Source organism: Oncorhynchus clarkii, chromosome 3 (assembly GCF_045791955.1).
Source record: "Oncorhynchus clarkii lewisi isolate Uvic-CL-2024 chromosome 3, UVic_Ocla_1.0, whole genome shotgun sequence".
In the NCBI taxonomy this organism is placed as follows: Eukaryota; Metazoa; Chordata; class Actinopteri; order Salmoniformes; family Salmonidae; genus Oncorhynchus; species Oncorhynchus clarkii.
In genome coordinates, this window is record NC_092149.1 from 66,288,724 (window position 1) to 66,432,902 (window position 144,179).

At 42.9% G+C, this 144,179-nt stretch overlaps 1 protein-coding gene across 1 annotated transcript; it reads right to left on the reverse strand.

The window, feature by feature from the left end:
• Nucleotides 1-43,449: 43,449 nt before the first annotated feature.
• On the reverse strand, nt 43,450-101,231 carry LOC139401637 (pre-mRNA-splicing factor CWC22 homolog). Its single transcript, XM_071145730.1, has 21 exons — nt 101,164-101,231; nt 100,818-100,909; nt 99,366-99,456; nt 91,443-91,702; nt 90,428-90,483; nt 90,188-90,274; nt 89,675-89,917; nt 86,669-86,797; nt 86,326-86,494; nt 85,954-86,143; nt 85,460-85,666; nt 78,209-78,271; nt 77,785-77,892; nt 76,842-76,926; nt 70,434-70,494; nt 60,237-60,314; nt 57,999-58,151; nt 50,973-51,100; nt 50,681-50,782; nt 46,227-46,405; nt 43,450-44,688 (listed from the first exon to the last, which is right to left on the reverse strand). Exons 1-21 carry the CDS (start codon nt 101,189-101,191, stop codon nt 43,955-43,957), a joined length of 3,243 nt encoding a protein of 1,080 aa, XP_071001831.1. The 5' UTR covers nt 101,192-101,231; the 3' UTR covers nt 43,450-43,954.
• Nucleotides 101,232-144,179: the final 42,948 nt, after the last annotated feature.

Consider the following 144,179-nt stretch of genomic DNA (forward strand, 5'->3'; position numbering starts at 1 on the left):
GTGTTGCATTCCTTCCCCACTCTCCCCACACTCTTTTGTCCAGGTTGCATCTCTAGAGCTCCATGGCAGATAGAGTGCTCTGCTCTTACTCTTCCCTGCTCCCACTCTCCCCTGAAGCTCTGAAGGTACACAATACACAATACAGTGGGAAAGCCATCACTATGGCCTAAAGCACTGTAGGCCTAATGCACTGTGTAGGACTCTCAGCTATGTCCTACAGCACAGGGGAAACCCTTAGCTGTGTTGGCCTAATACTAATGGAAATGGAAACAGGCAAGTGAGTAATCCTGGACATTTCCAGGACCAGCCAGTGGTGGAGGTCCTGCCTCCACAGTGCACACACCAACAGCATAACACTATACTGATCTGGCCTCCACACTGCACACACCAACAACATAACACTATACTGATCTGGCCTCCACACACTATTTGACAGAATCTCTCTCTCTCTCTATCTCAATGCTTATCTGAGGGTGTGTGGCAGATGACACAGGATGTTTATGTGTTCTGAAAGATGCGGAGAAGAGAACTCAGAACACACACATTCGGGAAATTATCAATAGCTTAGATCAACTTCAATCCTGACTGTTTGTTTTCCTCTTCACCCCAGAGATCCCCCAGAAGCCCTCAGAGAGACTCTCTAGTGTCTGAGTCACAGCTGGTGTCAGATGTACTCTTCAATAAGAGAGCCGAGATGTGGACACATGGCAGGTTCTTAGAGGGCCACTACACACACACAAACACACACATAAACACACACAAAAACACACACAAACACAAACATTGCAGGTCTTACAGGGACATCCTGTCAGCTTAGAGAATAAAGCAGGTGCAAAGCCCCAAAACAAAACCCAGCACTACAGATAAAGAGAAGATTTCCAAGCAATCTATCTGTCATTCATTTGCCTTGGGGGCTGCTTTCCAATACAATCTAGAATGGTTCCTAAAGGGGGTTTCTAGAGAGGGGGTTTCCTATCCCATTGTAATGCCTAGTGGGGAGGTTTCCTATCCCATTTTAATGTCTAGCGAGGGGTTTTTCAATCGCATTATAATGTCTAGCGAGGGGGTTTCCTATCCAATTGTAATGCCTAGCGAGGGGGTTTCCTATCCCATTGAAATACCTAGCGAGAACGTTTCCTACCACATTGTAATGCCTAGCAAGTGGGTTTCCGATCCATTATAATGTCTAGCGGGTAGGTTTCCTATCCCATTGTAATTCCTAGTGAGGGGGTTCCTATCCTATTATCATGTCTAGCGATGGGGATTCATATCCCATTATAATGTCTAGTGAGGGGGTTTCTATCCCATTATCATCTCAAGCAAGGAGGTTTCCTCTCCCATTATAATGCCTAATTAGGGGGTTTCTATCCCATTATCATCTCAAGCAAGGGGGTTTCCTATCCCATTATTATGCCAAGTGAGAGGATTTCCTATCCCATTATAATGTCTAGCAAGGGGATTCCTATCCCATTATAATGCCAAACGAGGGGGTTTCCTATCCCATTACAATATCTAGCAAGGGGATTCCTATCCCATTATAATGCCAAACGAGGGGGTTTCCTATCCCACTATAATGCCTAGCAAGTGGATTTCCTATCCCATTATAATGCCTAGTGAGGGGTTTTCTTTACCATTATAATGCGTAGTGAGGGGGTTTCTATCCCATTATCATCTCAAGCAAGGGGGTTTCCTATCCCATTATTATGCCAAGTGAAGGGGTTTCCTATCCCATTATAATGTCTAGCGAGGGGGATTTCCTATCCCATTATAATGCCAAACGAGGGGATTTCCTATCCCATTATAATGCCAAACGAGGGGGTTTCCTATCCCACTATAATGCCTAGCAAGTGGGTTTTCTATCCCATTGTAATGCCTAGTGAGGGGTTTCCTATCCAATTATAATGCCAATGGAGGGGGTTTCCTATCCCATTGTAATGCCTAGCGAGTGTGTTTCCTATCCTTCCTATACCCTTCTAAAACTGACCATCCTACCAATCCTCGACTTCGGCGATGTCATTTACAAAATAGCCTCCAATACCCTACTCAACAAATTGGATGCAGTCTATCACACAGTGCCATCCGTTTTGTCACCAAAGCCCCATATACTACCCACCATTGTGACCTGTACGCTCTCGTTGGCTGGCCCTCGCTTCATACTCGTCGCCAAACCCATGTCATCTACAAGACCCTGCTAGGTAAAGTCCCCCCTTATCTCAGCTCGCTGGTCACCATAGCATCAACCACCTGTAGCATGCGCTCCAGCAGGTATATCTCTCTGGTCACCCCCAAAACCAATTCTTTCTTTGGCCGCCTCTCCTTCCAGTTCTCTGCTGCCAATGACTGGAACGAACTACAAAAATCTCTGAATCTGGAAACACTTATCTCCCTCACTAGCTTTAAGCACCAATTGTCAGAGCAGCTCACAGATTACTGCACCTGTACATAGCCCACCTATAATTTAGCCCAAACAATTTATTTTATTTATTTATTTTGCTCCTTTGTACCCCATTATTTTTATTTCTACATTGCACATTCTTCCACTGCAAATCTACCACTGCAGTGTTTTACTTGCTATATTGTATTTACTTTGCCACCATGGGCTTTTTTTTTTTACTTTACCTCCCTTATCTCATCTCATTTGTTCACATCGTATATAGACTTGTTTATACTGTATTATTGACTGTATGTTTGTTTTACTCCATGTGTAACTCTGTGTCTTGTATGTGTCGAACTGCTTTGCTTTATCTTGGCCAGGTCGCAATTGTAAATGAGAACTTGTTCTCAACTTGCCTACCTGGTTAAATAAAGGTGAAATAAATAACATAAAAAAATAAAAAATCCAATTGTAATTCCTGGTGAGGGTGTTCCTATTCCATTGTAATGTCTAGCGAGGGGGTTTTCTATCCCATTATAATGCCTAGCGGGGGGGTTTCCTATCCCATTGAAACGCCTAGCAAGTGGATTTCCGATCCCATTATAATGTTTAGCGAGTGTGTTTCCTATCTACTTCCGGCGCCGACAGAGATGGCCGCCTCGCTTCGCGTTCCTAGGAAACTATGCAGGTTTTTGTTTTTTTACGTGTTATTTCTTACATTGGTACCCCAGGTCATCTTAGGTTTCATTGCATACAGTCGAGAAGAACTACTGAACATAAGAGCAGCGTCAACTCACCATCAGTACGACCAAGAATATGACTTTCGCGAAGCGGATCCTGTGTTCTGCCTTTCACCCAGGACAACAGAATGGATCCCAGCCGGCGACACAAAAAAACGACTTCGTAAAAGGGGGAAACAGAGCGGTCTTCTGGTCAGACTCCGGAGACGGGCACATCATGCACCACTCCCTAGCATTCTTCTCGCCAATGTCCAGTCTCTTGACAACAAGGTTGATGAAATCCGAGCAAGGGTAGCATTCCAGAGGGACATCAGAGACTGTAACGTTCTTTGCTTCACGGAAACATGGCTCACTGGAGAGACGCTATCGGAGTCGGTGCAGCCAACTGGTTTCTCCACGCATTGCGCAGACAAAAACAAACATCTTTCTGGTAAGAAGAGGGGCGGGGGCGTATGCTTCATGGTTAACGTGACGTGGTGTGATCATAACAACATACAGGTACTCAAGCCCTTCTGTTCACCTGATTTAGAATTCCTCACAATCAAATGTCGACCGCATTATCTACCAAGGGAATTCTCTTCGATTATAATCACAGCCGTATATATTCCCCCCCAAGCAGACACATCGATGGCTCTGAACGAACTTTATTTGACTCTTTGCAAACTGGAATCCATTTATCCGGAGGCTGCATTCATTGTAGCTGGGGATTTTAACAAGGCTAATCTGAAAACAAGACTCCCTAAATTTTATCAGCATATCGATTGCGCAACCAGGGCTGGAAAAACCTTGGATCACTGCTATTCTAACTTCCGCGACGCATATAAGGCCCTGACATATTCAATCAATCCCTATCCCAGTCTGTTGTTCCCACATGCTTCAAGAGGGCCACCATTGTTCCTGTTCCCAAGAAAGCTAAGGTAACTGAGCTAAACGACTACCGCCCCGTAGCACTCACTTCCGTCATCATGAAGTGCTTTGAGAGACTAGTCAAGGACCATATCACCTCCACCCTACCTGACACCCTAGACCCACTCCAATTTGCTTACCGCCCAAATAGGTCCACAGACGATGCAATCTCAACCACACTGCACACTGCCCTAACCCATCTGGACAAGAGGAATACCTATGTGAGAATGCTGTTCATCGAATACAGCTCGGCATTTAACACCATAGTGCCCTCCAAGCTCGTCATCAAGCTCGAGACCCTGGGTCTCGACCCCGCCCTGTGCAACTGGGTACTGGACTTCCTGACGGGCCGCCCCCAGGTGGTGAGGGTAGGCAACAACATTTCCACCCCGCTGATCCTCAACACTGGGGCCCCTACAGGGAGGAGGTGAGGGCCCTCAGAGTGTGGTGTCAGGAAAATAACCTCACACTCAACGTCAACAAAACTAAGGAGATGATTGTGGACTTCAGGAAACAGCAGAGGGAACACCCCCCTATCCACATCAATGGAACAGTAGTTGAGAGGGTAGTAAGTTTTAAGTTCCTCGGCGTACACATCACAGACAAACTGAATTGGTCCACCCACACAGACAGCATCGTGAAGAAGGCGCAGCAGCGCCTCTTCAACCTCAGGAGGCTGAAGAAATTTGGCTTGTCACCAAAAGCACTCACAAACTTCTACAGATGCACAATCGAGAGCATCCTGTCGGGCTGTATCACCGCCTGGTACGGCAACTGCTCCGCCCACAACCGTAAGGCTCTCCAGAGGGTAGTGAGGTCTGCACAACGCATCACCGGGGGCAAACTACCTGCCCTCCAGGACACCTACACCACCCGATGTCACAGGAAGGCCATAAAGATCATCAAGGACAACAACCACTGCCTGTTCACCCCGCTATCATCCAGAAGGCCAGGTCAGTACAGGTGCATCAAAGCTGGGACCGAGAGACTGAAAAACAGCTTCTATCTCAAGGCCATCAGACTGTTAAACAGCCACCACTAACATTGAGTGGCTGCTGCCATCACACTGACTCAACTCCAGCCACTTTAATAATGGGAATTGATGGGAAATGATGTAAAATATATCACTAGCCATTTTAAACAATGCTACCTAATATAATGTTTACATACCCTACATTATTCATCTCATATGTATATGCATATACTGTACTCTATATCATCTACTGCATCTTTATGTAATACATGTACCACTAGCCACTTTAACTATGCCACTTTGTTCACCTACTCATCTCATATGTATATACTGCACTCAATACCATCTACTGTATCTTGCCTATGCCGCTCTGTACCATCACTCATTCATATATCTTTATGTACATATTCTTTATCCCCTTACACTTGTGTCTATAAGGTAGTAGTTTTGGAATTGTTAGCTAGATTACTTGTTGGTTATTACTGCATTGTCGGAATTAGAAGCACAAGCATTTTGCTACACTCGCATTAACATCTGCTAACCATGTGTATGTGACAAATAAAATTTGATTTGATTATAATGTCTAGCGAGTGGGTTACCTATCCCACTGTAATTCCTAGCGAGGGGTTTCCTATCCCATTATCATGTCTAGAGACAGGGTTTCATATCCCATTATAATGTCTAGTGAGGGGGTTTCTATCCCATAATCATGTCAAGCGAGGAGGTTTCCTCTCCCATTGTAATGCATAGTGAGAGGTTTTCCTATCCCATTATAATGCCTAGTGAGGGGGTTTCCTATCCCATTATAATGCCTAGTGAGAGGTTTTCCTATCCCATTATCATGTCTAGAGACGGGGTTTCCTATCCCATTATAATGTCTATGGAGTGAGTTTCCCATCCCATAATAAAGTCAAGCGAGGGGGTTTCCTATCCCACTGTAATGTCTAGCGAGGGGGTTTCCTATCCCATTATAATGTCTAGCGATGGGGTTTCCTATCCAATTATAAAGTCAAGCGACAGGGTTTCCTATCCCATTATCATGTCTAGCGAGGGGGTTTCCTATCCAATTGTAATGCCTAGCGAGTGTGTTTCCTATCCCATTGTAATTCCTAGCGAGAGGGTTCATATCCCATTGTAATGTCTAGAGCGGGGGTTTCCTATCCCATTATAATGTCTAGTGAGGGGGTTTCCTATCCCATTGGAATGTCTAGTGAGGGGATTTCCTATCCCATTGTAAAGCCTAGCGAGTGGGTTTCCTATCCCATTGTAATGCTAAGCGAATGTGTTTCACATCCCATTGTAATTCCTAGCGAGAGGGTTCATATCCCATAGTAATGTCTAGCGAGGGGGTTTCCTATCCCATTGTAATGTCTAACGAGGGGGTTTCCTATCCCATTGGAATGTCTAGTGAGGGGGTTTCCTATCCCATTATAATGTCTAGTGAGGGGGTTTCCTATCCCATTGGAATTTCTAGTGAGGGGGTTTCCTATCCCATTGGAATGTCTAGCGAGGGGGTTTCCTATCCCATTGTAATGTCTAGCGAGGGTGTTTCCTATCCCATTGTAATGTCTTTCGAGTGGGTTTCCTATCCCATTGGAATGTCTAGTGAGGGGGTTTCCTATCCCATTTTATGTCTAGTGAGGGGGTTTCCTATCCAATTATAATGTCTATGGAGTGAGTTTCCCATCCCATTATAAAGTCAAGCGAGGGGGTTTCCTATCCCGCTGTAATGTCTAGCGATGGGGTTTCCTATCCCATTATAAAGTCAAGCGAGGGGGTTTCCTATCCCATTATCATGTCTAGCGAGGGGGTTTCCTATACCATTTTAATGCCTAGCGAGTGTGTTTCCTATCCCATTGTAATTCCTAGCGAGAGGGTTCAGATCCCATTGTAATGTCTAGCGAGGGGGTTTCCTATCCCATTATAATGCCTAGCGAGGGGGTTTCCTATCCCATTGTAATTCCTAGCGAGGTGATTTCCTTTCCCATTATAATGTCTAGCGAGTGGGTATCCTGTCCCATTGTAATGCCAGCGAAAGGGTTACCTATCCCATTATAATGCCTAGCGAGGGGGTTTCCTATCCCATTGTAATGTCTAGCGAGTGGGTTTCCTATCCCATTGGAATGTCTAGTGAGGGGGTTTCCTATCCCATTGGAATGTCTAGTGAGGGGGTTTCCTATCCCATTGTAATGCCTAGCGAGGGGGTTAAACTTTTGATCTCACTGCTTGTTTTCGTCTAGTTGCTGATTCAAATCCAATCAAAATGTATTGGTAGTGTACACAGAGTTGCAGATGTTATTGCAGATGCAGAGAAATGCTTGTGATTCTAGCTCCAACAGCAACACAAAACAACACATGCATAATCCAAAAAGTAAAAAGAAAGAAATGACGAAATATCAGAATAAGCAATGTCAGAATATACACTGAGTATACAAAACAGTAAGACCTTTCCATAACATAGACAGACCAGGTGAAAGCTATGATCCCTTATTGATGTCACTTGTTAAATCCACTTCAATCAGCGTAGATGAAGGGGAGGAGACATGTCAAAGAAGCCTTGAGAGAATTGAGACATGGATTCTGTATGAGTGCCATTGAGAGCGTGAATGGGCAAGACAAAATATTTAAGTGCCTCTGAATGGGTAATGGCAGTAGGTGCCAGACGCACCAGTTTGTGTAAAGAACTGCGATGCCGCTGGGTTTTTCATGATCAACAGTTTCCCTTGTGTATCAAGAATGGTAGCATTGCCTTTAAATTGTTTAACTTGGGTCAAACGTTTCGGGTAGCCTTTCACAAGCTTCCCACAATAAGTTGGGTGAATTTTGGCCCATTCCTCCTGATGGAACTGGTGTAACTGAGTCAGGTTTGAAGGCCTCCTTCCTCGCACATGCTTTTTCAGTTCTGCCCACAAATTTTCTATAGGATTGAGGTCAGGGCTTTGTGATGGCCACTCCAATACCTTGACTTTGTTGTTCTTAAGCCATTTTGCCACAACTTAGGAAGTATGCTTGGGGTCATTGTCCATTTGGAAGACCGATTTGCAACCAAGCTTTAACTTCCTGATTGATGTCTTGAGATGTTCCTTCAATATATCCACATAATTTTCCTGCCTCTTGATGCCATCTATTTTGTGAAGTGCACCAGTCCCTCCTGCAGCAAAAGCACCCCAACAACATGATGCTGCCACCCCGTGCTTCACGGTTGGGATGGTATTCTTTGGCTTGCAAGCCTCCCCTTTTTTCCTCCAAACATTATGGTAGCCATAACGATGGTCATTATGGCCAAACAGTTCTATTTTTGTTTCATCAGACCAGAGGACATTTCTCCAAAAAATACGATATTTGTCCCTATGTGCAGTTGCAAACCGTAGTCTGCTTTTTTTGGCGGTTTTGGAGCAGTGGCTTATTCCTCGCTGAGCAGCCTTTCAGTTTATGTTGATATAGGACTCGATTTACTGTGGATATAGATACTTTTGTACCTGTTTCCTCCAGCATATTCACAAGGTCCTTTGCTGTTGTTCTGGGATTGATTTGCACTTTTCTCACCAAAGTGCGTTCATCTCTAGGAGACAGAACGCGCCTCCTTCCTGAGCGGTATGATGGCTGCGAAGTCCCATGGTGTTTATACTTGCATACAATTGTTTGTACAGATGAACATGGTACCTTCAGGCATTTGGAAATTAGTCCCAAGGATGAACCAGACTTGTGGAGGTCTCCAATTTATTTTCTTAGGTCTTTGCTGATTTCTTTTGATTTCTTTTTGATTTTATTTTATTTTTGTCAAGCAAAGAAGCACTGAGATTGAAGGTAGGCCTTTAAATACATCAACAGGTACACCTCCAATTGACTCAAATGATGTCAATTAGCCTATCAGAGGCTTCTAAAGCCATGACATAATTTTCTGGAATTTTCCAAACTGTTTAAAGGCACAGTCAATTTAGTGTTTGTAAACTTCTGACCCACTGGAATTGTGATATTTATAAGTGAAATAATCTGTCTGTAAACAATTATTGGAAAATTACTTTGTGTCATGCACAAAGTAGATGTCCTAACCGACTTGCCAAAACTATCGTTTGTTTTAACTAGAAATTTGTGGAGTGATTGAAAAACGAGTTTTAATGCTTCCAACCTAAGTGTATGTAAACTTCCGACTTCAACTGTATTAAGTGGGTAAAACAGTATGTAAACATTATTAAAGTGACCAGTGTTCAATGACTGTATGTACTGTATGTAGGGCAAAGCAGTTTCTAAGGTGCAGGGCAGGGTTCTAGGTGGAGGTCGGCTACTGATGACTGTTTAACAGACTGATGGCCTGGAGATAAACATCCCTCTCTTACATATCCCATGTAAGGCATGCCTCAAATCCAATTTGAGACTTCATTCCGGTGTTTGGTCTCAAAGATTCAGGCTTTCGTGTTTCCACCTATGAACATCGGACCAACATTTGTTTTAATATGGAATACATTAACTGTCTGAAAAGGTACATGACTTCCTAAACTACACAATTATGTCAGTTCCTCCCGAGCTTTACCTTGGTGTGTTTTATGAAAACAGCAGTACATGTATTTGAGTGATGATTTCAATGTGGGTAGCCTTAATGGAAAGCATGACCATTAGCCTCAGTGCACTTCAACAGGAGAGCAGACACCAACTCACTGATTCCCACCCTTTTCAGGTTTGCGTGGGCAAGGTCGTTGAGGATTCATGTAGGCCTAGATGGAAATAGTACAACTAAAACCGATGTTCTAAAAAGTGATGTTCAGGTTCTGTGGAAACATGAGGACATTTTCCCGGTAGACTTTGCCATGGATTGCATGGTATGTACTGTATGCTGCTGTAGAAGATAAATAGAACGGCCAAACTTTACCTTATTTGCCCTATTACTATAAGCTGAGCTGTTATAACACATTGCACCCTCCTTTACACATAGTCAAGGCCAACGCAGCTTACACAACTCACATCCTCATATACGTGCAAGAACAGAGAACTTGCACAATGCCACACACACAGACACTGGAACGGCAGGATAACAGTATCTCATGACAAACACCAGCTGCATGTACACTCCCAACATTGAGAAGCAGGAACAGACAAGCACACACACATAATCTCCTTCTTAGCTGAACATTGTGTGACAAAGAACGGGACTCAGAGGGATGGCGGACGGCCCAACAGGGCCAATCCAAGAAGACTACACCTCAGCCTGAACCAACCCGAAGACCCGATCTTCTAGAATCAACCTACTTTCTGTTCTGTATATGACACATGTGCAAACTGTTAGCGGGGCTGTTTTTCTGCTGGTTCCACATGAACTAACAGAAGGGCCCGTATACGCTGTACCAGATATCTTTACTCATAATTAAACTGTCACTTGTCATACAATTTACCACCTTGTCTGAATCGATCCTTGGCCGACTCATCCCTCTTCATGTCCCATTATCAACACTGCCAAGTGTCAAAAAGTAGGCTATAAAAATCACAGAAACTTCCCAGTGGCAAGTTGCATCACACTGACTGAAACTCCTCCCCTCCCTTCATTAAATTATTTGAAGAGAGGAAGTCCATCCACTGGCTAGGCTGGTACAGCCTGGATTGAGTCCACAGTTACATCACTGCTTATGACATAATGATTTACGCACTAAGCTTGTTTCTGCCTAATATAATCTTATATAATCAGCTAAATGCATGAGATCACTAGGCATTGAACATCAACCCGTGTTTGGTCGTACAGTGCATTGTTTCAGACAAAGTTATCCTCTCATCTATGCATGGCAGAGTCAGGCTTTCTAAACCCCTGTTCAGATTTCCATCAGGACTCAGGTTTAGTGTAGGAAGGCATTTGATCACAGGTTACAAGCTGTTAAAAGCTGTTTGGTCTAGAATCAGAGGTTAATACAATGTGAACAGAGCTCAATGACCTGTGGTGGATTTGTAGTCTGGTCTAGTCTGAGTTAGTCTGACATTAACACAATGGATACATATCCCACAGAGCCAGATTACATGTCAAAGGTTTCACACTAATGGAACAAATGTTTTATGTAACCACATTTGGAGCCATACGGGATGATTCCAATGTTTAAGCTAGAATATCAAACTCTCTGTCTCCCACAGTGTTTCCTTGCTTGATTTATAATGGCCCGCTGTGGGTTCCTCTATAGCACCCAGTAGCACTGGATTTGCCACCGCGTCTAATGACATATGTGTGCAATGAGTTCCATTTCATAGTCACACAGACATTCACCTTGAACAAAGTCATCCATCCTGTGAATAAGTATCAATATACAGTGCCTTGCGAAAGTATTCGGCCCCCTTGAACTTTGCGACCTTTTGCCACATTTCAGGCTTCAAACATAAAGATATAAAACTGTATTTTTTTGTGAAGAATCAACAACAAGTGGGACACAATCATGAAGTGGAACGACATTTATTGGATATTTCAAACTTTTTTAACAAATCAAAAACGGAAAAATTCGGCGTGCAAAATTATTCAGCCCCCTTAAGTTAATACTTTGTAGCGCCACCTTTTGCTGCGATTACAGCTGTAAGTCGCTTGGGGTATGTCTCTATCAGTTTTGCACATCGAGAGACTGACATTTTTTCCCATTCCTCCTTGCAAAACAGCTCGAGCTCAGTGAGGTTGGATGGAGAGCATTTGTGAACAGCAGTTTTCAGTTCTTTCCACAGATTCTCGATTGGATTCAGGTCTGGACTTTGACTTGGCCATTCTAACACCTGGATATGTTTATTTTTGAACCATTCCATTGTAGATTTTGCTTTATGTTTTGGATCATTGTCTTGTTGGAAGACAAATCTCCGTCCCAGTCTCAGGTCTTTTGCAGACTCCATCAGGTTTACTTCCAGAATGGTCCTGTATTTGGCTCCATCCATCTTCCCATCAATTTTAACCATCTTCCCTGTCCCTGCTGAAGAAAAGCAGGCCCAAACCATGATGCTGCCACCACCATGTTTGACAGTGGGGATGGTGTGTTCAGCTGTGTTGCTTTTACGCCAAACATTACGTTTTGCATTGTAGCCAAAAAGTTCAATTTTGGTTTCATCTGACCAGAGCACCTTCTTCCACATGTTTGGTGTGTCTCCCAGGTGGCTTGTGGCAAACTTTAAACAACACTTTTTATGGATATCTTTAAGAAATGGCTTTCTTCTTGCCACTCTTCCATAAAGGCCAGATTTGTGCAATATACGACTGATTGTTGTCCTATGGACAGAGTCTCCCACCTCAGCTGTAGATCTCTGCAGTTCATCCAGAGTGATCATGGGCCTCTTGGCTGCATCTCTGATCAGTCTTCTCCTTGTATGAGCTGAAAGTTTAGAGGGACGGCCAGGTCTTGGTAGATTTGCAGTGGTCTGATACTCCTTCCATTTCAATATTATCGCTTGCACAGTGCTCCTTGGGATGTTTAAAGCTTGGGAAATCTTTTTGTATCCAAATCCGGCTTTAAACTTCTTCACAACAGTATCTCGGACCTGCCTGGTGTGTTCCTTGTTCTTCATGATGCTCTCTGCGCTTTTAACGGACCTCTGAGACTATCACAGTGCAGGTGCATTTATACGGAGACTTGATTACACACAGGTGGATTGTATTTATCATCATTAGTCATTTAGGTCAACATTGGATCATTCAGAGATCCTCACTGAACTTCTGGAGAGAGTTTGCTGCACTGAAAGTAAAGGGGCTGAATAATTTTGCACGCCCAATTTTTCAGTTTTTGATTTGTTAAAAAGGTTTGAAATATCCAATAAATGTCGTTCCACTTCATGATTGTGTCCCACTTGTTGTTGATTCTTCACAAAAAAATACAGTTTTATATCTTTATGTTTGAAGCCTGAAATGTGGCAAAAGGTCGCAAAGTTCAAGGGGGCCGAATACTTTCGCAAGGCACTGTATAATGGTACTATGAGCTATTTACTGGTTGTCTAGAACGATGACGCCACACTTTGTTCCCAAGTTCTGTGTACTAGTCACAGTGACATAAAAGTTGAGAGTGAGTAAGAGAAAGAGAGAGAGAAACGGAGGGATAGAGAGAAAGTGAGAGGCCTGCCTGTAAGCTGTGAGGACCATATGGCTTGGTGCTAGGCAATAAAGCCACAGAGGTTAAGGGGCAGCTTATTAACATGAGAGGCACATAACCATAACCCACCACAGACAGGAGTGGAATGTGACACTATTACTAAGAACAGAAAGAGGAACAACATTAAGATAGGTTGTTTGGCCTAAGAAAGAGAAAGCACTCTCATTAAGAGTAGAGAAAGTGACTCTCCAGTCATGTTCAAACTTTTCTCTTCATTCCTGACAACTTCAGGCTGTTCGCCCAAGCAGCTGACTAACCTAACCAAGAGGGCAAAGCATTTCCATTTGCTTTCTGACAGGTTTGAAATCAGACTTGTTTCTCTGAATTATTTTCCTCCCCCTGAGAACACCTGAAAGTCATAGTGCCCAGTAGGCCCAGTAATTGCCTGGGCAGCCCTGCCTGCCTGTCTGTCAGAGTAGCATTCTAGAGAGACAAGTCTGTCAGAGTAGCATTCTAGAGGACGACAAGGACCAAGTCAGGCGATCCGAGTTAACATCATGGATGGCTGTGTCCCATAACATGCTCTGATCACACTGCATGTCTCAAATGGGACACATTCCTCCTGGTGGCAGGATGGTGGTGGTGGCAGGTTGGTGGTGGTGTTAGGGTGGGGGTGCCAAGGTTGTGGTGGTAGGGTAGTGGAGGTGGCAGGTTGGTAGTGGCAGTGTGGTGGCAATGTGGTGGGGTGGTGGTAACAGGGGTGGTGACGGCATGGTGGTGGTGGCAGGGTGGTGGAGGCAGGGTGCTGGTGGTGGTGAAAGGGTGGTGTTGGGAGGGATGGTGGGGGTGGGGGTGGTGGTGGCATGGTGGTGGTTGCAGGGTTGTGCTGGGGGTTGTGCTGGTGGTGGCAGGGTTGTGGTGGTGGTGGCAGGGTGGTGGTGCTGGTGGCAGGGTGGGGTTGGTGACAGGGTGGTGGTAGTGGTTGGGGTGGTGGTGGCTGGGTGGTGGTGAGGGTGGAGGTGGTGGTGGTCTCATAGTGGTGGGGGTGGTGGTGGTGTTGGAAGGGTGTTGGTGGTGGTGACAACTTGGGGGGGGGGGGGTGTCATGGTGGTGGTGGCAGCGTGGTGGTGGGGTTGATGGTGGTGGCAGGGTTGTGGTGGTAGTGGCAGGGTGGTGATGGTAGTGTGGGGGGTGGTGGTGGCATGGTGGTGGTGGTGGCAGGGTGGTGGTGGGGGTGGGGGTGGGGGTGGAAACCATATTTCTATGGAAAAAAATCGGTCAGTCAGTTGTGCTCCAAACACAAAGGCACATGGAACAAAAGAAGAGACCAGTGCACAGTATGCTGCAAACCAGTTACCCATCTAGGACAATACAGTGAATACAAATAATCCTACCACTACTAATATTACTGTAGATTAGAGAACAGACTACTGCTCAGGGAACAGAGCAGCTCTCAGATGGTAACAGACCAGCTCTCAGCAGGTGCCTGGAGAAGCATGCGTCAGAGCTACTGAATCAGGGACAGGCCAAGAACAAGCCACTAGGAGTGTATCATGTGCTGTGCATGTTTTGGCAAAACATTATAAGCTTGGGTTGACCTTTTATAATGAACTGGCTGGCTTCCACCAACGATGCAGGTGTAAGGAAGCCAATTTACTGAGAACTACAATGGCTTTAAAAAAAGATGACAACACAGTCAGGATAGCAGCAAAATAACAAAAGGTTAAGGACACTATTCAAGTGCTGCCTTGTCCTGAGTCCTGCCACAATTTATTTACAGAGATGAAGGAGCAGGACGAACACTGTGTGGAAAGTGAGAGTGAACTAACAGAGTTACAGGAGATTAAACAGACAGCAAACAACTGAATGTGTACACCACCACCAAATGCAAATACTAGAAAAAGCTACATTTCAAATACTGGGAGAAAATGTGGGAGAATACCAGGAATGTACATAATCAGTTATCACACATAAATATCAATGGTATGCTGTGTCAGAGAATTAAATAGAACAGTGTATTATCTATCTCTACGGTATGTGCTGTGTTTCCTCAGTGTCACAACAGTAGGGTCAGAAGTGGGGAAACCGATCACTCACAGTCTGTGACATAATGTAATACACTATGCTCATATTTTGTGTACTGAAGAGACCCACTGGATTAGAGATGATGAAAGGTCACAAGCGATTTACTATCACGGTAGCTAGCTACATCGTTACACCACGAAATGGAGGGAAAGGCAGAATGATGGGGGAGGAAATTATTTTCAATATCATAACCGTGCTTTAGAGATGTTGAGCCGGACAGCTGTTACACATTCAGGATTATGATTATTTAACCTCACAATTATCTCTGGGTTAGTAATCCTAATCTGGCCTGGACCAATCAACTCACAGCCTTTACCAAGCCTGGTTGTTAACCTACAAGCTGGGCCCTTTGTGCTAGAATTTAAACATCCCTGCAATCAGATTACGTCTAATATAACTGACTTGCATCCTCACTCACTGGATAGATTATCCCTAAGAACCAGACAGGTTACAAGTGTTGTTCAGTGAGATCTGTGTAGTATTGTATGGCAGAGCTGGTTGTGATGTAAGTGTGGGGTCAGTTGGGGGATGAGGTAGGTTTCGCCCTAGCACTACACAGCGGATTGAACTAATCAAAGCTTGATGATGACTTGGTAATTTGACGTGCGCCCAGGGGGTCCCCAGAAGTGAGTTTGGGAAACCCTGCCTTAGCTATAGACTTCTAGCCACTACATTTGTGACTGCCCTGCTGCCACACTTTGCACTGCACTTTGATTCAAAGTAGACAAATAGAATGAAAAAGGGAAAATAAAGCCTCATAAAATATTAAGCCACAACATTGAGAGTAAAAAAATGTAACAGAATATCCCAGGCTAGTCATATACAACAGAAATAAAGGCTATTCTGGCTGTAGTGATTTCAGACGTGATTTATGTGTGATTGTGTGATTTCTGTTAGGCCCAGAGAGGATAATGACAACATTTGCAAAGAGGAAGGAGGTGCAGTGCGCCATTCACCATTACTACAATTCCCATTTATATAGTGGAACCATAAAAATTCAACAGCAATGCACTTCGGGTAATGGACGTCTTCATGATCCCTGTAATATTACTCCCAGACAGAAACACCTACCTGAGGCTGAGGGTAGAGAAGGAGGGCAGGCTAGGGGAATTAGAATGATACCATTATGCTACCCTCTGTAGCCGACTAGCCATACGGGACAATCAATGCCTCCCAATTGCACCCTATTCCCTTTATAGAGCACTACTTTGACCAGGGCCCTCTGTACTATATAGGGAATAGGGTGTCATTTGAGACACAGCCTACAGTATGTTAAACTCTATTTAAAACCCTCTGTGGTACACTTGCCATAAGGGAGTATGTTTAATGTACAGAATTGAATGTTTCTATAAAAAGGCCTTTTCTATTGACCCAGTGCAGATGTTAGGGACTGTGGGACAGAAGCAGACCATGTGTGTATGTGTGTGTGTGGCCCACTGACTGCAGCTGACCCTCACTCAGTTTCTCGGCCCGTATAAGGACCTGGTTAATGTGGTGTGTTTCCTATAACCTCAATTGTGTGTGTGTCCTGCCCTGCATGGCTCTGTGGTGTCAGTGTTAAAAGGATTAGAGGTGCTGTAATGTTTCCCAGCTGTAACTGAGTCAACACCATCTCTTTCCCAAGTTTGATGAAGCTGTAAAATTATCACATTTAGATTCAATATTCAAATGAACCCTCAATTTGCTTCCCACATGCATTCCCATGTGGAATCTGTCTGGCACTCACACGTCTTTCTCTCTCTCTCTCTCTCTCTCTCTCTCTCTCTCTCTCTCTCTCTCTCTCTCTCTCTCTCTCTCTCTCTCTCTCTCTCTCTCTCTCTCTCTCTCTCTCTCTCTCTCTCTCTCTCTCTCTCTCTCTCTCTCTCTCCATACAAATTATTCTACATGTAACTTAATGCCTACTTTGGCAGAAACCCCCCTCTTTAATGCATTTTAACTTTGAACCTTGCTGATTTTCACTCCTTCTCTCTTGCACAGGTTTTACAGAGTGAATCCATTATATTTACATTTACATACTAGTCACTTAGCAGACGCTCTTATCCATAGCGACTTACAATTAGGGCATTCATCTTAAGATAGCTGGGTGAGAAAGCAACACATCACAATCGTATCAAGTAAAATTCCCCTCAACAAAGTATTTAACAGCAAAGTAATTTAAGCTACTCTTCAAAGAGGTAGGGTTTCAGACGTAGGGGTGGGAGGGACAAGAGACCAGAGGTGGCAGAATGGAATGCTCAGGTTCGGGTGTATGGTTTAAGCATAGCCTGAATGTAAGGAGGGGCATTTCCCCTTGTTCTCAAACTGGGGTACGCGCAATGCCTGTCGGGGGTATGCCAAATAAAAATGTGATCCACATTTAAACAGTATTTAAACAACATTTTCAAACAGTACATTCATATTTTCCAATGGGGCTATACATTTGGGTGAGGTTTTTTCTCGCCTGAGTAGCCTCGTTTCACAGCCAAAAATAAAACTAAACCATCTAGTTTTCAGTGAAATAACAACATAATGTCAAATACATATGGCTGGGACAGTGCTGGGGGAAAAGGCCAAAAAAACTATACAGACAATGCCTTCATCAAACGACACATCAGTGACATGGCAGGAGATGTTTCGAAACAATTACTGCTTCGCATACAAGCCAGTGAATTATATGATTTACAGCTGGATGAGTCAACAGATGTGGCGGACCTGGCACAGCTCCTGGTATATGTCCGTTATGTTTATGGGGGGTCAATTAAGGAAGACATCCTCTTCTGCAAACCACTGGAAACCAGGACAAGATGAGAGGATATGTTTAAAGTACTGGACAGCTTTGTGACATCAAATGGACTTTGGTGGTCAAGATGTGTTGTACTGATGCCGCAAAAGCCATGACAGGGTGTAACGGCCGTTGTTGGTGGAAGAAGGTGTGGACCAATGCGCAGCGTGGTAAGTGTCCATATTTTTTTTCAATAAATTGTACACTGAACAAAAACAACAAAGTGAACGAACGAAACCGAAACAATTCTGTCTGGTGCAGAATACAAACACTCAACAGAAAATAATCACCCACAACTCAAGGGTGAAAACAGGCTGCCTAAATATGGTTCTCAATCAGGGACAATGATTGACAGCTGCCTCTGATTGAGAACCATACCAGGCCAAACACAGAAATACCAAATCATAGAAAAACGTAGACAACCCACCCAATTCACGCCCTGACCATACTAAAACAAAGACATAACAAAAGAACTAAGGTCAGAACGTGACACAGGGAGACATAGTGGCGTGGTAACGCGTGTGCAAGCCGTTGCTCCCGACGTCACTTGGGTGCACTGTAGCATCCACAGAGAGGCTCTTGCTGTCAAGGGAATGCCTGACAGTTTGAAAAACATTTTGGACACTACAGTGAAAATGGTTAACTTTGTTAATGCAAGGCCCCTGAACTCTTGTGTATTTTTTGCATTATGCAATTATATGGGCAGCGACCATGTAACACTTTTACAACATACAGAAGTACGCTGGTTCACGAGGGGCAAAGTCTTGACACGTTTTTTTTTACTTGTCTGACCGCTTGCATGTTGACGAGTTTCTCACACAACTGGCCTATCTGGGTGATGTTTATTCTCACCTGAATGATCTGAATCTAGGATTACAGGGACTCTCCGCAACTATATTCAATGTGGGGGACAAAATTTAGGATATGATTAAGAAGTTAGAGCTCATCTCTGTCTGCATTAACAAGGACAACACAAAGGTCTTTCCATCAATGTCTGTTTTTGTGTGCAAATGAACTCAAGCTTACGTACAATGTCGAATGTGATATAGCGAAGCACCTGAGTGAGCTGGGTGTGCAATTACGTGGGTACTTTCCCAAAACAGATTACACAAACAACTGGATTCGTTATCCCTTTCATGACCTGCCTCCAGTCCACTTACCGATTTCTGAACAAGAGAGCCTCATCGAAATTGCAACAAGCGGTTCTGTGAAATTTAATTGAATCAGAAGCCACTGCCAGATTTCTGGATAGGGCTGCGCTTAGAGTTTCTTGCCTTGGCAAATCGCACTGTTTAGACACCGATGCGCATTGCAACCAGGTACCTACAGTGTATGTGAGAGTGGATTCCCTGCCCTTGCAGAGTTACAGTTGAAGTCAGAACTTTACACCAAATACATTTAAACTCAGTTTTCACAATTCCTGACATTTAATCCTAGTAGAAATTCTCCCGTCTTAGGTCAGTTACGATCACCACTTTATTTTAAGAATGTGAAATGTCAGAATAATAGTAGAGAGAATGATTTATTTAAGCTTTTATTTCTTTCATCACATTCCCAGTGGGTCAGAAGTTTACATACACTCAATTAGTATTTGGTAGCATTGCCTTTAAATTGTTAAACTTGGGTCATACGTTTCGGGTATCCTTCCACAAGCTTCCCACAATAAGTTGGGTGAATTTTGGCCCATTCCTTCTGACAGAACTGGTGTAACTGAGTCAGGTTTGTAGGCCTCCTTGCTTGCACACACTTTTTCAGTTCTGCCCACAAATTTTCTATACGATTGAGGTCAGGGCTTTGTGATGGCCACTCCAATACCTTGACTTTGATGTCCTTAAGCCATTTTTCCACAACTTAGGAAGTATGCTTGGGGACATTGTCCATTTGGAAGACCGATTTGTAACCAAGTTTTAACTTCCTGACTGATATCTTGAGATGTTGCTTCAATATATCCACATACTTTTCCTGCCTCATGATCCCATCTATTTTGTGAAGTGCACCTGTCCCTCCTGCAGGAAAGTACCCCCACAACATGATGCTGCCACCCCGTGCTTCACGGTTGGGATGGTGTTCTTCGGCTTGCAAGCCTCCCCCTTTTTTCTCCAAACATTATGGTGGCATAACGATGGTCATTATGGCCATCTTAGTTTCATCAGACCAGAGGACATTTCTCCAAAATGTACGATCTTTGTCCACATGTGCAGTTGCAAACCGTAGTCTGGCTTTTTATGGCGGTTTTGGAGCAGTGGCTTCTTCCTTGCTGAGCGGCCTTTCAGGTTATGTCGATATAGGACTCATTTTTCTGTGGATATAAATAATTTTATACCTGTTTCCTCCATAATCTTTACAAGGTCCTTTGCTGTTTTCTGGGACTTCAACTGTACGTGCATCCTTCCAAGCACACCCTTCTCATTAACCCGTGGTGAGTTATTCACAACTGTTGATTAACAAATAAGGTTATATATATAAGATATAAGGCTAAATAAAGAGCACAATTATTGATGATTATTATGTTATGATTTGTGCCCTGGTCCTAAGAGCTCTTTGTCACTTCCCATGAGCCGGATTGTGACAAATACTAATTCTTATGTTTAATAAATGGATTGTATAGTGTGTGTGTGTAGCAGGCTTACAAGGGTGGCAAAAAACAACATTTGAGAGTGCGCTGACCCTGGTGCTAGAGGGGGTATGAATTTTTGAAGGGGTACGGGACTATAAAAGTTTGGGAAGGATGAGAACAGAGGAGAGTCAGCTTTCACATAGCGGAGAGCCTCTGTAGGAGAGTGGTCTCAGTTGAGTGAGCCGCCTTGGTTAGGGTGTGGTGGAATTATTGTAATCAAAAGGAGATTTGTTCAAAACAATCTAACTTTATTATTTAATTACTGCAGTAATGGATCTGGTCGGTAATCACCCGTGGAGGTGATCACTGAGAACGCAAACGTGCTGGTTTGAGCCACAGCATTTTATATCAAAGTCCATCCTCCTTCAGTCTACATGACAAACAACAGATTTAAGGAATGGGTCACAAGGTTAAGATTAGTATGAAATATACTTATAATTCACTGCAGACAGTATGTCACTGTGCTGAGACCAGTGTCTGTCCCTGGAGTCATCTCTCCCTGGTACCTTATAGAACAGAAACATTAACTCATGCTCTGGAATGCGGTATCACCCTAAGACATCGGAAAATCCTCTAGAGGTCCATCCTCAGTAGAATACACACAGATGAGAGTTCTAACAACCCCTTATTCTGCTGCATAAAACAACCATTTGATGCAATAACAGCATTATAACATAATCATGTAATTTCCACCATAAGGGTAAAAAAGATTGTTCTGAAAGAGCTAATGTGAGTTTGTGAGAGAGAGCACGCTCAAGTGTTTTGGAAAGAAAAGAAAGAAGGGAAACCGGTCTGTAGTTTTTGACATCAGAGTGGCCGAGTGCTGGTTTCTTGAGGAGGGGAGTGACTCTGGTCATCTTGACGTCAGAAGGGATGCAGACATCGGTCAGGGATAAGTTGATGAGGGAAGTGAGTAATGGGAGGTAGTCTCCAGAGATGGTCTGGAGAAGGGAGGAGGGGAAGGGGTCAAGTGGGCAGGTTGTTGGGTGAACATCACTAGTCGTAGGATTTCATCTGGAGAGAGAGGGGAGAAAGAGGTCAAGGTGTAGGGTAGTTCTGTGAGGGTGGAATCAGTGGGCTCAGTAGGCTACAGGTGAATGAGGAGCGGATGTCGTCAACCTTTTTTCAAAGTGGTTGACAAAGTCATCCGCAGAGAGGGAGGAAGGAGCAGGTGGAAGATTAAGGAGGGAGGAGAACGCGGAGAAGAGTTTCCCAGGGTTGGAAACAGAAGCTTAACATTTGGAGTGATAGAAATTGACTTTAGCAGCAGATAGAGAGGAAGAGAAGGTTTCGAGGAGGGAGTGGAACGATTCATGAATTTTCTTCCATTTCTGCTCAGCTGCCTGCAGCCCTGTTCTGTTAGCATGCAGTGCATCCACAAGATTTCTGTGATTTTTGCAACGATTCGCACTTTTGTAACTGATATGATGACTCAATCACTCTTACTGAAATCCATACAAAAAGAAGTGGCTGCTGCTACAACTAGGGTAATCTTAATTGAGTGGAAAATGATTAAGGACTCACTGAAATTCTAAAATCAAATGTGAGAAAAAAAGACAACAGTCCACCATCTTACTGTATGTATGAGGCATTTTTTTACCCAGTCGCTGTCAGTCAGGAAGTCTGCTTTGAATCAGTGTGACAGTGCAGTTGTAGCCTTTGGCAATTTCAACTGAAGTGAAACATGATTAAGTACATTTTGAAATTCTAAAATCTAATGTGAAAAAAGACAACAGCTTCATTGTCAGTGGTAACTAACATTCAACCGATCATCTCACTGAAACTCTTACTTCTAGAAATCCCTAAATAATTTATCACATATATATTTAACCAGGGTCACCTCTGCATGAGTACGCTAAAACACTAAAGGTTTCACTCCGCTCTAACCCCACTAGAAGAGCTGTTTTTCCTTTTAAACAACAAGGTTTTGGGTGAGGAGTTAGGGTAAGGTTTATGGGTTTGGGGTTAAGGTTTGGGAAAAACTACATTTTTCTTAACCTGCGCACAAGAAAGCGAAGGTAACCTGCCTAAATTATTACTGCCCCGTAGCACTCACGTCGGTAGCCATGAAGTGCTTCGAAAGGCTGGTCATGACTCACATCAACACCATCATGCCAGAAACCCTAGACCCACTCCAATTTGCATACCGCCCCAACAGATCCATAAATGACACAATCTCAATCGCACTCACTGCACTTTCCCTCCCGGACAAAAGGAACACCAATGTGAAAATGCTGCTCATTGACAACAGCCCAGCGTTCAACACCATAATACCAACAATGCTCATCATTAAGCTAAGGACCCTAGGACTGAACACCTCACTCTGCAACTGGATCCTGGACTTCCTGACAGGCCGCCTCCAGGTGCTATGGGTAGGCAACAACACGCTGATCCTCAACACTGGGGTCCCTCAGGGTTGTGTGCTTAGTCCCCTCCTGTACTCCCTGTTCACCCATGACTGCATGGCCAAGCATGACTCCAACACCATCATTAAGTTTGCTGATGACACAACAGTGGCACCGACAACGATGAGACAGTCTATTGGGAGGAGTTCAGAGACCGGGCAGTGTGGTGCTGGGACAACAACCTCTCCCTCAATGTGAGCAAGACAACGGAGCTGATCGTGGACTATAGGAAAAGGAGGTCCGAACAGCCCCCCATTAACATCAACAGGGCTGAAGTGGAGAGGGTTGAGAGTTTCAAGTTCCTTGGTATCCACATCACCAATGAACTATCATGGTCCAAACACACCAAGTCAGTTGTGAAGAGGGCACAACCACACCTTTTCCCCCTCCGGAGACTGAAAAGATTTGGCATGGGTCCCCAGATCCTCATAAAGTTCTACAGCTGCACCATCGAGAGCATCTTGACTGGTTGCATCACCGACTGGTATGGCAACTGCTCGGCATATGATTGTAAAGCACAACAGAGGGTAGTGCGTACGGCCCAGTACCTCACTGGGGCCAAGCTTCCTGACATCCAGGACCTACAGTACCAGGCAAAAGTTTGGACACACCTACTCATTCAAGGGTTTTCTTTATTTCTACTATTTTAATAATAAGAATAATATAATATTATTATAATATTAATAGAATATTAGAATAATAGAGAAGACATCAAAACTCTGAAATAACACATATGGAATCATGTTGTAACCAAAAATAAGTGTTAAACAAAAATATATTCTTCAAAGTAGCCACGCTTTGCCTTGATGACAGCGCTGCACACGCTTGGCATTCTCTCAACCAACTTCATGAGGTACCTGGAAAGCACCTGGAAAGCATTTCAATTAACAAGTGTGCCTTGGGGCAGCAGGGTAGCCTAGTGGTTAGAGCGTTGGACTAGTAACCGGAAGGTTGCATGTTCAAACCCCCGAGCTGACAAGGTACAAATCTGTTGTTCTGCCCCTGAACAGGCAGTTAACCCACTAGGCCGTCATTGAAAATAAGAATTTGGCCTCCCGGGTAGCGCAGTGGTTAAAAGGCTAGTGGGTTAACTGTTATACTGGGTTCGCGCCCAGGCTCTGTCGTAACCGGCCGCGACCGGGAGGTCCGTGGGGCGACGCACAATTGGCCTAGCGTCATCCGGGTTAGGGAGGGCTTGGTCGGTAGGGATGTCCTTGTCTCATTGCGCACCAGCGACTCCTGTGGCGGGCCGGGCGCAGTGCGTGCCAGGTGCACGGTGGATGGCTTCCGGGTTGGATGCGCGCTGTGTTAAGAAGCAGTGCTGTGTTAGGTTGGGTTGTGTATCGGAGGACACATGACTTTCAACCTTCGTCTCTCCCGAGTCCGTACGGGAGTTGTAGCGATGAGACAAGATAGTAGCTACTACAACAATTGGATACCACGAAAAAGGGGTAAATATATATATATATATATATATATATATATATTTTTAAGAAAATAAGAATTTGTTCTTAACTGTTGCCTAGTTAAATAAAGGTAAAAAAAATAAAAAATTATTTGCAGAATTAAAGGACACCAATAAGAAGAAGAGACTTGATTGGGCCAAGAAACACAAGACCGGTGGAAATCTGGTCTGATGAGTCCAAATGTGAGATTTTTGATTCCAACCACTGTGTCTTTGTGAGACGCAGAGAAGGTGAACAGATGATCTCCACATGTTCCCACCATAAAGCATGGAGGAGGAGGTTTGATGGTGTGGGGGTGCTTTGCTGGTGACACTGTCAATGATTTATTCAAGGCAGACTTAACCAGCATGGCTGCCACAGCATTCTGCAGTGATACGCCATCCCATCTGGTTTGCATTTAGTGGGACTATCATTTGTTTTTCCAAAGGACAATGACCCAACCCATCTCCATGCTATGTAAGGGCGATTTGACCAAGAAGGAAAGTGATGGAGTGCTGCATCAGATGACCTGGCATCCCCAATCACCCACCCTCAACCAAATTGAGATGGTTTGGGATGAGTTGCAGAGTGAAGGACTGATGAGGACCACAGAGTGAAGGAAAAGCAGCCAACAAGTGCTCAGCATATGTGGGAACTGTTGGAAAAGCATTCCAGCTGAAGCTGGTTGAGAGAATGCCAAGAGTGTGCAAAGCTGTCATCAAGGCAAAGGGTGGCTATTTTGAGGAATCTAAAATCAAAAATATATTTTGATTTGTTAACACTTTTTTTGGTTACTACATGATTCCATATGTGTTATTTCATTGTTTTGATGTCTTCACTATTATTCTACAATGTAGAAAATAGTAAAAATAAAGAAAACCCTTGAATGAGTAGTTAACTAGGCAGTGTCAGAGGAAGGCCCAAAAAATGGTCAAAGACTCCAGTCACCCAAGTCATAGACTGTTCTCTATGCTACCGCACGGCAAGCGGTATTGGAGTGCCAAGTCTAGGACCAAAAACAGCTTCGACCCCCAAGCCATAAGACTGCTGAACAATTAATCAAATGGCCACCCAGACTATTTACATGGTAGTCAACTAAAGAGTCTAAGAGTATAGTGTGCTGATCTAGGATCAGTGTTGTCTCTTAAATCATAATGAATACGAGTGGGGACCTGATCCTAAATCAGCATTCCTACTCTGAGACGCTTTGTGAATACCGGCCCTGACCTGTGCCAATACCTGCTGTTCTGTTTTTACTGGTGGCATGTCCATGTTTGAGGTACTGCATATTATTCCATAATAGTGTTGAGTCACGATAAACTGATGATACACTATTTTATTACATAATACAAAGTACTGAAATGCAGTTCCATCCCGTGATCATCGGTATATTGCCTTTTCCAATGAGTGCATATCTTAATATTTTAGATTACAAACGTTGGAATATGACCTTTAGCTCCTGACAAGAAGAAAATGGCCAAATTAGCATTTTTCCTGGCAGCCCGTGGCAGTGTGCTAGCTGTGCCATGTGATTAGCATTTTGATTAAGAGACAAACAAACAGAGAAATAACACATGCATAAAGAGAGCTAAGTTAGAGGGTGTCATGCCAGTGAGCCACACAGCACAACTAGACAAACTGACAAGATCCAATGTAGAGGAGGAATTAAAAGTCCACTTGAAGGAAATAAATATTGGCTGCAATAAGCTGTTTTAATCAGAGGTGAAATGGAAGCTGCAGTGATGTGTCTCACTTGGTAGAGTATGGCACTCGCAACACCAGGGTTGTGGCTTCAATTCCCATGGGGGACAGGATGAAAATGTATGCACTTACTAATGTAAGTCACTCAGGATAAGTGTTTGGTAAATGGAAGGCAGGCAGACTCTACTTCTGCCAGCCTTCCATAGTAGTTAGCTACCGGTTCGTCTGGTTAAGGAACACAAGCTGCTTTACGAAGTTAAAAACAATAGTATTAAGTAAAACAATAGTCTCTAGCTTTAATTGTCTTTCTCCCCCTTGAGTATAGAAAAGTAGGCTGTCTTGCTCAACCCTCCCACTTTCCCAATGTCATTCCATAGTCAGGTTCTGACAAGCCTCTCTCTTTCTACAGAGAAAACCAATTTTTTCTAGCCCTAACTGTTCAAAAGCTATGACCCATATTACCGGCGCTAGGTATTTTTAAAATTATTATTATTTATTAATTTAAAAAATTGCCTTAGGGACTCGTCACTCGACTCGTGACTCGACCATTGGTGACACGGACTTGGACTCGAGCACTGGGCACTTGGGACTCAACTTGGACTAAAAGTTTAGTGACTAAAAGTTTAGCGACTCGTCTATATCACAGGGAAGAAGTACCTAAGACAAACACACAAGAAGGTGGCAGGTAGCCTAGTGGTTAGAGCATTGGACTAGTAATTGGAAGGTTGCAATATTGAATCCCCGAGCTGACAAGGTAAAAATCTGTCGTTCTGCCCCTGAACAAACCACTGTTCTCAGGCCAACATTGAAAATGAGAATTTGTTCTTAACTGACTTGCCTAGTTTAATAAAGGCAACAAAAAAAAAAGAAGAATAGTCAAGTGCGGTTTTGTGTGGTTCAGCTAATAATAGCTTAGTCCTAGCAACACCAGAGTTGTGGGTTCAATTCCAGCTTGTGTCACTTACAGTATATATAAAAATATATGCACTCACAGAACTGTAAGTTGCAAGTCAGCTAAATGGTATATAAAAGTTTGCAGCATGGATTTTGCACATAAAATCTCTATTGGTTGTTCTCTGACAGACTGTGTTCTCTCTCTTTCTTCTTCTCCTGATATATAACCTAACGTCCTAGTCCTGTCAGGAACAACACAATATGATTCATTACCCCTTTAGAAAGAAATCAGAGTCTTCCTCCCCTTCCTCTCCGCTACCTTCCATCCAGCTAATTACTAAAACTAGCTGACCTTCCCTCCATCTCTTCATCCCTCCACCATAGGCTGCATCCCAAATGGCACCATATTCATTATATAGGGATATATTAGGAAGGGAATAGGTGGCTATTTGGGACACAGACCCAGTCTCCTGGGCACGGTGCGGTCAGTTATCATTTGCACTGTAGAGATGTGGAGGCAATGTATTACTTTCTGCCCCATTCCTGCCCACTTTAGGAGAGGCAGCCCCTGGGCTCAGCTCCACCAAAAGAAGAAATAGGCCTACATGCGGAATGTGAATACAGTGCCTTGCGAAAGTATTCGGCCCCCTTGAACTTTGCAACATTTTGCCACATTTCAGGCTTCAAACATAAAGATATAAAACTGTATTTTTTTGTGAAGAATCAACAACAAGTGGGACACAATCATTAAGTGGAACGACATTTATTGGATATTTCAAACTTTTTTAACAAATCAAAAACTGAAAGACTGGGCGTGCAAAATTATTCAGCCCCTTTACTTTCAGTGCAGCAAACTCTCTCCAGAAGTTCAGTGAGGATCTCTGAATGATCCAATGTTGACCTAAATGACTAATGATGATAAATACAATCCACCTGTGTGTAATCAAGTCTCCGTATAAATGCACCTGCACTGTGATAGTCTCAGAGGTCCGTTAAAAGTGCAGAGAGCATCATGAAGAACAAGGAACACACCAGGCAGGTCCGAGATACTGTTGTGAAGAAGTTTAAAGCCGGATTTGGATACAAAAAGATTTCCCAAGCTTTAAACATCCCAAGGAGCACTGTACAAGCGATAATATTGAAATGGAAGGAGTATCAGACCACTGCAAATCTTCCAAGACCTGGCCATCCCTCTAAACTTTCAGCTCATACAAGGAGAAGACTGATCAGAGATGCAGCCAAGAGGCCCATGATCACTCTGGATGAACTGCAGAGATCTACAGCTGAGGTGGGAGACTCTGTCCATAGGACAACAATCAGTCGTATATTGCACAAATCTGGCCTTTATGGAAGAGTGGAAAGAAGAAAGCCATTTCTTAAAGATATCCATAAAAATTGTTGTTTAAAGTTTGCCACAAGCCACCTGGGAGACACACCAAACATGTGGAAGAAGGTGCTCTGGTCAGATGAAACCAAAATTGAACTTTTTGGCAACAATGCAAAACGTTATGTTTGGCGTAAAAGCAACACAGCTCATCACCCTGAACACACCATCCCCACTGTCAAACATGGTGGTGGCAGCATCATGGTTTGGGCCTGCTTTTCTTCAGCAGGGACAGGGAATATGGTTAAAATTGATGGGAAGATGGATGGAGCCAAATACAGGACCATTCTGGAAGAAAACCTGATGGAGTCTGCAAAAGACCTGAGACTGGGACGGAGATTTGTCTTCCAACAAGACAATGATCCAAAACATAAAGCAAAATCTACAATGGAATGGTTAAAAAATAAACATATCCAGGTGTTAGAATGGCCAAGTCAAAGTCCAGACCTGAATCCAATCGAGAATCTGTGGAAAGAACTGAAAACTGCTGTTCACAAATGCTCTCCATCCAACCTCACTGAGCTCGAGCTGTTTTACAAGGAGGAATGGGAAAAAAATTCATTCTCTCGATGTGCAAAACTGATAGAGACATACCCCAAGCGACTTACAGCTGTAATCGCAGCAAAAGGTGGCGCTACAAAGTATTAACTTAAGGTGGCTGAATAATTTTGCACGCCCAATTTTTCAGTTTTTGATTTGTTAAAAAAGTTTGAAATATCCAATAAATGTCGTTCCACTTCATGATTGTGTCCCACTTGTTGTTGATTCTTCACAAAAAAATACAGTTTTATATCTTTATGTTTGAAGCCTAAAATGTGGCAAAAGGTTGCAAAATTCAAGGGGGCCGAATACTTTCGCAAGGCACTGTATATTTGCTGCATTCACAGAAAGAAAGATAGAGAGATAGAGACATAGAGAGAATGAGAGAAAGAGAAAGAGAGAGAGGTGTGAATATGCATATTTCACATATATAACAATTAATTGATTTAGCTAATTCTACTTTGTAAACAGTTTATATAATTATGTAACCTTTGACCAGAAAACATATTGCAGTTAGTTAATGCAAGTAATGTACTGTTTATAATATGCCAAATGCATTGACTGATATACTCCATAAATGCCAAAGAAGTTGGTTACAGTCAGCATCACTTATTCATATCATAGTTAGATAGTGTCAGTGATATCAGGTTCTCCCTCTGGGTGTGAAACAGTAGTGTTGTGCTGCTAGACAAGGCTCATCATATCACTGTCAACAGTGTCAATGTCATTGTTTCCCCATCACATGGCAGACAATTATCTTCCAATAAACTGAGAATGATTAGAACCATAGCTACAGGACAGGACAGGTGGACGGCTGACGAGGAGATACAGTGTCTCTGTCCCAAATAGCACCCTACTCCATATAGTGCCCATAGGGCTCTGGTCAAAATGAGTGCACTATAATGGGTATAGGGTGATATTTGGGACACATCCAGTGCTTAAGCATCCCATAGATCACCTTCACACTGAGTTGGAGGCTCTATAAATCATACCAGACAGAATGGGACTAATTACAGGCTGCACCCCAAATGGCACCCTATTCCCTATATAATTCCCTTAAAGCAAATGCTAAAACGTATTTTAAATATTTCAAATATATTTTTAACCCAGGTCTGCCAGTCACCTAAAAAGCTATCTCATCTCACTACACAATAGCAGTCACAGGGACAGGGACCATATAGGCCTATCCTAAGTGTTTGCACAAGAGCGAAGTTTGCAGTGATAATAGCTTATTACTTTATAGTAGATGGCGATTAATCAACCCTGAGTTCATTTCAGCCTAACAACAACCCCGCACGACTTGATTTGGAATTGAGGAATGGGGCTGGGGATCATATTGGCATGATAATTTGTGAATGAATAAAGCAAGTCCATTTCTTCACAATCAAAATAGCTTATTATTAAATTAACTATACCCAGTGGGGAACCGTGAGGGCATCCTGCGCCTTCAGAGAGGCCCTAAGGATTTATAAAATAATTGTTGTAGTTTTAAAATATAAAATGTTGTTTTAATTTCTATTTAATCTTTTCAATAATTTTTCAATGGTATTGTAATTATGTGAATGTTTTCATTGATATTCTGATTTAATCTTGCGTTGGAAAGGAAAGGGTTAACGGGTGAAGAGAAAAAAATATCCAATCAGGATTTTTCTTTGGTAGTCTCTGGGTAGATAAACCTGGCTAGCTAAATCAGCCATTGGCTAAGCCCTCAGAAGCTAGATAGAAGGCAGCTGCAATTAAGGGAGTTCTATTAACCTGAAAAATGGTGCATCGGTCTATGGACCATGACGTTAACGGGAAAAAGAGGTAAGGGAGGGGCACCCTTCTCAAATCGAACCGTAATCTGCCCCACTCAGTCAAACTAGTTTTCCTTGGGAAGCAGATAAAGCATCTTTATCAAAAGCAATCACTTTTGCATGTGAAAACACAGATTCCTACTCATTACTTTACATGCTTAATGTTTTTGTTTTGAGCCGACTTAGCTGTGGACTTTGAACAGGGCACCTGGCTCACACCTAGAGACAGACCTGTTCTGAAACTAACTCCAAAACTAATTCCAATCACTTTTCACCCGGTGCAAGATAATCGAATCACCTCACTCAACTGTATTAGTGCAGAAGTTTGGAGCGACAGTTGTCTCAACCAATCACATTTTGACTTGTAAAAAAAAATAATGGAAAGGCAGACAGGTCACTGCAATTCTGAACAGTAGGTGTCCCAAGGTCTAGCTAGTAGCTAGCTAGCTTTAGTTGTAGGTTAGTTAGAAGTGTGTAGCGTCTGCAACAAGTGTTATCGAAGAGGATGTTGATGCTAATTTGTTGGCTTTGCCCTTTTCAAGATAAAATAACGTTGGATTAATTGGTGCCTCTAAGGCAATTTATGTGAATGTTGATGAGCATATTGATATGTATAGTGTACACTAAGTGTACAAAACATTAAGAATACCTGCTCTTTCCATGACAGACTGACCAGGGGAATCCAGGTGAAAACAACAGTATGATCCCTTATTGATGTCACTTGTTTTTCCCCTTCAATCAGTGTAGTTAATGGGGAGGAGACATGTTAAAGAAGGATTTGTAAGCCTTGAGACAGTTGAGACATGGATTGTGTATGTGTGCCATTCAGAGAGTGAATTGGCAAGACAAAAGATTTAAGTGCCTCTGAACGGGGTATGGTAGGTGCCAGGCACACTGGTTTGTGTCAAGGTTCTTAATGTTTTGCACACTCAGTGTATATTGATGTGTTAGATGTGTATTGATGTGTATACAGTGCTCATCTGTGAAAGAGACCTTGGTCTCAGCATGAGTCCCTGTACATTCCCTCATCTTTTCAGTTCGCTGCAGCTAGCGACTGGAACGAGCTGCAACAAACACTCAAACTGGACAGTTTTATCTCAATCTCAACCTCAAGGCAAAAGGCCTCCTGCGGGGACGGGGCTGGGATTCAAAATAATGCTTCATAAAACGTATGTCATTAAAGATAAGCATTCTGCTCTAAGAGCTGTATAGTCTACTAATAGCCAGAAACATGCGAAAAATTGTTGTCACTTAACTCTGCCCTGCAGTAAAATGTGTATAAAGAAGAATCTGTCAATGTCAGACAAGATCCAAAAAGTGGATACATACAGTCATTCGGGCGGCAGGTGGCATAGTGTTGGGCCAGTAACAAGGTAGCCTAGCGTCGGGCCAGTAACCGAAAAGTTGCTGGATCGAATCCCCGAGCTGACCGGGTAAAAATCTGTTGTTCTGCCCCTGAAAAAGGCACTTAACCCACTGTTCCCCAGTAGGCCGTCATTGTAAATAAGAATTTGTTCTTTAACTGACTTATCATCCACTTATTGTAAAATTATCAAGCAGCATTCTGGACACTGTTAGCAGATCAGCTCTTCATTTTAAACAAAACACATTTACCTAACAGACAACAAAAGACAAGACTTTACGTCGGAATAATGGATTTGTAAAGGATTATCTCATGACAACAAAGCTTGTAGCCCATTGTGAGCATTATCACTAGGCTGCACAAAGCGAAACCGTTAGCCCACTCTCAGTCTTCTCCCCTGGACTTATTTATTCATTTCTTCAATCGTACTCATTGCCTACAATCAAGGTGGACTGACCAGCCTGAAAACGATCACTGAATCGGACTCAGAAATCGAACTTAAAACCTAATAATTATATGGAGAGATGTCCTATTATTTAATTTATTTATTTTTTGGATTCAATGCATGCCATGTTTAGCCACCATGGAAATTATATGACATTACTTGACACGAAGCTATGGATTTATTTCCTAACAGGTGGCATGTGTGCAAGAGCCAAGACAAATTAATAACATGTGCATGGTCCGCAAAATAGGAGAACAAACTACGCTCGAAGATGCTCAGTTGACATAACATTCTCGCATCACAGCGCAGTCAAGCTCGCTTTCAAATTCTGAAGACACAGCATAACACTTTTATTGCAATTCAACTTTCAAATAACTTTCAACTAAGAAAATTGCTTCCAAAAACAGACTAGACTTCGCGTAAAATGAAAGAATAATGCCCCATGTCTATTATTTCAGTGAAAAAATGTAAGGAGTTCGTTAAAGTGGGAACGTCCAGTTGACTCCATCTATTTACCTTGCAAATGGTTCGGTGTGAAATGATGAGGAAATCCGCTCAAATCCATTTGATAATAACTCACGTCTTGCAGTGTATTGCATTACCTGTAGATACCCTTGGATGTCAGGAAAGTAAAACCGTCTCCGTTTTGTTCTTGCCGGTTGTTCCAAACGCCTTCTCCACTGACTCGCGCTCAGAATGTTTGACTGCGATGAGCTGAAAGCACTTGCTCTGCTTTGACCAAAAAACCTTCACGCATGCTCATCCCGGGGCGGAGGCAGCAATAGCAGACCTACCTGAGCCCGCGCAGTAGACTATGGTCTACATTAGGCTACCAGTACTCTGTCTTCCTGCTCTGAAAAAAAGTGTTTTATTTCTCTCAGCTTTATTTAAAACATTAAAATATTTTGACATTAATCGCTGGTGTTTACTATAATAAACATGCGTAAATGCGCACAGTTATAAACTATATTTAAGTATTCAAAATAATAAAATCAACATTAACAATCTATTGGGCGATGAGACTTAATTGTATGCTATAGTGTTGGTCATCCTGTAAACCTACTATTTTAGAAGTTAAATGCAGGGTTCAGAACACAACCCACACACTGAGGTCTTCCTCTCCTCTCATAAACTTCCTGTGGTCGAGTTAGTTAGGTGGTTCTACACCCTCTCCTTCTCTGGATTAAAATGTATTCATGAGTAAAGCCACTTGAAAATGCACACACTTAGTGTGTTCTAGTAAAATAGTTAGAATACTTACAGTACCAGTCAAAAGTTTGGATACACCTACTCATTCCAGGGTTGGTCTCTATTTATAAAATGTTCTACATAGTAGAATAATAGTTAAGACATCAAAACTATGAAATAACACATATGGAATCATGTAGTAACCAAGAAAGTGTTAAACAAATCTAAATATATTCTACATTTGAGATTCTTCAAGGTAGCCACCCTTGGCCTGGATGAAAGCTTTATACACTCTTGGCATTCTCTTAACCAGCTTCATGAGGAAGTCACCTGGAATGCATTCCAATTAACAGGTGTGCCTTGTTAAAAGTTTATTTATGGAATTTCTTTCCAAGTCCATATTAAGGCAAAAACAGCTTAAATAAGCAAAGAGAAACAACAGTCAATCAATACTTTAAGACATGAAGGTCAGTTAATGGGGAATATTTCAAGAACTTTGAAAGTTTCTTCAAGTGCAGTCGCAAAAACCGTCAAGTGATATGATAAACTGGCTCTCATGAGGACCGCCATAGGAAAGGAAGTCCCAGAGTTACCTCTGCTGCAGAGGATAAGCTCATTAGAGTTACCAGCCTCAGAAATTGCAGCCCAAATAAATGCTTCACAGAGTTCAAGTAACAGACACATTTCATTTCAACATCAACTGTTCAGAGGAGACTATGTGAAACAGCGTGAATCAGGCCTTCATGGTCAAATTGCTGCAAGGAAACCACTACTAAAGGACACCGATAAGAAGAAGAGACTTGCTTGGGCCAAGAACCATGAGCAATGGACATTAGACCGGTGGAAATCTGTCCTTTGGTCTGATGAGTCCAAATTGGAGATTTTTGGTTCCAACCGCCGTGTTTTTGTGAGACGCAGAGAAGGTGAACAGATGATGTGTGGTTCCCGCCGTGAAGCATGGAGGAGGAGGTACTTCTCAAACTAACTAGCATATGTTGTTGTTATAATGTTACGTATTCTGAAGGGTTAAATAGGATAAATGTTCATGTCCGTAAGGGGGAATATTTTCTTAGGCACACAGTACTGCTGTATAGAAAAAATACAGTGTACCACAGGATGCTGGTGGCAACTTAATTGGGGAGGATGGGCTCGTGGTAGGCTGCTGAGGGGAGAAGGCTCATAATAATGACTGGAGCGGAATTGGTGGTATGGTATCACATACATCAAACACGTGTTTCCATGGGTTTGATGCCATTCCATTTGCTCCGTTCCAGCCATTATTATGAGCCGTTCTCCCCTCAGCAGCCTTCACTGCAGTGTACATGGCACAATTAAACATCTACACAATGCATACATTGCACGTTACCCATGCCATATACAGTACATTGTACACATCTTGTGCCTAAAATATCAAACAGATACCTGATTGTTGCAAAGTTAGTCGATCTACAATCTTATCTCCAGCACATCCAAGAGACAAATGAGAAAAAGTGTGAAAATCTGTAGCCTGCATCTAAAACTCCTGCATCTAAAATTACCTCCATTCACAGAGGTGCTACATTCCTTTCAGATACTGGTGCCCCTTCACTTTACTTCCATTCACTTCTACAGACATAGGGCCCGACTCAGACTTAGGAAATGTACACATTTCCACTTGCTGGCCAACAGATACTTTCTTTGAGTGTTCATTCAATAGGGTTTTCAGCACATTATCTACAGCCATCCAGATAAATTTGGTGAACCTTTAATTGAGTTTTATCAACAGACTCACTATAAAATATGGAGAGAATGTTTCAGAATAATAGGGATCAATGAAATAAATCCATGAATAAATAAACTCAGCAAAAAAAAGAAACGCCCTCTCACTGTCAACTGTGTTAATTTTCAGCAAACTTAACATGTGTAAATATTTGTATGAACATAACAAGATTCAACAACTGAGACATAAACTGAACAAGTTCCACAGACATGACAAAAGGAATAATGTGTCCCTGAACAAAGGGGGGGGGGGCAAAATCAAAGGTAACAGTCAGTATCTGGTTTGGCCACCAGCTGCATTAAGTACCCCACTCTTCCACCAAGGCACCTGCAAGTTCCCAGACATTTCTTTGGGGAACGGACCTAGCCTTCACCCTCCGATCCAACAGGTCTCAGATGTGCTCAATGAGATTAAGATCCGGGCTCTTCGCTGGCCATGGCAGAACACTGACATTCCTGTCTTGCAGGAAATCACGCACAGAACGAGCAGTATGGCTCATGGTATTGTTATGCTTGACGGTCTTGTCAGGATGAGCCTGCAGGAAGGGTACCACATGAGGTAGGAGGATGTCTTCCCTGTAACGCACAGCGTTGAGATTGCCTAAAATGACAACAAACTTAGTCCGATGATGCTGTGACACACCGCTCCAGACTCTGACGGACCCTCCACCTCCAAATCGATCCCTCTCCAGAGTACAGGCCTCGGTGTAACGATCATTCCTTCAACGATAAACGCAAATCCGACCATCACCCCTGGTGAGACAAAACCGTGACTATTCAGTGAAGAGCACTTTTTGCCAGTCCTGTCTGTTCCAGCGACGGTGGGTTTGTGCCCATAGGCGACGTTGTTGCCGGTGATGTCTGGTGAGGGCCTGCCTTACAACAGGCCTACAAGCCCTCAGTCCAGCCTCCCTCAGCCTATTGCGGACAATCTGAGCACTGATGGAGGGTTTGTGCGTTCCTGGTGTAACTCAGGCAGTTGTTGTTGCCATCCTGTACCTGTTCTGCAGGTGTGATGTTCGTATGTACCGATCCTGTGCAGGTGTTGTTACAAGTGGTCTGCCACTGCAAGGATGATCAGCTGTCCGTCCTGTCTCCCTGTAGCGCGGTCTTAGGTGTCTCACAGTACAGACATTGCAATGTATTGCCCTGGCCACATCTGCAGTCCTCATGCCTCCTTGCAGCATGCCTAAGGCACGTTCACGCAGATGAGCAGAGAGCCTGGGCATCTTTCTTTTGGTGTTTTTCAGAGTCAGTAGAAATGCTTCCTTAGTGTCCTAAGTCTTCATAACTGTGACCTGTATTGCCTACCGTCTGTAAGCTGTTAGAGACTCATTTTCATCACCAATTGGTGGATTAAAAAATATTCTGATCTTGTATATTATTTAGGGTTAGGAAAGTATTTATGAATAATAAAAAGACAGGTTCGGATAGGCTTTACACCAAAAATATATCGGTGAATCAAAAATACAGTGGTTTGATTCATCCTGAAAGTTGCCATATTCAATTGCTCAATCCATTAAATATTGGAAGGTGAGAAAGTGTTCAATAGTGGTTAACAGTAGCCCTATAAATCTAACCTAATAAACCTCACTAATCACAGAACTGTGATGACAATGGTCCAGTCATAGATAACTGTGCGCCAGGCTCCAGATTTAATCTGCTACCTATGGTCTGCATTACACAATGATTCAAATTTAAGGAAACTAACACTAAATGACAGTTATAAATGTATGTGGGTATAATTAATGGTGGCTACCGATAGTACTAATATTTAACACAATACAAATTGTAAAGAACACAAAGAGAAGTCCAGGCATATTATTAAAAATCCGACCATCACCCCTGTCCATTTTGATGAAATGTATCACTAGCCACTTTAAACAATGCCGCTTTATATGTTTACATACCCTACATTACTCATCTCATATGTGTATACTGTACTCTATACCATCTACTGCATCTTGCCTATGGTGTTTGGCCATCACTCATTTATATAATTTTATGTACATATTCATACTCAGTCCTTTACACTTGTGTATAAGGTAGTTGTGAAATTGTTACGTTATGTTACTTGTTAGATATACTGCATGGTCGGAACTAGAAGCACAAGCATTTCGCTACATTTGCATTAACATCTGCTAACTATGTGTATGTGACAAATACATTTGATTTGATTTGATAAAACATTGTAGAAATCATAAATCAACTCGGTAGGTTTGGCACTGAACTGTTATTTGCACATGGCTACAGAAGCCTATAGCTTGGGTCTCCAAATTTCCTCCCTGCAGGTTATAAGGCCAGCATTTCATAAACTTGGTTGATATGCTTTAGTTTTCTGCCATATTACTGGTTTCACATTTGTCACGAGCGATCATAAGGTAAAATAGATCTTAAACAATTGTAATTTATATTTACAATCCCTTATTAATAGTTCAGCCTCTTTAGTCAATTAGTAAAGGAGAGTGCATGGAGAATAGTGATATTTCCAACAAGGGATGGAACCGTTTCAGGGAACAGAACAGAAAACCAGAAAATAACTAAATTATTTGAGGAAAAGAATACGAACCAGAAATGAAAGTGATCTATACTGTTCTGGAACATTCCAAGCATTTTATTTCCAGTCCCACAAAAATTGCCTATGCAAAGCCCTCACTCTGTCACTCAGAAACTTATTGCAGAGTCTGCCTGCCAGCTGGAAATCTTTTCCAGTGGGTGTGGGTGTGTGTAGTAGGGTTGAATGGCAGGAACCCGGTTACCGAGATTTACAGAGATTTACCAACCAAAACCACTCCCTTTTCCCAGGATAAACAACTGTGAGAAACTGGTAAATTATAACAAATGCTTTATATCAAATCAAATTGTATGGGCCTTCCTCTGACACCGCCGAGTATATAGGTCCTGGATGTCAGGAAGTTTTGCCCCAGTGATGTACTGGGCAGAACGCACTACCCTCTGTTGCGCCTTAGATGCCGAGCAGTTGCCATACCAGGCGGTGACGCAACTGGTCAGGATGCTCTCGATGGTGCAGCTGTAGAACTTTTAGAGGATCTGGGGACAAATCTTTTCAGTCTCCTAAGGTGGAAAAGGTGTTGTCGTGCCCTCTTCACAACTGTCTTGGTGTGTTTGGACCATGATAGTTGGTTGATGATGTGGACACCAAGGAACTTGAAACTCTCGACCAGCTCAACTTCAGTCCCATCGATGTTAATGGGGGCCTGTTCGGCCCTCCTTTTCCTGTAGTCCACGATCAGCTACTGTTGTTTTGAATTTTGCGCCCTGCACTTTCACTGGCTGTTGTCATATCAATCCCGTTAACGGGATTGCAGCCCTAAGTTAATGACTCCAACCTAAGTGTACAGTGGGACAAAAAAGTGTTTAGTCAGACACCAATTGTGCAAGTTCTCCCACTTAAAAAGATGAGAGAGGCCTGTAATTTTCATCATAGGTATACTTCAACTATGACAGACAAAATGAGAAAAAAAATCCAGAAAATTCCATTGTAGGATTTTTTATGAATTTATTTGCAAATTATGGTGGAAAATAAGTATTTGGTCAATAACAAAAGTTTATCTCAATACTTTGTTATATACAAATCAAATTTATTTATATAGCCCTTCGTACATCAGCTGACATCTCAAAGTGCTGTACAGAAACCCAGCCTAAAACCCCAAACAGCAAGCAATGCAGGTGTAGAAGCACGGTGGCTAGGAAAAACTCCCTAGAAAGGCCAAAACCTAGGAAGGAACCTAGAGAGGAACTAGGCTATGTGGGGTGGCCAGTCCTCTTCTGGCTGTGCCGGGTGGAGATTATAACAGAACATGGCCAAGATGTTCAAATGTTCAGAAATGACCAGCATGGTCCAATAATAATAAGGCAGAACAGTTGAAGCTGGAGCAGCAGCACGGCCAGGTGGACTGGGGACAGCAAGGAGTCATCATGTCAGGTCGTCCTGAGGCATGGTCCTAGGGCTCAGGTCCTCCGAGAGAGAGAAAGAGAGAAAGAGAGAATTAGAGAGAGCACACTTAAATTCACACAGGACACCGAATAGGACAGGAGAAGTACTCCAGATATAACAAACTGACCCTAGCCCCCTGACACATAAACTACTGCAGCATAAATACTGGAGGCTGAGACATATACTCTTTGTTGGAAATGACAGAGGTCAAACGTTTTCTGTAAGTCTTCACAAGGTTTTCACACACTGTTGCTGGTATTTTGGCCCATTCCTCCATGCAGATCTCCTCTAGAGCAGTGATGTTTTGGGGCTGTTGCTGGGCAACACGGACTTTCAACTCCCTCCAAATATTTTCTATGGGGTTGAGATCTGGAGACTGGCTAGGCCACTCCAGGACCTTGAAATGCTTCTTACGAAGCCACTCCTTCGTTGCCCGGGCGGTGTGTTTGGGATCATTGTCATGCTGAAAGACCCAGCCACGTTTCATCTTCAATGTCCTTGCTGATGGAAGGAGGTTTTCACTCAAAATCTCACAATACATGGCCCCATTCATTCTTTCCTTTACACGGATCAGTCGTCCTGGTCCCTTTGCAGAAAAACAGCTCCAAAGCATGATGTTTCCACCCCCATGCTTCACAGTAGGTATGGTGTTCTTTGGATGCAACTCAGCATTCTTTGTCCTCCAAACACGACGAGTTGAGTTTTTACCAAAAAGTTATATTTTGGTTTCATCTGACCATATGACATTCTCCCAATCTTCTTCTGGATCATCCAAATGCTCTCTAGCAAACTTCAGACGGGCCTGGACATGTACTGGCTTAAGCAGGGGGACATGTCTGGCACTGCAGGATTTGAGTCCCTGGCGGCGTAGTGTGTTACTGATGGTAGGCTTTGTTACTTTGGTCCCAGCTCTCTGCAGGTCATTCACTAGGTCCCCCCGTATGGCTCTGGGATTTTTGCTCACCGTTCTTGTGATAATTTTGACCCCACGGGGTGAGATATTGCGTGGAGCCCCAGATCGAGGGAGATTATCAGTGGTCTTGTATGTCTTCCATTTCCTAATAATTGCTCCCACAGTTGATTTTTTCAAACCAAGCTGCTTACCTATTGCAGATTCAGTCTTCCCAGCCTGGTGCAGGTCTACAATTTTGTTTCTGGTGTCCTTTGACAGCTCTTTGGTCTTGGCCATAGTGGAGTTTGGAGTGTGACTGTTTGAGGTTGTGGACAGATGTCTTTTATACTGATAACAAGTTCAACAGGTGCCATTAGTACAGGTGACGAGTGGAGGACAGAGGAGCCTCTTAAAGAAGAAGTTACAGGTCTGTAAAAGCCAGAAATCTTGCTTGTTTGTAGGTGACCAAATACTTATTTTCCACCATAATTTGCAAATAAATAAATTAAAAATCCTACAATGTGATTTTCTGGATTTTATTTCTAATTTTGTCTGTCATAGTTGAAGTGTACCTATGATGAAAATTACAGGCCTCTCTCATCTTTTTAAGTGGGAGAACTTGCACAATTGGTGGCTGACTAAATACTTTTTTGCCCCACTGTGTGTAACTTCTGACTTCAACTGTATGTAAATGTGATGCTTTAGATTTTAAATACATTTGCAAAAATTTCTTAAACTTTTTTTTGCTTTGTTATTATGGGCTATTGTGTGTAAATTGATGAGGGATTACATTTTTTTTTTTTTTTTAGAATAAGGCTGTAACATAACAAAGTTCTGGATAGAATCAAGGGGTCTGAATACTTATCAAATGCACAAATGTATTGGATAACAGCACACTCATTTTGGCTTTTTTGGGCTTGTGTTGATAAAATGTATTTAATGGAGGGCTTATAAAATGTATTTAATGTATAGCTAGCTCATCAGGCTCCGTTAGCATCAGGCTTGATTTTTTATCAAATTTCCAATCAAATTCAGACATAGGCCTATTTATGTGCTTATTAATATGCTTTTGAATTACACTTCTGGTTTTGTCGGGAAATAGCTAAAAAGTTATTTATTTTTGGGATGGAACATTTAGTAAAATACCAGGAAAATATTCAACCATAGTGTGTAGGCTTATCTACCCCTCCCCTTTGAAGCATAGGTTACCATAGCCCGCCTTACAAGCGTGATTGGCTTACCCAGTGATTTTACCCATGTACCTCTACTGGCAGCACAGTGTGTGAGATAGTCTTTCATTATGATTAAACCATGCTGTTAATGCAATATACAATTTGCTCTTAAAGACTTTCCTCTACAGATTAAATAGTTGACCCTCTCCATAGCACGCTGCTCTATCCGCACTGATTGGTGAAGTAATTTAATGTTGAGCTAAATGTAAAAACAATTTCGATTTCAGAGGTTTAAAAAGGAACAAAAAAAAACAATATTAACCAATACTTTTTGGATGTTTGAACCCGTTCAGAATTTTTATTTTGCTGGTCAGAACAATGGAACGGAACAAAAAATAATGGTTCAGTTCAGAACAAAATTGGAAAATCCAAAACGATTTCTAATAAAAAATAAATTAAGTAAATGTTGTTCCACTTGGAACCGATGTTGCTCGACCTTATTCGTTTCATCAAGCGTAAAGGTGGTGGAATTATGACGAAATGAAGTCAAAACCAGAATACAGTGTATCTGTAGACACACCATCCCAAACGGGAATTACGTTCCATTTACTGGCACTTAACTCGGGTCGGAATTCCCCCCAAAGAGACTGTTCTGTGTCTCGGGAGTTGAGCAGTCTTAACCCAGTGCAACTGATAACGGAAAAGCATGGTTCTATCTCAATTAGTTTTCTATCATTCCTCGCATCTTATCTCCTTGCTTCTTTTTCAACCTTACTGGAGTTCTAAGGTCCCTCCTATCAGACCTTCTTATGCAATGCATTCTGAGGAGGATGGTCGATGCAAGGATTCAAGGAAAGATTAAATGAGAAAGAGTCACAGATTCCTTCAAGACAACCCACTGAGACTCAACCAGGCACTATAATCTGCAGTATGGGAAACTTGTCTATTGTTCTCCATGAATTCTTAACCGTTTGTATTAATCGTAAAACAGTTGAAATGAACCCTATTCTTCGCTTGGAATCTAATATTTGAAAAGGAATACATTGCGCAGGAAAACATTTGAGGAACACTGGTAGTTAAAGAATTTAACAGCATAACAAAACGAAAACACTGGCATCATGGTCTTCCTTCCTAGCACAGAACCAACCAAATGAATTAAAATATTAACAGTGCTAGTCCTTTTTAACAGAATATGTAGTCTATGCTGATTTTATCATTTCTATTGTGCGTCTACTCTTCAGTTACATCTTAAAGCAAAGCTTGAATCTGCCTCCTATCCACTTCTCCTCCACTAGGCAGGATTCTACTGACAGACATCAGTTCATTCCAGTGATTTCCCAGAGTTCCGTATTCTATCCCAACGGAAGAAATCTTCCATTCTACTAGCCAAATCACAAATGAAAGATGACCCAGTTTTTGTGGTACCCTGTGGTATTTTGATACATACAGTACACCCTTAGGGAGAATGCTGAAGGTCAAATAAGGTAGGCTCTATCTGGAGATCAGTGTGAAGACGTATGTAAATTATGTAAGAGGCATGTATTCATGCATATTGTATACTGTGGGTGATAATGACAGGGTCTTGAATTCATTCTTGCAAGTATGTTCAAAATGAATAATGTCAGATTTGACAAGATCGGATCCTTGAATTGATCTGTGTTAACGATCACCTGCTTGGTGTCGAAAAATGGCAGCGATTCAAACATTTTATGAACTGGCTGATGTTCTTTAATCACAGGTGTTCAGGTTAGACGGCACCCGATGTTTTTAAGTGGACAATGTGTGGCTCAGTCGGTAGAGCATGGAGCTTGAAACACCAAGGGTCATGGATTGGATTCCAGCTGGGGCCAGTCATACGTAAAACGTATGCACGCATGACTAAGTTGCTTTGGATCAAAGCATATGCTAAATTATAAGGACACTGCCATGCATTGTTCTGGTGTATTTCCCCTCTAACCTGTTTCAATATAGTGCAAACAAGTTCAGTATACTGTATAATATTTAGTAATAAATCAAGTACAATTGAACTGTTGAAAGGTTTTTAATATGTTGTCTCATTCTTTTTACCCCCCCCCCTCCCCCAAAATAGGTTGCACTAATACAAAATAGGTTGCATCAAATGCAAATTTCACACATTTTCTTGACATTACCAGTCTTACATTGATAGAACCCACAGAAAGAAACCTTCATATATACACTACTTCTGCAAGCAGAGCTTTGTACTGTTATTGTTCCAATACAACCGCTGAACCATTTCTAAGAAAGACATTTCATTGGGCGATATAAAACATACATTTTATGCATAAACTGTATACATTGAGAGGCACAGAACTATGGCAGAGGATGAGATGGATGAGTCCAATTTACAACTGGCTTATGAACAGCATGACTACAGCGTAGGCTCTGTTTCAACATTCACACTATCACACTACTTAGAATGAAGTTCTGGACATGTACTTGTAGTATGCTAGTATGGACATTGGAATGTAAGCCTACTACATTTCCTTTTTGAGTAACGTCCGTCCGGCTATCTCCGTCTACGTGGGGAGCTATCCCTGCTCCGTTCCTCGTTTCTCCTGGGTTCTCTGTATCTGTCAGAGTGATGGCGGTTCTCCTTGTCCGCCCGCTCTGCTTGCTGCTCCACCCCGTTCCTGTACGAGTTCCTGGAAGAATCTGTGTCTTTCTCCTTGCGGCTGCTCTTCTCCCGTGACTTTGACCTCTCTCTGTTTCTGTACCTGGCTGGTTCCTTCTCTTTCTCAGGGCTGCGGTGTCTGACTCTGTCATGGTCAGCCTGGTCAACCTGGGGGGCTTGGTGTTTCCCATCATATTTCCCCCCATCGTCCCTGTTGTGCCTGCGGGACTCTGGATGTCTGTCACTGTCCTCGTAGTCTCTGCCTCTGTCAGGCCTGCCACGAGGCTGCTCCTCATCTTGGTGCCCCCCACGGTCGCGGTGGGGTCTCTCATACATGGGTTGTGGCGCGTCTTCTTCTCGACCCCGGTGGCGAGAGAATTTGTGGTGGTCCTCAGGCTCTGGTCTACTCCCACCGCGCTTCGCCGCCTCCTCATCGCTACTGCTGTCATTGCGGCGACGGTTGTCGTTTCTCGGGCTCTTATTGGGCCGTTGCTCCAGTGGTGACTTCTGATTTGAGGAGGTATTTTTGGAAGAAGCCTTGGACTTGGTCATCTTGTCTTTCTTCTTGTCTTTGTCACTCTTCTTATTTTTTCTCTGGCCCTTGCTCTTCTTACGCCTCGAGTCAGAATCTGTAAAACAGTAAGTACGTCTTAGAAGCACGAGATAATTCCAGATTTTGAACCAAAATCTGTTAAACATAAGCAAATAACCTAAAATCCAGAAGCATGCAAACAGCACACCACATTGCAATCCATTAGAGTGAGACATTATATATGCTGTAAAATAAAATGACAAGAAAAATCACCCAATGACAGTCTGTCATCGCCCAACATCTGCACACACAGGTTGTCCCCCAAATGGCACCATATTCCATATATAGTGCACTTCTAGGCCCTGTTCAAAAACAGTGCACTAAATAGGAAATAGGGTGCGATTTCGGACACAACCTGTGTGTGCAGATAATGTGTGGCGATGACAGACTGCTTTTAGCAGGTGCCTGGAGTGCCCTACTCTGCCATGTTAACATATCACTCTACCCTACAGAGAGCAGGCCAGGGACACCCAACACCACACCAGTCAAACAGTCACCAGACTGCCAGAGCACTGACTGCAGGGAGGGTGTATTTGTGTGTGTGTGTGGCCATTGCAGGGACTGACTGACTGTCTTTACATGCATGTATTTCATAGATATTTGCATACAAACACACAGGATGAATGGTAAATAGCCACATCAACATCACAGCAGGAAACACCTCTATCTCAAACAGGCTTGATATCATGTTCAGGACAATTGAGAACCAACAGAAGCTCAGAGGACATTTCAGTGCCATTGGGCATTTCAGTGCAAGGGCATTTCAGAACTATTGATTTGATGTGAAAGCAGTGATTGTGTAGAGAACATCTTTCTCCAGGACAATTGCTGCTCTCTTCTCAAATAGGACATTTCAAGTTCTGCTCTGACAGACATTTTTCTTTAATTGAATAAGTGAATACAGACAGGTCCTCGGTTGGCTGTGGTTGCATGTCATCAGCAAGGGACTCACACGAAAAGCCATCTTAATGTCCCACAATCAAACAAGACGTTGCCTAAACAGGTCTTTGGATTAAAACCTTTGCAAAATGGAATTTGGGGAGAAGCATTTTCCAGGGAAACAGTGAAGTCCTTCAAACATCCAAGTTTAATTTCAATAGAGCTGGTCAATTAAAATAATTAGCATGCCGAGTGAGAGGGACTGAGTACAACACAATGACATTCTTCAAGGTGAGGCAAGCGATGACCCATAACCCAGGCGAGCGCACACGCACACAAGCAACAGGCTGTGCCACCCTCACATCAGGGACAGGACCTCCCCGACACAACACAGGCATTATAATTAGGTAGAGGTGAATGTGGAGGGCAGACAGTTAATAAATACTAAACTATCGAAGGATGAATTAAAGGACAAGCACTTTGAATTCCTCAGAAATAATTCAGATATTGCTGTTAGAAGAGGGCTGGTTGTAAATTGATTGCAACTACCTAAGTGTTTCAATAAAAAGCCTAGTTAGGGTAGCCTGGTCCCAGATCTGTTTAAATGGCTGTTTGTGCTGACAATGACCAAAGTCAATACAGTTTAAGAAACAGCTCTGGGACCAGGCAACTGTAAGGGTGGTAAAATGACTGTACCTGAGCTGCTGCTGGATGAGGAGGAGGAGTCACTGGAAGAGTCAGAGCTGTCACTGTCGCTGCTGTCACTGTCTGAGGAGGACGAGTCAGAGGACGAGTCGGTGTCAGACGACTCCACTTCCTGGTTCTGGGTCATGATAATCTTGGGGGCGTTCTTTAGATGCTCACGGAGCTCATCCCTGTGGTAATGAAGAGGAGAGATAGAGCAGGAGAGAGAGCGAATGAAAGAGGAGAGAGAGGAAATTATGACACTGGCAAAGGATCACAGGAGGCTGGTTACGCAATACGCCTGTTATAGATGCCAAGGTTGTGAGTTCAAATCACACAGGGATCACAACACAGAAGGTTGGTGGCACCTTAATTGGGGAGGACTGCCCTATAAAAATCAGTTTTATTTTTAAATACATTTAGTTGATGACCTATAAGTTCAATACATTTTGGGATATTGTTGAATTCCGTTTTTGTTGTGTGGATTAAGTGATTCAGTCTGCGTTCTCCGTATCAGATTTTATAGTGCCCTAGTAATGGCCGGAGCGGAATGAGTCGAATGGTATCAAATACATCTAACACATGGTTTCCATTAGTTTGATGCGATTCTATTCACTCCGTTCCGGCCATTATTACGAGCCTTCCTCCCCTCAGCATCCTCCTGTAGATCACGTAGAGCATGCCTCTCCTTCATGTCAATATGCCTTGTCCATTGCTGTTCTGGTTAGTGTTTATTGGCTTATTTCACTGTAGAGCCTCTAGTCCTGCTCATTATACCTTATCCAACCTATTAGTTCCACCACCCACACATGCAATGACATCTCCTGGTTTCAATGATGTTTCTAGAGACAATATCTCTCTCTTCATCACTCAATACCTAGGTTTACCTCCACTGTATTCACATCCTACCATACCTTTGTCTGTACATTATACCTTGATGCTATTTTATCGCCCCCAGAAACCTCCTTTTACTCTCTGTTCCAGACGTTCTAAACGACCAATTCTTATTGCTTTTAGCCGCACCCTTATTCTACTCCTACTCTGTTCATCTGGCGATGTAGAGGTGAATCCAGGCCCTGCAGTGCCTAGCTCCACTCCTATTCCCCAGGCGCTCTCTTTTGACGACTTCTGTAACCGTAATAGCCTTGGTTTCATGCATGTTAACATTAGAAGCCTCCTCCCTAAGTTTGTTCTATTCACTGCTTTAGCACACTCTGCCAACCCGGATGTTCTAGCTGTGTCTGAATCCTGGCTTAGGAAGACCACCAAAAATTCAGACATTTTAATTCCAAACTACAACATTTTCAGACAAGATAGAACTGCCAAAGGGGGCGGTGTTGCAATCTACTGCAAAGATAGCCTGCAGAGTTCTGTCCTACTATCCAGGTCTGTACCCAAACAATTTGAACTTCTACTTTTAAAAATCCACCTCTCTAAAAACAAGTCTCTCACTGTTGCCGCCTGCTATAGACCACCCTCTGCCCCCAGCTGTGCTCTGGACACCATATGTGAACTGATTGCCCCCCATCTATCTTCAGAGCTTGTGCTGCTAGGCGACCTAAATTGGAACATGCTTAACACCCCAGCCATCCTAAAATCTAAACTTGATGCCCTCAACCTCACACAAATTATCAATGAACCTACCAGGTACCTCCCCAAAGCCTTAAACACGGGCACCCTCATAGATATCATCCTAACCAACTTGCCCTCTAAATACACCTCTGCTGTTTTCAACCAAGATCTCAGCGATCACTGCCTCATTGCCTGCATCCGTAATGGGTCAGCGGTCAAACGACCTCCACTCATCACTGTAAAACGCTCCCTGAAACACCTCAGCGCGCAGGCCTTTCTAATCGACCTGGCCGGGGTATCCTGGAAGGATATTGACCTCATCCCGTCAGTAGAGGATGCCTGGATATTTTAAAAAAATGCCTTCCTAACCATCTTAAATAAACATGCCCCATTCAAGAAATTTAGAACTCATGAATAGATATAGCCCTTGGTTCTCCCCAGACCTGACTGCCCTTAACCAACAAAAAAACATCCTATGGCGTTCTGCATTAGCATCGAACAGCCCCCGTGATATGCAGCTGTTCAGGGAAGCTAGAAACCATTATACACAGGCAGTTAGAAAAGCCAAGGCTAGCTTCTTCAAGCAGAAATTTGCTTCCTGCAACACTAACTCAAAAAAGTTCTGGGACACTGTAAAGTCCATGGAGAATAAGAACCCCTCCTCCCAGCTGCCCACTGCACTGAAGATAGGAAACACTGTCACCACTGATAAATCCACCATAATTGAGAATTTCAATAAGCATTTTTCTACGGCTGGCCATGCTTTCCACCTGGCTACTCCTACCCCGGTCAACAGCACTGCACCCCCCACAACAACTCGCCCAAGCCTTCCCCATTTCTCCTTCTCCCAAATCTGCTCAGCTGATGTTCTGAATGAGCTGCAAAATCTGGACCCCTACAAATCAGCCGGGCTAGACAATCTGGACCCTTTCTTTCTAAAATTATCTGCCAAAATGGTTGCCACCCCTATTACTAGCCTGTTCAACCTCTCTTTCGTGAGATTCCCAAAGATTGGAAAGCAGCTGCGGTCATCCCCCTCTTCAAAGGGGGTGACACTCTTGACCCAAACTGCTACAGACCTATATCTATCCTACCATGCCTTTCTAAGGTCTTCGAAAGCCAAGTCAACAAACAGATTACCGACCATTTAGAATCTCACCATACCTTCTCTGCTATGCAATCTGGTTTCAGAGCTGGTCATGGGTGCACCTCAGCCACGCTCAAGGTCCTAAATGATATCTTAACCGCCATCGATAAGAAACATTACTGTGCAGCCGTATTCATTGATCTGGCCAAGGCTTTCGACTCTGTCAATCACCACATCCTCATCGGCAGACTCGACTGCCTTGGTTTCTCAAATGATTGCCTCGCCTGGTTCACCAACTACTTCTCTGATAGAGTTCAGTGTGTCAAATCGGAGGGTCTGCTGTCCGGACCTCTGGCAGTCTATGGGGGTGCCACAGGGTTCAATTCTTGGACCGACTCTCTTCTCTGTATACATCAATGAGGTCGCTCTTGCTGCTGGTGAGTCTCTGATCCACCTCTACGCAGACGACACCATTCTGTATACTTCTGGCCCTTCTTTGGACACTGTGTTAACAACCCTCCAGGCAAGCTTCAATGCCATACAACTCTCCTTCCGTGGCCTCCAATTGCTCTTAAATACAAGTAAAACTAAATGCATGCTCTTCAACCGATCGCTACCTGTACCTACCCGCCTGTCCAACATTACTACTCTGGACGGCTCTGACTTAGAATACGTGGACAACTACAAATACTTAGGTGTCTGGTTAGACTGTAAACTCTCCTTCCAGACCCATATCAAACATCTCCAATCCAAAGTTAAATCTAGAATTGGCTTCCTATTTCGCAACAAAGCATCCTTCACTCATGCTGCCAAACATACCCTTGTAAAACTGACCATCCTACCAATCCTCGACTTTGGCGATGTCATTTACAAAATAGCCTCCAATACCCTACTCAACAAATTGGATGCAGTCTATCACAGTGCAATCCGTTTTGTCACCAAAGCCCCATATACTACCCAACATTGCGACCTGTACGCTCTCGTTGGCTGGCCCTCGCTTCATACTCGTCGCCAAACCCACTGGCTCCATGTCATCTACAAGACCCTGCTAGGTAAAGTCCCCCCTTATCTCAGCTCGCTGGTCACCATAGCATCTCCCACCTGTAGCACACGCTCCAGCAGGTATATCTCTCTAGTCACCCCCAAAACCAATTCTTTCTTTGGCCGCCTCTCCTTCCAGTTCTCTGCTGCCAATGACTGGAACGAACTACAAAAATCTCTGAAACTGGAAACACTTATCTCCCTCACTAGCTTTAAGCACCAACTGTCAGAGCAGCTCACAGATTACTGCACCTGTACATAGCCCACCTATAATTTAGCCCAAACAACTACCTCTTTCCCTACTGTATTTAATTTATTTATTTTGCTCCTTTGCACCCCCATTATTTTATTTCTACTTTGCACATTCTCCCATTGCAAATCTACCATTCCAGTGTTTTACTTGCTATATTGTATCTACTTTGCCACCATGGCCTTTTTGCCTTTACCTCCCTTATCTCACCTCATTTGCTCACATCGTATATAGACTTGTTTATACTGTATTATTGACTGTATGTTTGTTTTACTCCATGTGTAACTCTGTGTCGTTGTATGTGTCAAACTGCTTTGCTTCATCTTGGCCAGGTCGCAATTGTAAATGAGAACTTGTTCTCAACTAGCCTACCTGGTTAAATAAAGGTGAAATAAAATTAAAATAAAAAAAATCACAAACATACATCAAATCTATGCACACATTGAGCTGTCGCTTTGGGTGAAAGCATCTGCTAGGTGGCACGTACTATCATATTATTAGGATGGAGGCACTTACGTAAGTCCACCCAGGCCGATGGAGGTGAAGAAATTAATGGCGAATCTGGTGTTCCTGGGGTTGTCACGAGGAAAAAGACCCTCAAAGAAGGGCTGCAGCGTCCTGGAAGATACAGAAAAGACCAGAAGCAGAAAAAAGGGAAAAAAAAGTAATTTTCCATTCAGTTAAATTAATTCAACTTTATTTTTCCTTTCAGGGGCAATAAAGAAAAACAGAGCCAGACTACAAATATCAACATCCTGAGGTAATATATTAGTTTACAGTGAATGAGGAAAAGACTAGATTGACTAACATATCCTTGAGTCGTTCATTGAGCTTGGGAAGTCCCATATAGGCACAGAGCTCCTGAAACAAGATCTTGACGAAGATACGACTGGATGAGGTGGTGGTGTCCTCACTGACTTTAATACATTCCAGCACCTGAGAGAGAAAAACCCAGACGGTGTAACTAGATTAGTAGCTGTTTAAAGGAAATCAAAATCACCAACCCCATAGACACACCCTATGTATTTTAATAAAATCAACTTGTCTGATTCTGTTTGATGAAATAAGACAGAAATTACTCAAGAGGGAGTCAGAGATCAAGATAACCCTAAACCCTTAACCCTGCAACCTTTGTCATGTGGCATGCCAATTTATCTGAACATTTCTACCAATCAACGTGCCAGTTATGGTTTTCATATGCACATTTTCTTCGAACAATTAAATGTATAATAACATCTTCGTATCTCAAAATCATTGTCATGTGGTTAATTAAAATGTATTCAAATCTGAATGAAAACGATAAACCTAAAATGTTGCATCCATTGCAAACTATGTAAAAAATATCCTACATAAAACCCCCCCAGCAAATATTGCACCCTGCAGGTAGAACAAAAATATTCTGATAAAAAACATCATAAATCACACTGGCTACACATGGCCTGTCTGCAACGAACTTGAAACATTGTATAAACGATCAACTTTGGTCCAGCCGTGCCAGTGAGCTCGGGACAGACACCGCTTTAGGCTATTTTCCATAAGGGATAAGAGGTCATCAGGTAGACCTATTTTTTTTTTTAAAAGAACAAAAAAAGAAAAGTTTCCACTGGATCAGAGCATGACATTTTCCCCTTTCACGCTGAGTGATTATCGAAAGGCAGAGCTGGAAAGACCTTCCAAATACATTGAGTGTCATTCTCAATGGATGTTTAAAAAACAGACTCCACAGTTCATTAGTGGTAGTGCATTAAGACAATTAGAAATACTATCAGATCCCCAAATGAGCACATTTATATGCCTACATTTACATGCAGGCCAGGTAGCCAACTTCTATGCGTAATCAGGTGCCTGTCCTTACTCATCATTGACAGTAGCGCTTTCTCATAAGTGTAGCATAGGTTGTGCGCTCTGCAAGCAACGTGTCTACTGGCCATGAGAACGGTAAAAGACAAATAATATACTGAATGCATTAACTGAAATTACCATAACCAAACAAACATTGTAGATGAGAAATTACAGGAATTAACAGTAAATGTAGGCTACTAGTGGTGATATATATAGTGGAGAATAGACACTAAATCAAGGAAAACAATTCACACAATTAAATTACGAAACAATGAATGTGCACAAATTGGCGGGAGAGCGCATTGGATAGAGACTTGCATTGTGCGGTGTCTTGTGTGCCATAAAAATAAAAAAATATATATATATAGAGCACCAGTCAAAAGTTTGGCCACCTACCCATTCAAGGGTTCTTCTTTATTTTGACTATTTTCTACAATGGAGAATAATAGTGAAGACATCAAAATTAGGAAATAAAACATAATGGAATCATGTTGTAACAAAAAAAAAGTGTTAAACAAATCCAAATATATTTTAAAATTAGTAGCCACCCTTTGCCTTGACAGCTTTGCACACTGTTGGCATTCTCTCAACCAGCTTCACGAGGAATGCTTTTCTAACAGTCTTGGTGTTCCCACATTTGCTGCTTTCCCTTCACTCTGCGGTCCAACGCACCCCAAACCATCTCAATTGGGTTGAGGTCAGGTGATTGTGGAGGCCATCTGAAGCAGCACTCAATCAACCTAAGCTAGATGCCCTCAATCTCACTCAAATCATCAAGGAACCCACCAGGTACAACCCTAACTCTGTAAACAAGGGCACCCTCATTGACGTCATCCTGACCAACTGGCCCTCCAAATACACCTCCGCTGTCTTCAACCAGGATCTCAGCGATCACTGCCTCATTGCCTGTATCCGCTACGGAGCCGCAGTCAAACGACCACCCCTCATCACTGTCAAACGCTCCCTAAAACACTTCTGTGAGCAGGCCTTTCTAATCGACCTGGCCCGGGTATCCTGGAAGGACATTGACCTCATCCCGTCAGTTGAGGATGCCTGGTCTTTCTTTAAAAGTAACTTCCTCACCATTTTAGATAAGCATGCTCCGTTCAAAAAATGCAGAACTAAGAACAGATATAGCCCCTGGTTCACTCCAGACCTGACTGCCCTCGACCAGCACAAAAACATCCTATGGCGGACTGCACTAACATCGAACAGTCCCCGCGATATGCAACTGTTCAGGGAAGTCAGGAACCAATACACACAGTCAGTCAGGAAAGCTAAAGCCAACTTCTTCAGGCAGAAGTTTGCATCCTGTAGCTCCAACTCCAAAAAGTTCTGGGACACTGTGAAGTCCATGGAGAACAAGAGCACCTCCTCCCAGCTGCCCACTGCACTGAGGCTAGGTAACACGGTCACCACCGATAAATCCATGATTATCGAAAACTTCAACAAGCATTTCTCAACGGCTGGCCATGCCTTCCGCCTGGCTACTCCAACCTCGTCCAACAGCTCCCCCCCCCCCGCAGCTACTCGCCCAAGCCTCTCCAGGTTCTCCTTTACCCAAATCCAGATAGCAGATGTTCTGAAAGAGCTGCAAAACCTGGACCCGTACAAATCAGCTGGGCTTGACAATCTGGACCCTCTATTCCTGAAACTATCCGCCGCCATTGTCGCAACCCCTATTACCAGCCTGTTCAACCTCTCTTTCATATCGTCTGAGATCCCCAAGGATTGGAAAGCTGCCGCAGTCATCCCCCTCTTCAAAGGGGGCGACACCCTGGACCCAAACTGTTACAGACCAATATCCATCCTGCCCTGCCTATCTAAGGTCTTCGAAAGCCAAGTCAACAAACAGATCACTGACCATCTTGAATCCCACCGTACCTTCTCCGCTGTGCAATCTGGTTTCCGAGCTGGTCACGGGTGTACCTCAGCCACGCTCAAGGTGCTAAACGATATCATAACCGCCATCGATAAAAGACAGTACTGTGCAGCCGTCTTCATAGACCTTGCCAAGGCTTTCGACTCTGTCAATCACCGTATTCTTATTGGCAGACTCAGTAGCCTCGGTTTTTCGGATGACTGCCTTGCCTGGTTCACCAATTACTTTGCAGACAGAGTTCAGTGTGTCAAATCGGAGGGCATGCTGTCCGGTCCTCTGGCAGTCTCTGTGGGGGTGCCACAGGGTTCAATTCTCGGGCCGACTCTTTTCTCTGTATATATCAATGATGTTTCTCATGCTGCGGGCGATTCCCTGATCCACCTCTACGCAGACGACACCATTCTATATACTTCCGGCCCGTCCTTGGACACTGTGCTATCTAACCTCCAAACGAGCTTCAATGCCATACAGCACTCCTTCCGTGGCCTCCAACTGCTCTTAAACGCTAGTAAAACCAAATGCATGCTTTTCAACCGTTCGCTGCCTGCACCCGCACGCCTGACCAGCATCACCACCCTGGATGGTTCCGACCTTGAATATGTGGACATCTATAAGTACCTAGGTGTCTGGCTAGACTCTAAACTCTCCTTCCAGACCCATATCAAACATCTCCAATCGAAAATCAAATCAAGAGTCGGCTTTCTATTCCGCAACAAAGCCTCCTTCACTCACGCCGCCAAACTTACCCTAGTAAAACTGACTATCCTACCGATCCTCGACTTCGGCGATGTCATCTACAAAATTGCTTCCAACACTCTACTCAGCAAACTGGATGCAGTTTATCACAGTGCCATCCGTTTTGTCACTAAAGCACCTTATACCACCCACCACTGCGACTTGTATGCTCTAATCGGCTGGCCCTCGCTACATATTCGTCGCCAGACCCACTGGCTCCAGCTCATCTACAAGTCCATGCTAGGTAAAGCTCCGCCTTATCTCAGTTCACTGGTTATGATGGCAACACCCATCCGTAGCACGCGCTCCAGCAGGTGTATCTCACTGATCATCCCTAAAGCCAACACCTCATTTGGCCGCCTTTCGTTCCAGTTCTCTGCTGCCTGTGATTGGAACGAATTGCAAAAATCACTGAAGTTGGAGACTTTTATCTCCCTCACCAACTTCAAACATCTGCTATCTGAGCAGCTAACCGATCGCTGCAGCTGTACATAGTCTATTGGTAAATAGCCCACCCATTTTCACCTACCTCATCCCCATACTGTTTTTATTTATTTATTTTTCTGCTCTTTTGCACACCAATATCTCTACCTTTACATAACCATCTGATCATTTATCACTCCAGTGTTAATCTGCATAATTGTAATTATTTGCCTACCTTCTCATGCCTTCTGCACACAATGTATATATAGACTCCCCTTTTTTCTACTGTGTTATTGACTTGTTAATTGTTTACTCCATGTGTAACTCTGTGTTGTCTGTTCACACTGCTATGCCTTATCTTGGCCAGGTCGCAGTTGCAAATGAGAACTTGTTCTCAACTAGCCTACCTGGTTAAATAAAGGTGAAAAAAAAAAAAAAAAAAAAAAAAAAAAAAAAAACTCTTTCTTAGTCAAATAGCCCTTACACAGCCTGGAGGTGTGCTTTGGGTCATTGTCCTGTTGAAAAACAATTGATAGTCCCACTAAGCTCAAACCAGAAGGGATGGCGTATCACTGCAGAAGGCTGTAGTATCCATGCTGGTTCAGTGTGCCTTGAATAAATCACTGACAGTGTCACCAGCAAAGTACCCTCACACCATCACACCTCCAGGCTTTACGGTGGGAACCACACATGCAGAGATCATCTGTTCACTTACTCTGCGTCTCAAAGACAAAGCGGCTGGAACCAAAAATATCAAATTTGTCTCCCATTCTCATTGGTGTCCTTTAGTAATAGTTTCTTTGCAGCAATTCGACCATGAAGGCCTGATACACGCAGTCTCATCTGAACAGTTGATGTTGAGATGTGTCTGTTAAGTGAACTCGGAAGCATTTATTTGGGCAGCAATTTCTGAGGCTGGAAACTAACGAACTTATCCTCTGCAGCAGAGTTAACTCTGGGTCTTCCTTTCCTGTGGTGGTCCACATGAGAGACAGTTTCATCATAGCACTTGATGTTTTTTGCGACTGACCTTCATGTCTTAATGGACTGTCGTTTCCCTTTGCTTATTTGAGCTGTTCTTGCTATAAAATGGACTTGGTCTTTTACCAAATAGGGATATCTTCTGAAGAACACCCACACCTTGCTACAACACAACTGATTGCCTCAAACACATTAAGAGATGGTTTGGGATGAGTTGGACCGCAGCTGTACATTTCAATGAAACATGAAGCCCCAAAATTGCCCTCGCTAGAAGCCTGTTTCAGACATAAGGAAGTGGAAGGCTGCAAACTTTCCACTTTTAAACTCGGACAAAACAGAGATGCTTGTTCTAGGGCCCAAGAAACAAAGAGATCTTCTGTTGAATCTGACAATTAATCTTGATGGTTGTACAGTCGTCTCAAATAAAACTATGAAGGACCTCGGCGTTACTCTGGACCCTGATCTCTCTTTTGACGAACATATCAAGACTGTTTCAAGGACAGCTTTTTTCCATCTACGTAACATTGCAAAAATCAGAAACTTTGTCCAAAAATGATGCAGAAAAATTAATCCATGCTTTGTTACTTCTAGGTTAGACTACTGCAATGCTCTACTTTCCGGCAACCCGGATAAATCACTAACACTTCAGTGCTAACTACGGCTGCTAGAATCCTGACTAGAACCAAAAAATGTGATCCTTTATTCCAGTGCTAGCCTCCCTTCACTGGCTTCCTGTTAAGGCAAGGGCTGATTGATTTCAAGGTTATACTGCTAACCTACAAAGCATTACATGGGCTTGCTCCTACCCATCTTTCCGATATTGTGCTGCCAAACATACCTAGAAGTATGCTACGGTCACAAGACACGGTTCTCCTAATTGTCCCTAGAATTTTTAAGCAAACAGCTGGAGGCAGGGCTTTCTCCTATAGAGCTACATTTTTATGGAATGGTCTGCCTACCCATGTGAGAGATTCAGACTCGGTCTCAACCTTTAAGTCTTTACTGAAGACTCATCTCATCAGTAGATCATATGATTGAGTGTAGTCTGGCCCAGGAGTGTGAAGGTGAACGGAAAGGCTCTGGAGCAACGAACAGCCCTTGCTGTCTCTCCACTGGGATTCTCTGCCTCTAACCCTATTACAGGGGCTGAGTCACTCACTGGCTTACTGGTGCTCTTCCATGCCGTCCCTAGGAGGGGTGCGTTACTTAAGTGGGTTGAGTCACCGACGTGATCTTCCTGTCTGGGTTGGCGCCCCCCCTTGGGTTGTGCCGTGGCGGAGATCTTTGTGGGCTATACTCAGCCTTGTCTCAGGATGGTAAGTTGGTGGTTGAAGATATCCCTCTAGTGGTGTGGGCGCTGTGCTTTGGCAAAGTGGGTGGGGTTATATCCTGCCTGTTTAGCCCTGTCCGGGGGTATCATCGTATGGGGCCACAGTGTCTCCTGACACCTGTCTCAGCCTCCAGTATTTATGCTGCAGTAGTTTTTGTCGGGGGGCTCGGGTCAGTCGGTTATATCTGGAGTACATCTCCAGTCTTATCCGGTGTCCTGTATGAATTTAAGTATGCTCTCTCTAATTCTGATTTGAAGAAGCACATAAAAGTTCATGTGGAATTTAACAATCACACCTAATTAATTGTTAATTGTAATGCAGTCCAGGTGACTACCTCATGAAGCTAGTTGAGAAAATGCCAAGAGTGTGCAAAGCTGTCAAGGCAAAGGGTGGTTACTTTGAAGAATCAAAAAAATATTTTGGTTTGTTTAACACTTTTTTGGTTACTACATGATTCCATAAGTGTCATTTCATAGTCTTGACATCGTCAGTTTGATTCTACAATGTAGAAAATAGTCAAAATAAAGAAAACCCCTGTAATGAGTAGGTGTCCAAACGTGTGACTGTTACTGTATATTTTCTACTTGTTATAAGTATACCATATAGGGAATAGGGCGCCGTAGAGAGCAACAATACGTACACTCCACGGGACTGAGTCTGTGTACAAGAGATGGGCGAACATTCTAGCAACGTTCCTCAGTTTATTGGTCTCTAGGCGATGGATGGTTTCATACTGCTCCATGAAGATGGCCTCAAAACTCTCCATGTAGTCCTTCTTCAGCAGACAAAACCTCTGACAAAATAACAGTCACAGTTAAAAATGTTAGTTGATCATAGAATAAAGTTGTTTTTAAACTTAGTGCTCTTGAAGGAGATTGTTAAAGGCCACATTAGTGAACTGTACTACTGTACCCTAAAGCTTACCAACAAATGTAATTTCAAGGGTGATGAAATTCCCATTTTCCCCATGCAACATAAACAGATTTCAACTAAATAAAAGAATGTCTCAGGCATAAAAAAAGTATTACATTTTAGTAATTTAGCAGACGCTCTTATTCAGAGTGACTTACACGAGCAATTAGGGTTAAATGCCTTGACAGATGTTTAATTCAGTCGGCTCGGGGATTCGAACCAGTGACCTTTCGGTTACTGGCCCAACACTCTTAACCGCTAGGCTACCTGCCGCTACTATGAAATATACACTGCTCAAAAAAAATAAAGGAAACACTTAAACAACACAATGTAACTCCAAGTCAATTACACTTCTGTGAAATCAAACTGTCCACTTAGGATGCAACACTGATTGACAATAAATTTCACATGCTGTTGTGCAAATGGAATAGACAACAGGTGGAAATTATAGGTAATTAGCAATACACCCCCAAAAAAGGAGTGGTTCTGCAGGTGATAACCACAGACCACTTCTCAGTTCCTATGCTTCCTGGCTGATGTTTTGGTCACTTTTGAATGCCGGCGGTGCTTTCACTCTAGTGGTAGCATGAGACGGAGTCTACAACCCACACAAGTGGCTCAGGTAGTGCAGCTCATCCAGGATGGAACATCAATGCGAGCTGTGGCAAGAAGGTTTGCTGTGTCTGTCAGCGTAGTGTCCAGAGCATGGAGGCACTACCAGGAGACAGGCCAGTACATCAGGAGACGTGGAGGAGGCCGTAGGGGGGCAACAACCCAGCAGCAGGACCACTACCTCCGCCTTTGTGCAAGGAGGAGCACCGCCTGAGCCCTACAAAATGACCTCCAGCAGGCCACAAATGTGCATGTGTCTGCTCAAACGGTCAGAAACAGACTCCATGAGGGTGGTATGAGGGCCCGACGTCCACAGTTGGGGGGTTGTGCTTAAAGCCCAACACTGTGCAGGACGTTTGGCATTTGCAAGAGAACACCAAGTTTGGCAAATTCGCCACTGGCGCCCTGTGCTCTTCACAGATTAAATCAGGTTCACACTGAGCATGTGCCAGATGTGACAGAGTCTGGAGACGGCGTGGAGAACGTTCTGCTGCCTGCAACATCCTCCAGCATGACCGGTTTGGCGGTGGGTCAGTCATGGTGTGGGGTGGCATTTCATTGGGGGGGCCGCACAGCCCTCCATGTGCTCGCCAGAGGTAGCCTGACTGCCATTAGGTACCGAGATGAGATCCTCAGACCACTTGTGAGACCATATGCTGGTGCGGTTGGCCCTGGGTTCCTCCTAATGCAAGACAATGCTAGACCTCATGTGGCTGGAATGCGTTAGCAGTTCCTGCAAGAGGAAGGCATTGATGCTATGGACTGGCTCGCCCGTTCCCCAGACCTGAATCCAATTGAGCACATCTGGGACATCATGTCTCGCTCCATCCACCAACAACACGTTGCACCACAGACTGTCCAGGAGTTGGCGGATGCTTTAGTCCAGGTCTGGGAGGAGATCCCTCAGGAGACCATCCCCCACCTCATCAGGAGCATGCCCAGGCGTTGTAGGGAGGTCATACAGGCACGTGGAGGCCACACACACTACTGAGCCTCATTTTGACTTGTTTTAAGGACATTACATCAAAGTTGGGTCAGCCTGTAGTGTGGTTTTCCACTTTAATTTTGAGTGTGACTCCAAATCCAGACCTCCATGGGTTGATAAATTTGATTTCCATGGATCATTTTTGTGTGATTTTGTTGTCAGCACATTCAACTATGTAAAGAAAAAAGTATTTAATAAGAATATTTCATTCATTCAGATCTAGGATGTGTTATTTTTGTGTTCCCTTAAATTTTTTGAGAAGTATATATTGTGGTTATATTTTGTTATATTTCATATAATAAAACATGTAAAAAATATATTACATATAATAAAAAAACATGTAAAAATATATTAATTTGGTCTACTTACCCCTGCTAGAAGACCAAAGAACTTCTCGTATGTCCTCTGTTGGGCACAGCAGTCCAGAATCATGTTGCACAGCTCTTTCTGTTGAGAGAAGACACACAAAAATAGCTTTAATCTCTGGCACATGGACATAGAGAGGGGATGCTGGCCAAGCCAGGCAGGGCTGCACCTACGGGGGATAGAAAATACCTTGTACTGGCCTGGAGTGGAGACCCATCTGTTACAACCTCCTGCAGCCAGCCAGAGGCTGCTTCTGAAATAGGACCCTATTCTCTACATAATGCCATTTGGGCCTGGTCAAATGTAGTGCGCTGTAGGAATAGGTTGCAATTTTGGACAGAGCCATTGTCTTTCCTCTCTCATTCTCCAACAATTATCCCAGCCAAGCAGGTTATTGATTTCATAAGATTATATTTTCGATGAGGAAGCCAGCCTTGGGCGACCATGGGCTGCGGTATGATCAATCTTCACACTAATGTCCTGGACAGGCCATGACAAAATTACACTGGTAGTGAGGAGAGATAGGAGAAAGTAAATATCTCGGGCTAATAATAGGAGAACTATGATATGGAGATTCTTCTATTTGTTTGACTAAAATATGAACACATTCAGATAACACAACACCCCAATCTCTCTCTCAGCACAGTTATTATAATAATGATGGGTATGAGGCTAGGCGCTGTATGTATAGTTTGTTACTGAGAAGCCATTCTGTCTGGCGACGGTCTCTCTCTCTCTCTGCCACAGAGGAAGCCCTGGCAGCAGCATCAGGAGACTTATGTTGTTGTGTGATACAGAGATTGAAAGTGTGATGTTCACACAGTGTGCCTGATTCACACTCCGTCCATGCCTGGCAACATGATGGGAATGCAATGAGACTGCTGTCTGTCCCCTATCTCATCTCAGCTGCTTTCCACCCGGAGGTCATTGAGGGTACCTCCCAAATGGCACCCTATTCCCTTGTTTAGGGCTGGGCAACTTTGATGGGGTGAGGGCCACATTAAATCGTAACGCATCATGAGGGGATGCAGTGGTTTGTGGGTCTGCATACCCACATCCATACCCAGGTCCAACCTTTTGGGGTTCCTAAGAAAACTTTTGTTGCAGGATATTAGTTATTTTCCTACAATTCTACACATTTTTCCATAGGGTGGAGAGAAATGTTTGCAGTTTTAATATGATACACTACATGATGAAAAGTATGTGGACACCTGTTCGTTGAACATTTAATTCCAAAATCATGGGCATTAAAATATGGAGTTTGACACCCCCCCCCCTCCCCCCGCTACTTCTCATAGGTCCTCTTTTGGGCACAGCAGCCCAGAATCATGTTGGGGAAAAAAAATGGCTTTAATATTGGGCACATGGACACAGAGGTGATTCTAGAGATTGCTGTCCTGCTAAAGGTGCCCTGGTCAACTGTAAGCACTGTTATTGTGAAGTGGAAGGAGCAACAACAGTTGCGGTAGGGTAGTGGTAGGCCACACAAGCACACAGAACGGGACGGCCGAGTGCTGAAATGGGTAGCACGCAAAAATGGTCTGTCCTCGGTTGGAACACTCACTACATAGTTCCAAACTGCCTCTTGAAGCAACGTCAGCACAATAACTGTTAGGCGGGGGGGCTTCGGGGAATGGGTTTCCATGGCTGAGCAGCTGTACACAAGCCTAAAATCACCACGCACAATCGCAAATGTTGGCTGGAGTGGTGTAAAGCTCACCGCCAGTGGAAACGCGTTCTCTGGAGTGACAAATCCCGCTTCACCATCTGGCAGTCCGATGGACTAATATGGGTTTGGCGGATGCCAGGAGAACGCTACCTGCCCGAATGAATAGTGCCAACTGTAAAATTTGGTGTAGGTGGAAAAATGGTCTGGGGCTGTTTTTCATGGTTCGGGCTAGGCCCCTTAGTTCCAATGAAGGGAAACCTTAACGCTACAGCATACAATGACATTCTAGATGACTGTGCTTCCAACTTTGTGGAAACAAATTTGTGTAAGGCCCATGCAAACTGCTGAGGGCCCAAAAAGGCGACTTTTTTTTTGTTGCAAAAAAATCCCTGATAGGGGGAAATGCAGGTTAACTAATTACTAATCTGTCGTCTCAGATTTTGAAATTATGCTTTACAGCAAAAGCAATTCAAGCGTTTGTGTAAGTTTATCGATTGCATGACAAAACATTAAGTACACCTAGCATCAGGTAGCTTGGTCACGAAAATCAGAAAAGCAATCAAATTAACTGTTTACCTTTGATGATCTTTGGATGTTTTCACTCACGAGACTCCCAGTTACACAACAAATGTTCCTTTTGTCCCATAAAGATTATTTTTATATTATCAAAATACCTCCGTTTGTTTGCCGCGTTATGTTCAAGAATCCACAGGAAAGAGCGGTCACGACAACACAGACAAATTCCAAAATATCCGTAATGTCCAGAAACATGTCAATTTTTCGATAATATATAACCGCAAATGTATTTATCAGTAGGAGAGGGAAAAACAATAGCTGTCCAAATTCTGTTAAGCGAGCAAAACTCATGTGACCACCTGAAGCAATGTTATCTTTCTGGCTCATTTTTCAAAATAAAAAGCCTGAAACTATGTCTGAAGACTGTTGACACCTTGAGGAAGCGATAGGAAAAGGAATCTGGTCGATATCCCTTTAAATGGCGCAATGGGAGGCTATGGAACATGGAGTTTTCAAAATAGAAGCCACTTCCTGGGTTTGATTTTTCTCAGGGTTTCACCTGCAATATCAGTGCTGTTATACTCAGACAATATTTTGACAGTTTTGGAAACTTTAGTGTTTTCTATCCTAATCTGTCAATTATATGCATATTCTAGCATCCGGTCCTGAGAAATAGGCTGTTTACTTTGGGAACGTTATTTTTCCAAACATAAAAATAGTGCCCCCTAGCTTCAAGAGGTTAACGAGTCCGACGAGTATATAGTGCTTTCCCGGGAACAGGCCCAAAATGCCCGTCATTTGCGTGAAGAAAAGAGAGGGGAAAGAGGACGCAGATTGGGCTATACAGCTCAGCGTTAGTGTTACTTTTTGCTTTAGTTCATTTGGTAAATATTTTATTAAAACTCTTCTTCAACTGCACTGTTGGTAAAGGGCTTGTAAGTAAGCATTTCACGGTAAGGTCTACACTTGTATTCGGCGCATGTGACAAATAAAGTTTGATTTGATGTCCCCACAACATGAGCAGCATCATACCCCCACAACATGATGCTGCGACCCCCGTGCTTCACAGTTGGGATGGTATTCTTCGGCTTGCAAACATCCCCTTTCTCCTCCAAACATAACGATGGTCATTATGGCCAAACAGTTCTATTTTTGTTTCATCAGACCAGAAGACATTTCCCCAAAAAGTACAATCTTTGTCCCAATGTGCAGTTGCAAACCGTAGTCTCGCTTTTTATGGCGGTTTTGGAGCAGTGGCTTTATCCTTGTTGAACGGCCTTTCAGATTATGTAAATATAGGACTCGTCTAACTGTGTATATAGATACTTTTGTACCTGTTTCTTCCAGCATCTTCACAAGGTCCTTTGCTGTTGTTCTGGGATTGATTTGCACTTTTCGCACCAAAGTACGTTCATCTCTAGGAGACAGAACATGTCTCCGTCCTGAGCAGTATGACGGCTGTGTGGTCCCATGGTATTTATGCTTAAGTACTATTGCTTGTACAGATGAACGTGGTACCTTCAGGCGTTTGGAAATTGCTCCCAAGGATGAACTAGAATTGTGGCGGTCTACAATGTTTTTTTCTGAGGTCTTGGCTGATTTCTTTTGATTTTCCCATGATGTCAAGCAAAGAGGCACTGAGATTGAAGGTATGCCTTGAAATACATTCACAGGTACACCTCCAATTGACTCAAATGATGTCAATTAGTCTATCAGAAGCTTCTAAAGCCATGACATAATTTTCTGGAATTTTCCAAGCTGTTTAAAAGGCACAGTCAACTTAGTGTATGTAAACTTCTGACCCCCTGGAATTGTGATACACTGAATTATAAGTTGGAAAAATTACTTGTGTATTGCACAAAGTAGATGTCCTAACCAACTTGCCAAAACTATAGTTTATTGACAAGAAATTTGTGGAGTGGTTGAAAAATGTTTTAATGACTCCAAACTAAGTGTAAGTAAACTTCCGACTTCAAACTGTATCTGTTCTCCTTTAAAAACAGAGGCAGACAGGCAGCGTTTCTGTGTGTCCACAGTCCAGTGAGCCGTGAGAAGAGAAACGGGCTATACTCTGCTGTGGCTGTGAATTGGTTGACAATCACTGCTTCGGTCATTAGCTTTTCTAATGGGTCTATACAATCACAGCTAAGATAGAGCAGTCCATAAGCTCAAGGTCTCCGTTATTATCCTATCCACTTGGCTGTCGGTCCAAGGAATTCTCTAAATGAATGTGTACCCATAGCCTAGAATATGTGAATTATAGAATGTGTGTGTGTCCTTGTCCACCTGGTTGTGAGGGCAGAAACTTCCATCACTGACACTCCGAGTCCTTGTAGCTGGGTGGGTATTACTTACTAAGGTCGGCTCTATAGAAAGTGTGAGGATTATATATGCAGACATAGATAACTATTTCTATATGGTTCTGTGTGTGCATGCTTCCCAGCAGCATTAAAGAGTTCACTTTAAATAACATTTGGTTCATTACCATGAAAGCAGTTTGTGGACATGGAAAGACAGCAGTCATGCTTTGGGTTCATTTACTGAGCAATTTCTTACCAAAAACCAATGCAGCTCTGACCATCCCTGCAGCTTACTATGGTATTTCTCTGGGCTGCAAAGAAAGTATTCAGCCTCTTTGCTATGAGAGACGAAATTGAGCTCAGGTGCATCCTGTGTCCATTGATCATCCTTCAGATGTTTCTACAACTTTATTAGAGTCCACCTGTGGTAAAGGTCCCACAGTTGATAGTGCATGTCCGACAAAAAAACAAGCCATGAGGTCGAAGGAATTATCCGTAAAGCTCAGAGACAGGCTTGTGTCAAGGAACAGATCTGGGTAAGGGTACCAACAAATTTTTGCAGCACTCAAGGTCCCCAAGAAAAACAGCGGCCTCCGTTATTCTAAAATGGAGGCAGTTTGGAAGCACTAAAACTCTTCCTAGAGCTGGCTGCCCTGCCAAACTGAGCAATTGGGAGAGAAGGGCCTTGGTCAGGGAGGTGACCAAGAACCCGATGGTCAATCTGAATGAGCTCCTCTGTGGAGATTGGAGAACCTTCCAGAAAAACAAACATCTGTGCAGCACTCCACCACTCAGGCCTTTACAGTACAGTGGACAGACGGAAGCCGCTCCTCAGTGAAATGCACATGACAGTTGGCTTGGAGTTTGCCAAATGGCACCTAAAGACTCTCAGAACATGAGAAACAAGATTCTCTGGTCTGATGAAACCAAGATTGAACTCTTTGGCCTGAATGCCAAGCGTCACGTCTGGAGGAAACCTGGCACCATCCCTACGGTGAAGCATGGTGTTGATAGCGTCACACTGTGGGGATGTTTTTCAGCGGCAGGGGGACTGGGAGACTAGTCAGTAACGAGGGAAAGATGAGATGGAGCGAAGTACAGAGAGATCCTTGATGAAAACCGGACTGGGGTCAAGGTTCACCTTCCAACATGTCAATTACCCTAACCACACAGCCAAGACAACGCAGGAGTGGCTTTGGGACAAGTCTCAATATCCTCGAGTGGCCAGAGCCCAGACTTGAACCTGATCAAACATCTCTGGGGAGACCATAAAATAGCTGTGCAGCGACGCTCCCCATCCAACCTGACAGAGCTTGAGAGGATCTGCAGAGAAGAATGGGAGAAACTCCCAAAATACAGGTGTGCCAAGCTTGTAGCGTCATACCTAAGAGCCTGTAGTCTCTGCCAAAGGAGCTTCAAAGTACTGAGTAAAGGGTCTGAATACTTATGTAAAATGTCATATTTTCAATGTTTTTATTGTAATAAATTAGCAAAATAAGCAAATATATTTTTTTCCTTTGTCATTATGGGGTATTGTGTGTAGATTGATGAGGAAAAAATACAATTGAATATATTTTAGAATAAGGCTGTGACCTAAAAATGTGGGAAAGGTCAAGGGGGCTGGAATACTTTCCGAAGGCACTGTAGATAAAGGCCAAAAGGGTCTCACTCCATGCTGCAGCATCATAGGAGGCTGAAGATTAAACAAATCCTACAAACTCTTAAATACAACAGCATAAAATTTCTAAACCAACCCTAGACAATCGGAGACTCATCAGCCGAAAGACTAAACTGATAACATTGGTGTGCTTTCTTTTTTGTGTTCACAAGGTGAAAAAAAAAATCCTAGCCAAAATGTACATCTTTGCTATATATTTCACAGCAAGCGTACTTTTATGGAAGCATGTCATTCCAGTATGAGCAAGCAAAATGCATGTAAAATGTGTAAATCTCCATATAAACATTTCAAATATTTAAGAGCACAGATTCTGATTGTCAGCCCCGCTTTAACAATCTCAATCTTTGTTTTTTTCTAGCAGAACAAACCTTCACGGTGAAGCATGGAGAGGCAGGCAGGGGTGCTGTGAACAACGAGAGACCTAGCTGTAGAAACGACTGACACTGATTAATTAATTAATTATTCATTCACTCCCCTTAAAAAAATGACATGTTCGCTCTCTCACTGCTGATAATAATAAAGGGCAATAATTAGGCCTGCTGTCAAGTCAGCTACATGGTGCCAGACTAGTAGACAGAAAGAGGTGATCGAACTGATAATCATCCACACACAGCTCATCACCTTTATTAAGTTTGCGTCACAGTTCACACCACATAGAAATGAATGACTAATAGGCCTATATGACAGTCGCACAGCTTATCTAGCAATATTGGCCTGGTGATGGTACGATGCTTAAAGGCTCATCCCAGGTATGACATTATACTATACATTGACACAGAGGACTGAAAGTCATTGAGGGTCAGTTTATCTGATCCAGATTAGCCTAAACCTAGTCCTGGACTAAACAGCATGGTCAGTGGAAAAATCACCATTTCAAGTTCTTTCTAAGGAGCCCTGGAGTAGGCTTAATCGGAATCCAGGAAACTGGCCTTCAACGTGGGTGGCAGGTAGACTAGCGGTTAAGAGCGTGTGGCCAGTAACCAAAAAGACGCTGGTTAGAATCCCCAAGCAGACTAGGTAACAAAAAAAATCTGCCTATGTGCCCTTGGTCCTGCAAGTCGCTCTGCATAAAATGTTGGGCTGTCCAACTCAAATAAATAATCATCTTGGTCGACCGAGAGTCCTCCTGTTTTTTTAACCTTATTTTTCCATATATTGGACACACACCCTATGTGTTTGAATATAATCATGTTTATTGGTTGTTCAGGAGGGAAAGGGGAAGTTCTGACGAAAAAAATATATAAAGCCTTTATTGCAGCAGAAAAGAAACAGTTGCTCGCATTTGTGAATTGCATGAATGTCTCGTATTGCTGTGATGGCATAAACAAATTAATGATTGATACAGTAGTTTATATATTGAAATAAAGGCCTAAGTAAGTTACAGTATTTAGACTAAACAGGCCTACAGCTAGGAGGTGGCTATACAAATATACTATACAAAGCCTACTCATAACGACATTACTTATTATTATAATGATTATCATAATAACAATAAGGAAATCAAGAAAGGGGAGGATATAGGAGCAGGAGCTGCATGCATATTATGTGTGACAAACAGGTGCTGTTAGATTATTATATTATTCTGCCTGTTTGGAACAGTGTAAGCACTAAATAAATTAAAAGTAATACCAGTCTGTTCTAACGAAAACAATTGTAAAGCCTTTATTATAGCATAGCAAAGATAAAAAAAACAGACGAATCTGTGAAATTGCTTTATCCAACATTTTGCCGTTGCATGAGGCTTGGTGATCATGGAATCAGTAAGCTATTAAAACACACACACTCAAAAAGGGAACAAAGCAATATGTCTTATTTTTGTAGATATATATATATATATATAATTTATAAAGCCAGGCACATTTAACAGTTACGCTATTAATTATAGACCTAATTAAGTTGGGGTTTCCTCTCTCCTCAACTTTCTTAGACAATTAGGCTAAGGCAAGGGCTGTTTCCTCATCTCTGCTGCCTCTGCCACATTGATCTCAATCCCAATATGATGGTTAACTTTGCTATTATGCACATATCAACATAGGGAAAGTTGCCGCGGTTCTGAAACAGTATCCAACGCAGGACCGTATCCAACGCAGGAACGCAGACCGTATCCAACGCAGGAGAAAGCATGTGTTATAAAATAGTATTAGATTTATTAGTGTTGCTTTATTATTTTTTACATAATATAACGATATACAATTTCAGTATCACATGTCTTAGGGTAGGGCTCTCCAACTCGGTTCTTAGAGAGCTACTCTCATGTAGATTCACTCCAACCCCAGTTGTAACTAACATGATTCATTTTATCAACCAGCTAATTAGAATCAGGTGTGCCAGATTGGGGTTGGAGCAAAAACCTACAGGACAGTAGCTCTCCATGAACAAGGTTATAGAGCCCTGTCTTAGGGTGATGGAAAGTGCCATACACAATGTATTAGTCCACTGAGACAGGTGTCTTGTGCACCATGACAAAATAAATATTGGGTGACCAACAGCCTATCGCCGAAATGGGGTCAGCCCTACTAAAATGTAAATGTAATTAAATCATGAAGAGAGGATATAGAGCAATCACAATTCTTGTGTTCCCCTCCAGTCTAATGACCTTGCATTTCAGCCAGACAGGATCTGCCGAATATGTAGGTCAACCTGTTTAAAATCGGGTTTAAGTGTCTTGTCCCTAAATGACAGCACCGTGTGAACAGCCCATCAGCACTCAGTCACTAGAGTCACACCTCACGTAAAGACCTTCGTCTACGCATTTAATACAAAGACCTTTCTCCATCTTCTTCCATCTCTAATTATCTGTGACTGCTATGGTAACAAAGATAGGGGAAAGGATAGTAGGCAAGAGTGAAAGAGAGAAGGGGAGAAAGAGACACCTAAAAAGACTGAGCAAGAAAAATGTAAACTCAGCAAAAAAAGAAACGTCCCTTTTTCAGAACCCTGGCTTTCAAAGATAATGTTGATATAGAATCGGTGATCAAAACACAGCCATAGGTTCAGAGAACATGCTCATTAAAATACCACGTTACAAATACATGAACCAAGTAGTTTAGTATTTCATTTATTCACGAGCCAAAAAAATAACAGTATAGCTATAGTACTATTTGAATACAGCTGTAAACTTCATCATGCACAACTCTATTCCTACACTAAATACCTAGATGGGCACAAACTGAGGAATTATTTGGATGTTAAAAGTGACCTAGTAGTAAGTTCACAAAAGCAGCCATTTGATATGTTATACAACTGCTGGCCCTGTGGCTATACAGCACAGTGTACCCATGATATACACCTCAGTGATTCCTTTATAAAGCAGGGAAAAGACAGATGTATCAAAGACGCCTGGGTATATTTTCTTTCACTATTTACTTACACATCATAGCTTTATTTTCAACACTTATTTCTTATGGAAGTAGCCAACTTACAATTGCATAAGAGACTAAACATATTGCAGAGTACAGGTACATGAGAGCGAACACATAATATTATTATTTCCACCCACAAACATGTGTACTGTAGGCTGGCCACGAGAAAACATGACCTATCGCAAAGCTATTTTAAGGTAACATAAATCACAGGCAGTAAATCACAGCGTTGCATTACATAAAACGTGTAGGTGCATTAACAGTGTGTAGGATGTCTCTAAACCTCTCTGCTCTACTGGGGTTCTACTGTAAAGACTACAAGATATTGAAGCTTGTTATTACAATGTCCACAACTGGCACAGTTAAAAATGGGACACTTCGGGGGAAAAAACTACTTGATCGGCTAAATCATAGTGGGGAACACCCAGTTCCTAAACGAGGGCTTTCTTTGGCCTGGCGAAGACGCAAAACAAGAAAATTAAGATGACAAATGCTTCCCGGGTGACTGAAGAATCCAACAACCCAGCAGACCAGAAACTATTTAGACGAAGCTAAAAGTTTTGATAAACAGCTCTGGAAGCTCTTTAGATTAGATGGCCATGATATGTCAGTCTGGCAGCTAGGGGGAAAGTATACTGGTGGAAGGGTATTGGGAGGAGAAGTATTGTAACCTACCGTTTGGCTGTCAGGAAAGTCCATCTTGATCAATTTGTGGGCACACTCCTCAAAATCCAAACTGTTGAAAGAAGAGAAACATGTATTCACTATTCATCATGACTTAATAAGACAATAATAATTAGCCAATAAGTGCATAAGTTTGCATTATCATATTCCAAACAGCTTTATCATGCCATATGGACTAGGACAGAGTGTCCAGGCACTAGGCAGGGTTATGTCTTTGCTTGGATGGAATTTTGAAAACTTATCACACAGAAAAGATAAACTTTATCTGCCCTCATGTTTATTTTAGAAGTACATTCAGTACGCATTTAGACTTTATATATCCATAAACAAACATGGGGAAGATGTCTTATTTTGTTGTTTGATCACTTTGGAAAATTCCATCCAACCCAACTGCATTTAGGAAGCAGGCAAGACTGCATTCTGCAGACATGGTGTAAAACTGTGGTAAACACCACGGACCTCTCATTTCATTCATACATTTCCACCAGCATTCTGCATCTCTTCTCTAACCACTGACAAACCCAGACAGACACACTGCTGAGCCAACGTGTCGATCCACGTGTTCCAAAACCACACAACACTCTAGAAAGCTGTCCTGACCATTTCATTTACCACGACTAGACAGGAGAATTCTGATGGGACGGTGTTAAAACACAGAGGTTGGATAATCCCAGTGACGGTTACAGAGCCTTCTTCAATACATGTGACATGTCATACATGTTATTATATCACATTCATAAAGGACAATTTGTATAATCTCATTTTGAAAGAGACACTGATCTGCGTGGAACTCCACAGGTTATGCATCAAACCGGCTATATTCATGCATCCGTAGAGGTAAACAGTAGAGAGCAAGGCCTCATCGAATTTCCTATGTAATCACATATCAGGGTTCCTAAAGTTCAGTCCTGTCTCCGTGTTGATGCTACTGCCTTTCTACCAGCTAGAACAGAAACCCTTCTCACACTACAGAGCCAAACCCAGATAGGCCAAGTGGAGTTGAACTGGGCCAATGTGAGCCAAAAATAGCTACACCAGCCCAGTTCGATTCAGGTCGGCACAATGTGAAAAGGCTAAGAGAGAACAAGGACCACAGCACTACCTCTTTCAGATTGAGTACAGTGTGGCTATTTATCACACGGAGACAGACAAGCCGGCCGGTCAACGGAAACTGATTTGAGTATATCACAGAAATTATGGAAGAATTATTGAAAATGTGACAAACTAGGCTATGACAAACTACTTACCTTTACTGGAAGGCCACAAATATGCCAAACGTCTATGTCCCCATGCTTATACAAAGGTGCATTGCAGTATGCAAACACATGTAATACAAATATGTGGGAGGCCTACACTGCACATACAAATACTCAGCCTGTCTATTAGTGGCCTGAAGACGTTTAATTCAGAAACAAGGTAAAATAGACTGCAAACACGTATAACCTCTTATCTGAAAGGGCTTAAGAGAAGAGGAGCTTTCAGCATCATCAACATATCACTGACTGGCCCTGAGTTAGTATGTCTGAGACATTTGATGGCTATGCACTCTGCTCTTCCAAACATTGCGGTGTGTCTGATAGTAAGTGGATTGCTCTGCAGTGTGTCATCCTTCCACCTGCAACATCTTGAGAGCAAGTCTGCTCGGTTCTCTCCTTCCTACACCCTACATCAGCTGGAAAAAGACCAGCTCAGATTTAGAGAAGCAGAAACTAAGAAAAATAACCAACAATGGTTGCCATTCTCTTGGACCTCTATGGCCAGGTTTTACTCATTAGGCAGAAAATGGAAGAAACTGTGATTGGACTACCTGGACAAATGTATTGTTATAGTGTGCTTTAAGAGAGAAAACTTCCCAAAAAGATGAAACTAGAGCATGGTGCGTTCTGATCTTAGACTTCAGCACGGCTGCTGCGTATGAATGAATAGCCTACTTCATCACTTGCTGCAGCAGTCTCCCTAACAGCAATGTTTTAGCTGGTCACTAAAACATGGTTTAAAACACCCCCGTCTCTCTGGACAATGACAAGTCTGTTCCTCTTCAAATCTACCCCAACATCCCTTAACACAATGCTATTAAATTCTGCTCTGCAGAAGTCTGTGCCATTGAGAACTTAACCCTATAAAACGTTTTATGCCAATTAATTATGAATGCGTGCAAAACAAAACATTTTCTTTCAATTAAGAGAAAAACATTCAGCAAATACAGCTTTAAATACACTGCATTCGAGACTTGTCTATCTGCCGTGGACATGCAGTGATTTTCAGCCATCTAGGTTTGTCCCAGAGGAAAAGTCTACTGCCCCATTTCTCCTGAAAACATCCCTGGATCTGGACCCTTTCCCATTCTGTTCTGTGGTTTGGCAGATCTAGTTTACTTTTCTTAACAGAAAAACCACATTCAGGCAGCACGGACACACAAAAAATAAGATGGATTTCAATAAGGGTGATTGAGTTATATCAGTGAATCATGGCAAAAATTATAGCTAACTAGCAGATGCACTCTGCATTCACCCTATAAAACCTGTGAAAGAGTGAAAATCTGCATTTATCAAAATTAAAATGCACCAAAACGTTTTTTTTTTGGGCCAAAGCAGGCAGTAAGTTATGTGCAGAATCATTTGTATGGGGTATGCAATGTAAGTAGTGTAAAAACGGCAAGTCAGCCAAGCTAGCAGAATGATGCTGAAATTTGGAGCGAGAGGCAAATTGAGGGTTCATTTGAATTTCAAAATGTGATCATTTCACCACTTCACCTGACTTGGGAGGGCTCAGTGACCACTGGCAAACATTACAGCACGTCTAATCCTTTTAACACACACACACACACACACACACACACACGAGACTGAGGTTATAGGAAACACACCATGCTAACCAGATCCTGATAACGGATAAGAAACAGAGGATGGGCTGCAGTAAGCGGGCTGCACAATTCATTTAATTTTATTAGAAATTGCAACTTTGACATGTGCAATATGCAAATCGCAATGTCTTTGACGTCTCTATCCAGTCACCCTCGCTTTCATGCAGCTGCTTGCTTCCGACACAAACCAAGTCCCGCCCCTTGTCACTCAAGCAGGCACAGCTGGCTGTTAGATTCGCTCACTCAGCTTGAGTCGGCATGCTTGTTTGCTTCTTCGTGTCAATCCGCATGTTTCCTGTATTAGACTATTTGTTTTTGTATCTTTATCTCTGCAAACAGCTAGTTGGTTAAAGCTCCACACCACGTGAATCCCCAAAAACGTGTTAGTTTATGTTAATTTCTCTAATACAGGCTGCTGCCAGTGACTGAGGCCGCATGTTGTTTGTGCAACGACATGTTCTGAGTCAGAGAAGAACATGTGAAGCGTATTTTAAAATCTTGTCTGAATATAACATCTCTATTCAAAATGCATTTCGGGTCTCCTGGGAAACACTGATCAACACTGGATTCTACCCTGTCACAACTCCTTCTATAAGGTATTTTTATTCGTTGTCATGCCAAACACCAGCCATATACATTTGAATAGCCTACTCATTCTATTTCTATGATTCCAATGATTCAAATCACACACACACAAACTGCCTTCAATAAGTATTCAAACTCCTCAGTTTATTCCACATTTTGTGTTACAGCCTGAATTCAATCTTTTTTTTTCTCTCATCCATCTACACACAATACCCCATAATGACAAATTAAAAATATGTTTTTAGAAATACCAAATATATTGAAAATGAAATACAGAAATCTAATTCACAAGTATTCACACCCGAGTCAATACTATGTAGAAGCACCATTGGCGACGACTACAGCTTTGGTTTCCACCCTGTGACAATTTCTACTATTTGGTATTTTTTTATTCGTTGTCATGCCAAACACCAGCCATAACTTCTTTGAGTCGTCTTGGGTAAGTCTGCATCAGCTTTGCACATCTGGATTTGGGGATTATCTCCCATTCTTGCAGATTTTCTCAAGCTCTGTTAAGTAAAATGGGGAGCTGCAGTGATCAGCAATCTTCAAGTCATTCCACAGATTTTCAATGGGATTCAAGTCTGGGCTTTAGCTGGGCCACTCAAGTACTTTCACATTCTTGTTCTGAAGCCATTACAGCTTTGCTTTGGCTGTATGCATTGTCCTGTTGGAACGTAAACCTTCGCCCCAGTCTAAGGTTGTTTGCTGACACCACCATGAAGCTGACACCACCATGCTTCATGGTAGGGATGGTGTTAGACGGGTGATGAGCTGTGCCTGGTTTTCTCCAGACATAATGCTTAGCATTCAGGCCAGAGTTAAATTTTTGTCTCATTAGACCACAGAATATTTTGTCTTACACTCTGACTCTATCACGTGTCTTTTTGCAAACTCCAGGCGTGCTGTCATGTGCCTTTTCTCAGGAGTGATTGGTCACCTCCCTGCCCGATTCCCCAGTTTGTTAGATCTAGGCTGGGAAAATCAATACATCTTCTATTTCCCAACTTTTAACACTCAAGAATGTTGTATACCCTTTCCCCGATATTTAGTACCAGTCAAAAGTTTGGACACCTACTCATTCAAGAGTTTCTTTATTTGTTACTATTTTCTACATTGTAGAATAATGAAGACATCAAAACTATGAAAAAAACATATGGAATCATGTAGTAACCAAAAAAAGTGTTAAACAAATCAAAATATATTTTACATTTGAGATTCTTCAATGTAGCCACCCTTTGCCTTGATGACAGCTTTGCACACTCCTTGGTCAAATAGCCCTTACACAGCCTGGAGATGTGTTGGGTCATTGTCCTGCTGAAAAACAAATGATAGTGGGACTAAGCCAGGTGGGATGGCGTGTCGCTACAGAACGCTGTGGTAGCCATGCTGGTTCAGTGTGCCTTAAATTCTAAAATAAATCACTGACAGTGTCACCAGAAAACTACCCCCCACACCTCCTCTATGCATCACTGTAGGAATCACACATGCAGAGATCATTCTTTCACCTACTCAGCGTCTCACGAAGACATGGCGGTTGGAACCAAAAATCACAAATTTGGATCATACCAGTTTAATGTCCATTGCTCGTGTTTCTTGGCCCAAGCAAGTCTTCTTATTGATGTCCTTTAGTAGTGGTTTCTTTGCAGCAATTTGACCATAAAGGCCTGATTCACGCAGTCTCCTCTGAACAGTTGATGTTAAGATGTGTCTGTTACTTGAAACTGAAGCATTTATTTGGGCTGCAATTTCTGAGGCTGGTAACTAATGAACTTATCCTCTGCAGCAGAGAACTCTGGGTCTTCCGTTCCTGTGGCGGTCCTCACGAGAGCCTGTTTCATCATAGCGCTTGATGTTTTTGCGACTGCACTTGAAGAAAATTTCAAAGTTCTTGAAATGTTCCAGATTGACTGACCTTCATGTCTTAAAGTAATGATGGACTGTCCTTTCTCTTTGCTTATTTGAGCGGTTCTTGCCATAATATGGATTTGGTCTTTGACCAAATAGGGCTATCTTCTGTATACCACCCCCTACCTTGTCACAACACAAGTGATTGCCTCAAACACATTAAATAAATTAATTCCACAAATGAACTTTTAACAAGGCATACCTGTTAATTGAAATGCATTCCAGGGGACTACCTCATGATGCTGGTTGAGAGAGTGCAAAGCTGTCGTCAAGGCAAAGGGTGGCTACTTTGAAGAATCTAAAATGTATTTTCATTTGTTTAACACTTTTTTGGTTACTACATGATTCCCTGTGTTATTTCATAGTTTTGATGTCTTCACTATTATTCTACAACTTAGAAAACAGTCAAAATAAAGAAAAACCATGGAATGAGTAGGTGTCCAAACTTTTGACTGGTACTGTATGCCTCATCACAATTTTATCTCGGAGATCTACGGACAGTTCCTTGGACTTCATGGTATAGTTTCTGCAATGACATGCACCGTCAGCTGCCGGACCTTATATGGACAGGTGTGTTGAATTGGCCACTGGTGGACTCCAAGTTCTAGTGACATCAAGGATGATCAAAACAAATTGGATGCACCTGTGCTCAACTTGGAGTGTCATAGCAAAGGGGTGTGAATACTTAAGTAAATTAGATATTTATATTTTCAGTAAATGTGCTAACATTTCTAACACTATGTGTTTTCAATTTGTAGAAAGGTGAGTCCATTTTTTACTTAATCCATTTTGAATTCAGGCTGAAACAACAAAATGTGGAATAAGTCAAGGGGTATGAATACTTTAAGGCATATATGCCATTTAGCAGACGCTTTTATTCAAAGTGACTTACAGTCATGCGTTCATACATATTTTCTGTATGGGCTGTCCCGGGGATCAAAGTGTTTTGATCTAAATTGTAATAAAAATGTATAAATCGCGGTAAACAAATAGATTTTTGGCACATATCGTGCAGCCCTAACACACACACCCCAACTACCCACCTTGACTGGATGGCGAGATAGATGGTACGGCGAAATGCGACTAGGTTGACTTCCGTCTGGTCAAAGATGGTGACTTTCTCTGCTTCTATAAAAGTAAAACAGTACATAGTTATAAGGATGAAGGAGGGTTGTATTAATTGTTACTCTGTCAGGTGTTGTCATGCTATCGGTCTCCACACAGAAGTCAATCTGTTTGTCTCACTCATTCTTTTGGGAGTTATTTCCATTTCCCAAGCATGGCGTTGCCAATGCCAAAGTCGTGTGTTTGATTCCCGCAAGATACTAAAAATGAATGCACTTACTGAAGTCGCTGTGGATAAAAGTGGCCAAGTGGCATGTATTATAATAATAAAACTGGGGTCATTCAAGTTCATACACAGTTTAATGAATAGAGTGCCGAAGTGTTCTGACAGACCATCTAGGAGAGAGAGAGCAGTCAATGAAACGTAAAAGCAGTGACCGATCTCTTGCTTGCCATGGGATAGTATGGAGACACTTAGAAATGACCGTGTGCATCCCTAAATGGCCCAATTCCCTATATAAGGGACTACTTTTGACCAAAACCCATTATAGTGCATTATATAGGGAATAGGGTGCCATTTGGGATGCACACAGAAAATCAGAGGTCTCCTTCCTACCTAATGGTCTTGGTATGCAGTGCATTTCCTTTGCAGTACTGAGCCACTGGGGATGATGAGATTTCTGGGGCAGATTACCTCTGGGACCATCAAGGACAGCCAAGGCCACCACTATAACCACCACTGTCCCCAAGTTACCGCAGTACAGAACGCGTCACTGAACTGAGCACTGTTAACATAACAGTATCCTTCCTCTTGTCACATGTTTAGAGTTTTGAACCATACTCTTTGTAATTGTTGAATGTCAGTGTCCTTCTGTGTTAATCTTTGTGATTTTTCAAATCAATAAGATGTTGTATGCATACCATCTCCACCCTCTTCCCCCTCCTTTTCTCCATCATTATCATCATCTTCATCATCATCACTTCCATTGGCATCCTCTCCAGAGTCGCTGCTGCCCTCATCCAGGATCTCTGTGGAGAAAAGAGATTGTCATATGACATATTCTACACTAAAACACATTACTTTCTCCAACATTTGTATTTATTTAACTAGGTATGTCATGGAGGACACCATCTTTTACAATAACTATCTGAAATTATGGCACAGTATGGCGGAATTCAGTTGATCATACAGACTTTATACACTGTAGTAGCTGCAACATTAGCTAGGTAGCTGCCAGACAACAATAACCTATTACACATTAAACCATATTCAGTTCAAAGTCAAATGTTTTGCTTTGTCTTAAGGCAATAATTGGCATTGTGATCCATCCATCTAGCAACTCACCCTTTTTAATTGCTTTGTACTTCTCCTCGTTCTCCAAGAAGTCTGTATCCATCTTAAAGACATCTGCAAGATACAGAACATTATTGTTTTTAATAGCAACCATTCGTTTGCAATTACTACATTCCAGAGCAATTAAAATCACTGCAAATGAGCCACAATCAGAAGTAATTACCCATAAAACACACTCATTGTGTATTAGGATGCATTTCATATCAGGGCTTAAAGTGATAATGGCTTTCTTCCCTTCTCTTGCACCCTGAAGGAACGCTTGTATAGATTTTCCAATTAGGACAAGTGTGTATATGCTGAAGCTACAGAAAATATGTTCATCATCTGTTGAATTGAACAAACATAAATAAATAGAAGCGGAATCTTAATGTCAGTCTGAAAATATAACCCTCTTTTACGAGAGAGCGAGGGAGTGAGATAGAGGGCAGAGGCGAACGCTGTGATTTCTCTCCTCTCAGAGAACATCATTCCACACTGGGACATCTAGAGAGAGACTGATAGAGGAAACCCCCAGCTATACCAGTATAATTAGCTCAGAATCCTTAGGGGCCTAAAGGACAGCAGGTGAATTGAGTGAATAATGGGACGGGGTATTCTCTCCCCTGGCAATGAACATGCTGAAAACTAAGCCATCACAGATATGGCTCAATCGTATTTTCTTAAAAACATGTTCTCACCTTGTCTCCTCCCCTTCATTTACACAGATTCAAATAGTCTTGATTGTTGAAAACCACATGGTGGAAGCTAACCATTGGCTGGCTTTCACATTGTCAGTTATTTCAGAACAGCGCAATTAAGTAGGGTGAGGATAGGACTGTTGTGGTGACCATATTAGTGCCACACCGGCAGTCACGAGTCAGTCAAATTCCACATCAAATTTTATTGGTCACATACACATGGTTAGCAGATGTTAATGCGAGTGTAGCGAAATGCTTGTGCTTCTAGTTCTGACCGTGCAGGAATATCTAACAAGTAATCTCACAATTTCACAACAACTACCTTATACAAGTGTAAAGGAATGAATAAGAATATGTACATATAAATATATGGATGAGCGATGGCCGAACGGCATAGGCAATATGCAGTAGAGGGTATAGAGTACAGTATATACATATGAGATGAGTAATGTAGGGTATGTAAACATTATATAAAGTGGCATTGTTTAAAGTGACATTTATTACATCCAATTTGCCAACATACTGATTTGAGTCAGTGTTGGCATCAGCCACTCAATGTTAGTGATGGCTGTAGTAATGCTGTTTAACAGTCCGATGGCCTTGAGATAGAAGCTGTTTTTCAGTCTCTCGGTCCCAGATTTGATGCACCTGTACTGACCTCGCCTTCTGGGTGATAGCGGGGCGAACAGGCAGTGGCTCGGATGGTTGTTGTCCTTGATGATCTTTTTGGCCTTACTGTGATATCGGGTGATGTAAGTGTCCTGGAGAGCAGGTAGTTTGCACGCGGTGATGCGTTGTGGAGACCTCACTACCCTCTGGAGAGCCTTACGGTTGTGGCCGGAGCAGCTGCCATACCAGGCGGTGATACAGCCCGACAGGATACTCTCGATTGTGCATCTGTAAAAGTTAGTGAGTGTTTTTGGTGACAAGCCAAATTTCTTCAGCCTCCTGAGGTTGAAGAGGCGCTGTTGCGCCTTCACCACGCTGTCTGTGTGGGTGGACCATTTCAGTTTGTCCGTGATGTGTACGCCGAGGAACTTAAAAAATGTCCACCTTCTCGTTGATGTGGATAGGGGGGTGCTCCCTCTGCTGTTTCCTGAAGTCCACGATCATCTCCTTTGTTTTGTTGACATTGAGTGTGAGGTTATTTTCCTGACAACACACTCCGAGGGCCCTCACCTCCTCGTCGTTGTTGGTAATCAAGCCTACCACTGTAGTGTCATCTGAAAACTTGATGATTGAGTTGGCCACACATGGGTGAACAGGGAGTACAGGAGAGGGCTGAGAACGCACCCTTGTGGGGCTCCAGTGTTGAGGATCAGCGAGGTGGAGATGTTGTTTCCTACCCTCATCACCTGGGGGTGGCCTGTCAGAAAGTCCAGAACCCAGTTGCACAGGGCGGGGTCGAGTTTGGAGGGTACTATGATGTTAAATGCTGAGCTGTAATCGATGAACAACATTCTTACATAGGTATTCCTCTTGTCCAGATGGGTTAGGGCAGTGTGAGTGCATCGTCTGTGGACCAATTGGGGCGGTAAGTGGGTCTAGGGTGTCAGGTAATGTATATGTGATATGATCCTTGACTAGTCTCTCAAAGCACTTCATGATGACGGAAGTGAGTGCTACAGGGCGGTAGTCGTTTAGCTCAGTTACCTTAGCTTTCTTAGGAACAGGAACAATGGTGGCCCTCTTGAAGCATGTGGGAACAGCAGACTGGGATAGGGATTATGTCCATAAACACACCAGCCAGCTGGTCGGCGCATGCTCTGAGTACACGGCTAGGGAGCCTTGCGAGGGTTAACACTTTTAAAATGTTTTACTCACGTTGGCTGGGGTGAAGGAGAGCCCACAGGTTTTGATAGCGGGCCGCGAGCAAAGTTGTTTAGTTTGTCTGGGAGCAAGACGCCCGTGTCCACGACGGGGCTGGTTTTCTTTTTGTAGTCCGTGATTGACAGTAAACCCTGCCACATGCGTCTCGTGTCTGAGCCATTGAATTGTGACTCTACTTTGTCTCTATACTGACGCTTAGCTTGTTTGATTGCCTTGCGGAGGGAATAGCGACACGGTTTGTATTTGGTCATGTTTCCGGTCGCCTTGCCATGATTAAAAGCATTGGTTTGCGCTTTAAGTTTTGCGAGAATGCTGCCATCAATCCACGGTTTCTGGTTGGGGAAGATTTTAATAGTTACCGTGGGTACAACATCGATGCACTTGCTAATAAACTTGCTCACCGAATCAGCGTATACATCAATGTTGTTGTCTGAGACTATCCAGAACATATCCCAGTCCACGTGATTGAAGCAATCTTGAAGCGTGGAATCAGATTCGTCGGACCAGCGTTGAACAGACCTGAGCACGGGCGTTTCCCGTTTTAGTTTCTGTCTATAGGCTGGGAGCAACAAAATGGAGTCGTGGTCAGATTTGCTGAAAGGGCGAGGGAAGGCTTTGTATGCGTCGCGGAAGTTAGTAGCAGCAATGATCCAGAGTTTTGCCAGCCCGGGTCATGCATTCGATATGCTGATAAAATTTAGGGAGCCTTGTTAAAAATCCCCAGCTACAATAAATACAGCCTCAGGATATGTGGTTTCCAGTTTACATAGAGTCCAATGAAGTTCTTTCAGGGCCGTCAAGGTGTCTGCTTGGGGGGGGGGGGGGGGGGGGGTATACACGGCTGTGATTATAATAATCGAAGATAATTCTCTTGGTAGATAATGCGGTCTGCATTTGATTGTAAGAAATTCTAGGTCAGGTGAACTTGAGTTCTTGTATGTTGTTATGATCACACCACAACTCGTTAATCATACGGCATACACCCCCACCCTTCTTACCAGAGAGATGTTTGTTTCTGTCGGTCCCGATGCGTGAAGAAACCGGGTGGCTGTACCGACTCTGATAACGCATCCCGAGTGAGCCATGTTTCCGTGAAACAGAGAATGTTACAATCTCTGATGTCTCTCTGGAAGGCAATCCTTGCTCGAATTTAGTCTATCTTGTTGTCAAGAGACTGGACATTGGCGAGTAGTATACTCGGGAGCGGTGAGCCTGTCTACGGAGCCTGACCAGAAGACCGCTCCGTCTGCCCCTTCTGTGGCGCTGTTGTTTTGGGTCGCGTACTGGGATCCGATCCATTGTCCTAGGTGGTGGTCCAAACAGAGGATCCGCTTTGGGGAAGTCGTATTCCTGGTCGTAATGTTGGTAAGTTGATGTTGCTCTTATATCCAATAGTTCTTTCCGGCTATATGTCATAAGACTTAAGATTTCCTGTGGTAACAGTGTATGAAATAATAGCCCAAAAAACAAAATACTGCATAGTTTCCTAAGAAAGCAAAGCGAACATCTCTGGCGGAACCATATCACACACGTTTAGTCACAATAATTTGGATTCTCCAAGCTCTGATGCTGCTGCTGGTCATTAGTAGCCTTCCAAACTTGCTAACTGCCTGGTACTCAGCACTCTATTGTTCCTTTAATCACTATGACATAAATGCAAATGTATTAGAAAATCTAATCAAACACTTCATGAGAGCCCATGAGCTCATGTTGCACAACATTTCTATAGGCTATGCAACTGCGGGAGAAAACAGAGTGATGGCCGCTAATAAAAAGAGGATTCCATCAGCTTTCTATAGGCTAGGCCTACTATATTTATTTCTCAACTTTCCTAATATTAAGTACATTGCTTATATTTCCAACAGGAGTAAAGCCTACGTGAAAATAAACCATGGGGAAAAGTGTCCTCCATTCGGTATTTAAGTGCATAGATGACATGTATTTTTTCCCGTTGCCCCTGTTTCGAGACAGGTGTATGATAATGGTCCATTCTAAATTAAATGTCAGACATATGATTTGCTATATATAAAGACAAGATTAAATCAAGAACAGTCTGATGGGTGACAATATTAGCCTATCACTTGTGAATGATATATTATCACTTGTGAATGATGCCCAGCATCAAGGTCAGAAACGATGCCTTTTTTGGGCAACTTTTTTGAATAGCCTAGCCCATAGGCCTATATGTTTTAATAAGGTTTGTATCACAACTAAAATAGCCAAATAACTTCTTAAAATGAAGCACATTAATCCGTTTTACAAGAGGTGTAGAGCCTAACTGGCATACACAAGCAGCGCGTGAGTTTCAAGTTTGGGGAAGAGCTGACCAAACATTTGAAGATAAATATTCTGATCTGTTGAGCCAGCCTCATTGCTTTAAAAAAAATGTTTTGATGCTAATGGATGTATTAATTTGGTATCTATCGCATCCCACAACTATGTTTGATATGTGTTCCTCGCACAGAATAGGTAGACTTTCGTACTACGGGGAAGCAGACTGACATAGGATAGTCCTTTTGCTGTTCGTACGCCTACTCATCTTGTCGGCTGACGAAATGTAAATGTGGACAATTCTTCCAATATCTTCAATTTGCACCTCGGAATTGGAGGACGTGCGCAGTTGCATCCCAACGTGTATGTCTTCACTTGTAGCCTGTGAGAAAGACCAGATCACGTGATGGCGAGCAATGTAAGTGAGAGACGCTTCGGATTGCACAGCACACTCAGGGAGAAGGGCACAATGCAGCACTCTGGGCCACAAAAGACATGGATTTTTTGGGGGTGAATTACAGCCACAAAAGGGATGCCACTGTGAAATTCAAGACATTATCAAGTGCTTGTCAAATTGTGAATGAGAGACTACTGGAGTGTGCACAGCCTGCCCAAAAAAACAAAGCAGAGCTCATGACTTTCAAGCAATGTTTTTCAAATCATCATTAGTCTCATCATGCAGCCTTGCAACGTATTAAACATCTAAACATATAACATTGGTAGTAGAACTAAAGGTACATTAATAACTCTAAATGAAGCATATAGGAGTACCTATTTCTTTGTTAACCACTCAACACAGAATAGCCACGTGTGCGCACTCCTTCAAATCATTGAGAAAATATTTATATTTTATTCAGCATGGTTCAATTGTATTCTTCAGACTATAAAATAATGCCACGGAATTCTAAGCAAATCTTGTCTGCTAAATGAACTAGTGTAGCCCACAGCCATTTGGCATAGCCACATCAGGACAACTCATAGTATGCTATTCTGTTCTTCTGAAATAGCCTACACATTTTCCTCATATCATGCTTCTTTAGACCTGTCTAAAAAAATAATGGATTCATTGTGAAGGTGACTTTTTGTCTTGTAGGCTGTGTGTGGAAGCCAGCAGATGCTAAATGTGTTTATGTAAATTAACTGTCAATTACCGTGAGGACAACAGTTATTTCCTTGACAATCGCCGGCAGACGAAATTGTGACCACCACAGCCCTAGGTGAGGACACTGTTTTTTTTTTATAAAGTCTTGGCCGGTTAGGCCTACAGTATTTGAAAGCCTGGGCCTACCTTACTCAGGATATCTTCTTGGTTGTAGTGATCCTCTAGGGGCAGCATGGGTGTGAACTGACCCTACTAGGGAGTCCCTACTAGAGGCTCCAGAGTGGCGCAGCGGCCTAAGACAATGCATCTTGGTGCTAGAGGTGTCAGTACAGACACCCTGGTTCGAATCCAGGGTCTATCACAACCGGCCGTGATTGCGAGTCCCATATGGCACCCCACAATTGGCCCAGTGTTGACCGGGTTTGGCCTGTATAGGCCGTCATTCTTAACTGACTTGCCTAGTTAAATGAAAGTTAAATAAATATTCTATACACAGGGCCACTCAGTGACCAGTTTATTTGGTACACCACCCCCGTTCACAAAAATGGTTCTCTCCTACCGACAGTAAGTCACGTGGCCTGCTATATAAAGCAAGGCAGACAGACAAAGGCATTCAGTTACTGCTCGATTAAAAACAAGTGACCTAAGCGACATGGTATGATCGTCGGTGCCAGGCACACCGGTTCTAGTATCTCAGAAACATTCAGCCTCCTAGGCTTTTCACGCACGACAGTGTCTAGGGTTTACCGAGAATTGAGAGACAAACAAAAAAACATCCAGTCAGTGGCAGTGCTGTGGCCAAAAACAGCTTGCTGATGAGAGGTCGAAGGCGAATAGCAAGAATAATGCAAGGTGGCGGGCCACAAACAGGCAAATGGCGCAGTACAACAATGTGTGCAGAATGGCATCTTGGAACACACAACTCCTCGGTCCTTGTCACAGATAGGCTATTGTATCAGACGACCACACCGGGTTCCAATCCTATCGGCTAAAAACAAGAAGAGGCTCCAGTGGGCACGCGATCACCAACACTGGATAATTGAGAAGTGGATAAACATTACCTAGTCAGACAAATCCCGGTTCCTGTTGCGTCATGCTGATGGCAGAGTAAGGATTTGGAGTAAGCAGCACGAGTCCATGGCCCCATCATGCCTGGTGTCAACGGTATAGGCTGGTGGTGATGGTGTGGGGAAGGTTTTACTGGCACACGATAGGTCCCTTGATAACAATTGAGCAACGTTTGAACGCCACACCTTGTAGAATCTATGCCCTGAAGAATTCAGGCTGTTCTGGTGGCAAAGGGGGTCCAACCCGTTACTAGATGGGTGTACCTAATAAACATCATAATCTGTAGCATCTTACTGAGTATATCTTCTTGGTTGTAGTCGTCCTCTAGGGGCAGCATGTGTGTGAACTGATCTTCTTCCTCCACCAGGTCCAGCCCCTCTGGGACGATAGGGTGGTCCTTAAACCCATCCTTCCTGATGGCAAACATCACTTCGATCATGTACTGCACCCGCTTGTCAATCTCTGACTCGTGAAGGATGTTGCGCAGCCGCTCGAAAATGGCTAAAAACAGAAGAGACAGTGTTTAAATTAGATAACAAGCGAAACGGGATGTAAGAACACCAGAGAAATAAAGAAATCCCTTGATTTCTCTGAATGAGCTGTGATGGAGTGCTAAAAGGATTCTGTAGCTTTGATGGAACTAATGCTTCCTTCTCTCAAGCCTGTTCAAACAGTAAGAGCGGACATGTTCTGTATAGCCATGGACCATTAATGCCCCTAGGAGACCTCAGTGTATAGCCATGGAACATTAATGCCCCTAGGGGAGACCTCAGTGTATAGCTATGTACCATTGATGCCCCTAGGGGAAACCTCCGTGAGTTTGAGGCCACACTCCTTGAGGAAGCTGATGGACACCTCCACGCTGTCGTCAGTAGGTCTCTCCAGGAGCAGAGTCAACATCTCCAGACACAAGACCTCATGGGCCACATTCTGATTGACGAGATGAGCAACAAACTTTGATGCCGTGAGACATTGTGCCTGAAAAACAAGAATACAAAATGTATTAGAAAGAGTTAACCAGTTGAGCTCTGAACTTCTCCATAATATGCATCAACGTTATATGTATAAATGAGGCAGGAGTGACTGAAGTAGCTGAAGCAGTCACCGTGTCTTCCCATCACATCGTTATGTCAAAACTAAACGAGGCGGCAGCTAGTCACCTTGTCGTTCCTCCGGTAGCCCTTGCGGAAGTTAAGGATGAGTCTCTTGAGGATGAGCTCTCCTATCTGAGGGAACTTGGAGTTGATGATGGCTACCACAGCAGCATAGACGTGGGTGAAGGTGGCCGAAGCACTCTGGGCCTGCAGGGTGGACCTGGCCAGGAGACCTCTGGAGAATGGACACGGACACACACAGGCGGCACAGACAGAGACAAGGACAGACAAACGGATGGACAGACAAACACACAGTGAGCTGCACTTAAAATTGACTTTACCCAAATAATCCTTGTCTCAAAGCTAAAGAGTAATACATTTGATTGATAAATCAAGCTGGAGCCATTACCTGCCCCTAACAATGTTCTCCTGCAGCAGCTCCTGAATGATCATGGCGATGTTGGACACATTCACCTTGTTGATCAGACCGTTGATGGACTTCTTCAGAGCCTCCCAGCTCATACGCTGGTACGCCAGACTGGAAACAGGAGAAAAATCATCCTTATCAATCAAATGTATTCATGAAGCCATTTATACATCAGCAGTCAAAAAGTGGTTATACAGTAACGCAGCCTCACAGCCGCATGCTGAGTCGACTCAGCTCATTTCAGAATGGTGATTGCAGCAGGGATGTGTGCAACCAAGTAATAACAATACATGTTAACAGCGCATTTCTACAACACACTTTCCATGAAGCAGAACATATTTCAAATTCTTTTGCAAAACAATACATCCTAAAATGTCAGTACCTACACCAGACTACCGCATCTAATTTTTAACAATTTCAGCCTGGTTAATAGACATATCTGCTTTTCCCACGATAAATAAATAAATAAATACAATTGAGGTAGGAAGATTAAATACACCTTATCCAAACACATTTAAACAGGTTTCACAATTACTGACATTTAATCGTTTAAAAATTCCCCATCTTTAGGTCAATTAGGATCACCACTTTATTTTAAGAATGTGAAATGTCAGAATAATATTAGAGAATGATTTATTTCAGCTTTAATTTCTTTCATCACATTGCCAGTGGATCAGAAGTTTACATACACTCAATTAGTATTTGGTAGCATTGCATATAAATTGGTTAACTTGGGTCAAATATTTCAGGTATCCTTCCACAAGCTTCCAACAATAAGTTGGGTGAATTTTGGCCCATTCCTCCTGACAGAGCTGCTGTAACTGAGTCAAGTTTGTAGGCCTCCTTGCTCGGACACACATTTTTAGTTCTGCCCACACATTTTCTATGGGATTGAGGTCAAGGCTTTGTGATGGCCACTCCAATACCTTGACTTTGTAATCCTGAAGCCATTTTGCCACAACTTTGGAAGTATGCTTGGGGTCATTGTCCATTTGGAAGACCAAGCTGCCAAGCTTTAAATTCCTGACTGATGTCTTGAGATGTTCCTTCAATATATCCACATAATTTTCTTCCCCATGATGCCATCTATTTTGTGACGTGCACAAGTCCCTCCTGCAGCAAAGCACCCCCACAACATGATGCTGCCACCTCCATGCTTCACGTTTGGGATGGTGTTCTTCAGGCTAGCGAGCCTCCCCCTTTTACCTCCAAAAATAACAGTGGTCATTATGGTCAAACAGTTCTATTTTTGTTTCATCAGACCAGAGGACATTTCTCCAGAAAGTACAATCTTTGTCCCCATGTGCAGTTGTAAACCGTAGTCTGGCTTTTTATGGCAGTTTTATAGCGGTGGCTTCTTCCTTGCTGAGCGGCCTTTCAGGTTATGTCGATATAAAACTTGTTTTACTGTGGATATAGATAATTTTGTATCCGTTTCCTCCAGCATCTTCACAAAGTCCTTTGCTGATGTTCTGGGATTGATTTTCACTTTTCGCACCAAAGTACGCTCATCTCTAGGAGACAGAACGCGTCACCTTCCTGAGTGGTATGACGGCTGCGTGGTCCCATGGTGTTTATACTTGCGTACTATTGTTTGTACAGATGAACGTGGTACCTTCATGCGTTTGGAAATTGCTCCCAGGATGAACCAGACTTGTGGTCTACAATTTGTTTTCTGAGATCTTGGCTGATTTCTTTTGAATTTTCCCATGATGTCAAGCAAAGAGGCACTGAGTTTGAAGGTAGGCCCTGAAATACATCCACAGGTACACCTCCAATTGACTCAAATGATGTCAATTAGTCTATCAGAAGCTTCTAAAGCCATGACATAATTTTCTGAAATTTTTCAAGCCGTTTAAAAGGCACAGTCAACTTAGTGTATGTAAACTTCTGACCCACTGGAATTGTGATACAGTGAAGTAAGTGAAATAAACTGTAAACAATTGTTGGAAAAATTACTTGTGTCATGCACAAAGTAGATATCCTAAAAGACTTGCCAAAACCATAGTTTGTGGAGTGGTTGAAAAACGAGTTTTAATGACTCCAACCTAAGTGTATGTAAACTTCTGACTTCAACTGTACGTGATGTATATATATTGATGGTGATGCTTTATTCAGGGACCCTAGAGTAGGCTCATAGTGTACCTGTGTGTATGTATGTGCATCTGTGGACGTGCTGTGTGTGTGTGTGTGTGTGTGTGTGTGTGTGTGCTTGAAGGCTCTGTGAGGAAAGAAGGATAGCAAGCCAGGCTAACTCCTTCATTGCCCTGTTCTGCTCCAGAAGATCTCATTGAACCAATCACTACTTTATTATCTTCGCCACCTTCTCTGCGTCCCAAATAGCACCCTATTCCCAATATTGTGCACTACTCCTGACCAGGGCCCAAGGCACTCTGATGAAAAGTAGTGCACTACATAGGGAGTTGGGTGCTATTTGGGACGCAGATCTCGTCTCAGGGTACTCGGACTTAAGGCGCCAAAATGTTATTCCAAGAAATGACAGGAAGGTGACTGAAAACACCTTGAGCTACAGATAGTCTATGTCTGAAATAGCATCCAGGTCCATATATAGCACAATGCAGGGATTCCCTATATAGTACTACGTAGGGATTAGGGTGCCATTTCGGACACAAACATAGATATTCACGCCGCTCTCAAGAGAGTCAGCGGTTCATTTTAGCCTCTTGCTTCAACACCTTGCTCCCGCCAGACCAAAAATGATTATCTATTGTGTTGCCATCAACTTACTAGACAGTATCTTAGAAGAACTTCATTTAAAGCATTCTTTTATATTAGAAATATGATAATGTTTCATTCTTTGATTGTAGTCTTGAGTTTGACTTCACCATCCATGAGTATTTGTTCTGTGATGACAGGCAGATATAGAATCCATAGAATGGACAAAGCCCCTCAGACCACAGCAATCTAAATGGGAATGTCCATTCTAATAATTATATTTCTAAGTTTTCAGACAACAGCTTAACTCACCTGCTCTTGTCAGTGATCTGGGCCTGCATCATGCGCAGTTTGGCCGGGGGGATGTAAGCTCCACCAGTCCTGGTCAGGATAGGGTCCAGTTCCTCCTTCTTTTTCTTCACTGGTGGTTCCTCTGTAGCTGGGTCTTTCTTGGCTGGGGAGGGCGACCGGCCTCTCCTCCTGAACTCAGCCTCTCTGTCACGACTTGACTGGCGCTCGTAGTATCGGTCCCTGTTACGATCATCCTCCCTTGACCTGTGGTTGAGGCAAGGGCAGGTCAATATATCAATACTGTAGTGATCTTTTTAAGAATGGGGCTAGGGCTAGTCTAAATGTGGTCTACCTTAAATTAGATGTAAACATGATACAGATCAATCATATTTAGAAAGCCCTTTTCACATTCATCACAAATTACTTTACAGTAACTTAGGCCCCAAAGAACAAGCAGAAGTGGCAAGGAAATACCTCCACAGAAGGAAACCTCAAGTGGAAGAGGGCAGACTGTGCCGTGTTCCGTTTTCGTACCTGCCATAACCTCCTCCACCGTAGCGCCGGCCCCTCTCCTGACTTCTGGAACGGGACCTAGAGCAGGAACTGCGGCGATCACCATCCCTGGAACAATGAGAAACAGCTGTAGGGTTGCAAAATTAAAGACTTTCCCAACGTTCCCAGGTTCATAAATACCAGTTGAAGGATTCCCGGAATCAGGAGAGTAAGGGATGACCTATAGCTCTTATCTGCAGGTTAACAGAGATAGTCACTCACCTGTCATCTGGGGTGGGGCTCCTGCCTCTGTTCGCACTCTGGTCATCTGGACCACGCTGGAACACAAAACGTCAAAATCCCCCATCCGGTCAGTGTTGACCAACATTACCACAGCGCAAACTTTTGTAACAGCATGTACGAATATTAGTTTGGAGCGTTTGTTTCCCGGACAGTCGGACACAGATGAAACATAGTCCTCAACTAAAAAGCATGGTCAATAAAGAATCTCCACTGGGCAGTATACTATATTTCACGATACACCGGTAGTGACGCAAGGACCGGTTTGGGTTTTTACTTAACCTTCTATAATGGTATTTGAATGTACTTGAATGTCTGGTTTGTTAAACGTGGTATGCCGACCCCATGTGTAACATCCATTTATAGTTTACTTTGCTACTTCAGTCATCTCTCTCGCTTTCAACACAGACCTAGAACCCGCCACGTCATTCAAGGAGCATATTTTAAACAGATTATACGGTCCCCTAGGACACACAACGCTTTGATTCCTACCCTGTCACAATAACTCCTGCCTGGCATTTTCATGTCAAACACTGTATTCAAATTATAGAATTAGATTCATCATTATATTGCCATGATTCCAAAAGTTAACTTTAAGTGGTTGGTTCTAAATCGCAAGTCAAATCACAATTGCAACATTTGGCAAAAAATAAGGCATAGATTGGGCTGTACGATATGGGTAAACAAAGTGGCAGTGTGGAAATGATCTCAAATGAGCACAGGAAATGCAGAAATGTATTAAAATAATTTGGGGTTGAAAGCATAACACAATCAGAATAGAGAAAGAAACCACTTAGTGTTGCCACACCAGGGTAAGACACTACTCATAAAGCACATTTAGAACTTCTATTTTTCAAAAACGTCCGTTTTTTTTATACAGCGATACAATATATTGGCCATAACGCCCAGCCCTAGCTGAAAGTATTTTTGGGGTGCAGGATTACTTTCCAAACTGTCTGGCAAACGGGCCACGAATGTGGCTGAGTCAGTCACTCACCATGATCTGTGCCACGCTGCTCTTCATCCTGCAGCCTACTGCCTCATCACTGCTCCCATCAGAGCCGCTGGACTCATCTTCCTCCTGGCTGACACTGGCACTGGATGGGGCCCTACTACCCCTGGTGGCTCTGGAGCTGGCTACTCCTGGACTGGCCACTCCAGGACTGCCTAGAACTATGGGGGCCTCTGAGCTGGCCACTCTGGGACCTTTGGGTCCAGGACTGGCTGCAGGGCTATCTGCCCCCTCTGTAGCTTCCACTGCAGAAAAAACAAAGTTCGGTTAATAAGTATCTTTTACTACGCAGTTCTACGTGATATTGTAGGACAGGGTGGAATGTTGTCCAAAATGACCGTTTTTTCTTGGAGACAAAGTCATACAGTGCATTCAGAAAGTACTCAGACACTTGAATTTTAACACATTTTTTTTTTTTAACCTTTATTTAACTAGGCAAGTCAGTTAAGAACAAATTCTCATTTTCAATGACGGCCTAGGAACAGTGGGTTAACTGCCTGTTCAGGGGCAGAACGACAGACTTGCCAGCTCGGGAGTTTTGAACCACTCTAACCACTAGGCTACCCTGCCGCCCCAAAGGGACATGTTACAGCCTTATTCTAAAATTTATTAAATAGTTTTTTTCCCCTTCAATCTACACACAATTCACCCCTAATGACAAAGCAAAACCGGTTTAGAAATTGTGCAAATTACAAATAAAAACCTGGAGTATTCAGGTATTCAGACCCTTTACTCAGTGCTTTGTTGAACCAACTTTGGCAGCGATAACAGGCTTGAGTCTTCTCGGGAATGACGCTACAAGCTTGGCACACCTGTATTTGGGGAGTTTCTCCCAATCTTCTCTGCAGAACCTCTCAAGCTCTGTCAGGTTGGATGGGGAGCGTTGCTGCACAGCTATTTTCAGGTCTCTCCAGAGATGTTCGATCCGGCCTCTGGCTGGGCCACTCAAGGACATTCAGAGGCTTGTCTTGAAGCCACTGCTGTGTTGTTTAGGATCATTGTCCTGTTGGAAGGTGAACTTTCACCCCAGCCTGGAGCAGGTTTTTAAATCAAGGATCTCTCTGTACTTTGCTCCGTTCATATTTCCCTCAATCCTGACTAGTCTCCCAGTCCCTGCCGCTGAAAAACATCCCGACAGCATAATGCTGCCACCACCATGCTTCACTGTAGGGATGGTGCCAGGTTTCCTCCAGAAGTGACGGTTGGTGTTCAGGCCAGAGTGTTAAATCTTGGTTTCATCAGCCCAGAGAATCTTGTTTATAAATGTTCTGAGTCCTTTAGGTGCCTTTTGGTAAAGTCCAAGTGGGCTGTCATGTCCCTTTTACTGAGGAGTGGCTTCTGTCTGGCCACTCTACCATAAAGGTCTGATTGGTGGAGTGATCCAGAGATGGTTGTCCTTCTGGAAGGTTCCCCCATCTCCACAGAGGAACTCCAGAGCCCTGTCAGAGTGACCATCGGATTCTTGGTCACCTCACTGGGCCCTTCTCTCCTGATTGCTCAGTTTGGCCGGATGGCCAGCTCATGGCTGGAGTTTTTCTCTGACATACAAGGTCAACTATGGAACCTTATATAGACAGGTGTGTGCCTTTCCAAATCATGTCCATTCAATTGAATTTACCATAGCTGGACTCCTATCAAGTTGTAGAAACATCTCAAGTATGATCAATGGAAACAGGATGCACCAGAGATACATTTTGAGTCTCATAGCAAAGGGTCTGAATACTTCTGTAAATAAGGCATCTGTTTTTATTTTGTATACATTTGTAAACATTTCTGAAAAATTATTTTCACTTTGTCATTATGCGGTAGTGTGTAGATTGTTGAGGATTTTAAAATATTTTGGTAATTCATTTAAGAATAACTTACAAAATGTGAACAAAAAGAGAAGGGGTCTGAATGCTTTCCGAATGCACTGTATGTCTTAGATTCATTGCGCGTGCTTATTTCTTTTATTTAACGGGGTGGATCAGCTTTAACATTGCAAATACATTGTGGCTTCCCTCAATGTAATTGCCTGCATCATTTCCAATCCCCCATATATATTTTCTTTATAAATATATTACTTTAAACATATTTTAAATATATTTTCCACCCTCCCCTAATGGACAACGACACTTAGACTTCTACTCACAGCTTATACATTTCATGGACACATATATTGGTTATCTATTGTTTGTTTTTAATCCCATCCTTCAGCTCCCCTCAACCCCTCCCATCCATCTCTGAACACCATCCAGTTTTGATTTGACATTTTCAGGTGTGCCGCTTAAAAAAAATCGAAACCTACATTTTACAGACACAGTATATTTTAACATCAGTGAGCTTGTTTTTTGTTATTTTTAGTCCCACCCTTCAGCTCCCCTCAACCCTTCCCATCTATCTCTGATCTCTCTGTTTTGATTTAGATTTGACATATATTTCTTTCAACGGTGCTGTTTCACCAAAGTTCTGAACCTTTCTATTCTCATAGTTTCTACAGATTGTAAAACATTTTTTTTTTTGCTAAGAGTATTATTATATTATGCTTGTCTATTGTTGAACACGTTGAATGTGTTGTTAATGAAAGTGGGATATGGAAATGTGTCGAGAGTCTTTTACAATATGTAGACAATCTACATTCAGACCACAAGCAATCGACAAGCAAACAAGAATGAAAAGGAGCGAGAGTGAACTTCAACTGACATTCAGTTAATGCTCTATTTGAGAGAACTGACTGTGCTGAAGGCTTAAGAACAGGAAGGCTGTATTAAATAATTGATGAAGTGCACTGTAGTGGCCTGCTGAGATAGATCCCTAGTTGGACCAGTGACTCATCTCCTGCCCAGTCCCCAGCTCATTCCTTCAAGCCTGTTGGCTGATGTCTAAGTAGACTGACATGGTAACTTAGCACATCATGCAGTTATTACAGCAAACGTTTTCAAGAAACAATGAAACATGAAAGTTAAATATTGTGAGAATTACTTCAAGCTCTGTCTATGCATACAGCGAGACAACTACAAAATCACATGAGAATAAGAGTGGTCTACTAATTTCATAGCTGGAATCCCAAAGCAGTGCGGAGTGTCTTGCAGGCAACTGCCATCAGAGTTAAAAGGTGTGCCAAAAGGTCTCCGACAGCAATATCAATTTCTAGATGCTACCACAGCACTCGGCTCTGTTACACACACACACACACACACACACACACACACACACACACACAGAGAGAAGACTCTGCAATGCATTGTTGAGAATTGGCACTGTGTGATTTGCATAATACCAATTTTAATATTTCAATGTTGACAGTGAGGAATAAAATGTTATTTGTCACATGCGCCAAATACAACAGGTGTAGTAGACCTTAGTGAAATGCTTACTTACAAGCCCTTAAGAAAAAAAGTGTTAACTGCATTGTTGGTTAAGAAAGTATTTACTTAAATAAACTGAAGTAAAAAAATAAAAAATAAAGAGCAACAATAAAATAACAGTAGCGAGGCTATATACATGGGGTACCGGTCCAGATTCAATGTGAGGGGCACCGGTTAGTCGAGGTAATTGAGGTAATATGTACATGTAGGTAGAGTTAAAATGACTATTCACGGATAATAAACAGAGTGGCAGCAGCGTAAAAATGGGGGAGTGGGGTGGGGACTAGAGGTCGACCGATTATGATTTGTCAACGCCGATCCCGATTATTGGAGGACCCAAAAAGGCCGATAAGGATTTTATTTATATACACACACATACACATGACAATTACAACAATACTGAATGAACACTTATTTTGACTTAATATAATATATAAATAATAATAAATAATATTCCCAGTTAAGAATTTTAGGTTGTAGTTATTATAGGAATTATGACGCGTCGACTATTTCTCTCTATACCATTTGTATTTCATATAACTTTGACTACTGGATGTTCTTATTGGCACATTAGTATTGTCGGCATAATCTTGCGAGCTGATAGGCTTGATATCATAAACAGCGCTGAGCATTCAAGCATTGCTAAGAGCTACTGGCAAAACGCAGTAAGTGTTGTTTAAATGAATGCTTATGAGCCTGCTGCTACCTACCACCGCTCAGTCAGACTGCTCTATCAAATCATAGACTTAATTATAACATAATAAACACAGAAATACGAGCTTTTGGTCATTAATATGGTAAAATCCGGAGACTATCATTTCGAAAACAAAACGTTTATTCTTTCAGTGAAATACAGAACCGTTCTGCATTTTATCGAACAGGTGGCAACCTAAGTCTAAATATTGCTGTTACATTGCACAACCTTCAATGTGATGTCAGAATTATGAAGAATTCAGGCAAATCAATTGCGTTCTTCACACAGTTCGCAACAAGCCAGGCGGCCCAAACTGGTGCATATACCTTGACGCTGCTTGTACTGAACACAAGAGAATTAACACAATTTATCTAGTTAACTTCTCTAGGGTAGAGGGGCAGCATTTGGAATTTTGGATGAAAAGCGTGCCCAAATTAAAACTGCCTTCTACTCAGGCCCAGAAGATAGGACATGCATATAATTGGTAGATTTGGATAGAAAACTCTAAAGTTACCAAAACGGATAAAATAGTGTCTGTGAGTATAACAAAACTTATTTAGCAGGCGGAAACCTGAGAAAAATCCATTCATGAATTAGGATTTTTTTGTTGTTGCAGTTTTCTATTCAATGCCATTACAGTATCCATTGACTTATGACTCAAATTGCAGTTCCTATGCCTTCCACCAGATGTCAACAATCTTTGGAAATTGTTTCAGGCTTGTATTCTTAAAAATTAGGGAGTAAGAGCAGTCTGAATGAGTGGACCCTGCCATGTCACAGAGCTTTTTCATGCGCGTGACCGAGAGTGCCTTTCTTGTTTACCTTTTATATTGACAACTTTATTGTCCGGTTTAAATATTATCGATTATTTAAGCTAAAAACAACCTGAGGATTGATTATGAACATCGTTTGAAATGTTTCTACGAACTTTACGGATACAATTTAGATTTTGTCTGCCTGTTGTGACTGCGTTTGAGCCTGTGGATTACTGAACAAAACGTGAACAAAACAGAGGTTTTTGGATATAAAGAGACTTTATCAAACAAAAGGAACATTCATTGAATAAATTAATGTATTCTGAGTGCAACCATATGAAGATCATCAAAGGTAAGTGATTAATTCTCTCTATTTCTGACTTGTGTAACTTTTCTACTTGGCTGGTAACTGTTTGTAATGATTTGTCTGCTGAGCTATGTCCTCAAATAATCATAAGGTATGCTTTTGCCGTAAAGCATTTTAAAAAATCTGACAGCGTTGGTTGGATTCACAAGAAGTTCATATTTAAACATATGTAAAATCTTTGTATCTTTTCTGAATTTTTCAAATGAGTATTTCTGTATTTCAATTTGGCGCTCTGCAATCTCACTGGATGTTGGCATACCCTAGAGAGGTTAAAATAAATTAATGTTAGCAGGCAATATTAACTAAATATGTAGGTTTAAAAACATATACTTCTGTGAATAATTGATTTTAAGAAAGGCATTGATGTTTATGGTTAGTTACATTTGTGAAACGATTGGGCTTTTTTCGCCAGCACTGCATTGATTATATGCAACGTAGGACAAGCTAGTTCGAGTAATATATCAACCATGTGTAGTTAACAAGTGATTATGTGAAGATTGATTGCTTTTTATAAGATAAATTTAACGCTAGCTAGCAACTTACCTTGGTTCCTTGCAGCCACAAAGTCCTTTTGACACTGCACTCGCGTAACAGGTGGTCAAGCATGCCACGCAGTTTCCTCGTAGCGCCAATGGCCATAATCGGCATCCAAAAAGGCTGATTACCGATTGTTATGAACACTTGAAATTGGCCAATTAAAATTGCTCGACCTCTAGTTGGGACAATGCAAATAGTCCAGGTAGCCATTTGATTAGCTATTTATGAGTCTTATGAACAGTCAATGACTAGAGAGGCTGGAATCCTTGGCAATTTTTTGGGCCTTCCTGACACCGCCTGATAGAGGTCCTGGATGGCAGGAAGCTTGGCCCCAGTGATATATTGGGCCGTACACACTACCCTCTGTAGTGCCTTGCGGTCGGAGGCCGAGCAGTTGACAATTTTAAGTATCTGAGGACCCATGTCAAATCTTTTGTCTCCTGAGGGGGAATAGGCATTGTCGTGCCCTCTTCACGACAGTCTTAATGTGTTTGGACCATTATAGTTTCATTGTTGTCGGTGATCAGGCCTACCACTGCTGAGTTGTCGGCAAAAAATGAGTTGTGCTTGGCCATGCAATCATGGGTGACCAGGGAGTACAGGAGGTGACTGAGCATGCACCAGGGGCCCCTGTGTTGAGGATCAGCGTTGCATATGTGTTGTTACCTACCCTTACCACTTGGGGGTGGCCCGTCAGGAAGTCCAGGATCCAGTTGCAGAGGGAGGTGTTTAGTCCCAGAGTTCTTAGCTTCGTGATGAGCTTTGAGGGCACTATGGTGCTGAACGCTGAGCTGTAGTCAATGAATAGCATTCTTACGTAGGTGTTCCTTTTGTCCAGGTGGGAAAGGGCAGTGTGGAGTGCAACAGAGATTGCATCACCTGTGGATGTGTTGGAGCGGTATGCAAATTGGAGTGGTCTAGGTTTTCTGGGATAATGGTGTTGATGTAAGTTTTGACCAGCTTTTCAAAGCATTTCACGCCTACAGACGTGAGTGCTTCGGTCAGTAGTCATTTAGGCAGGTTCCTTGGCGTTCTTGGGCACAGGGACTATGGTGGTCTGCTTGAAACATGTTGATATTACAGACTCGGTCAGGGACAAGTTGAAAATGTCAGTGAAGACACTTGCCAGTTGGTCAGCGCATGGTCAGAGTACATGTCCTGGTAATCCGTCTGGCCCTGCGGCCTTGTGAATGTTGACCTGTTCAAAGGTCTTACTCATCAGCTCGTCCTGTAATGATGCTTTGCCTGTGTGATGGTTCGTCGGAGGGCATAGCAGGATTTAGCAGGAAGCGTCCGGGTTAGTCCCGCTCCTTGAAAGCGGCAGCTCTACCCTTTAGCTCAGTGCGGATGTTGCCTGTAATCCATCGTTTCTGGTTGGGGTACGTATGTATGGTCACTGTGGGGACGACGTCATCGATTAACTTATTGATGAAGCCATTTGCAACCAAAAGATGGAAAGAGGAACATTCTTACTCTTTGTGCAAGAACACAAACAGCACAAGTCCCTACTGGACTGCTGTGGGGGGAAATACAACAGCTCTAACCCTATTCTCTAACCCTACTTTTGCCCAGAGCCCCATGAGCCCTGGTCATAATTAGTGCACTGAATAGTGAATAGGGTGGCATTTGGAATACAAACCCCTGGGTGTTACAGAGGAACTAGTTTTAAGGGACTATCAGCAGCAGACAGCACATTCTGTGCTCTGACAATTTTCAAATGCCCTTGGGTTGAGGGCAGCTTGTGCTGCTCTGCCCTCTCTATCATCCCTCACTCTCCTCTAACTCAGAGCAGAGGAAGGATTTGCAACAGCTTAACAGAAGGGATGATTGAAAGCATTATCTGGACAATAAGAGAGGCTAAAACTAGGCTATAACTGTCTGTCAGTGATGAGGTTGAGAAACCATGGAGACCTGGAGTGTTTCATCAGATAAACAGATGGGAGATAGCAGGATCCAAGGTTCAACAAGACCAGTGCAAAACAAATATATGGGTTCTTCTCAACAGAAACTGATCGTTGATAGCCTAGTTGTTCACTTTTTCCACCAGTCAAGGGTTTATTTTGTAAGTGATAAGATTTCATCACACATTTTAAAACAAAAGGAAGCTTTTTAGATGTTTATCTTGGCCTATTACATAGATTACAATTACAATGTATCTTCAGGTGACACAACCTTTGTTTATCTGAGGAAAAAGTCATTTCCACTCACTGCTGCTCCTCTGCTGTGCCACATCGTTTTCCCCCTCTCCTTCCTCTGACGGGCTCCTGCGGGGCTGACCCATGCCACTAGACCTGGAATGCTGGAGGACATACAGAGGACACAGCTGGTTTAGACTACATGGATATCTGAACTGAAGTTTGATGTTATGTGTTATGAAAGCAAAGGGCCTGGAAACAAATGGTAATGCAAGCTGCTCACAGAACAAACCCCTCCTTGAGCAGAGACATTAAAATGCATAACAGCAGGCAAATTAATATCAGTACTGAGATCATGTTGTAGGCCACTGGGCCAATGTGCTCTGGCTGCCACTGCTGGAAGGAAACTGAAATCAGAGGCTGTAGTGTAGAGGTTATATAAACACAGGTTATAATAAACCTGAAGGAAGCTAAATTAAGCCTGCAGCTGTTAGATATGAGGTCATAGGTGTTTGTTGATTAGATGGAGGCACATAAACAACAAGTAGCCTATATGCACCAGCAACACCTGTGTCTGCAACCACAACAGTACAAGACATCTCAAAGGAAGTGGTCATTTTTCCCTTCAAACATTACATAAAGGTTGCCACTTTCCAACCATGCTGCCTCTAGCTCAACCAAATGCAATGTGCTCTATCAGCAGGACTGGCAGGCCTACGCCTGTCTAAGCTCATCCCTCGTGTGTTGCCGAGGCGGGTGTCACTGGGCTGAACCAGTCCCCGATGGAGATGGATAGGGAGCTGGGTAGGAAAGAAAAAGGCAACTAATAGCAACAACCCACGGCTACGCTTTGCTGCTAGATGCTTTCCACTGCATACATGAAATGCGTTATGAAATTAGACTTTGTCTCTAACATTCAATGACAAACTGCCATGCTGATGGGAATCTAACAATGGACATTTGTACATAGGTGAGACACCCGTCTGCAGATAGCTAACGTGAGACACTGCCATGTTCTGTTGATCAATGTGTACACAAACATAGCTAGCTAACAAAACCCTAGTAGCTGGCGACACACTGACAATCAACACTGACCACGTTGAACAAGAGGTTTGGACTGAAATGCACACCGTTGTTCCATGTTTCTGTTATCATGTTTTTGTTTTATGTGGCGTAGCTAGCTAGCTAACATCGATATGAAACTAGTTAGCTGCTGCTAGCGATTTTATTTTTACCCAACAATAAAACATTAACATTTTACTGACCAACGGACTATCTAGCAATCTAACTAACTACCCAGTAACTAACTAGTTACGTCGAGGCGAAACAGCAACTAACCCCTTGCTACATGGCTAGTGTTTAACTACAAATGCGCTCTCCTCCATGTGTGCCACTTCTTGCATTTGAGAAGCGCGATAGATAACTTTGCTAGCCTGGCTAAAACACAACTTGGAATAACTAATACTTCCGTATTCATGTATGGACTTTTATCTTTCGTGTATTTATATGAGTGTAAACTTCTTACCTCTTCTTTAGAAGTAGAGCTCAACTCCACTGCTAAATCGTTGTCGTTCGTCTTCGTAGCCATTTCCCCCCTGTCTTTTTCCACAAGTTTTGCTACGGATAGCAGTAAGGGCCAAAAAGAACGCACGTAAATGCGAAATCAATGAGGCCTACTGTTCTAATGTAATTTGCAAGCGAACAAATCAAACAGAAAAGTAAATGAACTATGTTTCTGTACATCTCATATTACGATGTAACAAGTGCCCTGTATAATGATCTCAGATATGAGGATTAGTGATGCGCTGATTTACTCAACCCTGTGGGGTGGTTTAGGGTCGGTCATCAAAGGGATACTTTAGCTACTTTACCTGATTCAGATGAACTCGTGGATATCATCTGTTTGTCTCCATGTCCAGCACAAAGGAAGGTAACTTTGCGAGCTGATAGAGTACCACAGTATGAGTCATAATACCCATAAAACCTAGCAGTCAAACATGGAAATGGTTCCAATCGTTTTTCCACCATACATTTTTCCCATAGGGGATTTTAGAAACACTTAAGATAAGGGCCGTGTTTCATGTAGGCATACCCTGGTATGTCGTTATGATAACCGTGTAAATCTCTCTAGGAGAACGTGATTTTTATCAATATATTCATCAGTATTATACCCAAAAATTAAATGCTAATTAGCTGCTAATGTGGCTATCATAAAGAACTACAAATGCCATGATGCTCTGGGCGAGACTGACGAATCGAGGCAAAGGTAAGAATCTCTGGATTAGCTCTACTTTTAGCTAAATGTAACAATAAATTGGCAACATTTCTTGCAATTGACAATTCTGAAAACTGTCTTATGCAAGTTTCAAATTGTCACAATAACTTTTAACAAGTGTCAACTTGAGATCACGGCAGTAGCTTGCAGGGATTTCTAGTTTTGCACAATGTCTCCTTTGATGCTAATTATTGTTTTTGAATCAGAGAGTAAATAGAGCCAAATATATTAATAAAAGTCACCTTGTCTGAGAGAGATTTACATGGTTCTAAAAACGTCACACCATGGTAAGCCTAAACGAAACACATCCCTTATTTTAGGTGTTTATAAAATCCTGTATGGAAAAAAAATGTATGATGGGAACCATTTCCCTGTTTAACAGCTAGAGTTTAATTCAATGAGAGAAAAGCTGGGTGAGAAAGGAGTTGAATCAGTGAAGGTAACCTGTAGTGGACTTGTGATATTTGTTTGTGTCTCTTCTGATCAGAGGGAGGGGGTGCTCCTTCTCATGCAACTTGGGTCAAGATTTGTTTCTTACTTTGCTCTTAGGATCAGGGCACCATTGAAAGGAATGATTTCTGGGGTAGCATTAAGTGTGGCGATGGAGCAATTGAAGTTGAAGATTCCTGGTGTTTGTAACGCCCATCGCTTGGTGCGTCGCAGACCCGGTGGAGAGCGTGGTAAAACAGAGGATTCACTGCCAGTCCTTTTTTAATTTTGAGTCCGTCTTTACCTGACAAAGTTTGTGCCGAATCCACTGCGTTGTTTCAGGTGTAATGTTTATGGCCATGTCGCAGCAGTGTGTAGGAAGGAGATTCCAAGATGTGGGAAGTGTGCAGAAGGGCATGGGACAGAGGACTGTGTAGTTTTGGTGGATCAAGTTGTGTGCATTAACAGTAGGGGTGCCCATGTTACTGATGATCAGAAGTGTCCAGTGCGAGAGGCAGGCTGAAGTGGCTAGAGTCAGAGTAGTGCAGAAGGTGTCATATGCTGAGGCAGTGAAGAAAGTAGAGAGGGATGGGGAACCTGACAGGATTCCAGTGAGTCATATTTGTGCCATGACAGAGGGACAGGAAAACAAGTGTTTATGATTCAGTAAGGTTGGCTTCTTAATGTCCTTACTGTAGCAATGGTCACGGAAAATATATGTTGTGTTTACAGCTGCAGAGATGTATTTTGGGTATACGAGATTTGACTTCAGAAAAGTTACAGGGTGTGTTGAGGGGTGGTGTCCCATCCTCCCAGGCCATTGGCATGGTCCATATGGTCAAAGTAGTAGAATGGGGTAGTGGGTTTTTAATGAGTGTAGGTGGTGGTGTCTAGGGCTATATTCATTTTCTTAGAGGAACGGGACTAATGAAGAGAATTGAATGTATGTAGGCCATGACTGGCCTCACACTTCAGTACAGTAGGTGGCGGTGTGCACACCAAAAAGTTGGATGCGATCCTCCAACCAAATCCCGAAGAAGAAGGGAACTGCCTACTGTTCAGATGGTTTAAATGGAAACTGAAATCTGACTGTAGCACAGGAGGTTGGTGGCACCTTAATTGGGGAGGACGGGCTCTTGGTAACAGCTGGAGCAGAACATATTTAGTCAGGAACAGAAGTGGAGAAATATTATTTTTCTTTTAGCATCTTGAAAAAATTTGAACCTGTAGAGGGGCTATCTTTATCAGCATCATAAAAGCTGTTAGTTAGTATTTCAACCCCATAAAATATGCATCCAAGCCGAACTGAAATCTTATCTGAAACATATATGGGAAAAAACGTGTTCACAGTTTTCTATTTCCTGACAACCCTCAAACTGATGTATTCCCCTTTTTCTTTTAGTTAATGCATTTTCCTTCCAGACTCTAAACGTCTTTGCTCTGTGAAAGAAGCAGACAACTTGACCTTTGCCAACTAGATTGAAGCGTTCATTCTATCGATTTATGACATTCTAGTGATCAAGGGTTTATTTAGTCTTCTAGGGCAACATATAATGACAGAAGAGAAGCTGCATATATCTAATTACAGACAAGTTAACTAACAAATAGCCTACCAAAAGGTCAGAAATTATAGTCAGAAACATCTAAATTAGGCAAAAAAAATATTACACCCCTGTTAAAAAATGGTTCTGCCTACTCTGACTGTAGCCTACAGCACATTTTCTAAATTGGCGGGTTGGGTCCGATGCGGGCCTCCAGATTTTCACTTCATCACATATAGTTGGGCGGTTGAGGATGGGTTGTTAGCAATTGCAGGCAGGTACGGGTGAACAAACAGCTAACACAAGCACCACTAATGAGGATGCCTGAGGATACTAGCTAGATATTAACTTAGAAAGAAAGGACGCTAGATTGTATATTACTGGATCTTAGTTGGAGTCATTATGATTGTGAGGGTAGGAACTAGTGATGGGAATGTCAGGTGTTCTGAAGCATTCACCAAATTGTGTTGAAAAATGATTTATTACTCAGAGCTTTTAACACAATGCACATTAGTGACATCTGCTGGTCAGCAATAAATAGCAGCTTCTGGTGTTCACTCGTATAAAAGTTTATTCCACATTGTTTATTAAAACTCTGTGGCACAGTGGTTAGTCGAAGGCTTTGAAACCCAATAGTCACATCCCTTTTTTGCCTTCAACTCAGCTAGCACAGTGGATCTGGGCCGATCCCGGCTGAGAGTCGAGGCACTCCGCTGAGAGTCAGATTCGGCTGACGTCATGTGGCCTGAGTTTGGGCCGCCTTTGCCATTATTACTTATGGCTAGGATGTGGGGATTGAGCTCGGGCTGATTCCGGTGTGAGTTATCTGTCCCAAATTTATTTCTTGAGGCTCGGGCAGATTCCGGGTATAGTTATCTGACCCAAATGTATTACTTGGGGCTCAGGCAGATTGGGGCTACTCTCTGGCAGATTACATGAGCTGCTTTATTTAAGTAATATTTCATTCTTTATTTTTCAATATTTTCTCATTGTTTCTGTAATCAAAAAATACAATTAACATTTAAATGAAATTTTTAAGAGTCCTGTGTAGTATTTTAGCATTTTAATACTTTGCGAAAGGCAATTGATAAGCATAAAAAAAAATGTCAGATGGAGACTCCCAAGTAGCTCAGCAGTCTAAGACACTGCATCGCAGTGCAAACTGTGTTGCTACAGATGCTGGTTCAAGACCTGTGCTGGCTGCGCCCGGGATGTCCTTGTCCCATCGCGCTGTAGGGACTCCTGTGGCTGGCCAGGCGCATGCACGCTGACAGGTGTATGGTGTTTCCACCAACACAAAATATTTTTTGTGGATGGGTAAAATTTGTATGTATAAAATGTATAATAGTAATGTTTAAAATGACTAAATCGGGTAATTTTGTATACATGTATTTAAATTTGCATCAGCCCGCTTCTGGAGGGATTCTGGTAAGATGCCAGAAGAGTCAGCTGAATTCCGGTAGGCGGAAACGGCCGGATGTTCTTGGGCCTATTCTGGGATGTCATTCATTTTGATTCCGGGCCGAGTCCGACACCCGATTCCGGGCTGATTCAATCAGTTCTGACCCCCCGGAAGAGGGCCGTTTCTGGGCCGATTCCTCAATGCTAGCTGGGAAGTAAAATAATTTGATCCAAAAATATGAATTCATGGAATTAGCCTACTTATGCATAGGACAAAAGCTTTATTATTATACAATAGATAAGGTAATTAACTGCGGTCCTTCCACGGAGTGCTGATATTCATACTTTTGAGAAAAATGATTCACTGTATCACAATTCCAGTGGGTCAGAAGATTACATACACTAAGTTGACTGTGCCTTTATTCAGCTTAGAAAATTCTAGAAAATGATGTCATGGTTTTAGAAGCTTCTGATAGGCTAATTGACATCATTTGAGTCAATTGGAGGTGTACCTGTGGATGTATTTCAAGGCCTACCTTCAAACTCAATGCCTCTTTGCTTGACATCATGGGAAAATCAAAAGAAATCTGCCAAGACCTCAGAAAACAAATTGGAGACCTCCACAAGTCTGGTTCACCCAATTTCCAGATTCCTGAAGGTACCACGTTCATCTGTACAAGCAATAGTACTTAAGTATAAACACCATGGGACCACGCAGCCATCATACCGCTCAGGAAGGAGATGCATTCTGTCTCCTAGAGATGAACGTACTTTGGTGCGAAAAGTGCAAATCAATCCCAGGACAACAGCAAAGGACCTTGTGAAGATGCTGGAGGAAACAGGTACAAAAGTATCTATATCCACAGTAAAACGAGTCCTATATCGACATAACCTGAAAGGCCGCTCAGCAAGGAAGAAGCCAATGCTCCAAACCCACCATAAAAAAGCCAGACTACGGTATGCAACTGCACATGGGGACAAAGATCATACTTTTTGGAGAAATGTCCTCTGGTCTGGTGAAACAAAATATAACTTTTTGGCCATAATGATCATCGTTATGTTTGGAGGAAAAAGTATGAGGCTTGCAAGCCGAAGAACTCCATCCCAACTGTGAAGCACGGGGTGGCAGCATCATGTTGTGGGGGTGCTTTGCTGCAGGAGGGACTGGTGCATTTCACAAAATAGAGGGCATCATGAGGGAGGAAATTATGTGTATATATTGAAGCAATATCTCAAAATATCAGTCAGAAAGTTAAAGCTTGGTCGCAAATGGGTCTTCCAAATGGACAATGACCCCAAGCATACTTCCAAAATTGTGGCAAAATGGCTTAAGGACAACAAAGTCAAAGTATTGGAGTGGCCATCACAAAGCCCTGACCTCAATCCTATAGAACATTAATGGGCAGAACTGAAAAAGCGTGTGTGAGAAAGGAGGCCTACAAACCAGATCTGTCAGGAGGAATGGGCCAACATTCACCCAACTTATTGTGGGAAGCTTGTGGAAGGCTACCCAAAACGTTTGACCCAAGTTAAACAATTTTAAAGGCAATGCTACCAAATACTAATTATTCTTTCTACTATTATTCTGACATTTCACATTCTTAAAATAAAGTGGTGATCCTAACTGACCTAAGACGGGGAATTTTTACTATGATTAAATGTCAGGAATTGTGAAAAACCGAGTTTAAATGTATTTTGCTAAGGTGTATGTAAACTTCTGACTTCAACCGGTGGTTGTATTCAATAAAAGTTTTTATTAAAAGTGTAAATAGGGCAGGTGTAAACCACAAAACTTTTAACATCACTTTGTTGCTGCAGTCTGGGCGTTGATGTAGAAGAGGCTCTAGACAGGTGCTCTCCTTTTGGGGTGTTGTTGCAGACTCTCATTTGCTCTCTCGTTCACATCATGAAGGACTGTGAGGTGCTTTCTGTTGTAGACCTTGCATGATACTACACTTGGCTGACTGATGGCCTCGGCCCCAACAGAAGCATATGTGGTTGCTCTTTATCCAGCTGATTGTCTGTTCTTTTGTGAGCTGCTTGAAGTTAGCACAATCATTAAGAAAATGCTTGGTGTTTTCACAGTAGGGACAGACTTTTCCTGTGTCTTGGCGGCGGCAGGATCGGGGGTTGTTTCTGGAGCAGGAGAGGCAGAGTCTGGCGATTTCATCAGTGTAGAGGAGAATGGTGGTTATTCTGAGAGGGGGTTTGTGTTTTCTGTGCTGATCATTCCCACAGTTACTGGTGAACACAGACCCATCTTCCTGGATAAGGATTTCGTATTCCAATGAGTCAGCGAAGTCGAGTAGTTTTCTGGTTTTAGCTGGTGTACAAACCTTTTGAAGTTGGACCTTAGGTCATGTGGGAGCTTTCCTGACAGCCGGGAAACGTTGGACCCGCTCCATGTCACCTTTCCTTCCCAGCTGCTCCAACATGGACACCAGGGAACAGATTGAGTGCCAACATACGGAAAGCCTTACCATCTCCACTGCGAATTTCAGGGCTATCCATAAGCTCAGCGATGCAGGGCCAGCTGATGTGGTTGTCCATACTGCTCAGTGAGAGAGTATATGGTGTCTGAATATGGGTACCTGGAGTTACTGTATGAATCTGCGATCAACAGGGCCTCTTCCAGTCTCAGGTGATTGGTGAGGATCTGGAACTTGAACCTTTCGGTCGTATCCAGATGTTCTCTGGGGCTATTTTCATACGTGCAAACTCTCTCGGGCCAGGATGGACAAAGTCTGGTATGGTAGGAAGTATGTTTTTTTTCTGGTTTGGGTGCACCATGGAGAACTGTGATGACGGGAAGCAGAACGGTGGCAGTCAGGCGAGTAGTATCCTCTATTTGATCTGTCATAGTAGTCCTGACATCGCCAGGGGGGTTTCAGGGTTCCTGCAGAGAAGGGTGCCAATGTCTGTCTTCGGTGTGATGGTGCCGTCTGCTTGGGGCTTCAGAGTGGTCAGGTGACACAGCTGCTGCTGATCTGGAGGGGGCCTGTGCCATCTCTGAGTGTCTTATGTGCTCTCTGAGCGCCGCAGCCACAATGTTGGGGTCTGATGAACACACATCCTCATCTTTGTCTGGAGGTTGGCTCCTTGTGTGAGGCGCAGGTACTGGTCTGTCTCTGATGTCCATCTTCTGACTTTGGTTCGCTTAATGGTGTGTTGAGATGTGGTTGGCCATGGTGTCTGTAGCTGAGTAGAATCTGGAGCCTTGAAGTGTTTCATAGTCATCCTTGGTGGCCTCATGTCAGTTCTATTATTGTTTCTGATTGTTCTCTTGCCTTGCGCAGGAGGGCTGCATTCTTCATTTTTATGTTTTGGTACGTAAACCTGTACTCGTGCAGGTGGCTAACCTCGCTGCAAGGTACTTGATTTCTTGCTCCATCTCTCTGAAGGTGACAATCCACTCACGGGGACTGCTGCTGGGTGAGGTGGAGAGTGCCTGATCATAGAAGTCTTCTTGTTCTCTTTGGTTGGATGTAGCAGTGCGTGGCAAGGTGGGGGGTGAGAAGTGCCTAACATAACCTGGACCTCTCAGGTCAGAATCTATCACATTATCCGGGAGGCAAGTCTCACGCCGGGGCTGCGTGATAGTTGGGTCAGGCTGGTGCATCCTCTTGATTGTGGTGGTTCCTATATCCGGCTCTTCTGAAGGACCATGTAAAATAGGGCAGGTGTAAACCTGTGTTCTGAAAGCTAAGCAAGGTTGCTGTGTTGGATATTGAATCTGGCCCACCAACAAAATTATTGGCCCCCCAAAGCCCCAAAATGTATTTTGAATTTTATAAACATTTTATAAAAATAATAATTAAAAAAAATTCAGACCCGAGATATCAAAAAGTCCCAAATGCAATGTCCCAAGAAGGAAGTTACTCTTCCTAAATAATGCACAACTACATTTTTTACTTCATTCATGAGGAGAGCAAATGCAGGAGACCGTTAACTAATAAAGCAGGCAGCATACCATTTTGTGGTGTTGAAATGTAAAGCTGCCAAATATTATTTGGCCCCCCAAATTAATTATGTATTTTATATCAATAATAAAAAATCTCAGACCCGAGATGTAAAAAGTTCCAAATGCAATGTCCCAAGAAGGAAGTTATGCTACCTAAATAAATGCAATAGTTCAATTTGTACTTCATTCATGAGGAGAGAGAATGCAGGAGACAGTTGGCTCCCGAGAGGCACAGCTGTCTAAGGCACTGCATCTGTGCTAGAGTTGTCACTACAGACCATGGTTCAATTCCAGGCTGTATCACAACCTGCCGTGATTGAGAGTCCCATAGGGCGACGCACAATTGGTCCAGCGTCATCCGGGTTATGGTTTGGCCGGGGTATGCCGTCATTGTAAATAAGAATTTGTTTTTAACTGAGTTAAATAAGTGTCTTGACAGTTAACTAATAAAGCAGGCAGCGGACTATTTTGTGGTGCTGAAATGTAAAGCGGCAACCGCGTCTGTACTGGTTCCTGTCGTGAGTCTTTATTGTATTCATAGAGAAAATACTTATTTTCCACCATAATTTGCAAATAAATTCATTAAAAATCCTACAGTGTGATTTTTCTGGATTTTTTCCCTCATTTTGTCTGTCATAGTTGAAGTGTACCTATGATGAAAATTACAGGCCTCTCTCATCTTTTTAAGTGGGAGAACTTGCATAATTGGTGGCTGACTAAATACTTTTTTGCCCCACTGTATAGGGAGCCATTTGGGATGCATTCGAGGTCTACTGAGGTCCCTGTGGCCAGACAGACAGCTCAAGTCCTGCTGTGACCTCAGTGAAACGCAGACACTATGGTCTAATTAAATTAACCAGCCAGCCTGGCAGTGCAGCTAGGACATGTCACTGTGCTTCCCTCCTCTAGCCTTAAGCACTCTGTAATGTGAGTGAATGCCACCAGGCAAAGGCTTATCATCACACAGACGGGGTTAGAGTTTGTTTGGGTCACTGGCTTCACCAAAACAAACATAGCTAGGAATACTAAAATTAAGGATCCTGGATTTCTTATCAAATAAATACATTTGTTTCATGGCTTTGTCTTGAAAATGTGAATAGACACGCATCACAACCTCAGTATCCTCTCATCCATCCAGGCACTCAAAGACAAATGCTCCCTCCCTAAGGGCACTCCAGGATTCAGCTATCAACCAATGCTCTGTGGGTTATAAAAGTAAAGGCCATTTTCTATTCCAGCCTAGTTTATTCTATTATTTTGCTGTTGTTTATATACAATAGGTTAAACTAACATCTAGTACACTGTAGTGTAGTACAGGGACTACAGGAAATGGAGTTCACCCCCATCCACATCAATGGTGCTGTTTTGGGGAAGTTTGAGAGCTTCACGTTCCTCAGTGTCTACACCACTACGGAATTAACATGGTCCATACACCCACACAGTTGTGAAGGAACGACAGCACCTCTTCTCCCTCAGTAGACTGAAAAGATTTGGCATGGGCCCTCAGATCCTCAAAATATTCTACAGATCCACCATTGAGGGCATCTTTACTGGCTGCATTACCGCTTGGTACGGCAACTGCAAGGCACCCGACCGCAAGACGCTATACAGAGGGTTGTGAGTACGGCCAAGTACATCACTGTGGCCGAGCTCCCTGCCATCCAGGAACTCTATACCAGGCGCTATCAGAAGAAGGTCATCACAAATTGTCAAAGACTCCAGCCACCCAAGGCATAAACCAGGGGTATTCAACTCTTACCCTACGAGGTCTGGAGCCTTCTGGTTTTCTGTTCAACTTGATAATTAATTTCACCCACCTGGTGTCCCAGGTATAAATCAGTCGTTGATTAGATGGGAACAATGAAAATATGCTGTGGAATTGACTTCGAGGTCCAGAGATGAGTTTGAGTGTCATAGACTGTTCTCTGCTATCGCACGGCAAGTCTGGAACCAACAGGACCCTGAACAGCTTCTATCCCCAAGCCATAAGACTGCTAAATAGCTAATCAAATGGCTACCCAGACTACCTGCATTGACCCCTATACTGACTATGCACACACACTGGACTCTACCCACAAACTCACACATACTTACCACTGACATCCCAACACACACATATATGCACACCATACATATATACATGCATGCATGCATGCATACATACATACATACTGACAACACACACACACACCGTACACTGCTGTTCCTGCCTATCATCTATCCAGTTGCCTAGTCACATTATCCCTACCTACTGTGCATATGTACATAGCTACCTCAATTACTTCGTACTCCTGCACATTGACTAGGTACTGGTACTTCCTGTATATAGCCTTGTTATTTTTACTTTATATTGTTATTCGTTATTCACTGTGTATTTATTCCTCATGTCACTATTTCTATTTTTCTATTACATTTTCTATCTTTAACTCTGCATTGTTGAAAATTATCCATAAGTAAGCATTTCACTGTTAGTCTACACCTGTTGTTTACGAAGCATGTGACAAATATAACTTGATTTGATATAAAACATTTGTTTTACACTCGGCAACTCTGGAGCAGTGAATGGTCTCCATAAAATAGCTCTTTTGGGAGGGAATGCTGTGTCTCTGTTCGCTCATGGACGTCTTTGGCATTTTCTCTGGCTGGAGTGAAAGAGCAGTGCCTCCAAGGCTGCCTTTCTCTCCTCCGTGGCACTTTGCTCCTTAAACAGATCATTGTGAAGGGACCTGTGTTACAATGGTGTTATTGTTATTCTCTCCCTTGACTTTTTCCACAAGGCAGTTAGTGTCAATAGTGTTAATGTCAAGGGATATGAAACATATATTGCAGTTCAGGGCGAACTAAGCTGTCCTCCACTTTCAGTGGCTGAGCATTCCACAGATAATACATAGAGGGAGCAGTGTTGACATGTTTTATTGTCAATATTAAGCCATGAAAAGCAATTATTAGAACACAATAAATGTGCCATGATGATCAAGAAACATTTTAAACCATAAGCATCTCTTGATGATTCATTATAAGCAAGACAAGATTTTTATAGTTTAACCCAAAAGAGGAGATGCCTAGAGAATAGATCCTTCTCTATTTATATAATATTTATGTCTCAACACAAAGATTGGTAGGATGTGAAGGGAATGTTTTTTCCAGTCGCAAAATGTAATGCATAGTAATAGACTTCACTATTACTTAGCCAATCTATCATTTTTGTTTTGTAATTGAGCTGCAACCATGACATGAGCCATTAAAGACACAACACTGTCATCTACTGGTCATAGTGAAATACACTGACATTATATCTGTGCCATAAATCAAGACTAATCGACCTCCTGTCTTTTGAAAAGTAATATCTGTCTGGTTCTACATTACAAGTGGTGAGATCATATTTAGCATTTTATCTTATTCAGACAACGCACAGTGTGCTTTAAGGCTGAATCTGATGGCTTCATTACAATGTATTTAATAATCCACTGTCAATATTTACCATTGATGCACAGTGGAGAAAAGGAAAAATGGATGTTCTGTGTATTAAAGAGACCACCAGACAATGGATTGCATACTTCTATCAACCATAAAAGAGACTCATATATAGTCTACTGCTACTGTCTATCAAGCAAATACAGTGTCTCTTTATCTTTACTTTATTAATATAAAGGAAATATAATTTCCTGAAGCGAATATTAGTAGCTAACAACCGGTAGGCTTGAGTGAGCTAGGCAGTGCACGTGAGGGTGAATACCAAAATAAACCTCTGGCTCACGATCGTATGTGGATCAGGTTACCCCCACACATAGCTACACACGGACACACAGGGTCACACATGGTCACACACTGACACACACACAGACACTTGTGAGTAGCAGCAGGACAACTCCTCATTGGTCTCTGGTTGAGGAGTCAGAAGCTGAAAGGTCATGGAAGTAATGAATAGCACCGTTCCAGCCAATTGATTTACTGTAGCTGAGTTTGGATGGGGGCATCAGAAAACCTATCTAGAAATCATACGTTTATGCACTGTGTGGGTCTCTGTCTCTGACTCTCTATCGGTCCATCCTTTCTCTCTTTGTCTCTCACTCTCTCTCTCTCTCTCATCTTAACATTCATAGAGCAAGAAGGCACTGTGCTCTGGTCTCATGGTTATTTCATACAATTACTGTGCTTAAAGTTTTGCCTCATTCCATCCTTCTTCCTCAATTAAGTCTTCAGTAAAAAATCCCTGTCTTAGGGCAGTTAGGATCACCACTTTATTTTAAGAATGTGAAATGTCAGAATAATAGTCGAGAGTGATTTATTTCAGCTTTTATTTCTTTCATCACCTTCCCAGTGGGTCAGAAGTTTACATACACTCAATTAGTATTGGGTAGCATTGCCTTTAAATTGTTTAACTTGGGTCAAACATTTCAGGTAGCCTTCCACAAGCTTCCCACATTAAGTTTGGTGAATTTTGGCCCATTCCTCCTGACAGAGCTGGTGTAACTGAGTCAGGTTTGTAGGCCTCCTTGCTCGGACACACTTTTTCAGTTCTGCCCACAAATTTTCTATGGGATTGAGGTCAGGGCTTTGTGATGGCCACTCCAATACTTTGACTTTTGTCACGGTTTTCTGTATGGGAAGGAGAGTCAGACCAAAATGCGGCGTGGCTATTGCGATCCATGTTTAATGAAACTGAAGCAACACGAATCCAATACAAAAACTACAAAACAATAAACGTACGAAAACCGAAACAGCCTAATACTGGTGCACATACACACAGAACAAGGACATAAGGACACTAAGGACAATCACCCACAAAACCCAACACCAAACAGGCTACCTAAATATGGTTCCCAATCAGAGACAATGACGAACACCTGCCTCTGATTGAGAACCATATCAGGCCAAACATAGAACTAGACAAACTAGACATGTAACATAGAATGCTCACACCCTGACCAACCAAAACATAGAAACATACAAAGCAAACTATGGTCAGGGTGTGACAACTTTGTTTTCCTAAAGCCATTTTGCCACAACTTTGGAAGTATGCTTGGGGTCATTGTCCATTTGGAAGACCCATTTGAGACCAAGCTTTAAATTCCTGTCTTGAGATATTGCTTCAATATATACACATAATTTCCCCCCTCATGATGCCATCTATTTTGTGACGTGCACCAGTCCCTCCTGCAGCAAAGCACCACCACAACATGATGCTGCCACCCCTGTGCTTCACGGTTGGGATGGTGTTCTTCGGCTTGCAAGCCTCACACTTTTTCCTCCAAACATAACAATGGTCATTATGGCCAAACGGTTCTATTTTTGTTTCATCAGACCAGAGGGCATTTCTCCAAAAAGTATGATCTTTGTCCCCATGTGCAGTTGCAAACCGTAGTCTGGCTTTTTTATGGCGGGTTTGGATCAGTGGCTTCTTCCTTGTTGAGTGGCCTTTCAGGTTATGTCGATAAAGGACTCGTTTTACTGTGGATATAGATACTTTTGTACCTGTTTCCTCCAGCATCTTCACAAGGTCCTTTGCTGTTGTTCTGGGATTGATTTGCACTTTTTGCACCAAAGTACGTTCATTTCTTGGAGACAGAGCGGTATGATGGCAGCGTGGTCCCATGGTGTTTATACTTAAGTACTATTGCTTGTACAGATGAACGTGGTACCTTCAGGCATCTGGAAATTGTTCCCAAGGATGAACCAGACTTGTGGAGGTCTACAGTTTTTTTCTGAGGTCTTGGCTAATTTCTTTTGATTTTCCCAAGATGTCAAGCAAAGAGGCACTGAGTTTGAAGGTAAGCCTTGAAGTACATCAACAGTTACACCTCCAATTGACTCAAATTATGTCAATTAGAACACCAGAAGCTTCTAAAGCCATGACATCATTTTCTGGAATTTTCCAAGCTGTTTAAAGGCACTGTCAACTTAGTGTATGTAAACTTCTGACACACTGGAACTGTGATACAGTAAATTATAAGTGAAATAATCTGTCTGTAAACAATTGTTGGAAAAACTACTTGTGTCATGCACAAAGTAGATATCCTCACCGACTTGCCGAAACTGTAGTTTGTTAACAAGAAACTTGTGGAGTGGTTGAAAAATTAGTTTTTTTAATGACTCCAACCTAAGTGTATGAAAACTTCCGACTTCAACTGTATATACAGTGCCTTGCGAAAGTATTCGGCCCCCTTGAACTTTGCGACCTTTTGCCACATTTCAGGCTTCAAACATAAAGATATAAAACTGTATTTTTTTGTGAAGAATCAACAACAAGTGGGACACAATCATGAAGTGGAACGACATTTATTGGATATTTCAAACTTTTTTAACAAATCAAAAACTGAAAAATTGGGCGTGCAAAATTATTCAGCCCCTTTACTTTCAGTGCAGCAAACTCTCTCCAGAAGTTCAGTGAGGATCTCTGAATGATCCAATGTTGACCTAAATGACTAATGATGATAAATACAATCCACCTGTGTGTAATCAAGTCTCCGTATAAATGCACATGCACTGTGATAGTCTCAGAGGTCCGTTAAAAGCGCAGAGAGAATCATGAAGAACAAGGAACACACCAGGCAAGTCCGAGATACTGTTGTGAAGAAGTTTAAAGCCGGATTTGGATACAAAAAGATTTCCCAAGCTTTAAACATCCCAAGGAGCACTGTGCAAGCGATAATATTGAAATGGAAGGAGTATCAGACCACTGCAAATCTACCAAGACCTGGCCGTCCCTCTAAACTTTCAGCTCATACAAGGAGAAGACTGATCAGAGATGCAGCCAAGAGGCCCATGATCACTCTGGATGAACTGCAGAGATCTACAGCTGAGGTGGGAGACTCTGTCCATAGGACAACAATCAGTCGTATATTGCACAAATCTGGCCTTTATGGAAGAGTGGCAAGAAGAAAGCCATTTCTTAAAGATATCCATAAAAAGTGTTGTTTAAAGTATGCCACAAGCCACCTGGGAGACACACCAAACATGTGGAAGAAGGTGCTCTGGTCAGATGAAACCAAAAATGTAACTTTTTGGCAACAATGCAAAACGTTATGTTTGGCGTAAAAGCAACACAGCTGAACACACCATCCCCACTGTCAAACATGGTGGTGGCAGCATCATGGTTTGGGCCTGCTTTTCTTCAGCAGGGACAGGGAAGATGGTTAAAATTGATGGGAAGATGGATGGAGCCAAATACAGGACCATTCTGGAAGAAAACCTGATGGAGTCTGCAAAAGACCTGAGACTGGGACAGAGATTTGTCTTCCAACAAGACAATGACCCAAAACATAAAGCAAAATCTACAATGGAATGGTTCAAAAATAAACATATCCAGGTGTTAGAATGGCCAAGTCAAAGTCCAGACCTGAATCCAATCGAGAATCTGTGGAAAGAACTGAAAACTGCTGTTCACAAATGCTCTCCATCCAACCTCACTGAGCTCGAGCTGTTTTGCAAGGAGAAATGGGAAAAGATTTCAGTCTCTCGATGTGCAAAACTGATAGAGACATACCCCAAGCGACTTACAGCTGTAATCGCAGCAAAAGGTTGCACTACAAAGTATTAACTTAAGGGGGCTGAATAATTTTGCACGCCCAATTTTTCAGTTTTGATTTGTTAAAAAAGTTTGAAATATCCAATAAATGTCGTTCCACTTCATGATTGTGTCCCACTTGTTGTTGATTCTTCACAAAAAAATACAGTTTTATATCTTTATGTTTGAAGCCTGAAATGTGGCAAAAGGTCGCAAAGTTCAAGGGGGCCGAATACTTTCGCAAGGCACTGTAGTGCACTACTTTTGACTAGGGCGCAGGTCAAAAGTAGTGCACTATATAGGGAATAGGGTGTCATTTGGGATACACAACCATGTGTGTGTGTGTGTCGTTTCGTTTTACTATCCTTGTGGTTACAGAAGTGGTTACCAGAAGTCCTCACAAGGATAGTAAAACAAGGGAAATTCGGACAAGCGGGGATATTTCCCCTGTCCCCACTGGAAAAATTATATTTTATGCTTGGGGGCTAGGTTTAGGGTTATAATTAGGGGTTATGAGTTAGGGTTAGGGGTTAGGGAAAATAGTATTTTGAAAGGAATACGTTTTTTGGTCCCCACAAGAATAGTAAAACAAAGTGTGTGTGTGTGTGTGTGTGTGTGTGTGTGTGTGTGTGTGTGTGTGTGTGTGTGTGTGTGTGTGTGTGTGTGTGTGTGTGTGTGTGTGTGTGTGTGTGTGTGTGTGTGTGTGTGTGTGTGTGTGTGTGTGTGTGTGTGTGTGTGTGCGTGTGCACATGTATGCGTGTAAATTCTTGCGTATATGTCATTAGGCTACAAGTCCACTGGAGGTGAGCCCTTCTAAGCAAAATAAATGTTGTATACAGAATATGAAGGTTGGTTTTATCAGACTATTCCTCAGGGCTTGGAGATCTAATGGAGGGAGAGGTGTTGCTGCTCTGCTGTTCACTGTATGAAAGGGAAGCATTTCATTTCAATTTGAACTGAACGCACGAAGAGAAGGCGCTGACTGTGACCTCTGTGAAAAATTGTGTGTGTGTGTGTATATTATGTCCAGAGAAGGCCAATTAAGAGAGGCATATTCAGAGCTAGTCATACTGGAGCTGTTTAGTGATTTGCATCTGATAAAGCTTTGCTTGAGATCTGACAATTTCCCAAATTTGGCAACCTTTTTGAATAAATTGAATTGCGTGTGAATATACCACAGGGAGTGAGGTGTACCTGAACGGCATACCAATACACTGTTAACAGTCTACCTATACTCTCTGAGTTATTATCCACGGAATTAATTGTCCCTTGGTAAATATGTGATAGAGAATGTTTTGAAATGACTGGTTTGAACTATGACAAGTTGATCAAGATGAGTCTAGCCTATATTTTCAACATAAGGGGCCGACTACAAAGTGTAAATAGGATCATTCTGGTCATAACCCAGTGTAATGTTTTTGTGGACTTTACGGTAGTATTTACTGTATTATACTATAGTATTACAGTTAACTATAATATAAAACTGGAGTAAAAGAAAACTGTAGTATATACAATTAATGTCATGTTTTTGCGGATTGTAGTATATTTGAGTATTTACTGCAATATTTTTGCGGACTGCAATATACTGTATTATTTACTGTAGTGTTTTTGTTTTATTATCTTTGACATAGGCTTCCTCCTTGAGTAAACCTCCTGGGGAAATACTAATAGAGCAAATGTTCTATAACCTGTAGGTAGGTAGGACTGGGGTCTGAATGGATAGTTTAGAGCTTCTGCTCTTTTCTATAACCTGTATCTTCTTCGAGTTTTTATTGGCTGATTCGCAACCAACTGAAAGGTGCATACACCGCCACATACTGTACTGGAGTGTGAGGCCAGTCACAGCCTACCTATACAACTATATTCTCTTAACAAACTCTGAATTTCTAACAAAATAAAGAATTCCCTACAAACCTCATCCCTTCCACCCAAAATACCACTCAAATCCCAAAACTATAACCTGCAAGAAAACACAATATGTGGTCTATACTTGTACTGTAGGTTTCTCACTTATGGGTGGCACAGATTGGGAAATGGGGAGGGGAATGGGCAGGGTATATGCAAATTAAATACTATATTAATTACTATAGTTAAAAAAGCGTAGTGTTTTTGCGGACATTACTGTCAACCACACTGCACACTGCCCTAACCCATCTGGACAAGAGGAATACCTATGTGAGAATGCTGTTCATCGACTACAGCTCAGCATTTAACACCATAGTACGCTCCAAACTCGTCATCAAGCTCGAGACCCTGGGTCTCGACCCCGCCCTGTGCAACTGGGTACTGGACTTCCTGACGGCCCGCCCCCAGGTGGTGAGGGTAGGTAACAACATCTCCACCCCGCTGATCCTCAACACTGGGGCCCCACAAGGGTGCGTTCTGAGCCCTCTCCTGTACTCCCTGTTCACCCACGACTGCGTGGCCATGCACGCCTCCAACTCAATCATCAAGTTTGCGGACGACACAACAGTGGTAGGCTTGATTACCAACAACGACGAGACGGCCTACAGGGAGGAGGTGAGGGCCCTCGGAGTGTGGTGTCAGGAAAATAACCTCACACTCAACGTCAACAAAACTAAGGAGAGGATTGTGGACTTCAGGATACAGCAGAGGGAACACCCCCCTATCCACATCGATGGAACAGTAGTGGAGAGGGTAGTAAGTTTTAAGTTCCTCGGCGTACACATCACAGACAAACTGAATTGGTCCACCCACACAGACAGCATCGTGAAGAAGGCGCAGCAGCGCCTCTTCAACCTCAGGAGGCTGAAGAAATTCGGCTTGTCACCAAAAACACTCACAAACTTCTACAGATGCACAATCGAGAGCATCCTGTCGGGCTGTATCACCGCCTGGTACGGCAACTGCTCCGCACACAACCGTAAGGCTCTCCAGAGGGTAGTGAGGTCCGCAAAACGCATCACCGGGGGCAAACTACCTGCCCTCCAGGACACCTACACCACCCGATGTCACAGGAAGGCCATAAAGATCATCAAGGACAACAACCACCCGAGCCACTGCCTGTTCACCCCGCTATCATCCAGAAGGTGAGGTCAGTACAGGTGCATCAAAGAGAGACTGAAAAACAGCTTCTATCTCAAGGCCATCAGACTGTTAAACAGCCACCACTAACATTGAGTGGTTGCTGCCAACACACTGACTCAACTCCAGCCACTTTAATAATGGGAATTTATGTAAAATATATCACTAGCCACTTTAAACAATGCTACTTAATATAATGTTTACATACCCTACATTCTTCATCTCATATGTCTACGTATATACTGTACTCTATATCATCTACTGCATCTTTATGTAATACATGTATCACTCGCCACTTTAACTATGCCACTTTGTTTACATACTCATCTCATATGTGTATATACTGTACTCGATACCATCTACTGCATCTTGCCTATGCCATTCTGTACCATCACTCATTCACATATCTTTATGTACATATTCTTTATCCCTTTACACTTGTGTGTATAAGGTAGTAGTTTTGGAATTGTTAGTTAGATTACTCGTTGGTTATTACTGCATTGTCAGAACTAGAAGCACAAGCATTTCGCTACACTCGCATTAACATCTGCTAAACATGTGTATGTGACAAATAAAATTTGATTTGATTTATTTACTACAGTGTTTTTTTTGTGGATAATACTGTAGTATTTACTATAGTATTCTACGGTATACTACAACATTATAAAGTAAGTATTACATATAATCAAGGGTTACTACAGTGTGTAGTATGGTACTATACAGTATACTACAGTTCCTACAGAATTATACAGTAAGTTATTTTGTATTTTACCCCCTTTTTCTCCACAATTTCGATATTGTCTCATCGCTGCTTTTCCCAATGGGCTCGGGAGGTGAAGGTCGAGTCATGCGTCCTCCGAAACATGACCCGCCAAACCGCAATTATTAACACCTACCCGCTTAACACTGAAGCCAGCCGCACCAATGTGTCGGAGGAAACATTGTTCAACTTACAACCGAGGTCAGCCTACAGGCGCCACAAGGAGTCGCTAGAGTGCGATGAGCCAAGTAAAGCCCACCCGGCCAAACGCTGGGCCAATTGTGCGCTGCCCTATGGGACTCCCTATCACTGCCGGTTGTGATACAGCCCGAGATCGATCCCGGGTCTGTAGTGACACCTATAGCACTGTGATGCAGTGCCTTAGACTGCTGTGCCACTCGGGAGGCCCCCAGTACTGTATTATTCTATAGTAAACTATAGTATTTTTGGTCACACTTTATTTGGATAGTCCAGATTTTCCATCTGAAGATGCTCATACTATCTGAAGATGCTCATACTAGTCATACTATCTGTTGATAAGCAACTGCTTGCTAAGGTTACGGTTAGCGTTCGTTAGGTTTAGCATAAGGGTTAGGGTAAGGGTTATGACAAAGGCTAGGGTTAGCATATAGTTAGTTGAAATGTTACTGATAGTCTGTAGATTGTCCATCTGTAGATGCTAGACAGACTATCCAAATCAAGTGTTACTGTATTTTTTTCATATGGGAAAGTCAGTCTCACATTTTAATTCAGTCATGCCGCTAGCATTTCTTAATTAACCAAATAAAAAAACGAGGCCAAATTAGGAAGTTCAGTCACCCTTTAAAGGTCAACTGCCTCATAGAACCAACTTCTCTGGTTTTAAACATCAGAAACATACATTTACTCCAAAGTGTAAATACAATCATTTTGGTGAGTTTGTCACGATTTACAGGAGCGTTGGTGCTGTATTACTTAATGCTCACTTTTGCCAATGATACCCAATTGCCCAGAGACAACACTGGGGTCTGCCCCCAGTTGCTATGTGGACATTTGTTGTCAAGTCTTCATATGGGTCTGATCAAAGAGGTTGGTGGCACATTAATTGGGGAGGACGGGCTCGTGGTAACGACTGGAGCGGAATTTGTGGAATGTTAGAGAATACATCAAACACATGGTTTCCATTTGCTCTGTTCCACCCATTATTATGAGCCGTCCTCCCCTCAGAGCCTTCACTGCTTGATCAGCATGCTCTTCATTCACCCAGAGATTGGCCAAACAAATTAGCTTTATCCTGTCAGATCCAACAATTACTGTCTGCTCACATTAGGCCCAAGAGGGAAGGGAACAGTGTTTTCTCTCGTGGGTTAGCAGCAACACAGCCCTGTTCATGTCCTCTTCGTCTATCTACCCCGTGGTGACTTCGATAACTAAAGCCTGTTGGGCCTAAGAATCCTAGCCTGGTTCCAGATCAGTTTGTGCTGTCTTGCCACAAGTTTGTACTGCTATTGCATGACAAGAGAAGTTGGCAAAAAAACACAAACTGATCTGGGACCTGGCGAAAATAATCCCTCCAGCCCTCCCTGGTGGAGGGTTTGGCCTAGCTAGCAGGACAGAAAGATCACTGCCTGGTCCAATATCTTGCTTAGATAGTCTGCAGAAACAACCTCCAGCAACAACCAAGGTCAGGGTATGGAAATGGTGTAACTGACTCAGAGCTGTCTCTCCTCAAACACTGACAGATGAGAGATGAGACTGATCCACGAAGACAGAATAGGACAGTGGTAGAGGGTCACCGAGAGAGCTAGGAGGGAAACTGCTCTGATGGCTTTAAAAGGTGGTTTATGAGGATCTAAACTAGACAAGATATGTGATGGATATATTGATTGTTCATCCCTCTGTCAGCAAGACATACTGAATACTGTATCTGCACTCTAACAACAATTAGGATGTACCTTTAGATTCAAAATCCAAGTCCTTGTGATCAAAACTGTAGTGAACTGCTGTCCAATCATCAACAATGTAATCATATCCTGTATCCGTTAAGTGGAGTCAGTGGACAGACATTATAATCATATCCTTTACACTTCTACTAACCACCTTCAAAGTCCATTATCAGCCTTACCTAATTAATATAACAGACATTGATGCTTTGCTCCTAAGCAGGGCGAGGGCATAAGAGAGGAGGGTTCATTTCATGCCAGTAAATTCAACTTTAGAGGCGTTGCCGCTTTGGTATGGCTTTTATTTGTTTTAAATAATTGCCTTTGACTCAGAACAGAAAGCTTAACCCATGTATGATGAAAACGTCTGATTAATGGCTGCATTTGATGACATGACCTGGGGACAAATCACAGTATGGAGAGAGGGGGAGAGGGGGTGGGAAAGGGGAAGAGAGGAAGATAGAGACAGACCAAAATAAAGGGGTTCCAAAAAAGTTCCGGTCGCGAGGACCACAAATACAAATTCCATCTAGACACCGTTGCCCTAGAGCACACAAAAAAACAATACATACCTTGGCCTAAACATCAGCGCCACAGGTTACTTACACAAAGCTGTAAACGATCTGAGAGACAAGGCAAGAAGGGCATTCTATGCCATCAAAAGGAACATAAAATTCGACATACCAATTAGGATCTGGCTAAAAATACTTGAATCAGTTATAGAACCCATTGCCCTTTATGGTTGTGAGGTCTGAGGTCCGCACACAAACCAAGAATTCACAAAATGGGACAAACACCAAATTGAGACTGCATGCAGAATTCTGCCAAAATATCCTCTGTGTACAACGTAGAACACCAAATAATGCATGCAGAGCAGAATTAGGCCGATACCCGCTAATTATCAAAATCCAGAAAATATACGTTAAATTCTACAAACACCTAAAAGGAAGCGATTCCCAAACATATAATTATGTACTTTGGTATTGAAGAATATGAGTTCCTGAAATCCGTGAACCCTCAGGAGTGAAACACCATGTAAATTGTATTTGATGAGCATCTTACAGTTTTTTTTCAATTGCTAACAATTATCGGTCAATACTGATGCCAATCTTTCAAAACTCTTTACACAGTCTGCATTACCAACATGCATCTTGGCCAAACAGTTAATCTCACCTCCAAAACTCACTCAAACCACCGAAACACTTCATACATGTCTCAAAATAAGCTTGTTCGACCATAACACTGGCAACAATTCTCACTCAGAAAGCATACATTGTCATATACTAAAGTATATGTTACGAATGAATCAGAAATGCAGCAATTTGTTTCAATACCCTGCATTTTTTTCTATATCTTTGCATATAGTAATTTACTTGTGAAAAATAAAAAGTTGAAACAAAATACAAATTCCTGAAATTCCAGGGTTGCAATAATACTAAATTGAAAAAAACAAACATACTGTACAGTACTGTGAGGGTTCTAGTTCTCATCCCCATCTATAGTATAAATCACTCATACTGTACGGTACTGTGAGGGTTCGAGTTCTCCCTCTCTTTGGCCAAGTTCTCATCAACATCACATCTTATGTCTTCTCTGGCGATGCATCTTGGAAAGTATCTTCCTGAATGTCTAATCGAACCCTGGCAGTCTTCAGGAGAAGTGTCTCCACACCCCACATTCATAGCATTCAGTAAGGACATCTGGTCATGTGAATGGTGGTCATAAACCTTCCACCTCCATGCAGAGAAAAACTCCTCTATGGGGTTTAGGAAGGGGGAGTATGGAGGCAGGAATAGTACTGACATCCTGGGATGTGCAGCAAACCAGTCTGTGACTGGAGCAGAGTGGTGGAATGCCACATTATCCCACACGACAACGAAGGTAGGGGAGTTTCTTGCCCCTCTCTCCTCTGCTGGCACAAGTCGATTATGCAGGTTAAGCAGAAAATAAATATGCCTCTCTGTATTGTAGGGGCAAATGAGTGGTTTGTGTAACAGCAAACCATCATTGGACAGTGCTGCACACATTGTGATGTTAGCTCCTCTCTGGTCTGGGACATCCACGGTTGCTCTCTGTCCAATCACATTTCTTCCCCTGCGGTGTGTTTTTGCCAGGTTGAATCCAGCTTTATCTACAAAGATGAATGTTTGCACTTCCATCTCCATTACTCTAAAATACTATAAATACACAGTTTTACAGTAATTTCATTATGCATAGCTGTGTATGAACAGACATCTTACCTGGACATATTGATACCGGACTTCTTTCACACGTTCACCGTTTCTCTCAAAGGGTACAGAGTACAACTGCTTCATCCTTATTTTATGTTTCTCTGGAACTCTGGCAATTGTCGTTGTGCTGACCGTATTCACATTCCCAACAGTGATATCGTCTGCCAGCACTCTGTCCCAAATTTCCCGCAGTTTTATTGCATTGTTGCCAATTACCATGTCAACAATTGCATTTTCCTGCGCATCTGATAATATTCTGCCTCTCCCTCCTGTGGGAGGCAACCTTTGGATCCTACTGAAAAACACAAAACAATCAATATATTTCAAAATGTCAGTACATGTAAAAATGGGAACATGCGGTATTGTACTGTAATATGTAATTAAATTATAATTGAAGCATGCATATCTAACCTGTTGTTTTGACAGAAAATTCATACTATTGATGCAGCTCCAGATTTGGTTGCACCCTTAAACCGTCCTCTCTCAAAGAGAGACCATGGTTTACAACATGGTCAATAAGTGTGGCCCTTATCTCATCAGAGACCACCGCTCTTGGTCTTCCTCTCCTTTGTCCTCCACGTGTTCTCCCTCTCCCTGCCACTCTTCTTTCCCCACCAACCTGTCTCCCTCTCCCTGCCACTCTTCTTTCCCCTCCAACCTGTCTCCCTCCCCCTGCCACTCTTCTTTCCCCACCAACCTGTCTCCCTCTCCCTGCCACTCTTCTTTCCCCACCAACCTGTCTCCCTCTCCCTGCCACTCTTCTTTCCCCACCAAACTGTCTCCCTCCCCCTGACACTCTTCTTTCCCCACCAACCTGTCTCCCTCTCCCTGCCACTCTTCTTTCCACCCAACCTGTCTCCCTCCCCCTGCCACTCTTCTTTCCCCACCAACCTGTCTCCCTCTCCCTGCCACTCTTCTTTTCCCACCAACCTGTCTCCCTCTCCCTGCCACTCTTCTTTCCCCACCAACCCGTCTTCCTTGATCCATGTTTCCAAACTAAATCATTCCGAAGCTGACCTTTTTTGTCTGTTTGGTAACGAGACTAAAAACAGGACACTTGGGTAGGCGTTCAGCTAAAATTGCAATCAGCTGTGTTTGGAATAATTAAATATTCTGCTGAGATTTTCTATGTTTCAATCTGGTTACTGCAGAAATGCACGACATTTGCAATCATTCTGTTTTGAATGTGTTTTAACAGTTTTGGAAACAGTGTGTTTGCATTTGAAAACATGTGCTGCAAATATATAGTTTTGCAGGGGCTGGAGTATGAATGAGAAAAGAGTTCATGGATTTTGGAGAATGTGGTCATTGAATGGATTTTGTGTGAAAGCAATGAAAAATGATTCACAGTTTGGTTCACATACACTTCTGTTTCGCTGACTGTGTGAAGAGTTTTGACAATGTGACTTCAATTTTGACCAGTGCATGTTAGCAATTGAAAAAAACTGTAAATTGATATCTTGAATGTGTCTTTTATGGAGCAAATAATTTGTGTATGTCACACATTTTGTTCACCAAAGAACAATGCATTTTTTCCTCCTGCTACATTGTTAACTGAGACAGTCACAGTCAGTCAACATATATTGATGGATGGAGCCTGGTGATGTGGGAGAGAGGTGAAGCAAGACATTGTGTTTTGATAAAAAGGTGCCCAGAGTAAACTGCCTACTACTAAGGCCTAAAAACTAGAATATGCATATAATTATTAAATTTGGATAGAAAACACTCTGAAGTTTCTAAAACTGATTGAATAATGTCTGTGAGTATAACAGAACTCATATGGCAGGCAAAAACCTGAGAAGAAATCCAAACAGGAAGTGGGAAATCTGAGGTTTGTAGTTTTTCAAGTCATTGCCTATCGAATATACAGTGTCTATGGGGTCATATTGCACTTCCTAAGGCTTCCACTAGATGTCAACAGTCTTTAGAACCGTCTTTAGAGCTTCCACTGTGAAGGAGGGTGGATTGAGGGCTATTTGAGTCAGTGGTCTGGCAGAGTGCCATGAGCTCAGTCTCGCACGCTCCCGTGAGAGTTATCTGTGTTCCATTGCATTTCTAAAGATAAAGGAATTCTCCGGTTGGAACATTATTGAAGATTTATGTTAAAAACATCCCAAAGATTGATTCTATAGGTCGTTTGACATGTTTCTACGAACTGTAACGGAACATTTTGACTTTTCGTCTGGACCTAGTGCTAGCGCCTCATGAATTTGGATTACTGGGCTAAACGCACAAACAAAAAGGAGGTATTTGGACATAAATTATGGACTTTATCGAACAAAACAAACATTTATTGTGGAACTGGGATTCCTGGGAGTGCATTCTGATTAAGATCATCAAATGTAAGTGAATATTTATAATACTATTTCTGACTTCTGTTGACTCCACAACATGGCGGGTATCTGTATGGCTTGTTTCTGTGTCTGAGCGCTGTACTCAGATTATTGCATGGTGTGCTTTTTCCATAAAGTTTTTTTGAAATCTGACACAGCGGTTGCATTTAGGAGAAGTGTGTCTAAAATTCCATGCATAACACTTGTATTTTCATCATTTTCATCATATTTCTGTAAATTGATGTGGCTCTCTGCAAAATCACCGGATGTTTTGGAAGCAAAACAATACTGAACATAACGCGCAAATATAAACTGAGATATTTTAATATAAACATGAACTTTATGGAACAAAACATACATGTATTGTGTAACATGAAGTCCTACGAGTGTCATCTGATGAAGATCATCAAAGGTTAGTGATGAATTTTATCTCTTTCTGCTTTTTGTGACTCCTCTCTTTGGCTGGAAAAATGGCTGTGTTTTTCTGTGACTAGGTGCTGACCTAACATAATCGTTTGGTGTGCTTTCGTTGTAAAGCCTTTTTGAAATCGGACACTGTGGCTGGATTTACAACAAGTTTATCTTTAAAGTGGTGTCAAATACTTGTATGTTTGAGGAATTTTAATTTGGCGCCCTGCAATTCCACTGGCTGTTAGCAAGGTGGAATGCTACCGTCCCATATATCCCAGAGAGGTTAATGTCTCGTTTCCAAGGGAGCCCTGCATGAACACAATTTATAAAATGTACAACATTAAAACATACAATGTAATACATCTCGTAGATCAATGCACTGCTCTCTTTGTTTATAAAGCCCTCTTGTGCAAACTTCCTTCATACTTCATCCTTCATTGTTAAATTACAGACATATGAGTCACCAGCCCTGGATCTCAGGGATGGCTGACTCTAGAGATCCCTTCTAGAGATCCCTTCGGTCTCCACTAAATTAGGTAGATCTGCACCTTACTTGTGGAATGATGTCAAAAACTCTCTAAAGTTGGATGTCTTGGTACCGCTAGGGCATTTCAGACAGCTGGTTGATTACTTTTCTACTGAGGAATGTTTTTTTTTCATGATTGTGTTTTGTATGTTACAATATTTACAAGTAATTTAAGAAAAGTATGTTTTTATTGTGTTGGAATTGTAAATATTCAGAATTTGTATGACTGTGTGCAGGGCTCCCTTGTAAAAGAAGCCTTGGTCTCAATGGGATTTTTCTGTTTAAATACATTTTAATAATACAAAATACATTCAATAATACAATCAATTTAAGAAGCAAACATATTCCTCAACAATGAGGTCATCCATTAACAACTTGAACTGCCCAAGAGGCAGAAGAGCATCAACGTGCAGAGAGCTCTGCAGATCATTGCATATACAAGGCGCAAAAAAACTGAATGCAGATTTACCTAATTCTGAAGAGATCAACGGGACCTCTAGAGTTAGCCATCCCTGTGATCGGGTCTGGTGACTCGCATGTCTGTAATTTAATAATTAAGTAAGGTATGTTGTTTGAACAAGATAGCTTTATAATCAAAAAGAGAGCAGTGGAATGATCTAGAAGACTTAAGAGAGGGCCAGCATACTACTCTGACACAGAAGACAGTGATGTGTATTGAACCTGTCACCTGTAATAAAGTGCAGTGCACTATGATAAACTGTATCCAATGGTTTCAATACAGCGGCAGCCACATTCATATAGACGATTTCACCATAATCTATAACTGGGTTGAATGTTGACTGAATTATTTGTTTTCTGCTATTTAACGGAAGGCATGCCCTATTTTGGTCTCCCAAGTCGCGCAGCGGTCTAAGGCACTGCATCTCAGTTCTAGAGGCATCACTACAGACCCTGGTTCGATTCCAGGCTGTATCACAACCACCTGTGATTGGGAGTCCCATAGGGCGGTGCACAATTGGGCCAGCGTCATCCGGGTTAGGGTTTGGCTGGGGTAGGTTGTCATTGTAAATGATCATTTGTTCTTAACTGACTTGCCTAGTTAAATTAATAAATAAAAAATGACTACTAATAATCAGTGGTGAACAGCATCAAAAACCTTCGACAGGTCGATTGAAAAGGCCAGCACAATACTGCCTTTTGTCAATGCAATTTACAATGTAATTTATCACCAAAGAAGCAACAGATCTAGTGCTATGATCTGTCCAGAAAACCAGACGGATGGACTTAGAATACATGTTGTGGCTAGATAAGAACTAATGTGTGTGTTGGAAAAAATTCAAACGTTTTTGCTAGGCAAGACAGTTTAGAGATCAGACGATAATTATTCATGTCAGAGGGGTCACCACCTTTGTGAGTGACCCTATGGGCCCTGTTCAAAAGTAGTGCACTATGTAGGGAATAGGATGCCTTTTGGGAAAATAATGTGTATTATCTCTTTTGGAAGACAAGTGAAAAAAGATTTTGGTGAAGAATACAACACTAATCTTTGTAGGGGATTTACATGAGCATTGAGCCTTCAAGCACTGACACTGACAGGCAGGCAGGCAGACTGGTGAAGCACGCTTCTTGAATCCTGAAGTACTACAAGGTGCAATGATTCTAGTACTATCTACAGCACAAGGTGGCATCTACAGCACGGAGTGTGCATCCCAAATTGTACCCTATTCCCTATATACAGTTGTATAATACTTTTGACTAGAGCCCTATTGGCCCTGATCAAAAGTAGTGCACTAAATATGGAATAAGGTGCCATTTGCAATGCAGCCAGAGGCTGAGTTTCTAGGCTTCAATAGGCATACAGACTGCTTCATTAAGTCTGTATGTCACATCACCCCAGATTTACTCTGTATGGACAGAAATGCTTACAGGGCCAAAAACTCTGCCGACACATTTCTCCTTTCTCCTCTTTTTTCTCCATGCCCCCGAGGCTTAGTACGCTGATCTCAGAGAAAAAGTGTTGCTCTCTACTCTTGGTTGTGTAGGCTATGTGTTTGACACAGACCTCCCACTGGGCACACACTGGTTGAATCAACGTTGTTTCCATGTTATTTCAATTAAATTACGTTGAACCAACGTGGAATAGACGTTGAATTGACATCTGTGCCCAGTGGGCTGCTTAGGCAAGACTGTTATGATTAGCAAAGTTCCCAAAAATGTGGGTAATCTTTGTACCTTATCACACACATAGGCTATATAGAGTAGCTGGGGTTTCTTATTTGCCTTCCTGATGCTGTTGTATGGGGAAACCTGTACTGTATAGCTTGATTTATAATGAAATTGTTATTTTATTTCATTGCTTTGAAATACCTTGGGGTATTTGTTATGAAGATGATGTCATATCCCTCTTGGTTATCTTGTATTTTGGTTATCGTGTATTATCCACTTTGTGCACTGTGTAAAACTACTCTCTGTGGGACTGTGGTGCACTGTGTAAAACTACTCTCTGTGGGACTGTGTATTATATTTTCCCTATGATTTTATTGGGTGAGAGAAAATAAGAGTCTGTTTGTATATTTAACATGTGGAGGTGGAGAGGATCTGAGAGATGTGAGTCAATTGCTGTACAGATCAGTAGGCGGAATTTGAATATAACCATGTAATCAGAACTGGTTTCCTTAAAGTGGTGTTCCCACAGTGTGCTGGCTTGGCTGGGACTCACATTATAGTCAAGGTGTCTCTGGCCAAGTGCCTCACACCCCATATATTTTAAGATTGCCATTTACTGAAGCTACTGCATAGAATAAATCAAATGTAACTTTATTGGTCGTGTAAACATATTTTGCAGATGTTATCACAGGTGCAGAGAAATGCTTATGTTCCTAGCTCCAAAAATGCAGCAATACCTAACAATAAAAAAAACAATACACGTAAATACAAATGAATAAAATAAAGGAATTAAAAGTCCGGAATATGAATACATATGTGTATAGACATTATGGACAGTATATGAATAGAAAAGGTGTGTACAGCAGTAGTTACATTGGATGAGCCTTGACCAGAATAAAGCACACAGTCCCTTCAGAAAGTATTCTTACCCCTTGACTTATTCCATATTTTGTTGTTAGACTGAATTCAAAATGTATTAAATGTGTTTATTTTCACTGCCATCTACACATGGTACTCCATAATGACAAAGTGAAAACAGGTTTTTAGAAATGTTAGAGCATTTATTGAAAATGAAATACAGAAATATCTCATTGACGTACCAGTAAAAAGTTTGGACACACCTATTAATTCAAGGGTTTTTCTTTTCTTTTTTTACTTTTTTCTACACTGTAGAATAATAGTGAAGACATCAAAACTAGGAAATAACACATGGAATCATGTAGTAACCAAAAAAGTGTTAAACAAATAAAAATGATGTTATATTTGAGATTCTTCAAAGTAGCCACCCTTTGCCTAGGTGACAACTTTGCACACTCTTGGCATTCTCTCAACCAGCTTCATGAGGAATGCTTTTCCAACTGTCTTGAAGAAGTTCTCACATATGCTGAGCAATTGTTGGCTGCTTTTCCTTCACTTTGCGGTCCAACTCACCCCAAACCATCTCAATTGGGTTGAGGTCAGGTGATTGTGGAGGCCAGGTCATCTGATGCAGCACTCTAGCACTCTCCTTGGTCAAATAGCCCTTACACAGCCTGGAGGTGTGTTTTGGGTCATTATCCTGTTGAAAAACAATTGATAGTCCCACTAAGCGCAAACCAGATGGGATGGCGTATCGCTGCAGAATGCTGTGGTAGCCATGCTGGTTAAGTGTGCCTTGAATTCTAAATAAATCAGAGACAGTGTCACCAGCAAATCACCCCCACGCCATCACACCTCCTCCTCCATGGTTCACGGTAGGAACCACACATGCGGAGATCATCCGTTCACCTACTCTGCGTCTCACAAAGACATGGCGGTTGGAAACAAAAATCTCTGCATGTGGACTCATCAGAACAAAGGACAGATTTCCACAAGTCTAATGTCCATTGCTTGTGTTTCTCGGCCCAAGCAAGTCTCTTCTTCTTATCGGTGTCCTTTAGTAGTGGTTTCTTGGCAGCAATTTGACCATGAAGTCCTGAATCACGCAGTCTCCTCTGAATAGTTGATGTTGAGATGTGTCTGTTACTTGAACTCTGAAGCATTTATTTGGGCTGCAATCTGAGGTGCAGTTGACTCTAATGAATTTATCCTCTGCAGCAGAGGTAACTCTGGGTCTTCGTTTCCTGTGGTGATCCTCATGAGAGCCAGTTTCATCATAGAGCTTGATGGTTTTTGCGACTGCACTTGAAGAAACGTTCAACGTTCTTGAAATATTCCAGATTGACTGACCTTCATGTCTTAAAGTAATGATGGACTGTCGTTTCTCTTTGCTTATTCTTGCCATAATATGGACTTGGTCTTTTACGAAATAGGGCTATCTTCTGTATACCACCCCTACCTTGTCACAACACAAGTGATTGGCTCAAACGCATTAGTTGAAAGAAATTCCACAAATTCACTTTTTACAAAGCACACCTGTTAATTGAAATGCTTTCCATACATGTTATTTCATAGTTGTGATGTCTTCACTATTATTCTACAATGTAGTGTCCAAACTTTTGATTGGTACTGTAAGTATTCACACCCCTGTCAATACATGGCAGCAACTACAGCCGTGAGTCTTTCTGGGTAAGCCTCTAAGAGATTTGCACTCCTGGATTGTACAATATTTTCCCATTATTATTATTTTTTAACTCTTAAAGCTCTGTCAAGTCGGTTGTTGATCATTGCTTGACAGCCATTTTCAAGTCTTGTCATATATTTTGAAGACAATTTAAGTCAAAGCTCTAACTAGGCCACTCAGGGAAATTCAGTGTTGTCTTGGTAAGCAACTAAGTTTATATTTGGCCTTGTTTGAGGTTATTGTCCTGCTGAAATATGAATTTGTCTCCCAGTGTCTGGTGGAAAGCAGACTGAACCAGGTTTTCCTGTGCTAGTTCTGTACAGTTTATTTTCATCGTAAAAAAAAACTCCCTAGTCCTTGCCGATGACAAGCATACCCATAACATGATGTAGCCAACACTATGCTTGAATATATGAAGAGCGGTACTCTGATGTTTTGGATTTGCCCCAAACATAACGCTTTGTATTCAGGACATTGCCAAATTGTTTTGCAGTTTTACTTTAGTGCCTTATTGCAAACAGGATGCATGTTTTGGAATATTTGTATTCTGTACAGGCTTCCTACTTTTAACTCGGCCATTTAGGTGAGTATTGTGGAGTAACAACAATGTTGTTGATATATCCTTAGTTCTCCTATTATAGCCGCTAAAGTCTGTAACTGTTTTAAAGTCTCCATTGGCCTCATGGTGAAATCTGTGAGCGGTTTCCTTCCTCTCCGTCAACTGAATTAGGAAGGACACCTGTATCTTTGTAGTGACTGGGTGCATTGATACACCATCCAAACTAATGAATAACTTCACCATGCTCAAAGGGATATTCAATGTATGCTTTTTTTTTTTTACCCATCTACCAATAGGTGCCCTTCTTTGTGAGGCATTGGACAACCTGCAGTTGAATCTTTGTTTGAAATTCACTGCTCGACCCGAGGGACCTCGACCGAGGGACCTTGCATGTGTGGGGTACATCGATGAGGTAGTCATTAAAAAATCATGTTAAACAGTATTATTGCACACAGAGTGAGTCAATGGAACTTATGTCTGTGTGGATGGTCCATTTCAGGTTGTCAGTGATGTGCATGCAGAGGAACTTAAAGCTTTCCACCCTCCACACGGCCCTGTCAATGTGGATGGGGGTGTGCTCCCTCTGCTGTCTCCTGAAGTCCACAATCAGCTCTTTGTTTTGTTGATGCTGAGGGAGAGGTCATTTTCCTGGCACCACTCCACTAGGGCACTCACCTCCTCCCTGTAGGCTGACTAGTCGTTGTTGGGACTTCAGGCCTACCACTGTTGTGTAATCTGCAAACTTAATGATTGAGTTGAAGACATGGGTGAACAGCGAGGACAGGAAAGGGATGAGCATGCACCCTTGTGGGGCTCCTGTTTTGAGGACCAGTGTAGCGGAGGTGTTGTTGCCTACCTTCATCACCTGGGGTCGGCCCGTCAGGAAGTCCAGGACCCAGTTGCACACGGCAGGAGAATAGATCTCTGTAGTGAAAGCCTTGTCAAAGCAGCATGGATCAGTATAGGAAGTACAGTAGAGGTGTATATTGTCATAATGTGGTTAACTGTCTTGAAACTTTAACTGTAACTATCTTAAACTGTCTATAAAGGTTCAACGTTAAAATTGGTAATGTAATGTTATCAGCTTAGTCAGGAGGGCTGATCAGCAATCAAGTCAGCGAAGTAACACACACAGGACCACCGTAATGAGAATTGACTCATCAGTCAATAATTGACTGATGCCAAGTCAGGTTCGTGAGCTTATCTTTATGCATCATGTACTGTGAAATAGATTCCTTTGAATCATGATCAATGACACATTGCAACGACACAGTCATGGACATGGCTCCGTGTGGCTCAGTTGAAAGAGCATGGGACTTGCAACACCAGGATTGTGTGTTTGATTCCCATGGGGGACCAGTACGAATGAAAATGTATGCACTCACTACTGTATGTCTCTGGAAAAGAGCGTCTGCTAAATTACTAAATTGTAAAAAGTAATTTTTAAATCATACACCTCAGTGTGTGAATTGACACCTGAACTTGTTTCACTTACCTAAACCCATTCCCTTCAAGGCTCATTTAATTCCCCCTAGTCTTCTTCTTCACCCCTTCCTTCCACAAAACAATCTCACAACACAACACCTTGCTGTAGTTAGAGCCAAATGCAGCACAGGCACGGGATACTTACAGTGTGACTGCCATACAAGAGACAAGAGGAGTCGGCTATCTGGACTTTTACAGCACAGGAATGAGAATGACAGATCCCAAGGGTGTTGAGAGAGAAAATTGAAAAGAGAGAGGGAGACTACCAGAATATAGAGTAAACCTAATCTGGCTTCTCTTCTGTGGAAACTATGAGAGATAGCGAGAGAGAGAGAGATTTGCACCATGCAACACTCCTGGATGTAGCTACTGTGGAGACGAGGAGAGGGGGAAGAAAGGAGAGGGAGAGAGAGTCTCTGATTTGTACCATGCAACTGTCCTCCTGGCTCCAATGTTCTCCTCCTTACTCCCCAGCAGGACAGAGACAGACAGAGCTTGTTTCTCTTCCTCTCAGCCTGGAGTGAAAGAGCGGAACAGAGGGCTGCCAGTCCCCCGCCAGTCCCCCAGTGGAGTAGGCTGACTTGGCTGGGTGTGAGGGCCAGATGCTGCAGATGGATGGAGCAGGGCTCAGACTTAGCCACCATACCTCCCCTGGCTGCAGCTAGCTTCCCAGGGGCCACGCCACCCAATCTATCACCTCCTCCCTCTCTCTCCTTAGAGGAGAGGAGACACTTCACTGACTCACTAGCTGCGGAATAATGGTGTCCGTCCACATGATCACCAAATGAAGGCTTGAGAAGAAAGATATGAAAATCCTCCACACTGCACTCACCAGTATTACTTGCTTATTTGAGCTTACCCATCAACCTCACAGCCTTCGTCAAAGCAAGATGAGACCGATAGAAACAGATACACCTCCATCTCCATGTGCAACCACCCTCAACAACATGTACTGGATGGATTCTGTTCTGGTTATCTGACAGACAAGACTGAGCACTATTCCTGTTTTACCTGCTGCAATCATCACAACTCATCCTGACTAGGGATCAGATCAGGAGATCATCTCATCTATCATTCCAAGGGTATATAGCCTACATGGAGTTTTGTGCACTTTCAGAATAAAACAGGAGCTGTCTAAAATAATGTACTGTACATAGATAACAAGGGGATGTTCACTCACTGTTTTTCTGCTCCCAAACCTTATATTTTAATAAAGCTTTGGTGATTTAAGATGTATTTTAAAGCGGTCTCACAAGCCAAACGCTTTATCAACAGTCTAGACTACTTGGCGAAAGCATTGGGCAGGACAAAACAAAACAGCCTTCAGTGAGAGGAGGGGAGGAGAAGCTTGGATTTTAATCAAATGAAACGAAATGGGAAAAAACATACTTTTATAATGTTCGTAAATAAAAGGTTTACGTGCACAAAAAGCACATATCTCTTGTTCCATGAGCATATGGGCACGACTGGATAGGCTGCGCTTCCACTGTCAAAATCCATGCTATAACCCTTGCCATAACCAACCTCGTTACCAGATTTTGGTTGGTCTTGATTATCCCCATCAGCGTTGCTGAAATTGGCACTTTGGCGTCTGTATTTTAAGGACACACCTCATATATTGCCGCCCCTCCCACCTGAGTGCAAGCGAGTTTATATAAAACAAGTAAATTACCAATCCTGGCGCTAGGGTTTGAAAATAGAAGAGCGCTGGATTTAACAGGATCGAAATTGCAAAGGAGAGTGCGTTTGACAATTGCGCTGACTTAATGCCAGCCTAAAATAGAGCTATAGTTGTTTGACAACGACAACCTGCCCCTTCCCATTCTGTTGTCTAATGTAGTGTAGAGGAACAATGTGTAAGACAGAGTTTGTGTCCCAAATGGCACCCTATTCCCTATTTAGTGCATTACTTTGAACCCTATGGGCCCTGGTCAAAAGTAGTCCACTAAATAGGGAATAGGGTGCCATTTGGGACGCAGAGAGCTCCCCCCTCCTCAGTCTGCCCCCACAGTGTGAGCACATTGTTTAGTATGCAGCTGCAGCTGCTGCTGCCATTGTGCCTGTGCTGTTCATTCTCCTCCCTCCTCCGAAGGCTACCCTGAGGGAATGTCTTCCCCCTCTCTACCCAGTCTTCCCCTCTTCCCTGTCTCTGTCAGTAGGCCCACATTTTTAGCCCCACCTTCAGCTAGGGAACCTCACAGACACACAGGAAGACATATTAAGACACAAATGCACAGACAACCAGGCCCAACAGTCAGCAAAGGCATTGTTACAGAGAACTGTGTTATCAAGCTAAAAAATATTTGAGTAAAGCATATTTTTGGGGGATTTTTTTGGAAGGCAGAAGAAATGCATTCTCAGCATTAAGCCTATGTGTTCCAGCTGTCCTGTGTGTGCTGTGACTAGAGTCTGATCTGTGGGATTAATTGCATCGTTAGTGCTGCGTATTTAAACGTTTTTTAGCCTCTTTAAAACGACAGTATGTGCTTATTGATGAAGCTCACAGGAGATGATCGAGATTGTTTGAGTCATTCAATAAACCTGAGACCTGGCCCATTCAGTTCTGTCTCTTTCCTCACACTGTCTGCCTGGCTGTCTGCTTACATTTGCATGGATGATAATGATGAGTAGATATTACTTTATTGTAAGTTGTGTTCCTTTTTTTTGCTGGTCCAATGATACTTATATATAATAATGAGTGATGATATCCAATTACAGCCATATGTGTGTATGGTTAGCCTACTGAGGTTGGGCCCTGTGCGATAGTGATAGTGATACCCTGCCCTGCTTTTAACACAGGAGACAAATTGGCTTTGTGTAAAATGTCAGGGCAGAGTAATTGGGGCCTGTACATTCATCTGGCTCCCATAGATGGAAGATCGGGTGGGTTCCTACACATTACCCACACACGCACATAGAAAGCATACACATAGAAAGACACACCTACACAGCTAAGTCTAAATCATGACCCACATTTTGCAGCCACTCGGTCATACCTCTAGTCTATGCTGCGTGTGTCCATGTTTGGGTCCGTGTGTCTGTGTGTGTATTTTCTGACATCAGCAGGTGACTGGGTTGAATGGATATAATGGCTTTTACAGCTGCTTCCAGGGACCAGACAAAGCCATTAGAAACACATCGGCCAAACACATACAGTAAGCTCCAAATGTATTGGGACAGTGAGAGTTTTGTTGTTGTTTTGGCTCTCTACTCCAGCACTTTGGATTTGAAATGATACAATGACTATGACGTTAAAGTGCAAACTGTCAGCTTTAATTTGAGGGTACTTTCATCCATAACATTTGAACTGTTTAGAAATTACAGCACTTTTTGTACATAGTCCCCCCATTTCAGGGGACCAAAATAGTTTGGACAAATTCACTTACAGTACCAGTCAAAAGATGGGACACACCTAGGATTTTTCTTTATTTTGAGTATTTTCCACATTTTAGAATAATAGCGAAGACATCAAAACTATGAAATAACACATATGGAATCATATAGAAACCAAAAAAGTGTTAAACAAATCAAAATATATTTTATATTTGAGATTCTTCAAAGTAGTCACTCTTTGCCTTGATGACAGCTTTGCACACTCTTGGCATTCTCTCAACCAGGTTCACCTGGAATTCTTTCCAAACGTCTTGAAGGAGTTCCCACAAATGCTGAGCACTCTTTCTCCTTCACTCTGTCCAACTCATCCCAAACCATTTCAATTGGGTTGAGGTCAGGTGATTGTGGAGGCCAGTACATCTGATACAGCACTCCATCACTCTCCATCTTGGTCAAATAGCCCTTACACAGCCTGGATGTGTGTTTCGGGTCATTGTCCTGTGAAAAAACTAATGATAGTCCCACTATGCGCAAACCAAATGGGCTGTCGTATCGCTGCAGAATGCTGTGTAAATCGCAGACAGTGTCACCAGCAAAGCAATCCCAAACCATCACACCTCCTCCTCCATCCTTCACTGTGGGAACCACACATGCAGAAATCATCCATTCACGTACTCTGCGTCTCACAAAGTCACGGTGGTTGGAACCAAATATCTCACTTTTGGACTCAGACTAAAGGACAGATTTACACCGGTCTAATGTCCATTGCTTGTGTTTCTTGTCCCAAGCAAGTCTCTTCTTATTGTTAGTGTCCTTTAGTAGTGATTTATTGGCAGCAATTCGACCATGAAGGTCTGATTCATGCAGTCTCCTCTGAACAGTTGATGTTGATGTGTCTGTTACTTGAACTCTGTGAAGCATTTATTTGGACTGCAATTTCTGAGAATGGTAACTAATGAACTTATCCTCTGCAGCAGAGGTAACTCTGGGTCTTCCGTTCCTGTGGCGGTCCTCATGAGAGCCAGTTTCATCATACCACTTGAAGGTTTTGCGACTGCACTTGAAGAAACGTTCAAAGTTCTTGAAATGCTCCAGATTGACCAAACAGGGCTATATTCTGTATACCCAGTGGTGGAAAAGTACCCAATTGTCATACTTGACAAAAAGTAAAGATACCTTAATAGAAAATGACTCAAGTAAAAGTGAAAGTCGCTGAGTACAATGCTACTTGAGAAAAAGTATTTGGGTTTAAATATACTAACCTCTTCGATGTAATGGCCAAATGTAGATTTCCGCCTAAATAGACATACCCAAAAGTAACTGTTATTCATGTGTAATTACATGATTCTGACATGCCAAACCTTGGTATGTTTGGAAAGAGGACATATGGGAGATTATTTGGAAATGATCAAAAGATAGGAGTTACATAGTTCAGAATACACAAGATCAAGCACACACAAAATAACCGTTTTTTACATTTTGAAAGTAATCTTTCAATGACAAGATACAAGTGAATTATTGATGCCCAGAGCTGGAAACACATCAGATGGCTTCCACAACATGTGTCAAGTGTCAGTATGCAGCGTGTAGGACGAAGTCAGGCGCAGGACACAGAACCAAGAAAAACTTTACTTTACTCGAAAATAAACCAACAAAATATTCCACGCTGGGAAACACACCAGCTCACAGAAATACTGACCACTTAACAACAAACAAACACGCACAAAAACCATGGGGAAAACAGAGGGTTAAATAATGGACATTTGGGAATTGGGGAATTGAAACCAGGTGTGTGAAACAAAGACAAAACAAAAGGAAAATGAAAAGTGGATTGGCAATGGCTAGAAGGCCGGTGACGTCGACCGCCGAAAGCCGCCCGAGCAAGGAGAGGGACCGACTTCGGCGGAAGTCGTGACAGTACCCCCCCCCCCTTGACGCACGGCTCCAGCAGTGCACCGACACTGGCCTCGGGGACGACCCGGAGGAAGAGGCGCAGGACGACCAGGGTGGAGACGGTGAAATTCCTGCAGTAACGACAGGTCCAGGATGTCCTCCACCGGCACCCAGCATATCTCCTCCGGACAGTACCCCTCCCACTCCACAAGGTACTGAAGGCCCCTCGCCCGACACCTTGAGTCCATGATACGCCGGGGCCCCCCCGGAGGGAGTTTTGGGCCATCTCCGCCCAGGGGATGAAAGCCGTCCAGCACACCCACATCCTGGTTAACTCTCTCCACCTGCCCATTACTCTCGGGGTGAAAACCTGAGGTAATGGCTGACCGAGACCCCCAGGCCTTCCATATACGCCCTCCAGACCCTAGACGTAAACTGGGGACCCCAATCAGAAACTATATCCTCAGGCACCTCGTAGTGCCGGAAGACGTGGGTGAACATGGCCTCGTCAGTCTGTAGAGCCGTAGGGAGACCGGGCAAAGGAAGGAGATGGCAGGACTTAGAAAACCGATCCACTACGACCAGGATCGTGGTGTTTCCCTGTGACGGAGGAAGATCTGTCACGAAATCCACCGATAGGTGTGACCTCGGCCGCTGTGGAACGGGTAGGGGTTGTAATTTCCCTCTGGGCAGGTGTCTAGCTGCCTTGCAATGGGCGCACACCGAGCAGGAGGAAACATCAACCCTCACGTCCTTAGCTAAAGTGGGCCTCCCACTAAGACAGCGCACTGTCCGACCGATGCCAGGATGACCAGAGGAGGGTGACATGTGAGCCTAACAGATGAAACGATCGTGGACATCAGACGGAACGTACAGACGCCCAACTGGACACTGGGTGGGAGTGGGCTCTGTACGTAACGACCGCTCAATGTCCGCGTCCACCTCCCATACCACCGGTGCCACCAGGCAAGAAGCCGGAAGTATGGGAGTGGGATCCGTGGGCCGCTCCTCTGTGTCATACAGCCGGGACAGTGCATCTGCCTTCTGGGAACCTGGTCTGTAGGATTGGGTGAAAACAAAATGGGTGAAAAACATGGCCCATCTTGCCTGGCGAGGGTTCTGTTTCCTCGCTGCCCGTATGTACTCCAGATTGCAGTGGTCAGTCCAGGTGAGGAAAGGGTGTTTAGCCCCCTCAAGCCAATGCCTCCACACTTTCAGAGCCTTTACGACAGCCAGTAACTCCCGGTCCATAGTTACTCTCCACCGAGCTGAGCTTCTTCGAAAAGAAAGCGCAGGGGCGGAGTTTGGGTGGCGTACCCGAGCGCTGAGACAGCACAGCACCTATCCCAGCCTCGGACGCGTCCACCTCCACTATGAACGCCAAAGAGGAATCCGAATGAGCCAGCACAGGAGCAGAGGTAAACAGAGCCTTCAGGTGACCAAAAGCCCTTTCTGCCTCAGCCGACCACCACAGCCGCACCGGTTCCCCCTTCAGCAGTAAGGTAATGGAAGCCGCTACCTGACCAAAACCCCGGATAAACCTCCGGTAGTAGTTGGCAAACCCTAGAAACCACTGCACTTCCTTTACCGTGGTGGAAGTCGGCCAATTAAACACGGCTGAAATGCGGTCACTCTCCATCTCCACCCCTAAAGTGGAAATGAGGTACCCTAGGAAGGAGACGGACTGTTGGAAGAACAGACATTTCTCAGCCTTGAAATACAGGTCATGCTCCAACAGTCAACCAAGCACCCTGCTCACCAGGGACACATGCTCGGCGCGTGTAGCGGAGTATATCAGAATGTCGTCGATATACACCACTACACCCAGGATTGGAAGACTGATGGAGCATTCATCAGCCTGTACGGCATGACAAGGTATTCATAGTGCCCAGAGGTGGTACTAAATGCCATCTTCCACTCATCCCCCTCCCAGATACGCACCAGATACGCGCTCCTGAGATCCAATTTTGTGAAGAAGCTCACCCCGTGTATTGACTCGATTGCACTGGCCAAGAGAGGCAGCGGTTAACTGTACCTCACAGTGATCTGATTTATGCCTCTATAGTCAATACACGGGCGTAAACCACCCCCCTTCTTCTTCACATGTGTTTAGTGAGTCCGCCAGATCAAAGGCAGTAGGGATGACCTCTTGATAAGTGTGTGAATTAGACCCTTTTCCTTTCCTGCTAAGCTTTCAAAATGTAACGAGTACTTTTGGGTGTCAGGGAAAATGTATGGAGTAAAAAATACATAATTCTCTTTAGGAATGTGGTGAAGTAAAAGTAAAAATTGTAAAAATATATAACTACGGAAGTAAAGTACAGTACAGATACCAAAACGACTACTTATGTAGTACCTTCAAGTATTTTTATTTTTAGTACTTTTCACCACTGTGTATACTAACCTTACCTTGTCACAACAGAACTGATTGGCTCAAATGCATTAAGGAAAGAATTTCCACAAATAAACTTTGAACAAACCACACCTGTTCATTGAAATGCATTCCAGGTGACCACCTCATGAAGCTGGTTGAGAGAATGCCAAGAGTGTGCAAAGCTGTATTTTGTAGAATTTAAAATATATTTTGATTTGTTTAAAACTTTTGGGGTTACTACATGATTCCATATGTGTTATTTCATAGTTTTGAGGTCTTCACCATTATTCTACAATGTAGAAAAAAGAATATGAAAGTAGGTGTGTCCAAACTTTTGATTGGTACTGTAATGTATTCACCCCCCTTGGCATTTTAGAAGATTTGATGCAGCCAATTACCTTCAGAAGTCCCATAATTAGTTAAATAAAGTCCACCTGTGTGCAATCTAAGTGTCACATGATCTCAGTGTATATACAGTATATACCTGTTCTGAAAGGCCCCAGAGTCTGCTACACCACTAAGCAAGGGGCACCACCAAGCACTATGAAGACCAAGGAGCTCTCCAAACAGGTCAGGGACAAAGTTGTGGAGAACTACAGATCAGGGTTGGGTTATAAAAAATTACTAGGAACTTTGAACATCCCATGGAGCAACATTAAATCCATTATTAAAAATGGAAAGAATATGGCACCACAACAAACCTGCCAAGAGAGGGCCTGTCACGCCCTGACCTGAGAGCCTTTTTATTTCTCTATTTGGTTAGATCAGGGTGTGATTTGGGTGGCAATTCTAGTTGTTCTATTTCTTTGTTGGCCGGGTATGGTTCCCAATCAGAGGCAGCTGTCTATTGTTGTCTCTGATTGGGAATCATACTTAGGCAGCCTTTTTTCCACCTTAGGTTGGTGGGATCATGTTTTTGTACGGTTGCTTTCCAGCCCTACAGAACTGTGCGTTTCGTATAGTATTCGTTATTTTTTCAGTGTCATCAATAAAAGAAAGATGTACGCCTACCACGCTGCACCTTGGTGTACTCCTTCCATCGACGAACGTGACAGAAGATCCCACCTCAACTGGACCAAGCAGCGTGCCCGGGAGGAGATGGCATCCTGGTCTATAGAGGAGGTTGAGGAGAGAATAGCCTGGACTTGGGAGGAAGTATTGGAGAGATATGAAAGCCTGCCGGGGAAGCAGGCGGAAGCCGCAAAGTAGCATCAACGACGACTCCGGGGGTCGCAACCACGAGAGGCAGCCCCAAATTCTTTGGGGGGGGAGGGAACACGGGGTGGTTGGCGAAGCCAGGTTTCAGACCAGAGCCAACACCCCGCACTCGCTTTAAGGAGCGTGTGACCGTTCAGGCACCATGTTATACGGTGATACGCACTGTGTCTCCAGTGCGGATTCACAGCCCGGTGCGCTCGGTGTCAGCTCCCCGCACTTGCCGGGCTAAAGTGAGCATCCAGCCAGGACGCGTTGTGCCAGCTCTACGCTCCAGACCTCCAGTGCGCCTCCACGGTCCAGTATATCCTGTGCCAGCTCCATGCACCCGGCCTCCAGTGCGTGTCTCCAGCCTGGTACGTCTTGTGCCTGCTCCACGCACGACGCCTCCAGTGATGATCCATGGCCCGGAGCCTGCAGTGACGATGCATGGCCCGGAGCCTGCAGTGATGATGCATGGCCCGGAGCCTGCAGTGATGATCCATGGCCCGAAGCCACCAGTGATGATCCATGGCCCGAAGCCACCAGTGATGATTCATGGCCCGGAGCCTCCATTGATGATTCATGGCCCGGAGCCTCCAGTGATGATTCATGGCCCGGAGCCTCCAGTGATGATTCATGGCCCGGAGCCTCCAATGATGATCCATGGCCCGGAGCCTCCAGTGACAGTCTGCAGTCCAGAGCCTCCAGCGACGGTCTGCAGTCCAGACCATCCAGCGACGGTCTGCAGTCCAGAGCCCCAGCGACGGTCTGCGGTCAAGAGCCTTCAGTGTCGGTCTGCAGCCTAGAGCCTCCAACGGGGGTTCCCAGTCCAGAGCCTCCTGCGAGGGTTCCGATCTACGGTCCGGAGTCCCCGGCAACGATCTACAGTCCGGTTCCACGGAAGCGGAGGGATCAGCGAGCGGAGCGGGTTCTACGTCCCGAACCGGAGCCGCAACCGAGGCTACCCGGACCCTCCCCCATGGAGTCAGGTTTTGTTTGTGTGTAATTGCTTTCTGCACTGCATGTAGCTTTATG

What these genes read in the sequence shown, in the direction of transcription:
- LOC139401637 (XM_071145730.1), bottom strand. Translation starts at nt 101,191, where the DNA reads ATGATATCCACGAGTTCATCTGAATCAG. An exon ending in TATCTCGCCATCCAGTCAAG is followed by an intron (nt 70,495 to 76,841) that starts GTGGGTAGTTGG and finishes TTCTTTCAACAG; the next exon opens with TTTGGATTTTGAGGAGTGTG. An exon ending in TCTTTGGTCTTCTAGCAGGG is followed by an intron (nt 58,152 to 60,236) that starts GTAAGTAGACCA and finishes TTATTTTGTCAG; the next exon opens with AGGTTTTGTCTGCTGAAGAA.